The 126664-nt window shown below is 55.2% G+C and overlaps 5 protein-coding genes and 1 long non-coding RNA gene across 72 annotated transcripts; 5 read left to right on the top strand and 1 right to left on the bottom strand.

Annotated features, from left to right (window-relative positions):
• Window positions 1-11842: 11842 nt before the first annotated feature.
• FADS6 (fatty acid desaturase 6) lies at window positions 11843-16592 on the top strand. The gene is given in 7 exon segments (XM_065532555.1): window positions 11843-11902; window positions 12157-12334; window positions 13597-13741; window positions 13743-13782; window positions 15327-15333; window positions 15336-15505; window positions 16443-16592. Coding segments are annotated over 7 exon segments (750 nt in total).
• A 5663-nt stretch (window positions 16593-22255) lies between these two features.
• FDXR (ferredoxin reductase) lies at window positions 22256-32684 on the top strand. 17 transcript variants are annotated; one of them, XR_012426113.1, is made up of 12 exons: window positions 22256-22364; window positions 23061-23158; window positions 28287-28379; window positions 28595-28717; window positions 28922-29035; window positions 29350-29451; window positions 29523-30362; window positions 30616-30700; window positions 30833-31032; window positions 31115-31286; window positions 31935-32105; window positions 32235-32684. XR_012426113.1 is itself a non-coding variant. In XM_015438818.3 (12 exons), exons 1-12 carry the CDS (start codon window positions 22286-22288, stop codon window positions 32363-32365), a joined length of 1476 nt encoding a protein of 491 aa, XP_015294304.3. In that variant the 5' UTR covers window positions 22256-22285; the 3' UTR covers window positions 32366-32684. The 17 variants fall into 17 exon arrangements, 15 of the variants coding, with proteins under 15 accessions (XP_015294304.3, XP_015294302.3, XP_015294303.3 ...); XR_012426112.1 differs by having other exon boundaries at window positions 28284-28379; XM_015438818.3 differs by having other exon boundaries at window positions 30255-30362.
• A 775-nt stretch (window positions 32685-33459) lies between these two features.
• On the top strand, window positions 33460-53234 carry GRIN2C (glutamate ionotropic receptor NMDA type subunit 2C). 20 transcript variants are annotated; one of them, XR_012426108.1, is made up of 14 exons: window positions 33460-33743; window positions 34638-34723; window positions 40075-40482; window positions 42560-43158; window positions 43480-43594; window positions 44488-44699; window positions 44885-45050; window positions 45323-45476; window positions 47293-47418; window positions 47725-47954; window positions 48335-48495; window positions 49050-49187; window positions 50719-50951; window positions 51675-53234. XR_012426108.1 is itself a non-coding variant. In XM_065531947.2 (14 exons), exons 3-14 carry the CDS (start codon window positions 40090-40092, stop codon window positions 52818-52820), a joined length of 3723 nt encoding a protein of 1240 aa, XP_065388019.1. In that variant the 5' UTR covers window positions 33460-33743; window positions 34638-34691; window positions 40075-40089; the 3' UTR covers window positions 52821-53234. The 20 variants fall into 20 exon arrangements, 19 of the variants coding, with proteins under 19 accessions (XP_065388019.1, XP_073876427.1, XP_005584938.3 ...); XM_065531947.2 differs by having other exon boundaries at window positions 34638-34691; window positions 49000-49187; XM_074020326.1 differs by having other exon boundaries at window positions 44888-45050; window positions 49000-49187.
• TMEM104 (transmembrane protein 104) lies at window positions 41394-120222 on the bottom strand. Of its 15 annotated transcripts, XR_012426114.1 has the most exons (12): window positions 120144-120222; window positions 119336-119447; window positions 108982-109103; window positions 106353-106434; window positions 104964-105060; window positions 104230-104310; window positions 100372-100471; window positions 99851-99959; window positions 75433-75526; window positions 49833-49950; window positions 45364-45612; window positions 41394-43584 (listed from the first exon to the last, which is right to left on the bottom strand). XR_012426114.1 is itself a non-coding variant. In XM_074020354.1 (11 exons), exons 2-11 carry the CDS (start codon window positions 119378-119380, stop codon window positions 49241-49243), a joined length of 879 nt encoding a protein of 292 aa, XP_073876455.1. In that variant the 5' UTR covers window positions 119381-119447; window positions 120144-120222; the 3' UTR covers window positions 46698-49240. The 15 variants fall into 15 exon arrangements, 14 of the variants coding, with proteins under 14 accessions (XP_073876455.1, XP_073876454.1, XP_073876457.1 ...); XM_074020354.1 differs by lacking the exons at window positions 41394-43584; window positions 45364-45612 and adding an exon at window positions 46698-49274 and having other exon boundaries at window positions 99851-99956; XM_074020353.1 differs by lacking the exons at window positions 41394-43584; window positions 45364-45612 and adding an exon at window positions 46820-49274.
• On the top strand, window positions 82788-87083 carry LOC141408855 (uncharacterized). Its single transcript, XR_012426121.1, has 2 exons — window positions 82788-83095; window positions 83309-87083. It is a non-coding gene; the product is annotated as an uncharacterized lncRNA (long non-coding RNA).
• Window positions 120223-120352: 130 nt separating the features above from the next.
• NAT9 (N-acetyltransferase 9) lies at window positions 120353-126427 on the top strand. 18 transcript variants are annotated; one of them, XM_074020362.1, is made up of 8 exons: window positions 120353-120448; window positions 120863-120910; window positions 121009-121094; window positions 123296-123405; window positions 123937-124080; window positions 124703-124762; window positions 124922-125016; window positions 125118-126427. In XM_074020362.1, the coding sequence occupies exons 3-8, from the start codon at window positions 121018-121020 to the stop codon at window positions 125250-125252; spliced, it is 621 nt and encodes a 206-aa protein (XP_073876463.1). In that variant the 5' UTR covers window positions 120353-120448; window positions 120863-120910; window positions 121009-121017; the 3' UTR covers window positions 125253-126427. The 18 variants fall into 18 exon arrangements, with proteins under 18 accessions (XP_073876463.1, XP_005584936.2, XP_005584937.2 ...); XM_005584879.4 differs by having other exon boundaries at window positions 123293-123405; XM_005584880.4 differs by having other exon boundaries at window positions 120353-120452.
• The last annotated feature ends 237 nt before the right edge of the window (window positions 126428-126664 follow it).

Raw genomic sequence — 126664 nt, 5'->3', positions numbered from 1 at the left:
TGTGGGCTGTAGTGGGAGAAGAACTGATGGGATGGGGCGGAGGCAAGTCTACCTCTTGGGGCACTAGGGTGCTGAGGGGCCTGGGTGGGCTCTCCCCCTCGGCAGGGGTGTCCAGTTTGAGTGCATAGCTCTGCTACTTCCTGGAAAGGCCAGCTCAACTTTCTAAACCTCAGTGTTTCCATCTGTGAGTGGGGATGATTGAACGCCTCCCCCGCATTGTAGGCCAGTTGTGAGCATGAATGTAAAGCGCTTAGCTCAGGGCTCAATGCCCAGTGGGAGGAGGAGCAGCCCAGGGACCTGGTGGATGGGAATCTGGGGATGGGGAGGGCTCAGTGGGCATCAGCCAGGCCTGGGCAGCCCTGAGCTGGTGTCAGAGAGAACTGAAAGACTGGTTTGCCCCCAAGCCACCCTTTCTGCGCCCACCACAGCCTTGCACAGCCTGTTTAGTATTACAGCGCGGGGCTGAAAAGGAACACCACTCGCCTGGCCCCCCAGCCCTCGAGGGAAGACATGGGCGAAGAGGAGAGGAAATAGAGCATGTGCATGTTCCGGCTCCTTTCCTGCTGGAAACCAAAACAATCTATCATTGTTATTATCAGTAGCAATATATGCTAGATTTAAATTAAACAACTCAGTATCACAATCATCACAATCATGTTATATTTATGATAACTCTATGATATAGTGACATCTACCACGAGCACGTGCCCTGCCGTGGCCCACGATATCCACAGTACAGAAATGATGTCATTGCTCTCCCCGGTGATCCGATGACGTGGGTAACATCACCCTCATCCACTCCAAATCACCCTCTCAGAAAACCGAGGCTCAGAGAGGTTAAAAGACTTACCGAAGGTCACACAGCAAGGACTAGAACCTGGGTGTGTCTGATCCAGAGTCCTGCTCTAGACTCTGTTTTGGGTGCCTTCGCACTGTGCAGGAATCACAGCCTTCACTCCCCTCCCAGCTCTGGCACTGGTCCCACCAGGCCCAACACACATCCTTTGGGCTCATCTACATCCCGAAGCCACTCACACAAGGGACTGTGGTGCTGATCTGACGCAGAGGAGAGACCAAGTGGAACAGCGTCTACACTGCTCACAACCCCAGCCCTGGGTTGCCAAGGATCTAACTTGCTATGCAGCTAGGAGAGTAACCCTGGGGCTCAGTCCTCAGTTTCCCTTCTTGCAAGGTGAGGAGAGGCTGACAGTCCTTGGCGCCTCAGTAAGCCCCTGCCAGCTAGAGGCTGGCTCGCTCCATCCCTCCCGTCCCTCCCCTGCCCTGCCTCGCTGGGCCACTACTAACCTGGCTTCGTCCCCACAGGAAAGCAGCTGCCTGGGAGCACCAGATGCAGGCTTTGGGGTCGCAGCAGAAGGCCAAGGGTCCTAAGAGGTGTGGCTGATGCTGAGATGCAGCAGATGTGGCCCTGCCCTACTGGAGCCAGGGTATCTCAGGGTGCCGGTCCTACCCCCAGCTGGCCAGGATCTGAGCCACAGGCCAGGCCACTTCTCCTGCAGCTTGCCCAGCCCCACCCCTGTGAATAATGCCAGTTGCTTTATGGAGCTGGGCCTCACTCGGGCTTTGATGATTGGGAGGGTGGCATGAATGGAAGAGGTACAAGGAAAGGTTAAAGACTCAGCCACCTAGGCTCGGGGCATAGAGACGGTTAAATTGCTGGCAGGAGGCACCTTCTTAAGCCATCCAGTGCCACCCCTGAGCCCTGGTACCAGCCCTCCAGGTCTCCAGACTCATCTGACACTTGGGATTCTCCTCCAGGCCCTGGGCCAGGGTGGGGCCCTTCCTACCACCCTATCCAACCACAACAATAATTAACCCCAGTGAACCCCAACAAATAAAGATCCAAATCACAGAAAGGAGGGATCATCACTGCCCCAGGATGGGGAACTCCAGAGGGCCCAGGAAGGCCAAGCCCTGGCTCATCTGACACATCCTGCCCCACTGTTGTGGCCTGAGTAGGCCCAGATGCCCCCAGTCTGTTGGGGCTGGGGAGGAGGGCACCACCTCCCCGTCCAGGTAAGGTTTGGGAAGGCATGTTTGTCTCGACTTTGGACCCGAGTCTTTTCCACCATTGAACACTTTTTCAAACCTTTTACCACCTCCTTCATTCTCTTGGGCCTGTTCTCCTCATCATTCCATGTGTCTGTCTATTCACATAGTCAGCAAACGCTTACTGAGCACCTACTATGTGCCAGCACCTACTATGAGCACCTACTAAGCACCTTCCCAGTGTGAGGTCTGGGAAGCTGTGTCATCCAAAGAACAGGAAGGACCTGTCTCTCCACCAAGTCCTATGCTCTTCTCCTTCAGTCAGCCTGTTTCAACTCACACTAGTCTATCCATCAGCTGGTAAATACTGAGCACCAGCTGGGTACAGGGCAGTGTGCTGGGCATGATGGGTGGGTGGTATGCACTGGGAAGCAGGCCGATTGGAAGTTATGGAGGAGATTCAGGGAGACATCAGGAAGGCGTGGGAAGGATCCTTGCCTTTTGGAAGCTCACAGTGCAGTTGGTTACGGGGAAGAGGCTGGCTATACACTCCTTTATGCAACTTCTTCCTGGGTACACAGAAAGTCCACAGTTCCAAGCTGGCCTGTGGCTGGGACTATATACCTGGATTCTGGCCAGTGGAGTGTGGATGGAAGTGATGTGTGCCATTTCCAGACCTGGACCTAAAACTACCTTCCCATGCTCTCCTTTCCCATCCCCTGGCAATCCTGTGGCAGCCCTGTGTTGGAGGAGGCATCACAGATGTAAGGAACCTGAAATTGGATGGTGATGTGAGCAAGAATAAATCTGTAGGCCGGGCGCGGTGGCTCAAGCCTGTAATCCCAGCACTTTGGGAGGCCGAGACGGGCGGATCACGAGGTCAGGAGATCGAGACCATCCTGGCTAACACGGTGAAACCCCGTCTCTACTAAAAAATACAAGAAAACTAGCCGGGCGAGGTGGCGGGCGTCTGTAGTCCCAGCTACTCGGGAGGCTGAGGCAGGAGAATGGCGTGAACCTGGGGGGCGGAGCTTGCAATGAGCCGAGATCCTGCCACTGCACTCCAGCCTGGGCGACAGAGCGAGACTCCGTCTCAAAAAAAAAAAAAAAAAAAAAAAAGAATAAATCTGTATTGTATTGTGTTTGGCCACTGAGATGTTGGGGTTGTTTGTTATAACAGCTAATGTTGGTTATCCTGACTGATACAAGCAGACAGTGCACGCAGGGGAACAGCTTGAATCCTGTGGCTGGATCACAGTGTCCAGGAGTGCTCATTGTGAGGTAATGTGTGACGTCTATACCAATACCACCAATACCACTAGCTGGTAGTGGGTATGAGGTCAGAGGAGGGGAAGGATGAACGGTGAAAGGTGGAGTGCCTGGTACATAGTAGGTGCTCAGTAAAATAGGATGAATGAAATACACGAAAATATTAGAAGAGCTTTGCAGTGGCGGCTGATGTTGCCAGAAACCCAGAGGATGGGTGGAGCTTGCTTGGGGGATAGGAGTAGAGACAGTTACCCTGGGAAGAAAGACCTGGAGGGGAGAAAGGGCAGCACTTATCCGTGGGTCAGAGATCAGTGAGCAGTCACTCCAGCCCAAGCAGGAGGGTATTTGGAGACGGAGCTGGAACTTGGAGGCCTTCAAATGCCAAGCCGAGCAATTTAGACCTTAGGCTCCAGACTACTTTACTTTGATAGCCTAAGATCTAAAATATCTTATGATTGTCAGAAGTTTGGAGTGGTCTCCAGTGTGGGGGTGCACATCAATCCACTGGGGCACAAGAAGAAAATGGTAAACTCCCATTCACATTTATCTCACTTATTTATTTATTTATTTATTTATTTATTTAGAGATGGAGTCTCGCTCTGTTGCCCAGACTGGAGTGCAGTGGCGCAATCTCAGCTCACTGCAACCTCTGCCTCCCAGGTTCAAGCAGTTCTCCTGCCTCAGCCTCCCGAGTAGCTGGGATTACAGGCGCCCGCCACCACGCTTGGCTAATTTTGTTGTTGTTGTTATATGTTTAGTAGAGACAGGGTTTCACCAGGCTGGTCTCGAATTCCTGACCTTGTGATCTGCCCACCTCAGCCTCCCAAAGTGCTGGGATTACAGGCGTGAACCACCGTGCCTGGCCTATCTCACTTCTTTAAATGTCTGTTTTTTAGTGTCTATGAAGCTACCAAGGCTCAGAGAGGTTGAGTAACTCATGCAAGGTCACACAGCTACTAAGCGTGCCTGACTCCAAAACCCCGCTGTGCTCTTCACATATGCTGAGTCTTGTGCAGACAGATGAGGACTTGGGTGGGGGTAAAGGTAAGTCTAGGGGAGGGTAGCTGGGAGAGTCGGCAGCCCCTGGCTGTTTCTGCCACTGTGGGCAGAGGCTAAGGAGCCTGCCTAGGCCTGCTTACTAGGCCTCCAGGGCCTGTTGGGAAACACGGAAGCAGGGAGCCCCAGTGAGTGCAGGCCTGCCGTCCAAAGCGCCTCGTCCCAGACTTGACAATTCAGCCTCACTTTGTGAGCAGGATCCCGAGGCAGGGATGGGGGTACCAATGGCTAAGAGGTCAGGACAAGATGACAAAGGGATAGAGAGGAGTTGGGGGCTGTCACTCAGACTCTGGGGGCAGCTGGCAGGGGTAGGTTGGCTGCTCTGCCACCCACCCACACTCATGCCGATCCCATGGCCGAGGGAACTCATAGGCCAGCCCCACGCTGCCTTCCCGTGCTCCACTGTGCTGGGTTTAGGGGTGATTTTACCTTCTGATTTATACCTCTACAAAAGGCAATTACCGACTGGGCAAGGTAGCTCACGCCTGTAATCCCACCACTTTGGGAGTCTGAGGTGGGCGAATCATTTGAGGTCAGGAGTTCGAGCCAGCCTGGCCAACATAGTGAAACCCCGTCTCTAATAGAAACACAAAACACACAAAAAAATTAGCTGGGCGTGGTGGTACATGCCTGTAATCCCAGCTACTGGGGGAGGCTGAGGCAGGAGAATCGGGAGACAGAGGTTGCAGTGAGCCGAGATTGCACCACTGCACTCCAGCCTGGGCAACAGAATGAGCCTCCATCTCAAAATACATAAATAAAATTAAAAAAAAAAAGTGATTACCAATTGAAAATATAAAATTGTTGGCCAGGCGCGGTGGCTCAAGCCTGTAATCCCAGCACTTTGGGAGGCCGAGATGGGTGGATCACGAGGTCAGGAGATCAAGACCATCCTGGCTAACATGGTGAAACCCCGTCTCTACTGAAAAATACAAAAAACTAGCCGGGCGAGGTGGCGGGCGCCTGTAGTCCCAGCTACTCAGGAGGCTGAGGCAGGAGAATGGCGTGAACCCGGGAGGCGGAGCTTGCAGTGAGCTGAGATCCAGCCATTGCACTCTAGCCTGGGCGACAGAGCGAGACTCCGTCTCAAAAAAAAAAAAAAAAAGAAAATATAAAATTGTTGTAATTAAAATATAACACCTAGACAGAAAAATGCATCTACCCTAACAGTATAGCATGGTGAAGTTTTACAAACTGAACACTCAAGGTTAACTAGAACCCAGTTTAAGAAACAAAACATTGGCCAGGCGTGGTGGCTCACGCCTGTAATCCCAGCACTTTGGGAGGCCGAGGTGGGCAGATCACGAGGTCAGGAGATCGAGACCATCCTGGCTAACATGATGAAACCCCGTCTCTACTAAAAATACAACAAATTAGCCGGGCGTGGTGGCGGGCGCCTGTAGTCCCAGTTACTCGGGAGGCTGAGATAGAGTGAGACTGTGTTTCAAAAAAAAAAAAAAAAAAAAAAAAAAAAGCTGTACTGAGTACCAGGAGCCTGGAGGCAGCTGAGAATGAGGAGCAGGTACTGAGAATTTGGGACTGCTTGGCTGTAAGGGTTTATTGCACAGAGGTGATCTAGTGCTTCTCAAACTTCGGTGTGTAGCAGAATGATCTGGAGGCCCAGGCTTGCTGGAGAAGAGGACTCAGGCCACTGTGTTTTTACGAAGTTCTACAGGTGAATCTGATACCCACCAAAGTGCTACACCCACACAGTAGCTATCATGTGTGCCAAATGAACGCAGGAGGCCAAGGACACCTCCTCTGAGAAGCCTTCCTGGGCTTCTCTACTGGAGTGCTCTAGCCGACACCCAGCACGCATGAGATACCCCGGTAGCCTCAGGGCTGTATTCTGCTTGTGAATGCTGTCTTGTCCCTGTAAACCCAGTGGCTTCATCTGTGCCTCTTTGACTCTTCAGTTCCTGGCACAGACTTGAGCTCTTGGCAATATTCTTCCATCAATATTTGCTGAGATGACCCTGAGTTGTCCAGGGAACCAGGTTCAGGCCTGCCAGCCCCCTTGAAGCTGGGGAGGGAAGGCTTGGCTCCTGCCTCGTGTCATCACCCCTGTCTGGTGGACTGCAGTGGGCTGAGGAACAGGGCCCGAGTAGTTTATCACTCAAGCCTCTGACTAACCTACGTGGGAGAGTGAGATGCGTCTGATTTTTTCATCCCACAGGTGCCCTCCAGCTACCCTCTGGGGAGGGTCCAGTTCCCAGTGTGGGGGAAGGGGCGTACCTGTCTCCCCAGTCTGGCTGGCATTGGTGAGGCAAGTGCACTGCTGGAGGAGGGTGCTGGTCTTGTCTGCCACACAGGGTGGCAGTGTCTGGGGCTCACGCCTGTACTCCCAGCACTTTGGGAGGCCGAGGCGGGAGGATCACCTGAGGTCAGGAGTTCAAGACCAGCCTTTGAAGCCATGGTTGGAATCCCAGCCCCACTGGCTGCCCAGACCTTGAGCAAGTTACTTAATTCAACATCTAAGTGTCAGTTTCCTCACCTGATAAGCAGAAGAAATAACATGACCTCCCTCATGAGGCCAGCAAGTGAATTAAACGAAACAGTGCAGACCTTAACAGAGAGCCTGGTGCTGACACGCTCCACCAGTATGATCTTCACTTTCTTTCTCTGGAGTTGACGTGGTCAGCTGCAAGGAAAGGGTTAGCAGTTGTTGTTTGCTTTATTTGTCATTTTTTTTTTTTTTTTTGAGACTGAGTCTCGCTCTGTTGCCCAGGCTGGAGTGCAATGACACGGTCTCGGCTCACTGCAACCTCCACCTCCAGGGTTCAAGTGATTCTCCTACCTCAGCCTCCCTAGTAGTTGGGATTATAGGCACCCGCCATCATGTCCGGCTAATTTTTTTTTTTTTTTTTGTATTTTTGTAGAGATAGGATTTCACTATGTTGACCAGGCTGGTCTTGAACTCCTGACCTCAGGTGAGCCACCTGCCTCAGCCTCCCCAAGTGCTGGGATTACAGGCATGAGCCACTGCGCCCGGCCTGTCATGTTTGTTTGTTTAACTGCAAGGTTGCAAATCTCAATGGGGCTGTGTATATGTTGGGGGGTTAGGTGCTGTGGCCTCTGGGCCTCTGCCGGGCGCAGAGGACACGTTCTTGCTGCCTGGGACCTCAGAGGATGCCCCGGGAACCTTCCTGGATCTCTGACTCTCCTCCCATGTCTTGGTGCCTTCTCTGTTAGGATCCTTCCTTGTGGAGTATCTGTGCTTTTCCCAAACCTTGACGCTCAGGAGACATCATCACTGCAGAATAATGCAGCCACAGGCCCTGGGCTCCTTTTGCTGTTTGGCAAATGCTGCAGCCTCAGGCATTAACTGAGTATCATTGGCTCTCCTGGGCGCCCAGCTTTTGCTGGGCTTGTCTCAGGGTTTATCAGCTCCAGGCTAGGCCGTCGGATCTGGGGGAGGGGCAGACAGGTTGGAGGCGGAGGCTTCCACTCCAGGCTGTTGTTTCTCTCCTAAAGTATCCAACCTCCGAAGACCCATTTGTGTTCCACATAGGAAAGTTCTATCCCTCCAGGTAGCCTCACGCTGACCTTCTCTCCTGCCACTGATAACCCTGGCCTTCCCCAGCGAGAGTGCCTGCCCAGCCCTGTCCTGGATCACCATGGGGACTGCCGGGCGTGTTCTTGGGGACTGCCAATGAGGGGCACTGTGCTGTGCTCAGATGGCCACGGGAAGGTGGGGGGCAGTGTGGGCTGGGCAGGTCCCCGTAATTTAAGCCCCGAAGCTTGGGAAAGATTAACTCCTGAAATCAGACGGCTTTAGGGACTCTCCTGCATGTCACTCACAATCCAAGATGCTCCCCTCAGTGGGAGGGAACAGACCATGCCAGCTCCTAAGCTCCAGGGTCTCCTCTTCAAATCCTCCTTGTGAAGTCGGCTTCAGGCTGCAGGGGTGGAACCACAGCTGCTGGACCGGAGCTCTGCCCTGGGGGAGGGGCGCCTCATAGGGGAATGCCATCGGCTTCCTTTAGGGCTCTTGTGGGGGTGGAAACAGGGTCAGGAACCGCCCTCCCCCCACCTAAGTCGTGATCCTGGAACGTTCTCTTCTCATGGAAGTTCAGTGTGGTCATTACCCTCTGAGCTGTCTCTCCAACCTTCTCTCTGTCTGTTCCCACGCAAACCTCGAGGGTTGTTGCTGTTAGGCAGGAATCTAGACCCAACATGGCGGCGTTACCCGGCGTAGCAGGCCTTTTGTTAAAGACTCCCTTCACCCTTGTACACACCCGCAGACCTACATGCGTCAGAGTTCTGGCTGGGCAACCACACTCCCCCATGACCTGCAGCTCACCTGCATTCCGCAAGTTCGTAAACAGCAGTTTCGGTTGACAGTTTCCAAAGACCCCTTCCTCATGACCCTTACTCAACTCCTGCCCTAGTAGTTTCAAGACCCCCCAGGCCCTGTTTGCACAACCAGCTTCCCTACCTCTCGGGCTATAAGAAGCCCCTACCCTCCTCCCTCAGCGCCACTTCCTTGGCCCACACCTTTGGACCGAGGAACCTCGCCCGCGAGTCCTAATAAAAGGCTATTCTCACTGCCATTTGCCTTGTGTCTTTGTTCCCGGTTTGGCTCCAGCCTCAGTTTACCTTTACAGTTGCCTAAGTTCAACTACGACTTCTTATTTTTTTAATCTTTAATATTTATTTGGAGGGAAAACTCAGATTTGCAGTACAAAAATATACTTTTGTAAAACGCTTTTTTAAAAATAATTATAGATTTGGCCAGGCACGGTGGCTCAAGCCTGTAATCCCAGCACTTTGGGAGGCCGAGATGGGCGGATCACGAGGTCAGGAGATCGAGACCATCCTGGCTAACACGGTGAAACCCCGTCTCTACTAAAAAATACATAAAAACTAGCTGGGCGAGGTGGCGGGCACCTGTAGTCCCAGCTACTCGGGAGGCTGAGGCAGGAGAATGGCGTAAACCCGGGAGGCGGAGCTTGCAGTGAGCTGAGATCCGGCCACTGCACCCAGCCTGGGCAACAGAGCGAGACTCCATCTCAAAAAAAAAAAAAAAAAAATTATAGATTCACAGGCCTTGCAAAAATAGAACAGAGAGGTCTGGTGTAGCCTTCATCCAGTTTGGCCCAATAGTCACATTTATCTAAGTGTCGTTCAATATCAAAACCAAGGAAATGGACATTGGTATTCTGTGTGTGTGTGTGTGTGTGTGTGTGTGTGTGTGTGTGTGTTTGTGTGTGGTGTCCCAGTTCCACCTACACCATGCTCCAATAGATGCTGGGGACATACTGTGAATAAGACCCCGTTTCAGTTGCCCAGGGACTCAGAGTCAAGTGCAAAAGAGACACATACAAATGACATCAAAACAACAAAAAATCCTGGCCGGGTGCGGTGGCTCATGCCTGTAATCCCAGCACTTTGGGAGGCCGAGGAGAGCGGATCACGAGGTCATGAGATCGAGACCATCTTGGCCAACGTGGTGAAACCCCATCTCTACTAAAATACAAAAAGAAAATTAGCCAGGCGTGGTGGCGCGTGCCTGTAGTCCCAGCTACTCAGGAGGCTGAGGCAGGGGAATTGTTTGAACCCTGGAGGCAGAGGTTGTGGTGAGCCGAGATTGTGCCCCTGTATTCCAGCCTGGCGACAGAGCAAGACTCCATCTCAAAATAATAATAATAAATCCTGATCGCACTAGCTAACGCTTACTGGCTGCTTCCTGCATCCTTTATGTAAATTACCTCATTTCAGAGTCACACCTCCCTACGAGGGTGAAGCTATTGTCACTTGGTAGATGAGGAAACACTGATCGGGGAGGTTAAGCCACTGTGCAATGCCATGCCAGCTGGTAGGTGACTGGGGCAGGCAGAATGTGATGAGGGCATCGACCAGGGTGGAGTGAAAGCTCTGAGAGCTCAGGGTGGGAAGAGCAGGGCAGGGATATCGGACAGTGTCTGGAGATATTTTTGGCTATCAAGATGGGGGTGTGGGCCAGGCTCAGTGGCTTCCATCACCTTGGGAGGCCAAGACAGGAGGATCACTTGAGCCCAGGAGTTTGAGACCAGCCTGGGCAACACAGAGAGAGCCTGTCTCTACAAAACAAAACAAAAATTAGCTGGATGTGGTGGTGTGCACCTGTAGTCCAAGCTACTTGTGAGGCTGGAGAGGCTAAGGCAGGAGGATTGCTTGAGCCTAGGAATTCAAGGCTTCTGTGAGCCAAGATTTCATCACTATACTTCATATACTCCAGCCTGGGCGATAGAGTAAAAGTCTGTCTCAAAAAAAAAAAAAAAAAAAAGAAAAAGAGTGGTGTGTGTGTTTGTGTGTGTGTGCGCATGCTACTGGCATCAAGTGTGTAGAGACCAGGGATATTGCTAAATGTCCTACAGTGCACAGGACAGTCCGACACAAAAAGTGCCTGAGTCCCAAATGTGAATCATGCACGACTGAGAAACTCCAGGGAAAGTTTCCAGGGGAGATGCTATCAGGACAGAGTTGGCCAAACTAAGGAGCAAGAAGGTGGCTTCAGACAGAACAAAAGTATGGACAAAGGCTGTGGGAAGCAGCACAGTACCAGACTTGACCTCAAGTGATCTGCCCGCCTCGGCCACCTAAAGTGTTGGGGTTACACCTGTATTCCTACCACTTTGGGAGGCTGAGGTGGGTGGATCCCATGAACCAGGAATTTGAGACCAGCCTGGCCAACATGGTGAAACCCTGTCTCTACTAAAAATACAAAAATTAGCCAGGCGTGGTGGTGGGCACCTGTAGTCCCAGCTACTCGGGAGGCTGGGGCAGGAGAACCCGGGAGGCGGAGTTTGCCATGAGCCGAGAACCCATGAGGTGGAGGTTCACCACTGCACTCAAGCCTGGGCAGCAGAGCGAGACTCCGTCTCAAAACAAAAAAATAAAATAAATGATCTTTTTCAGCAGGACCATCCATTTTCCAGCTAACTCAGCAGCATGTAGTCATCTGCCACCGCCCTCAGGAAGTGTGCGAGTGCCGGGCGTGGAGCCTGGTGCAGTGAGCCCTCTGCGGGGTGTGCTGCTGTCTTTACCTGGCTTGCAGTGACTGGTATTGGGAAACTTTTCACGTCGTTCCAGAAACAGGCAGCACCTTCAATAAAATTAGCCACATTTTCTGTCCTAGATAAAATATCGGAAGAGGCTTACATCTGCATACATTTGCAGGTATCTGCTTAAGAAACACCTTAGCGTGGCTTTTGCATTCCAGACTGACGCCTCTTCCAGGAGTCAGAGCGCTTGCTGCTGCTCCCAGCGGCTTCGGAGAATCCCACTGGGGATCCATGCTGAAGAGTCACCTCTAGGGAGAAGCTCTCGGCCCCCATCAGGGCACCGCTCCCACGTTGTGGACTGTTCCGGGGATGGTGTCCTGCACTCTCAGACCACTCCTGCAGCCCCTCCTGGCTGCTGCTCCGGGCTCAGAGTGCTCAGTGTTATGAAGGAGCAGATGTTTCTAAGAGAAACACACACAAAATCATTACATCAGATGCCGGGATCATCACCTGCAGTGCCCCCAATGACGATAGCCTCTGAGACTCGTTGCTTGGGCAGTCACTGGCAGATTGGCACTCCAGGGGTCCAGCCTCCCACCCCCAAATGCTTTGCAGAGCCTCATCAAACAGACGCAATTGTATTGACTGACTGTCACTCCGTGTTCATAGACACCTGAGAGCTGATGGTCAAAGCTGATTAGCTGGGGCTATAAGGCAGGATGGCCCTGGACATGCAGGGTTTGAGGGGGTGGGGGTGTTCTTCAGGCTCTCAAAGGTCTTGCATTGCTCAACTGTGCCTGACACGGACCCCAGTGTCATCTCTGGTTCCCTCCTTTAGGTGTGCACAATCTTCACTGCAGAGCACACCACGCATGGGCACATCAAGATGCACCATGACTACACCGTGGTGGGCCTGGGGGACTCCAGCACGTGGAGGCTGCCTTATCTCAACCGCTGTGTCTACACATTCCTTGCTCCTTTCCTCCTCCCCATCGCCACTCCACTGATGGCTGTCGGTGAGTGCCATCAGAGCCCAAGTCGGCAGTGCCCTGCATGGACCTGGTTCTCCTGCTCTCTTTCCCTGCCTGGCTTCATGGAGGCTGCTTATAGAGGAAAGCCTGATAGATTCTTGCTGAGACAGCATGGCAGGGTAGAAAGAGCCTCGGACCCAGAGCTAAGTCTGGTTCTGCCACTTACTAGCTGGGGACCACGGGCAGATAATTTAACCTGTCTGAGTCTCGGGTCCTGTACCTGCTCCTCAAGTACGGTATGAAAGAAAATGAGGTCCTAGGTATAAAAATGTTTTGCAGGGTCCAGGCATGGTGGCTCACGCCTGTAATCCCAGCACTTTGAGAGGCTGAGGCAGGTGGATTGCCTGAGCTTAGGAGTTTGAGACCACCCTGGGCAACATGGTGAAACCCCATCTCCACTAAAACACAAGAAATTAGCTGGGTGTGGTGGTGGGTGCCTGTAGTCCCAGCTACTTGGGAGGCTGAGGCAGGAGAATCACTTGAACCCAGGAGACGGAGCTTGCAGTGAGCTGAGATCGCGCCACTGCACTCCAGCCTGGGTGACAGAGTGAGACTGTGTCTCCAAAAAAAAAAAAAAAATTGCTTTGCAGAAATAATACTTCCTGTTATCAGCTTTGATATCAGGAGAGTGATGTCATATGGTGGAGGGAGGCAGGGGCGATGGGGCAGCTAGACCTGGATTCAAATCCCAGGGCTTGACTTGGTCAGATTGCTTAATGTTTCTGTTTCTTTCTTTGTTTTTCTTTTCATTTTTTCTTTTCTCTCTCTCTCGCTCTTTTTTTTTTTTTTAACAGAGTCTCACTTTGTTGCCCAGGCTAGAGAGTGCAGTGGCACAATCTCAGCTCACTGCAGGTGGCACACACCCGTAGTCTCAACTACTCAGGGGGCTGAAGTGGGAGGATCACCCAAGCCTGGAGGTCAGGCTCCTCCTGAGTAGCTGGGACTACAGGTGTGTGCCACCACGCCCAGCAAATTTTGTGTATCTTTGATAGAGGTGGGGTTTCACCATGTTGCCCAGGCTGGTCTCGAACTCATAGGCTCAAGCGATCTGCTCACCTTGGCCTCCAAAAGTGCTTGGTTTATAGGCTTGAGCCACCAAGCCTGGCCTCTGTTTCTTCATCCACACAATGGGGACCCTGCTTTTCAGGGTGCCCCCGCCAACGCCTTAGCATGCTTGAGCCAGCAGAGAGCTGCTCCTGATGGATCTGAGCCTTGCCTGTCCCCTCCACGTCTTGCCCTTCCGGCAGAGCGGCTGAGGAAGGTGGAGCTCAGGACGGCCCTGCGGACGCTGGCCCTGATTTCCCTGGGCCTTGATTCTCACTACTGGCTGCTCCTGAACGTGTCAGGCTTCAAGAGCCCCAGCTCGGCCCTGGGCTGCATGTTCCTCACCAGTCCTGTTGGCCCACCCCTACCACCACGTCAACATTTTCCAGGTGAGGCCACCCCAACCTGGGCACTGGGCAGCTAAGGGGGACATTCTCCAGGGGCCCTGACTGAAGGCTGGACTCTAGGGTGAGGAGAGAGGGGCCACCTGAAGGATGAGGCATCCTCCCTCTCGCTCTCATCACACTGTGCCCTTGCCTCATCCTGGAGAGACCCTTCCTGCTGTCTTCACTAGTCAAGATCCTACTCATGATTCACAGTCAAATTGCACAGGTAGTGTCAGGTGCTTCCTCTGCCAGGCACTATGTTAGGTCAGGAACTCAGAGGTGAACAGGAGCTTCGGGTTGGTGCAGGATAGGACACAACTATGGAATTAAGTAATTAACAGCAGTTGTGGTATGTCGTCCCTTCCTGACCACCCCTAACTCCAAGGATCATTCAAGAGTTTTGGTTTCAGGTAAGAAGCAAGCTTCTCAGCTGGGTGCGGCGGCTCACTCCTGTAATCCCAGCACTTTGGGAGGCCGAGGTGGGTGGATCACCTGAGGTCAGGAGTTGGAGACCAGCCTGGCCAACGTCGCAAAATCCTGTCTATTTAAAACACAAAAATTAGCGGGTATAGTGGCAAGCCCCAGTAATCCCAGCTACTTGGGAGGCTGAGGCGGGAGAATCGCTTGAACCTGGGGGGCGGAGGTTGCAGTGAGCCGAGATTGTGTCACTGTACTCCAGCCTGGGGGACACAACGAGACTCCGGCTAACAAAAATAAAAATAAAAATAAAAATAAAAAAGAAGTGAGCTCTTCTTCAACAGAGTCGGCTGCCTCCCTCCATGCGCAGATGCCAAGCGGTAGGAGATAAAGGCCTCAGCGACTGCCCCAAGGCAGGCAGATGCGTAGATGCCAAGTGGTAGGAGATAAAGGCCCCAGTGCCTGCCCTGAGGCAGATGGAGGAACTGAACACGGAGTTCCTCATGGGAGGCCAGGGCTCAGCATTCAGCTCCGGCGTCATTTCCACAGGGACATCTCCCTGTTTCCTGCTCAGGGAAGGCCCCAGAGTAGAGCTTCCTGTACCTCCTTGTCTAGCACTTACCACAACTGCTGTTAACAACTTAATTACTTAATTCCACAATTGTGTCCTGTCCTGCACCCACTGAAGCTCCTGGTCACCTCCGAGTTCCTGACCTAGGACAGCACCTGGCAGAGGAAGCACTCGACACTGTTAAACTTGATCTTGAATGATGAGTAGGATCTTGACTGGTGAACAGAGCAGGAAGGGTCTCTTCAGGACGAGGCAAGGGCACGGTGTGATGAGACTGAGTGGTAGGCAGTTGAGAGCATTAGGGAACCATGGGACCTGAGACGTGCCCAGGCTAAGCCCCTCACTGTTCAGATGGGGAGGGAGGCCCAGAGATGGATGAAACTCAGTACGGAAAACAGAGAGGGTCGTCATCGCAGCTGGGCCAGGAACCCCTCTACCAGGTCCCCCCACATGGGAGGTGGGGGACACAAGAATCCTCTGGGTAGCATGAGATCCCAGGACACCTGAAGTCGGGTGGGGAGGTCCAGGCTACCCGGCATGACCCACGTGTCTGCCACAGCACATTGGCTGCCCATGTTCTCCCGGGACAACAAGCCCCGCCGGATACACATGATGAGCCTGAGAGTGCTTAACCTGGCCCGGGTGCCTGTGCTGGACTGGGCGTTTGGCCACTCGATCATCAGCTGCCACGTGGAACAGCACCTCTTCCCCAGGCTCTCTGATAACATGTGCCTGAAGGTAGTTGAGGGCTGGGCTGGGGGTGCTGGAATGAAGGGACTGTTAGAGGGTGGAAAGGAAGATTCTTCAGCCCAGCGGGGTCGCTCACACCTGTAATCCTGGCACATTCGGAGGCTGAGGCGGGCAGATGGCTTGAGCCCAGGAGTTTGAGAGCAGCCTGGGCAAGATGGTGAAACCCCGTCTCTACAAAAAATTCAAAAATTAGCCAGGTGTGGGGGCACATGCTTGTGGTCTGAGCTGCTTGGAAGCTGAGGTGAGGACCACCTGAGTCTGCGGAGGCTGAGGCTGCAATGAACCATAATCGCGCCACTGCACTCCAGCCTGGGTGATGGGGTAAGACGCTGTCTTAAAAAAAAAAAAAAAAAAAAAAAAAGGTGGCAGGGGAGGGATGAACCTTCAGGGTTCACCTGAACTCCAAGTCCCCCAACTGGCCTGGTCAGAGGTCACCCAGGAAGGGCAGCCCAGCATATCCACAGCAGTATGGGTTTCAGATCAGAGACACCCAGGTTTCTTCCTAGCAGGGCCACTCTGGACAAGTGAACTGAATGCCTCTAGGCCTCAGCTTTCTCTTCTGTAAAATGGAAGTAGAAGGGCTTATGTTGACAGGTTTTGAGGATGAAATGGAGAAATATATCTGAAATGTTCGGCACACAGTAGGTGCTTGGTAAAAGGGAGCTCTGGTTTTTATCCCCCTGTGCCAAGGAGGGCTGTCACGCAGTCAGGATCCCTGGATGTTGGGGAGAAGCCACTCCTTTCTTCTGCTGGGTTGGGGACAAGAATTCTCTGACTTAAGCCCTTCTACTCCTCAGGAGAATCTTGGAACAAGGCCGATAGGAGCTGCGGGTGGGAACATGATGCCCCCCGCCACCCACCATAGGATGATGGGCCTGTCCACAGCCCCGGCTCATAGGCCCCTCTCCTGCCCATTTTCCACCAGGTGAAGCCCGTGGTGTCCCAGTTCCTCCATGAGAAGCAGCTACCGTACAACGAGGACTCGTACCTGGCTCGCTTCCGGCTGTTTCTCCATTGCTATGAGGAATTCATGGTGCAGGCCCCACCTATCACTGAGCTCGTGGGGCTGCAATGAGGCCGGGCCAGTGCAGCCACCCCGTCCCTCCCTGGCCCTCCTGCTGCTGTTGGCCCAGGCGGTGTGGCTCAGTGGCTGGTGGCGGACCTGGAGAGTGGAGGCACCAGGCAGGCAGGGGGGCAGGGGAGCTCAGGCCTGGGGTCCGGGGTCCACCTGCCTTGCACGCTTTTCTGGGTTTTGAGGGGTGTCTGGGGGAGGTGGTAATGGTGGCTGTGCATTCTGGTCAGTCGGGACCTCAGCAACTTCATCTCAGGACTAAAGGGCTGGGTCCCTCCCCCTGCTCTATCCTTGGTAGGACTAAGGGTAGATGACAAGGTGAGTGAGGAGGGATACTGTGCAGGGGCCACCTGGGAGACAGCAGGGGGCACAGAGAGATCAGGGTCAGTTCCCTCGGCTGGGACCTCCCTGGCATTGGGACAGCCCCACATGGCCTTGGCCACTATTTCCTTCAGGCTCTGCGCACCAAGGTGCCCTCTCCCTGGGGACCTCAGGGTGAGCTTGCTTTTGGCAGGCCTTCCTCGATCCTCAGCCAAAGGAACCTATGCAAGGTACTGGCTCAGCAGTTCCCCAGGCCGCAGTATCAGTGAGATAAAAGTGAGTGTGTTTTGTGGGGAGGGAACTCCAGGGGAAGTGAGGGGAGAAGGTTCCTCAGGGACAGAGTCGGGAAAGAGTATAAATAGCAGGCTGGGGGAGGTGGCTCACGCCTGTAATCCCAGCACTTTGGGAGGCCGAGGCGGGCGGATCATGAGGTCAGGAGTTTGAAACCAACCTGGCCAATATGGTGAAACTTTGTCTCTACTAAAAATACAAAAATTTAGCTGGGTGTGGTGGCGGACACCTGTAGTCCCAGCTACTGTGGAGGCTGAGGCAGGAGAATCGCTTGAACCTGGGAGGTGGAGGTTGCAGAGAGCCAAGATTGCACCATTGCACTCCAGCCTGGGCGACAGAGCGAGACTGCATCTCAAAAAACAAAACAAAACAAAACAAAAAGAATAAATAGCTTTGAATGCGACCTTGGCTAGTTCAAACAGTTTGCTTTGTTCTGTGATGTTTAGAAGTGGTGAACCTGGGGATCATCCACTGGGAGAGAGAAGAATTTGTGGGAGGGGGCTGGGGTTGGAGGGGGTTCTGGGAACAGGGTCTGGAGGACAGATGGCCTCAGAGAGGAATAGGAGGAGGGTGGGGTGCAGATAGAAGAGCCTGAAGTCAGGGCTGGGCGGGGCTGTGGAAGGATGGTCTGCAGCCTGGGAATGAGGTGGGAATATAAGGGAACTGCCAATGCCAGGCAGAGGAAGAGGCCAAGGTGCTGGGGGACACCACTGAGATTCAGCCTACAGTGGGTAGTATTGAGAGGGCCAGGAGCTGCCCCAGCTGGGGGCTGGACTGGGAGGGTGCCAGGAAGTGCCCAGGTGGAGGCTGACAGAGAGACAGAGAAGGAGGCCAGACCCATTAGTTGAAAACAGGGTCTCTCACCTCGGCACCACTGACTTTTTTTTTTTTTAAATGGAGACGAGCCGGGCGCGGTGGCTCAAGCCTGTAATCCCAGCACTTTGGGAGGCTGAGACGGGCGGATCACGAGGTCAGGAGATCGAGACCATCCTGGCTAACACGGTGAAACCCCGTCTCTACTAAAAAATACAAAAAAAAACTAGCCGGGCGAAGTGGCGGGCACCTGTAGTCCCAGCTACTTGGGAGGCTGAGGCAGGAGAATGGCGTGAATCCGGGAGGCGGAGCTTGCAGTGAGCTGAGATCCGGCCACTGCACTCCAGCCTGGGCGACAGAGCATGACTCCGTCTCAAAAAAAAAAAAATAAAAATAAAAAAAAAATAAATGGAGACGAAGTCTTGCTCTATTGCACAGGCTGGAGTGCAGTGGCACGATCTCAGCTCACTGCAACTTCCCCCTCCCAGGTTCAAGCGATTCTCAACCTCCCAAGTAGCTGGGACTACAGGCGCCTGCCGCCATGCCCGGCTAATTTTTTGTTATTTTAGTAGAGATGGAGTTTCACCATGTTGCCCAAGCTGGTCTTGAACTCCTGAACTCAGGCAATCCGCCCACCTCGACCTCCCAAAGTGTTAGGATTACAGGCATTAGCCACCGTGCCCGGTCACTACTGACATTTTATCTGGCCAATTCTGTGTCGTTGGGGGCTGTCCTGTGCATTATAGGATGTTTAGCAGCATCACTGGTTTCTACCTACTAGATGCTGGGAACAAGTTGTGACAATCAAAAATGTCTCCAGACATTGCCAAGTCAACCCAGTTGAGAACATGCAAGTCATTCTCTGAGCACGTAATTGCCTTGTTTTTCAGTGAAGGCCTTGGATGGGGTGAAAGGCATGCTGACCCTGCTGATAAGGAGACAAACTGCCGGCAAATGGGAGCCTGTGGGATGGGCAGAGGGGTGTGGCTACAGGCACAGGCATTCCCTGAGCCCTGTTCCGTTGGAGAGCCCCTCTGTGGTGTGGCCTTAGGCAGCTGCAGAGAGGCCATTGATTCCTTTAGGTGCACTCCCCACTCATCTCCACCACACCTTCCTTTACCAAAGACCGCAGCTCCTTTAGGGGCCCTTTTCCATAGCTAAAGGCTCTCGCTAGTTCCTAAACAGTCTGAAACAGCTCCCTCCAGGCTTGTGGTAGTAGTGGCTTCCAGCTGTTGCTAGCCTGGGGTGCTTCTCCATTCCCTTCACCCTGCTCATACCTCTGTATACAAACTCCTTCATTAAACTGTCCTCAATCACCCCTTTTGAGTGTGCCATCTGTTTCCTGCTAGAAGGCTGACTGATAGACTGGAATTTTGGATCCAGGCAGCCCTCTTGGCACGAGGCAGGCTTGGCGGCTCCCCAGCCCACCGCTTTGCTATATGTTATTGCTGCTCCTTGGAAATGCATTAGCAGCTTAGAAATGGCCTTGAGGTCTAGGGGTGTAATTAATCAAACTGCTAATTCTCCATCTGAGAAATGCAGTGGCAGAAAAGGCCCCAGTTGCACAGTCCTGGCTCATAATGAAAACCATCCAAATACATAACCAATGACTCACTGTTATTGATCTTGACTTGACTGGGGTATGGGCAGCAGCTGCAGGCCCTGGTGCCAGATCTGGCTGTACCATGGGTATCCTGGGAACAAGTCACTCGATTGCTTTGAGGCTCCATTTTCTGTTTCGCTTAGGATGTGGGCTGGGAATTTCTGGGGCCTGAGAGGTGAGGGAGGTGACAGGAGTGAATGAAGTATATCCAGGTCTCTGCAGAGGCCTAAGGTCTAATCTATAGAGACATATGGGAGACGGTCATAATACATATGGATGACGATGATAATAGCTAATGTTTATCTAGCATTTATGGAAGTTGTCTTTAGCTACATCACCTGATTTTAATGTCTACAACAAAGTGCCGCTGTTCATATTTCCCCCGAATGTTACAGATGGTGAAAAAAAGTCCTGGAGAGATTAAATTTCTCAACGTTATATAGCTAGTAAGTGGAGGAAGAGGGATTCAAACCTAGTGTTGTCTGACTCTAGAATCCATCCTCTTCACCACCAGATATACTGCCTCTAGAAGGGGAGCCCTACATATACTTTTCGATTGTATGAATTTCCATTATGTGCCAGCCAGTGTGTGAAGCCCTGGGGATGTAAGAGCTAATGAGATTGGGTCCCCATCTTCGTGGAGCTTATAGTCTAGTGCAGGGGTGGTCAAACTCTGTGAAGGACCAGATAGTAAGTATCTGGGGCTTTGCGAACCATATGATCTCTGTTACAACTACTCAATTGTGCCGTCAAAGCACAAATATAGCCATAGACAATATGTAAAGAAGCATGGATGTCTTCCAATAAAAAGTTTTATTCAAACCGAAGTCTGAATTTCATGTAATTTTTACATGTCACACGATTTTATTTTTTACCATTAAAAATGTAAAAACCAGCTGGGTGCAGTGGCTCACTCCTGTAATCCTGGCACTTTGCAAGGCCGAGGTGGGAGGATCACTTTGAGCTCAGGAGTTCGAGACCAGCCTGGGCGACATGGCAAAATCCCATTTTTCACAAAAAATTCAAAAATGAACCAGGTGTGGTGGCAGGCACCTGTGGTCCCAGCCACTCCGGAAGCCGAGGCCTGAGGCTTGCTTGAGCCAGGAAGCAGAGGTTGCAGTGAGCCGAGATGGCACCACTGCACTCCAGCCTGGGTGACAGAGCGGGACCCTGTCTCAAAAACCAAAACCAAACCCCAAAACCTTCAAAAAAACCAAAAACAGTAAAAGCCATTCTTGTTGGTCATTCAAAACATGTTGGTGGACAGTATTTGGTGGACAGTATTTGGCCTGCAATCTATATGTTTGCCTACTCCTGGTCTAGTGTGACAGGCATAAAACACAGGACCTATTAGAAAGCAGAACAGTATTTACTTACCAGCGGGCGAGAGGGGAAGTGACCAGTAAGGGCACAGAGGACTACTGGGATATTGGCCATGCTTTATTTCTTGATCTGGGTGGTGGTTATATGGTTACACCTTGTGATATATTGTCAAGTTGTACACTTATGATTTGTGCACTTTTCTGTATGTTATTCTTGAATTTAAAATCTCGTTAAAAACGACAGTGTAGTAAGTCATGATGCGGAAAGGTCGGATGCTGTGGAATGAGAAGCTTTAACTCCTTGGAACTTGGGAGGGGGCGGGTCAGAGAAAAGGCTTCTCCAAGGAAGTAATGTTTGACAAGAAGGCCCATGGGGAAAAGGAAGAGGGATTAGGTTTATTGGGTCAGCTGTGACTACGGATCCTGTTCTGATTTTAAAAAATATTTTGGTCATAGACTTGTTGCATTAATTTTGACCTTTTAAAACGTTGCGGTATTATATTTATCTTGATTGCTGAGTGTTTTGGAGCCCCCTTAAATTCTGAACCCGAGGGGAGTACCTCAACCCTGGTCCCGACACGGCTGCACTGGGGTCGGAGGCTCTGTACTTAGTACCATAGGTACTAGTACACTGCCACGCCCCCCTTTTCTTCACCTATGTAATGGGAAAGGAGGTGAGGTGAGACGAGCTTTCCAGGGTTTAATATTCTCCCTGGCCCGACAAAGACAGGGATTTGAGGGATTACCTCGGCACAACACCCGGGGTCCAAGAACGAAGCTGCGGGGTTCCGCACGGGAGCTCCCTTGTTCCGGACTTCCGCACTCGGGTTATTTCCCAAAGGCGGGAAGGCTGGCTTGGAGCCGGACTAATGATTGGCTGGAACGAAGTCACGCGGGAGGATTCGCTATCAAATGGCACGGGCGTATGCGTCATCAGCGAGCGACGAGAGCCTCCCGAGAGGGGCGCGGCTAAGTAAAATAGGCTCCTTTCTAATTGGTTATTTCCTTGGGAAAAGACTGAAACAGCGATGGAGATTCGCTGTCTTCTAGGCTTCCGGGATTTGGGGGGAAGGTGACGCTTGGGGAGAAATGTATTAAATCGCGTATACCCCGGATGCTCTGAGGGGCGGGGCTTCCACGGTGGGGCGTAGTTAAGGGCGGGTCTCTCTTTTGGGGGCGGGATTCTCTTGAGAGTAGGGGTGGAGCCGCAACGCTCTGCTTTCCCGGAGCGCGGGGGGCGGGGTTAGGGGCAGGGCCTCGCTTGTGGGCGGGCCCGGGCAGGGGCGGGCTTGCACTGCGGGGCAGTAGCCAGGACCGGATCCGCTTGCAGGTTGCTGTTCCCAGCCATGGCTTCGCGCTGCTGGCGCTGGTGGGGCTGGTCAGCGTGGCCTCGGACCCGGCCGCCTCCCGCCGGGAGCACCCCGAGTAGGAGCAGGGCGCCTTTGGGGCTGGATGGGAGGGCGGGGAGGCCTGCGAGCGCTGAGTAGGGGTCGGAGCCGAGCTGGGGCAGGGCTGGAGAGGGATGAGACTGAAGGAGTGTCTTCTTGCTAGCGAGATCGCGGTAGTGTACGGGGGTGGGCGGAGATCTGTGCGTGAGATGTGAGGCTCCTAGGGTGAGAGACGGAGGTCAACAAAGGTGAAAAGTAGAGACTTTGAGATCCACAGGTGTGAGACGGGGTGAATGGGGAGTGATACGGAGGTCTGTGGGGCGAGAGGCGAAGTCTGAGTCGAAACAGGGATCTGTAGGAATAAGACGGGTCTATATGGGCAATATAGCGTTTTGTGGACCCACGGGGGCGAGATTGGGATGATGTGGAGGCCGTTGGAAGGATGTGGGATTCCAGCGGATTGGACAGGGAATGAAGTGTTATTGGGCAGGCCATTGGCAGTGGTGTAGTAGGTTCATGGGTGAGATGTGAGGCTCTGGATGAACACACAGCCTTTGGGGGTTCAGTTGAAGTAAGAGACCCTCAAATGCCACAGCCTTGAGGAACAAGAGAAGGAGGATGCAGGTGAGGGTGAAGCTTGGGAAGTTCCAGCTTCTGTTGGATATTCAGGTTGGTTTGGGACTGGGGAGAGAAGTTAATTTTGACCTTTTCCCTCTCCTCTGCCTGGCCCCAGGCTTCCGCCACCATTTATCCACACAGGAGAAGACCCCTCAGATCTGTGTGGTGGGCAGTGGCCCTGCTGGCTTCTACACAGCCCAACACCTGCTAAAGGTAAACCACTTACTCATAGTCCATCATTCACCTGCTGCTCCAGTCCTAAGGGCAAGGCTCACCCTCTTTGGGTTTTAAGAGCACTCCTGGATGCCTGATGGGGATCCAGCCATCTGGCCTGGATACTTCCCACGTGCTTCCTCACCTACACCTGAGGCTCCCCTCCCCTCATGTCCTCAGTGTGAGAGAGGTATAAAACACACATTGGTGGTGAGTGGTCAGTGGCAGGTAGTCAGCTTTGCCTCCCTGGCCAAGCACTCCGGGGGGTTTATGTAGACCTGCAAAATGACTTTGTTCTCCTTTATCTTCCCTCCTTTCTCCTCTGTCTTCACTCTGTCCCAAACATCCTGCATCTCGAGGCTACCCACCTCCTCTGCTTTCTGTAACTTTACCTGCCTTGCGATGCCCTCCTCACCCGTAGCTCCAGTCCTCCATGCCATTCTGTTATTTCAGCCTGCCCTCTGCCCCTCTCCCTTTCCCTGTGAAGGCCAGGATCTCAAGGCTTTCAGCGTCCGCCTTGGCAGGAAGGGCCCCAAGCCAAGTCTACAGGTTATACTTGAGACTGCACATCAGACTTTGGGACAGAGTAGAGAAGGGATACCCAGGTTAACTGAGACACGAGACAATTGCCTAGCTTTGGAGAGGCTTGGAGTGTCCGTGGAGATAGGAGAAAGGATGAATATCTTAATTATACACACACACACACACACACACGAAATGTAGGGTGACCAACTGGCCTGGATTGCCTAGGATAAGGGACTTCAGCGCTAGCTGAAGGTTCTTGGGAAACCAGGATGAGCTGATCACTCTGCTGAAAAGTGACCCATGCATGCTTCCCAGGCAACACAGCTGAAAGAGCTAATTACAATAGTGTGGGCAGCGTGAGCCGAGGCAGGTGGGGTCAATCAGAAACTGTTTCCTGGGCCGGAAGCCCAGGTGGCTCATGCCTGTAATCCCAGCACTTTGGGAGGCCGAGGCAGGTGGATCACGTGAGGTCAGGAGTTTGAGACAAGCCTGGCCAACATGGTGAAACCCCCATCTCTACTAAAAATACAAAATTTGGCCACGTGTGGTGGCACATGTGTGTAGTCCCAGGTACTTAGGAGGCTGAGTCTGGAGGATCGCTTGAACCCAGGAGGTGGAGGTGGCATTGAGCCACCTCCAGCCTGGGCGACAGAGAAAGACCCTGTCTCAAAAAAAAAAAAAAAAAAAAGAGAGAGAGAGTGCATTTGAGCTTCACTGAAGCAGACCAAGGGCTTTGGCGAGGGCCTCCCACATGTGGGGAGTCATCCTGGAATGCAAGGCCATGGGCACGCTGCCATGTGGGAGGGAGGACAGCCTGGGCTCTGGGATGGAAATCAGGGAGCACACAGGGGCTGGAGAGGCCCTGAAGGGCTTCGTATAAGGGACATTTTGTTAGCTGAGCCTGAAATTTTGGAAGCGGGGAGAGTAAGCCTTCCAGGCAGTGCTCTTTTTTTTTTTTTTTTTTTTTTTTTTTTTTTTTTTTTTTTTTGAGATGGAGTCTGGCTCTGTCACCCAGGCTGGAGTTCAGTGGCATAATCTCAGCTCACTTCAACCTCCACCTCCCAGGTTCAAGCGATTCTCCTGCCTCAGCCTCCTGAGTAACGGGGTTACAGGCGCACACCACCATATCCAGCTAATTTTTGTATTTTTAGTTGAGACAGGGTTTCACCATGTTGATCAGGCTGGTTTTGAACTCCTGACCTTGGCCTCCCAAAGTGCTGAGATTACAGGCATGAGTCCCCGTGCCCGGCCAGGCAGTGTTCTTGGCACGACTGTACTCAGCTGGCAGACACGTGCATGCTTTCCTTGTGGAATGGGATGGGGAGGGGCTCAGGCCAGTTACAACCCTTGTTCTGATCCTTGGGCTGATCTTTGCCCACAGGGAGCTCCAAGCTACTGGCTGTGCTCCTAAGACAGGACCACGTGCAGCACGTTTGGGACAGTGGCACTTAGCTTGAGTCAGGCACTGAGCACAGCATCTCGTAGCATCCTCATGACAACCTGCAAAGCAGGTGTCATGCCTCTTGCTTCACAGGTAAGGATGCCAGGGCTGAGTGAGGTTGTCCAAGCTTCCACTGCGGAGCAGGGACGGCACTGGGGTCTCAGCGAAGGCAGCTCCATGCGAGGCCATCCATGTTCGTCCATTCAGTAACCATTTACTGGACGTGACATGTTCTGGGCACAGGCTTCACTGGGAACATGGGGGTGAGCAGGACAGACGTCCCTGTGCTCGAGGACCTGACATTCGAATGTCGGGGGGACCGGTGGATAATTTACAAGGTATTTTAGGGCTCTGACGGCTGTAAGCACAGAGACTGGGGTGCGGGGAGGGGGTCCATGCCCAGTCTGGAGGAAGAGATGTCCCAATTGCAGTCTGAAGGGCAGTAGATGTCAGGTTGGGGGACAATGGCAGGAGTGTCCCAGGCACAGAAAACCGTGTGAACAAAGAGGAAGAGAATGGCCCTCTGGGGAAAGGGCAAGTTCTGGAAGGTGTGTGTGTGCAGTAAGGAATGAGGAGGTGAGAGCCGAGGCTGAGAGGTAGGTAGGACCCAGATCCTGGGGGGCTTGGAAGCCACTGACCAGGCTCTGGAGGCAGGTTTCTCTGGGAGGTGTCCACAGCTGTCTCCTCTTCCCCCATCAGAGTCTCCTGGGACATCTTATGAAAATACACATTTCTGGGCCTAGCTCGGACCTAATCAAACTCTGTGGCTGGGCCCAAGAGTCAGCAATGTTGAACACCCTGAAGGATTCCTGTGCCCACTGCTGTAGGTGGTTGGCTTCACTGGAGAGTTTTCAGGGTGCTGATTTCCTTCAGGATGCCCCTCTGCCTGCAGGGTAGGTCCAGGCAGGGCTGGTGGCCAGAGAGCAGTGGGGAGCTGCTGGGGTGGTAGTGAGGAAGAGGACTGGGAGGATAGGGGATTGATGGGATCAGGTGGGGGGTCAGGGAGGAGCCCCAAGTTCCAGCTTGGGCCCTGAGTGGATGGGGTCGAGGGAACAGGAGCAGAAGGGGAGCGGTTTGGGGCAAGGGGACTTGGCTTAAATCTGGATGGATTTGAGGTGTCTGGGGTGGGACATCCAGGGGTCTCAGGTTTGGAGCTTGGGAAGATGTCTCGGCAGGAGAGAGAGAGAGTAGAAAGTCATCAGCAAGTTAAAGGGAATTTGGGGTTGCAGGAGGGAGTGGGTTAAATCCCCAGGGAGGAAGAAGGGGGGCCACATCGGAAGAACCTCAGAGAATGTCCTTGTTAGCGGGGAGCAGCTAGAGGGACGGGAGAGAGGGAGGGAGGGAGGGAGGAAGGAAACCTGGAAGATGAGGTCAGCCACGAGAGATAAGGGGTAAGAATATCTGGCAGACTTAGTGTTCCGGAGGTGGCCCTGGAGAGGACAACGTGACCCAGAGTGAAGGATCCGTCACAGGAAAGAATGGAAGATAAGGATAGAGAGGTCGGTTGGGTGAGGTGTTGACCTCCAGGCCGAGCAGTTTGAACTTTATGCTGTGGCACTGGCCCCCAGCGAAGATTTTTGAGCAAGGCAGTGACATACAGCAACAGAATAGTAATGATAGCTCCCTTCTTGATTGAACACTCAGAGTAGGTTGCACCCCGGGCTGCCTGATTACTCATTTAACCTTGAGCAGGACGCCGCAGGGCTCTTCTTTTGGACAGAGAAGAAACTTTGCCCAGGCCATAAGCCAGCTAGTGCTGGAGCTGGGATTGGCACCCAAGGCTACCTGTTTGACTCCAAGCTGGGAGCACTTTGTGGGTACAACATCGTGGGCCTTGAGGGAGGTGGTTTGGGGAGCCCCCTGTGGCTGGCCTGGGATGGAGAGAGGCAGGAGGTGGGGGAGGGTGGACTTGGGTACAGGCAGGGGAGTGGAGGGGAAGAGGGGATTTGGGCAAAGGTGAGGAGGTGGGTGGGAGCCTTAGTTGTGGGTAGGGAGACTGATGGGCAGGGGCTTATTTGTCTTGAGTCCCAGTGAAGCTGGAGGTGTCATAGTGAGGACCTATGATAGGATGGGGGGGCTGGGCGTGTCAGCCGTAGCACCCCTAACTGCTTTACTGCTAACCGGCCTGTGGCCCAGAGTCCCACCACCCTGACCTCCTGATGCTTCCCAGCAGCTGTGAGAGGGAGCTGTCATCCGTCCTAGTGTGCAGAGGGGGAGACTGAGACCTGGGGAGGCCCTGGGACTTGCTGGGATCATGTGGCTGGTTGGTGGCAGAGCCAGACCAGACTTGCCTGCTGGACCCCCGACCCTGTGCCTTCCACATGGCCTCTCAAGGTGCCCCGGGAAGGCGGTCAGCGCAGAACCACTGCCTGAGACTGTCTCTCTAAGACTGGGAGCAGGCCCATTTCCACCTCTCTTCCCCATGAATCCCCAGCTCTGCCCCCTCCCTGTCCTGCTGCTCCCCTTTTCCCAGAGCGTGGTCCTGGGCACTAGAGCTAAGGCACCTGTGAATTTGGAGGGTGGCCCTCAGGTCCTCAGACTGGCTGGGACCTGAGGGTCCCAAGTGTCGAAGGGTTGGAGGCCAGGGCTGTGGGTTGCGCTTGACCTGAGAAGATCAAGAAGCCGCCCTGATACAATGCCACCTGGGGAAAGCCACAGCCTCCTCAGCTGGCCACATTTCTCCCCATCTCCAAGGGCTGGCCGTCTCCTTTTTTCTTTTCTTTTCTTTTTTTTTTTGAGACAGAGTCTTGCTCTGTCACCGAGGCTGGAGTACAGTTGCGCGATCTTGGCTCACTGCAAACTCTGCCTCCCGGGTTCAAGTGATTCTCCTGCCTCAGCCTCCTGAGTAGCTGGGATTACAGGTGCCCACTACCATGCCCTGCTAATTTTTGTGTTTTTAGTAGAGACGGGTTTCACCATGTTGGTCAGGCTGGTCTCGAACTCCTGACCTCAGGTGATCCACCCGCCTCAGCCTCCCAAAGTGCTGGGCTGACAGGTGCGAGCCGCCGCGAGGAGTGAGTGCTCTTTTTCCTTGCAGAGGGTGGAAACCTTGTGTTCTCAGCCCAGAGTCCTGAACTCTCCTGCTCTGTCTGGGGAAGGGGAGGACCTGGGGGGTCCCAGCCTCTCTCTCAGCCCCACCAGCTGCCACCCTGTTCCCAGCAGCACCCCCAGGCCCACGTGGACATCTACGAGAAGCAGCCCGTGCCCTTTGGCCTGGTGCGCTTTGGCGTGGCGCCTGATCACCCCGAGGTGAAGGTGGGTCTCTGTGGGCCTGGAGGCTGGGGTTTGGAGGCTTTGGTCAAGATGAGGAGGGCAGGGAGGCTCCCTGGCTGGATGACAGGACTACATGCCGTCTGTGCCGATGCCGCCCAGCTTTCATCCTGGGGACACAGAGCGGTGAGGGTGGTGCAGACGTGGACCCTGGAGCTACCTCACCCTCTAACCCCTCCCATTCCCGGGGGACCTGGCAGAATGTCATCAACACATTTACCCAGACGGCCCGCTCTGGCCGCTGTGCCTTCTGGGGCAACGTGGAGGTGGGCAGGGACGTGACGGTGCCGGAGCTGCGGGAGGCCTACCATGCTGTGGTGCTGGTGAGTGCAGCCAGGCCCTAGGTCGGGGAGGCAGGGGCTGCAGAAGGGGACTGGTGGCTGGGGGTGGAAGGCAGCAGGGGTGAGGCCAGGATGCAAGCTGCTGAGGAGAAGCTGGAAGGAGGCCACTGGGAGCCTGGGGGGCTGCCCAGCCCATCAGTGCTGGTGTTGAGGGCTGTGGGTCTTGGGCCTGCCATCTTTCATCAGAGCTACGGGGCAGAGGACCATCGGGCCCTGGAAATTCCTGGTGAGGAGCTGCCAGGTGTGTGCTCCGCCCGGGCCTTCGTGGGCTGGTACAACGGGCTTCCTGAGAACCGGGAGGTGAGTTTGGGGAGCATGCCTGCTGCCTCTTCCTCCCCGCCCCTCAGCCTTTTAATGCCAGCCCTGGGGAAAGAGGGAGGGAGCTGCCATTCAATGGCGAGACGTGACCTCATGCTGACTGAGGTGGGAGGCCAGCTGTGGAGGACCTTGGGGGAGAGCTGGGTCCAGGTGGGGGAGGAGGGACCAGAGTTGTGGACTTTACCAGTGTGGGGAAGCCCCAGGGCACAGTGGGGACCAGGCGTGAGGCACCTGCAGACTGAGATGAGCTGAGTGGAGCAAGGCCGGGGGACCCTATCGAGACCTTTTCCCTCCAGCTGGAGCCAGACTTGAGCTGTGACACAGCCGTGATTCTGGGGCAGGGGAACGTGGCTCTGGATGTGGCCCGCATCCTACTGACCCCACCTGAGCACCTGGAGGTGAGTGTTAGGTCGGGGCTGGGGGGGGTGGAGGGGGAGTCACCCTGAGGATAGAGTGCCCTTGTCTGCAGGGTTCAGGCCTCACCTCTCCAAGCTGGACTCAGTGCCTTTGTTTCCCTGTGGTGCCCAGGCAGAGGCCCTCTGAAGGGCAGTGCCATGAGCTTCCTCTTCTACCATTTTCCCTTCACTTTCTGCACTCCAGCTAAGTGGTGTTTTTCTCTTATTCTTCAGTACGCCACAGGACCCTTGCTCACACCATCCCCTGCTTGGATCATCCCCACTCACCTCCCACCAGTTAACAGCTAAAGTTCACCTTTGAGATCTTGGCTCAGTTGTCCTTTCCACCAGAACGTCCCTGAATTGGTCCACTCCCCCATCATGCCTCCTCCCATAGCCCCGTCTGCTTCTGTTTCACAGCCTGTTATCGCCACGGCAATTTTACACACATTGATGAGTGTTTGATGAGTATTTATCTCCCCAGCAGATCCGAAGCTCTGTGAGGGCCTGCACCTTGTCTCTTTTGCTCACCATTGACCACCCCTGCTCCTCCAAGCTCTTCGCATGTCGGGGAGCACATGGTAGAGGCCCAGTGAATACTTGTTGAATGACCGTGTGGGTCTGGTGTGCTATTAGTTGGAGCCATTTGCAGAGTTGGCAGCAATGCTCCATCTGGCCACCAGGGGGGAGCAGTGGTGCAATTTTGGGCCGCCAGCCGTCTGGCCCACGGTGGGGACATGACCAAATGGAGAGTGCCCTTTCCTGGGTCAGTGTCTGATGACTCCAAGGCCCTCCTTTTGTGCCAGAGAACGGACATCACGAAGGCAGCCCTGGGTGTACTGAGGCAGAGTCGAGTGAAGACAGTGTGGCTAGTGGGCCGGCGTGGACCCCTGCAAGTGGCCTTCACCATTAAGGTGCTGGGGCCAGAGTGGGAGGAGCCAGGGTTCCAAGTGGAGGGGGCCTCTCCTTAAGGAGCAGGGGTGGGGCAGAGCCCCTGGGAGTAGCTGCTGCCTGGGATGGAAGAAGGGGGGCAGCCAGGGCCCCGGGGGCCCTGTGCCTTCAGGGAAGAGGGGAGGTGTCTCCTGCCTGGGCTGGACCCTGGGGTGGGCTGAGGTGGACTGTGTCCCGGGCCTGACCTCCTCCCCCTTCCCTGCCCCCATCTTCAAGGAGCTTCGGGAGATGATTCAGTTACCGGGAGCGCGGCCCATTTTGGATCCTGCGGATTTCTTGGGCCTCCAGGACAAGATCAAGGGTGAGGGACCCTGGCCTGGCCCCCCAAATACTAGGGGGAGGGTGGCCTAGGTCAGACAGGGACTGGGGAAGGGTGTGCAGGGAGAGGGCTGGGGCCCAGGGACAGCCTGGAGACATTCTACGTTGCCAACAGAGGTCCCCCGCCCAAGGAAGCGGCTGACGGAACTGCTGCTTCGAACGGCCACGGAGAAGCCAGGGCCAGAGGAGGCTGCCCGCTGGGCATCAGCCTCCCGTGCCTGGGGCCTCCGCTTTTTCCGAAGCCCCCAGCAGGTGCTGCCCTCACCAGATGGGCGGCGGGCGGCAGGTGTCCGCCTGGCAGTCACTAGACTGGAGGTGAGTCTCACGTTTCCCAAAGACACCCCGTTCCCAGGCCTCTGCCACCCCAGCCTGGTGTTGCCCACACTCTCCCCAACAGGGTGTCGGTGAGGCCACCCATGCAGTGCCCACGGGAGACATGGAAGACCTCCCTTGTGGGCTGGTGCTCAGCAGCGTTGGGTATAAGAGCCGTCCTGTGGACCCAAGCGTGCCCTTTGACTCCAAGCTTGGGGTCATCCCCAATGTGGAGGGCCGGGTTATGGATGTGCCAGGTGAGAGGGTGTGAGGAGGCTGGGTGCTGAATTATGGTGAGAGGCCGAGAAGCTGGTATCTCCTGGGGCCACACGTTCATTCATCTAGCAACACGCACTGAGAAGCTTCTGTAGGGCAGGCCCTCTCCAGGACCCAGTACCACCCTCCTCTTGGCCCTGAGAGAAGTTCCAGTCTAGCTAGGACATATGGGCCATATGTCGGGTCATTAAGTCATTCAACAGACATTTACTGAGGTCTGTTCTGGGCTAGGCCCTGTGCTTAGTGCTGGGATTGGAGATTAATAAGGCAACCTGTGTCCTCAGGGAGCTTCCAGCTTTACTAAGGGCCCACATACCTATCTAGTGATTAATTCACTTGGTAAACATTTACCAAGGGCCTACTGAAACTGCAGGGGAGCAAGCCTCAGCTCCTAAGCTTAGGGATCCCCTCATCTATAGAGAAACAGAGGTATAAGGGCGTCAGCCTGGTAAAAACAGGGCGAGAAGAATCCAGGGCAGTGGACCAGTGGCCACAGCGGGCTCAGCTGACAGTCTGCCGAGAGGCGTGGGGTGTCTGTGTGCGTGCACATGGTATAGATTGTGGGCACAGGATGGCCAGGGTGGTATCCAGCCACCTCCCTTCCTTCCCCTTTTGTTACCCCCTCTCAGGCCTCTACTGCAGCGGCTGGGTGAAGAGAGGACCTACAGGTGTCATAGCCACAACCATGACTGACAGCTTCCTCACTGGCCAGATGTTGCTGCAGGACCTGAAGGCTGGGCTGCTCCCCTCGGGCCCCAGGCCTGGCTACGCTGCCATCCAGGCCCTGCTCAGCAGCCGAGGTCTGGGCCCCGATGCTGAGGTCCTGGGAGGTGGGGTGGGTGGTCCTTCTCTGGGGCCTCACTCTTTGGGAGGGGCTTGTTTTGGGAGGGGTGAAGGAGGAGGTGTTAAGAATCTCCCCTCTGCTTCAGGGGTCCGGCCAGTCTCTTTCTCAGACTGGGAGAAGCTAGATGCCGAGGAGGTGGCCCGGGGCCAGGGCACAGGGAAGCCCAGGGAGAAGCTGGTGGATCCTCAAGAGATGCTACGCCTGCTGGGGCACTGAGCCCAGCCCCAGCCCCTGCCCCTGGCAGGGAAGGGATGAATGCTGGGAGGGGAAGGGCTCCATCCGTCTAAGTGGGACTTTGCAACCTCTGCTGATCCCAGCTGGCTGTGGCTTGGAGGCTTGGCTGCTATTCCAGCGTCTCCTCCCTCCTAGGGAAGGTCGCCCTTGCGTCCGAGGGTTTAGCTTTCAGCAACCGAGGTAACCTTAGGGACAGGTGGAGGTGCGGGCCGACCTAACTCCTTACCCACCTCTCTACTGCTGGACTGTGGAGGGTCACCAGGTTGGGAACATGCTGGAAATAAAACAGCTGCAACCAAAAGCCATGGTTAATGGGGGACTTTTTTGGAAGGGTTGGGGTCGGGGGTCACCTTCTGGCCGTAGCTCCCCTACCGTCACCAGGTGGCGCTGCAGAGACGGCTCCCTGCTCCGGGGCCTTTCGGGGGCTTGGTGGGGCTCGGCAGCCAGGCCTGGCATAGACACCTTTCCTTTCTCCGCTCGGCTCTGCTGTGGCTGCGGGTTGCCTGTCTTCTGTCCACACTAGGGCTGCCTGGGACCGGGACCCCCCCTCCCTGGTGAGACCTCAGTACAATCAAAACAGAAGAGAAGAAATGGGAGCAGGGGGACTGAGCAGCAGCTTGTCCCCTGTACCTCTGGGTGCCCCAGGCGAGTCTAGCCCGGGGCCCATTCTTTGGCTCCCAAAACCTTCCTGCGTCTGTTTCGAGTCAGACCCACTGGCCTTTAAAAATAGTGCCTCAATCTCCCTAGGGGTTTGCAGTGTCCGGAGAGTGGTCACTCCCTTTCATGGCAGCCCCCAAGATGCTGCCTCGCTTTATAAACTGAGGGGTCCTCGAAATTAGCCCAAGGTCACACACTTGTGAGCTGCGGGCTCAAACCCAGGTTCCAGGCAGGCTGGCGTTTCCTCCGAGGTGCACTTGCCCCGAGTGTCGAGTCTGGGGACGCGGTCCCGGAGAGGAGAGAGGGACCCGGGCCTGCGGCGGGAGGGGCATCGAGGGGCGGCTGGCCGGGCCGAGCCGGGGCGGAGGCGACGGGCCCCGGCGGGGCGGGCCCTCGCGGGCGGCGGTGAAAGCTCCTGCACAGTCGGCTGCGAGCCCTGGGAGCAGGAGGCTCGGCGCGCAGACCAGCCCGGGATGGAGCCGGGCGCCGTGTGAGCCTCGGGAGGGTCGCGGGGCGCGGGGGCGGGTCGGGGCCAGCCGGCCAGGCCGCGCCACCCTCCCCCGCCCCGCCGCGCCCTGGCTCCGGCGCCCGCGGAGCTGAGACTGAGCGCGCCAGCCCTCCGGGGCCGAGGCTCTGGGACAGACACCGCGAGGGAGGCGGCCGGCGTGGGCTCTCGGCGCGGACGCAGCGCCCCTTCCTCTTGGTGAGTGGCAGGCGGCGGGCGGGGGGCGCCAACTTCGCCGCCAACTTGGGGCTGGGTTCCCGCGGCGCGCGAGCAAGGACGCCGGAGACAGAGGCGGGACACCCGGGGGGAGCCGGGCCCGCGCAGGACTCTCGGGGCGCGAGGAGGGGGCGGCTGGAGGACCCGGACCCTCGAGAACCCGGCCTTGGGTTTGGACCCGGGCGGCCGGAGAGGAGGTGAAGAAGAGGCCGAGGAGACAGGCGCGCGGCGGACGTGAGAGAAGGACGCGGGTGCAGCGCCTAAGACGTTCGTCCCCGGGGTCGCCGAGCCCCCCTCCTCCTTCGCTTGGCGCGGCGGCACGGCGGGAGCGGGGGAGTCTGGGCTGCCGCGGACCCCAACTGTTGCTGCTGGAAGCCACCGGGGCGGAGGGCGGGGAACAGGTCAGGGAGCTGGGGCCAGGGCTGGGATCGACCAGAGCGAGGGGTTGGAAAGGAATCGAGAAGGCTAAAGGGGGCTGTGCGGCTCCCCAGCCCAGTGCCCCGGTTTCCCTAGGTCTGCTGGGCACCTGCTGCACACTTGCCTCGGCGCCCAGACCCCTTCCTCCGCCGTGGGTCCCGATTCTTCCCCTCCAGCTCTGCCCCATCTCCTCTGCCCCAGCCTAGGTCTCTCCCTCCTGCGACCTAGGAGAATCGGAGTGGGCTTCCAGAGTAGTGGCATCTTGCAGATGCTGGCCCGTGCCCGGCTTCCGGGCTTCCAGTGCGCGAAGGGAAGGGTAGGCAGAGAGGGCGCTGGGCGAGCGTGACCTGGCGCTGGGCCCTGGCTGCGCACCAGCCGCCTGCGCCAGTCTCTGGGGGCTTCACCCAGGATCCCCGACGGCGGGGAGGGGAAGCCTCGAGCCTCCTGTTTCCTGCCTAGGCGGGCAAGGCGGGGACACACGGAGCAAAGGCACCAGGCAACCTGAACCTCCAGGTGCGTCCCGCGACCCTGCAAGGAGCTGCTGGGTGAGCAAGACAGAAATTCCCGCCAGGCCCCGATGCCCACCCTATTCGTCCACTCGGTTTCCCAGCCCTGGTCGTCCAAGGGGACTTCTGGCTCGGTCCCCCAGCCCTCGGATGGTGGCGTCATCTTAGTTCAGTCCCTGACCCCAGGCCACAGGAAAATCGAGGAAAGAAACTTATTTGGGGAGGGTACCATTCCGCTGGCTGTATTTCGGAGCCCGTCCAGGTCTTGGCAGGGCTAGTGACTTTGAGCCTGTTTCTAAACTCCCGAAGAATAAGAGCGTGCAAGAGGCAGGTAGGCAGGTCCGGGACACCTGGGTTCGCCCAGGGCCCCAGGGCAGGCCTGGGCTGGTACCAGGGCCGCCTGCCAGACTGGCTTGGTCCCCCCACTGCGGGGCTCAGGATCATGACCCAGCTTGGGGGAGTGGGGGTGGGGGCGCAGGAGCCGCGGACGCCGGCGGGGACAGCGCGGGGCGGGGGGCGCCGGGTGCGTGGTGCCCAGCTCCGCCGCCAGGAGGCGTGGCGCAGGTCCCCGCCCGGAGCCGCCGCCGCCGCCGCTGCATCGCGAGTGTCCTTGAGCCGCGGGTGACGGTGGCTCTCGCTGCTTGCGCCCCCTCCTCCCGCGGGGGGAGCCTGATGCCACGTTCCCTATGAATTATTTATCGCCGGCCTAAAAATACCCCGAACTTCACAGCCGGAGTGTAAGAGATTCCTGCGGAGGGGAGGGGGCGGGGCGTCCCGGGGGCCGGGGGGAGTCCGGGCTTGGTCAGCAGAGACTGGGGGCGGTAGCCTTGGAGGAGCGAGAACTCCGTGCCCCCAGCAGTGGGGCATGCTAGAACGGCGGTCCTCTCCCTTGGCGCCTCAGTTCGGGTTTTGGCTGGGCAAAAGGGAGGGAGGGAAACCCGACGGCAAAGGAAGGGCGGCTCACCGGAAGGGCAGGGGGTCTGGGGTTCTGCTGGTGGGTGGGGAGGACTCCAGCGACCAAGTTTCCTAGCCTGGGAGAGGAGGAGCCATCGGTATCTCCGATGTGAGCCGGTGTGAGTGCGGGAGTGTGCATGTGCGTGCAGGTCTGTGCCAGGGGATCTGGCTGAGCTGTGGGGACCCAGGAAGAAGGCCCCCAGCCTGGGAAGGTGCTCAGACCCTTCCAGATGCTGCTGTGTCCTGAAGGATTGACCACTGCCATCCTCTCTGGGGCTCTTTGGGGGATCTCTGTGTTTGTCAAACATTAGTTTAAGGGCTGTTTGTGGAAGGGGTGAGACCCTGAGTGGGTGGGTGGGCAGAGGTCTCTGAGACAATGTGTCTGCCCTCAAGGAGCTGGCAGTCCAGTGTGGGGCAGGGTGTTCATGAGTGCACACACACACACACCTGCCGCAGGACAGAATGGAGGGGTGGAGGGGACTACTGCACAGAGCTCCCCACCCAGGAGGGGAAGCCAGGGCAAGGGGAAGAAGGGCAGCTGCCTCAGCCTCGCCGCAGACCCTGCACCTGGAGCCTGAAGCAGCAAGGCAGGTGCCTGTGGGAGAGGGATTTCAGCTGGGCCCTGAAGGAGAGTAGACTTCTGTTGGGATGAGGACGTTCCAGCCTGGGGGATGCTGGAACAAGGCCTGGAGACGAGGGCAGAGTGGGGCTGTTTGGCCAGCAGACTGGCAGAGCTGTGGGCTCCAGGGATGGGAGGATGGTTGGTTGTGGTCAGGGTGCAGAGGGCTCTGTCTATGGGACTAAGCTGTCCGGACTTCATTTGTGGGCACCAGGGAGTAGCTGTCCTGTGTGAGGAGGGAGCAGTGGCTGGAGGGAGGCTTCAGCAGTGCAGTGGGGCTGGTGGGGGTGGGTAGATGGGAGGTGGGGAGGGGGAGGCAAGGGAGGAGATTGTGGTGGGCCAGAGCGGGGTTTGTCCCTCCTACCTCTGTAGGGCGGCGGGGTTAGACAGGGTAATAAGACAGACGTCAGAAGCTCCTTGAGTCTGCCCCTTGCTATTTGGAGCCCAGGGACTTACCTAGTTTTGGCCCCTCTCTCTCGAGGTATTCTGGGATCCCTCCCCCATTTTAGGCCCCTTGGTTAGAGGTACAACCTGCCTCAACTCCCCCACCCCCCAGCCCGGGAGGACACCTTCCCTTTGGAGAGAGTCTCTGGTGTCCCCAGCCCAGGAGGATGCCTTCCTATTAGAAAGAGTGGGAATGAGAACATTTCAGCTGTTATCAGACCCTATTCCTGCGCGTGAATGAGCTTTAGGTCCTTGGTTAAGAAAAGGTCGGCCGGGCGCGGTGGCTCAAGCCTGTAATCCCAGCACTTTGGGAGGCCGAGACGGGTGGATCACGAGGTCAGGAGATCGAGACCATCCTGGGTAACACAGTGAAACCCCGTCTCTACTAAAAATACAAAAACTTAGCCGGGCGAGGTGGCAGGCGCCTGTAGTCCCAGCTACTCGGGAGGCTGAGGCAGGAGAATGGCGTGAACCCGGGAGGCGGAGCTTGCAGTGAGCTGAGATCCGGCCACTGCACTCCAGCCTGGGTGACAGAGCGAGACTCCGTCTCAAAAAAAAAAAAAAAAAAAAAAAAGAAAAGATCTTGACTGGGGAGGCCGGAAGTTTGAGGGGAGTAGGGAGGGCAGGCTATTGGTGGAAAGAGAGATACATTTAGAAGAAGGAGGTTGGAGACGCTCATGGCAGACTGCTTATTCTGCCCCTTTGCAGTTGAGGAGCCTGGGCCCTTCATCCAGGGTAACACTGTCCAGAGAAGTAAAATAAATAAATACATAAAATGGGAGCCACAAGTACAATTTAAAGTTTTCTAGTAACCACATTACAACAAATAGAAAGAAACAGGTGACATGAATTTTAATAGTATATTTTCCTTGACTAAACATACCCCAAATGTTATTATTTCAACATGTAATTAAGATACAAATGTTTATGAGATTTTGACATTTTTTCCCTATTGTCTTCAGTGTGCAGTGTGGGATGAAATTTTATACTGGTAGCAACCTCCGTTTGGGTGAGAGATGTTTCCGGTACCCAATAGTCATGTATGACTGGTGGCTCCTATACTGGGCAGCACAGATCTAGAGCTTATCACTGGGAGGCAGTGGTGGTAGGAGGTTTGGGGCTTCCCAGAGGGCAAGGAACCTCTAGGACCTGGAGGTGTGGGCAGAGGTGGGCAGACAGAGGCCTTACAAGGGGAGCGACAAGCATATCAGTGAGCTTTGTGCTCGAGATTTGACATCCCTGATTGGTGGTGGTAGCTGAGGCATGGCGTGGCACTGATCGATCCCATGCCAGACTCAAACATGTCTCTGGGCTGTCAATTCTGTCACTTCTGTGTCACTGTACTAGGGAACCATACACATGGGAAGACTTCAAGGGCACCAACATGAGAACAATATTCCCTTCCTTGCCAAAACTCCTGTCTTGTTAGCCTGAAATTCTACCACCTGGCACTTTAGCTTAAGGCTCAACTACCTCTCTCTTGGGAATGAGAACCCTTTCAGCTATTATCAGTCCCTTATACCTTCCTGTGAATGAGCTCTAGATCCTTAGCTAAGAGAAGGTCTTGAGGGGGAGGCTGGGGAGTTTGAGGGAAGTAGGGAGGGAAGGGTGGAAAGAGAAATACATTTAGAAAAAGATGAGGTTGGAGGTGCTAACAGCAGCATGCTCATTCTGCAGATTTGACTCTAAGTTCCTGGAGCGGAGGGACCATGTCTCACCCACAGGGACATTCGACCATCCAGTGCCGACCGCAGGGAAGGGGTTCAGCACACATGGCCAATTTATGTTTCTGCACTAAAGTCAGTCTAGTGGGTTCCCCTGGAGGGATCCTTTCAGTGCCACCCTGGGGAGAAGAGGAACTTTCCTGAATGTTCCCGGTAGCCTCTTGCACTTCCCCACTCTCTGGATTCCTTAGAGGACTAGAGACCCAAGAAGGCCCATATGTCTGTAAGACATTAGGCTTTGGATTAAAAAAAGAGAGAGAAATTTGGCGGCAGGCAAAAGGAAGGCCCTGTGAGAAAGCTGGAGCCTGCCCAGCCATTGCCTCGGGCCCCAGCCCTGAAGGGCATCTGCCTTTCCGAGGCGCGGTTTCTGGCAACTTCTTGATTTTCGTGAGCATTTCTGTAGCAGAAATGTGCAGATCCTGGGGGAGGCGGGAGGGCTAGAGTGGCAGGCTCATCCTGTCCACCCTTTAGCTCTCCCTTGCTCAGAAGTTTTGCTGGGGATGTGATGAAGATGGAAGAGGTGGCAGTGCCGTGGCCGATGGCCAGCTGGGAGGGAGAGCGACATCCGTGGGCACCACTCCACTCAGGCTTTGCGTTACCCTCACTGCTGTGGCTCTTGATCCCAATCCAAAATAATGACATTTAGCAAGGATACATGTCAGGGCCCTGGATCGGGTTAAAAAGATCCTGCACGCCAGTGATGGCCTGAGAGGCTAGCCCACCAGCTCATGTGAAACGAGACCAAACCCCAGCTCACCAGCTTGGGGTTTCGGGTACCCCTGAGCTCTGAACAAGTGAGCGCTGTTGCACCCTGCTGCGTAAGAGCTGCTGCTAGCTGAGGCCACAGAAGGAAGGGCTGTAGTGACGTCCAGTGCTGAGGAGGAGGGGGCTCTGTGCCAGGCAGAGCCATGCAGAGCAGGGCCCTTGGGGCTGGCCCCATGGCAAGCAGGGCACGCTGGACCAGTAGCATAGGCCCTGATGAGAGACAGATGGAAGATCCCGTTTAGACTACAGAGAGGACTGGCAGCGGGGCGGGGGGTTGGGGGTGATGCAAGAGCTGTCTTCCTTCACCTGGCTGGGGGCCTGTCACCTGCAGGATAAGGTCACTAATCCCAGCAAATAGCCTGTTAGCTCATCTAAGTCCCACACTGCTGTGATGATTTCAGGCAAGAAAACATGGCTCAGAGAGGCTAAGTGACTTCCCTAAGATCACACAGCCAGTTAGTGGCAGAACTGGGACATGAACTCAGATCTCTCTGACTCAAATCCATGCACTTGAACCCCAGACTAGCATTTTCAGTATAACTTCCTAGGGCAGAGCCCGGTGGCTGTGTTTCGGAAGGCCTTGCCTTTCCAGCCAAGTGTGCAGTTCATCGGTAGACTGGAGGGCTGGGTCCCGGTTGTGGCTCCTCTTCTTCCCTGGCCCTTGCTCTTCCGGAATGACCTTGGGATGCTCAACTAACCTCTGTCTCTTTCTCTTTGTCTGTGTCTGTCTGTCTCCCTCTCTCTCCGCCTCTCTTCGGGGAGGGAGGTTTTCCCTTCTTCTCTTTCATCTTCTGTATGTGTGCCCCTCTGTCCCTCCTGTCTGTCCATCTACCTCTCTCCAAACCTCTGTTTCCCTACCTGTGCTTGTCCTGGTCTCTCCGCAGGACCCTCCGGTGGACATGGGTGGGGCCCTGGGGCCGGCCCTGTTGCTCACCTCGCTCTTCGGTGCCTGGGCGGGGCCGGGGCAGGGCGAGCAGGGCATGACGGTGGCCGTGGTGTTTGGCAGCTCGGGGCCGCCCCAGGCCCAGGTCCGTGCCCGCCTCACCCCCCAGAGCTTCCTGGACCTGCCCCTGGAGATCCAGCCACTCACAGTGGGGGTCAACAACACCAACCCCAGCAGCCTCCTCACCCAGATCTGCGGCCTCCTGGGTGCTGCCCGCGTCCACGGCATTGTCTTTGAGGACAACGTGGGCACCGAGGCGGTGGCCCAGATCCTTGACTTCATCTCCTCCCAGACCCATGTGCCCATCCTCAGCATCAGCGGAGGCTCCGCTGTGGTCCTCTCCCCCAAGGTGCATGTCCAAACTCATGTCCCCTCGTGCCTCAGGCCTGGAACCAGGCTGGGGCGGGCGGTGCTTAGGTTCTGGGAAGCTGGGATTAGACGGGACCGGCAGGGAGGTGGGGGCTGAGGGCATGACGTGGGTGATGGGGAGATGGCTATGGGAATGACAGCCCATGTTCTAGACGAGAGACATTCTGGGCTGCCCTCACATTGTGTCTGGATGAGGGGTAGGCAGGGTGCAGGCCCCCCTCTGGCTGCCGGGCTCAGGCCCCAGCCCTCCTCCTGTCTGCTGCCCTCAGCTTCCTAGGTCAGGGTGAAGACCCAGAGGGCCGGCCGGGCATGGAGGTGGTGCCATGCCCTTCGGGCAGTGGTAGTTCACCTGTAGGGTGAGCACTCCAGGGAACCCTGGAGCCCTGCGGGAGGCAGAAACGGCCCTGCCCTTGCAGGGCTGGGGGAGAACGTTCCAAACACACACCCATCCGCAGTTACAACTGGGACAAGCATTCTGAAGGAAAAACAGGATGCTGTGAGGCAGCTCACGCATGGCTCATGCATAGGGTGTTGGCCAGGGAAGGTCTCTGGAGAAATGATGTCTAGGCTGAGGGCCTAAGGGCGAGTCAGTGGGGAGGGAGAGAGGCCCAGGCAGAGGAGCAGGTGGGATGAAGTTCTCAAGGTGGGGAAGGAGCTCAGAGCTTTGGAGGAATAGAGGGAAAAGCCTGGAGAAGGAGGCGGGGGCCTGGCCACCTGGGAAGACATTTGGGCTTTTCCCTAAGCAAGTGGGCAGCCAGGGCAGGGCAAGCGGGCTGTGACGGTGGCCGTGGTCCGTGCCCACCTTAGCCCTGTGAGCTTCCTAGACCTGCCCCGGGTGATCTAGCCACTCAAGGAAGAGCACAGGAGAGTCGAGGGAAGAGACTGATCTGATTTGCCTTTGTTTCATTAATTTTTATATGAAGAATTTTGAGTATACATTAAAAAGTATAAGGAAGGCTTATATATCCCCTGTTCGCCCTGGTCATCCACCCCAGCCTCACCACCACCCCCTTTCCCTTCTTCTGTGTTAATTTGAAGCGAAGCCCAGGCATCCTCTTATTCCATCCATAAATATTTCAGTATGTATCCCTGGCAGATAAGGGATTAAGAAAGTAAAACCACCATACATCATCATGTCAAAAAAATAATAAAAATTCCTTCAACTATCCAGGCAGTGTTCAAATTTCCCCATTGTCTCATAACTGTCATAAATGTTTATTTTGCAGCCTGTTTGCTCGAATCAAGAGCCAAATCAGGTCCACACGTGCCGGTTGGTTGGTGTGGCTTCTAAGTTTCTCTCAACCTCTGGGCCCCTCCTCTGTCTCTCCCTCTTTTTTCCTTGCAATTTGTTTTTTGAAGAAACTGCATTGCTTGGCCTCTGAATTTTCCCTTATTTGCTTTTTTAAAAGACTGGGACAGTGGCAGCAGTGAGACCAGTTAGGAGGGGACTGCGCTGGCCCCGGTGCCAGCCGGCAGTGCCTTGGGCTTTTGTGGTGGCAGGGGGTGGAGAGGAGCATTCCCACCCTCAGGGCTCCGACCAGGTGGTGTTTCCCAGTCCTCTTGGGTCCCCGGCGTAAGATCTCAGGACACTGGCTCTCGACCCTCATCGTGCTCTTAGGAAATACAGACGCCTGGCTTTGCACCTCTGGAATTCAGATTCAGTTGGTCTGGGGCAGCGCTTCTCAGTCTAGCGGGCTCAAGGGTCCACTGAAGGGCTTGTTAGAATACAGATGCCAGGCGCCATACCCAGCGACTCCGATCCGGTCGGTGTGGGGTGCGACCTGAGAATCTGCATTTCTGACAAACTCCCCGGTGGTGCTGATGCTGCGGGTCTGCGGGCCAGCGTGGTGGGCTGGGGGCCGGGCATGACCATGCTAATGGGCAGCGGGGAACCACGTTGGGGCGCGAGGGAGGCGCAGGCCAGGGGACTCCCGGAATGCGGAGCATCCACCCGCGCAAGGGCGCCTGGGAGCGGATGGAGGGGTCGAGGTCGGGGAAGGGGCGCGAGGCGGGGCTCAGCCTGCCCCGCCCCGGCTCAGGCCCCGCCCCGCCCCCAGGAGCCGGGCTCCGCCTTCCTGCAGCTGGGCGTGTCCCTGGAGCAGCAGCTGCAGGTGTTGTTCAAGGTGCTGGAAGAGTACGACTGGAGCGCCTTCGCGGTCATCACCAGCCTGCACCCGGGCCACGCGCTCTTCCTGGAGGGCGTGCGCGCTGTCGCCGACGCCAGTCACCTGAGCTGGCGGCTGCTGGACGTGGTCACGCTAGAGCTGGGCCCGGGAGGGCCGCGCGCGCGCACCCAGCGCCTGCTGCGCCAGCTCGACGCGCCCGTGTTCGTGGCCTACTGCTCGAGCGAGGAGGCCGAGGTACTCTTCGCCGAGGCGGCGCAGGCCGGCCTGGTGGGGCCCGGCCACGTGTGGCTGGTGCCCAACCTGGCGCTGGGCAGCACCGATGCGCCCCCTGCCACCTTTCCTGTGGGCCTCATCAGCGTCGTCACCGAGAGCTGGCGCCTCAGCCTGCGCCAGAAGGTCCGCGACGGCGTGGCCATTCTGGCCCTGGGCGCCCACGGCTACCGGCGCCAGCACGGAACCCTGCCAGCCCCAGCCGGGGACTGCCGCGCTCACCCTGGGCCCGTCAGCCCTGCCCGGGAGGCCTTCTACAGGTGGGCACCTGCCCGGGGCATAGGGGTAGGGAGGTGGGGAGCACTTCGGGGGACCTGGGTGGCAGTGAACTTGGGCTGGCCAGCTACACCTCTCACTAGCTGCGTGCCTGGGGCCACATTACCCCACCTGTCTGTGCCTTAGTGTCCTCATCTGAAAAAACAGCAGGTGTCAGGGTGTGGCAAGGATCGTGGGGCCAATATAGGGAAGCACTTTGAACAATAAACACAATCAAGGCCACCTGCTGTCGGTGGTGGCAGTGAGGCAGAGGCAGGGGGTGCCTGGTCCTTGGCAGGGCTGCAGGCATCTCTCCCCTCTGGCAGGCACCTACTGAATGTCACCTGGGAGGGCCGAGACTTCTCCTTCAGCCCTGGTGGGTACCTGGTCCAGCCCACCATGGTGGTGATCGCCCTCAACCGGCACCGCCTCTGGGAGATGGTGAGAAGGGGGTGAGCCCAGGGGCCCTCAGTGTCCTCTCATTTTGTCCCCGCCTCCTCTTGTGCCCACAGCTGAGTAGAGAGTCCCTCTGTCCCTTATCCAACCCCTCATCTTCCAGGTCTCAGCTGAAACAAACATCTCCTCCATTGGGAAGCCTCCAGGTGCCCCGGGGTGGGTGAGGTGCCCTGCTCTGGGCTCCCATAACACCCCAGCTTCCCTCCACTATAGAACATTTCAAGTGCTCCTATCTCCTGGTCCTGCCCCTGCAGGAGTAACCCACGACCATGCTGGCCAGACAGGCTTGTAAACAATATGGAGAGATCAGTGCTTGAGTAGACGTGTGCAAAAGATTGTGGGATTGGAGATGAGGAACAGGAATTAGTTCTGCCTTCAAAGGAAGAAACTGGGGAAGAGGTCACAGAAGATGGGATATTTGAGCTGGGCTGTGGAGGTTTGAGTAGGAGCCCACCAGGAAGAGGTGTTAGCCTGGAAGAGACAGAGAGGCAGAAGGGTTTGGGGCATTTTTAAGTGATGCAGGGGTGTGTTTGGGGGTGTGCAGACTGAGGAGGTAGGAGTGATGGGGGGACACTGGACCTGAGCATGAAGGGCCTTGAGTGCTCAGCTAAGGACTTTCTGTCAAAGTCAGGGGGGACCAGTACAGTGAGTGAGACAGGGTCAGGTCTGGGCTTTAGGAAGACGCTGTGGGTCAGTGTGGAGCTGGATTGGAGAACACAGGGACCCGAGGCTGGGGGAGGCTGCCAGGAGCAGCCCTACTCTGACCTACCCCAGCGTCCCCAGGTGAGAGAGGGGGATTCTTGGCCCTGGCAGGCTCCACCTAGAGGGTGGGGGCTGTAGGGCTGGAGGCCCCAGGCTGAGACTGTCACCCTCCACAGGTGGGGCGCTGGGAGCATGGCGTCCTATACATGAAGTACCCTGTGTGGCCTCGCTACAGTGCCTCTCTGCAGCCCGTGGTGGACAGTCGGCACCTGACGGTGGCCACGCTGGAAGAGAGGCCCTTTGTCATCGTGGAGAGCCCCGACCCTGGCACAGGAGGCTGCGTCCCCAACACCGTGCCCTGCCGCAGGCAGAGCAACCACACCTTCAGGTCTGCGGAGTGCCCTGGGAGGCTGGTGTGAGCTGGGTGCTGCTGTGTGATGGTCAGGTGTTGTGTATGTCTCATGCTTGGGTGTGGGGCAGGGGTCCACGTGCCAGGCTGGGAGGAGCGGCTGGGGAGGGGCTGGGCCACGATGTGCTCTAACTCCCGGTGGTCTCATGGTGGCATGACTGCAGCAGCGGGGACGTGGCCCCCTACACCAAGCTCTGTTGTAAGGGATTCTGCATCGACATCCTCAAGAAGCTGGCCAGGGTGGTCAAATTCTCCTACGACCTGTACCTTGTGACCAACGGCAAGCATGGCAAGCGGGTGCGCGGCGTATGGAACGGCATGATTGGGGAGGTAGGCCCCACCCCACTCCCTCCTCACCTGCCCCGCCTGTCTGCCTGCTGCCCAGGCCCCATGCGGCTCTCAGATGCCCTCTAGAGGGGGGCATGGGCTGTCACCAGGGATGACTCCTGGGATGGTCAGTACTGAAAGCTGAGCTCTGAGGGCCCCAGAGGGAACGACTGATTCAGCCGGTGGGTGTTAGAAGGGGTGCCTGGAGGTGCCTGTGAAGTGTGTCTACCCCTCGGGAGCCCTTTTTCCAAACCTCCGTGGCGTCTGGCCCCCAGGTGTACTACAAGCGGGCAGACATGGCCATCGGCTCCCTCACCATCAATGAGGAGCGCTCCGAGATCGTAGACTTCTCTGTGCCCTTCGTGGAGACGGGCATCAGTGTGATGGTGGCTCGCAGCAATGGCACCGTCTCCCCCTCGGCCTTCCTGGGTGAGGCCCAGGGTGGGCAGAGATGGCTTCGGGGCCAGAGGGGCCCACAAGGAGGGTGTGTACAGCTTGGGTGGAGATGGGGAGTTGGGTGGGCTCTCAGAGGCCAAGCACAGCAGCCTTGGGTCTTGGAGGTTGGCTGGAGGTGAGTGGAAAGGAGACAAGAGAAGTGAGGTCGGTGTTCGGTTCTAGGTATGGCTGCCAGGCGAGGGTGGGGTTGGGGGTGTGGGATGGGTCATGGTGCCCCTGTGAGTGACAGGAAAACTTGGCAGGAAGGCTGGCCTCAGGATGGGCCATGGGCCAGGACCGTGGAACAAGTGGGGGAGGCCCGCGGGGAGCCGAGGAGTGAGTGTAGTGTGGGAAGAGGTGTGTTGCTTCCTGGGTGAGGAGTCCAGCATTGGTTGGGCAGCCAGGTCCCATGCTGGGTGCTGGGGCTACAGCCATAATCCTTGCCTTCCCACAGTGCCCAGTCAGAGGTCACGTGGGACATGCAGTATGAGGTGGCAGAGAGCTGTGAGCACAGGCAAGGGGCAGGGAAGAGCTGAGGCTGGCCAAACAGGAGTGAAAACCTCGGCTCTGTCCTGTCCTACTGTGCGGCCTTGGGCAAGTCACAGAACCTCTCTGAGCAGGCTCCTCAGCCACGGAAGAGAGAAAACAAAACCCACTTCATAGCATAGCAAAGGCTCATGGCAGGAGTGATTTCCCTTCCTCCCTCCCTCCCTCTCTCCTTCCCTCTCTTCCTTTCTTCTTTCCTTTTTTTTTTAAGATAGGGTCTTCCTCTGTCACCCAGGCTGGAGTGCAGTGGTGCCATCTCGGCTCACTACAGCCTGGACTTCCTGGGCTCAAGTGATCCTCCCACCTCAGCCTCTTGAGTAGCTGGGACCACAGGTGCATGCCGCCACACCTGGCTAATTTTTGTATTTTGTATAGAGACAGGTTTTCACTATGTTGCCCAGGCTGGTCTCCAAACTCCTGGACTCAAGCAGTCCACCTGCCTCAGCCTCCCAAAATGCTGGGATTACAGGTGTGAGCCACTGCACCTGGCCAACACTAGTGATTTCTTTTCTTTTTTTTTGAGACTGAGTCTCGCTCTGTTGCCCAGGCTGGAGTGCAGTGGTGCGATCTCAGCTCACTGCAACTGACGCCTCCCGGGTTCAAGTGATTCTCCTGCCTCAGCCTCCTGAGTAGCTGGGACTACAGGCGTGTGTCACCATGCCTGGCTAATTTTTGTATTTTTAGTAGAGACGGGGTTTCACCATGTTGGCCAGGCTGGTCTTGAACTCCTGATCTCAGGTGATCTGCCCACCTCGTCCTCCCCAAGTGCTGGGATTACAGGTGAGAGCCACCAAGCCCAGCCAGCAGTAGTGATTTCTTACTCTAGGAGATAGAAACAGTCTTGTCCGGGGCCTGGGGTGGGTGTCTCCAGTTCCCTGGGCACGGGTTTCCATGTTGGTAGGATGAGGAGTAAGACTTGGCCTCAGGGGCCCTGATTCCAGGCGGAACCACCAGATCATCCACTTGGGGACAGGCAGGGGTTGTGAAGTCAAAAGAACGTTTCTTGGGGTGGGTGACTTGTACCTGTCCCAGGGAAGTGGGGGGCAGGGGGAGACTAAGGATGCTGGAGATCCTGACCTCTTTTGGGGGCCTCTCCCCGGGGCTCTGCTGCTTTGAGTCAGGGGCCCCCTTGGCTGGGTCCGCAGAGCTGGTGGGCCCCTACTTTGACCACGTGGACCCCACCTGTCTCCACCCAGTGCTTCCGGGCTGGGGGCAGGGACAGGGAACATGCCGAGGCCTCTGAACTGCCTCCCTCTGTCCCCAGAGCCATATAGCCCTGCGGTATGGGTGATGATGTTTGTCATGTGCCTCACCGTGGTGGCCATCACCGTCTTCATGTTCGAGTACTTCAGCCCCGTCAGCTACAACCAGAACCTCACTAGAGGCAAGAGTAAGCCTCGCCTGGACCTGGCACGAGGGGCGGGCCTGGGCACCCTGAGGGTTGGGCTCAGGGGCAACGGGTCCTCCAGAGAATACCTTTGGGAAGTCCCTTGCCTTTGGATGACACATGCTGGGGGCCAGTCAGATCACACACACACATACACACACACACACACACACACACACACACACACGGGCGAGCTCACTTGACCTGGTGAGGGAATGGCCAGGGACGGATGCCCCCCAAGGCCAGGCTGAGCCCTGAGCCCTTTCATGGTGGGCAGGAGGAGCCCCAGCATCCCCCTCTTGCCCCCAGAGTCCGGGGGCCCATCTTTCACCATTGGCAAGTCCGTGTGGCTGCTGTGGGCGCTGGTCTTCAACAACTCGGTGCCGATCGAGAACCCGCGGGGCACCACCAGCAAGATCATGGTTCTGGTCTGGGCCTTCTTTGCTGTCATCTTCCTTGCCAGCTACACAGCCAACCTGGCCGCCTTCATGATCCAGGAGCAATACATCGACACTGTGTCGGGCCTCAGTGACAAGAAGGTTGTGGGGCCACAGCGTGGGGGGACACTGAGGGTGGGGACAGGCCGTGAGTGGGCAGACCCAGGACAGTCAGAGTCTGGGGAATTTGAGCTGGAAGCTGGGGCAGGAAGAAGCTTCAGGGCCTGCTGAGGAGGGGGTGGGGGCTGGGGCAAGAGATGGCTCAGGGTCACCGACTGAGAGGCCTTGGGTAAGTCTCTCCCTGTCTTGGGCCTCAGAGTCTCCATTTGGAAAACACAGGAGTGGCCTGGACAGCCTTTAAGACCTTCTGCTCTGACTATGCAAGTCCATACTGTGGGGCTGGGCTCTGGGGTGGGTTTGGGGCTTTGGTGCCTGGAAGGCTGGAGGAAGGGTTGTGACTGGCTGCTGCCCTCCACCTGCAGTTTCAGCGGCCTCAAGATCAGTACCCACCTTTCCGCTTTGGCACGGTGCCCAACGGCAGCACAGAGCGGAACATCCGCAGTAACTACCGTGACATGCACACCCACATGGTCAAGTTCAACCAGCGCTCGGTGGAGGACGCGCTCACCAGCCTCAAGATGGGGTGCGTCCCCAGCCCTGCACCCGCTGTCTCCATCCATGTGTCTCCCCAGTGACCAGCCTTAGCTCTCAATGTAGGGACAGTGGGACTGAGCTGCCCTGCAGGACTCCTGGGGGGTGGAGGGAGGAGGTCTTGGGGCAGAGTGGAGCTTGAGGCAAAAATGGAAGGCCACCATGTGTCTCAGAACACAGCTGTGGTGCCGACCGAAGTTCAGCCTCGGCCTGAGGTGGTGGCTGGGACATCCTCTGAGCCTTAGGAGCATGGAGGGGGTGGGCAGAAAGGGTGGTGTCTTCTGGGAACAGAGAGTCCCCTGGCCACTCTGCGGAGGAGGGTGGGAGGGGTCCTCACTGCATCCAGGACCCAAGACAACCAGACAAGCCTCTGCCCATTGGTCCCTCCCGGGGGTGCCCAGCAAGCTCATGTGGTTTAGACCCCTGTCACGCCCCAGTTTCGGTGTCCCCTACCCTCCCATATGGTCCCTAGCTCTGAGGCTCAGCCTGTCCCCAGGAAGCTGGATGCCTTCATCTATGATGCTGCTGTCCTCAACTACATGGCAGGCAAGGACGAGGGCTGCAAGCTGGTCACCATTGGGTCTGGCAAGGTCTTTGCCACCACTGGCTACGGCATCGCCATGCAGAAGGACTCCCACTGGAAGCGGGCCATAGACCTGGCACTCTTGCAGTTCCTGGGGGACGGTGGGTACTGCCACTGCTGGGATGCCCAGGGTGGGCTGTGGAGCCCAAGGTTGTCAGCATTTCCACCACCACTCAAGTTCCCAAGGCCTGTGGGCAGGGAGAGGTCTCTGGGGGGTGAGAGGTTGGGGCAGTTGAGGGGGGCAGGTATAGGAGCAACTGGAGAGAGACTTGAGGAAGGGATAGGTGTGCAGGGAGGGAGCAGGAACTGGGCTAGAGACTCCCTCAAAGGCAGGAAGACAGGAAGGGGCTCAGGCCTCACGGTGAGGGTGGGGATGGGTGGAGTGGCTGAACTCCTTTCTTCTTCCCTAAGCCCCCTCCCATGATCTCTCCCAGATGAGCACCTCCTTTGCTTGGTATAGTATCTCCATGGCCATCTTGAGATTATGGATCTGCTTAGTCCCACATGTGTGCGTGGTCCAGCCCAGCCTGCCCCCAAACCCAGAGAGAGCTTTGCATTTAGAGGAGTTCCATTCTTGTTAGATAAGACATGGTCTAGACTGGGTGTGGTGGCTCATGGCTATAACCCCAGCACTTTGGGAGGCTGAGGTGGGAGGATCACTTGAAGTCAAGAGTTTGAGATCAGCCTGGGCAACACAGCAAGATCCTGTCTCTATAAATAAAATTTTAAAAAAATTAGGCACATACCTATAATCCCAGCTACTTGGGAGGCTGAGGCAGGAGGATCCCTTCAGTCCAGGAGTTTGAGGCTGCAGTGAGCCATGATTGTGCCACTGTACTCCAGCCTGGGCGACAGAGTGAGACCCTGTCTCAAAAAAAAAAAAAAAATCTGATTTTTCAAACCATATAATAATGAGAGTGGCCAGGTGAGGTGGCCCATACCTGTAATCCCAGCACTTTGGGAGGCCAAGGTGTGAGGACTGCTTAAGTCTAGGAGATCGGGATCAGCCTGGACAACATGGGGATACCCTCTCTCTACAAAAGATACAAAAATTAGCCAGGTGTGGAGGTGCGCCTGTAGTCCCAGCTACTCAGGGGGCTGAGGTGGAAGGATCACTTGAACTAGGAGATCCAGGCTGCAGTGAGCCATGATCACACCACTGCACTCCAGCCTGGGTGACAGAGCATGACTGTCTCAATAATAATAATAATAATAAGAGCGATCACAATGCGTGTCTCTTAGGAGCCTAGGCCTTTTGTCTCTGTGTGCCCAGCTCCATGAGTGGCATGTAGATGGTTAATAAGTATATGAAGATGAGTGAATGAATGAATGTTAACATTTACCCAATCAACAAGCCTTTACTGGGGGTGCACAGGGGGAGGACCCAAAGGCCAGCATTGCCCACTCCAGTCTGCACCCTGCTTTCCTATTTCCTTGCTCACTGACCCTCCAACTCCCCGCCCCACCACCCTGCCCCGGCCAGGCTAGATCCCCATGTGGTCTGCTTGAGGAAGAAGTGGGTGGCGCCCTGGCCCCAGATCCATTCTTACTCCAGGCTTGTGTTGAGCTTTGTAAGGGGGTTGCTTATAGGGGGGTTTCCTGAGCCAGATGTGTATCCCCGCTCAACTCCAGGAGAGACACAGAAACTGGAGACAGTGTGGCTCTCGGGGATCTGCCAGAATGAGAAGAACGAGGTGATGAGCAGCAAGCTGGACATCGACAACATGGCAGGTGTCTTCTACATGCTGCTGGTGGCCATGGGGCTGGCCCTGCTGGTCTTCGCCTGGGAGCACCTGGTCTACTGGAAGCTGCGCCACTCGGTGCCCAACACATCCCAGCTGGACTTCCTGCTGGCTTTCAGCAGGGTGGGTGCCCATCCCTCCCCACACAAGCCAAAGCTTTAAGGGCACCTACCCAGATAAGTCCAGGCTGGCCATGGCCCATTTCCAGAGGTAAAACCAAGGTTCTGGCCGGGCTCGTGGCTCATGCCTGTAATCTCAACACTTTGAGAGGCTTAGGCCAGTGGATCCCTTGAATCCAGAAGTTCGAGACCAGCCTGGGCAACATGGCAAAACCCCATCTCTACAGAAAATAAAAGAATGAGCTGGGCGTGGTGGTGCGCGCCTGCAGTCCCAGCTACTCAGGAGGCTGAGTTGGGAGGATCACTTGAGCCCAGGAGGCAGAGGTTGCAGTGAGCCGAGATGGCGCCACTGCACTCTGGCCTGGGCAGCAGAGTGAGACCCTGTGTCTAAACAAAAAACAAACCCAAAGTCCTGAGAGGTGGCATGGCTCACCAGGGTGGCAGGGTTGAAGAGGGGCAGAGCCCTCCCCCCACAGGTGTGCCCAGGTTGGAACCTTCATGTGCCAGGTGCTAACTAGAGTGATTAGGAGAATGAGTCACCCTGGGCACTCAGACCACTCATTCATCTGCAAAGCAGAGTGCCTGGCACATGGGAGCTGCTTCCCAGTTAGCTGCTTCCTGAGACTTAAGAGAAGGCTGATGATGCCTTGGGACCAGGCGGGGACAATCGTGGCGGGTCCCTGAGCAGAGGGCGCTGCTCACGGCCTGTCGTCTCCCTACTGCCCAGGGCATCTACAGCTGCTTCAGCGGGGTGCAGAGCCTGGCCAGCCCACCGCGGCAGCCCAGCCCGGACCTCACGGCCAGCTCGGCCCAGGCCAGCGTGCTCAAGATGCTGCAGGCGGCCCGCGACATGGTGACCACGGCGGGCGTGAGCAGCTCCCTGGACCGCGCCACTCGCACCATCGAGAACTGGGGTGGTGGCCGCCGTGCGCCCCCACCGCCCCCCTGCCCGACCCCGCGGTCTGGCCCCAGCCCATGCCTGCCCACCCCCGGCTCGGCCCCAGAGCCGAGCCCCAGGGACTGGAGACCGCCAGGCGGGGGTCGCGCGGCGCTTGTGCGCAGGGCTCCGCAGCCCCCGGGCCGTCCCCCGACGCCGGGGCCGCCCCTGCCCGACGTCTCCCGAGTGTCGCGCCGCCCAGCCTGGGAGGCGCGGTGGCCGGTGCGGGCCGGGCACTGCGGGAGGCACCTCTCGGCCTCCGAGCGGCGCGCGCTCCCAGAGCGGCCCCTGTCGCCCGCGCGCTGTCACTACAGCTCCTTTCCTCGAGCCGACCGATCCGGCCGCCCCTTCCTCCCGCTCTTCCCCGAGCCCCCGGAGCCGGAGGACCTGCCGCTGCTAGGGCTGGAGCAGCTGGCCCGGCGGGAGGCCCTGCTGCACGCAGCTTGGGCCCGGGGCTCGCGCCCGCGCCACGCTTCCCTGCCCAGCTCCCTGGCCGAGGCCTTCGCTCGGCCCAGCTCGCTGCCCGCTGGGTGCACCTGCCTCACCTGCGCCCGCTCCGACGGCCACTCGGCCTGCAGGCGCTTGGCGCAGGCGCAGTCGATGTGCCTGCCGACTTACCGGGAGGCCTGCCAGGAGGGCGAGCAGGCAGGGGCCCCCACCTGGCAGCACAGACAGCATGTCTGCCTGCACGCCCACGCCCACCTGCCGTTTTGCTGGGGGGCTGTCTGTCCTCACCTTCCACCCTGTGCCAGCCAGGGCTCCTGGCTCTCTGGGGCCTGGGGGCCTCTGGGGCACAGGGGCAGAACTCTGGGGCTGGGCACAGGCTACAGGGACAGTGGGGGACTGGACGAGGTCAGCAGGGTAGCCTGTGGGACGCAAGGCTTCCCGGGACCCTGCACCTGGAGGCGGATCTCCAGTCTGGAGTCAGAAGTGTGAGTTATCAGCCACTCGGGCTTCGAGCCAGCTGGATTCTCTGCCTGGCACTGTCAGGATTAAGCGACAGGCAGGATTGGGCTTTTCTCGCTTCTACCATGAAATCCTGGCCATGGGACCCCAGTGACAGATGATATCTTCCATGGTCATCAGTGACCTCAGTAGCCTCAAATCGTGCTGAGGGTTGGGCTTCTGCTGTCCTCTTATCATGCAGAGTTCTGCCAGGAGGGTGTGCTGTGAGGGTCAGACCCCTGAGGCTCTCCCTGCCCTGGGGCTAGCCAGTTACTGGTCATGGCTGCTGTGGGCATGGAGACTGGAACTTGTGGTTGAGGCAGGGTCATCCTGATCTTTGCTCTACCTGGCTGGAGTTTCTTCTCATCAGAGCACTGGGACATTAAACCAACCTTTTACAACACACTGGTCCTGGTTGCTTCATTCTGCATTCTGGAAGGGGCACAGCACAGGCCGCAGACAACAGGGGCATCATGGGAGTATCCCAGGTGGGGTGTTTGCCTAAAGCAGGTGGGCAGCTCCCTCTCAGGGAGGCGGAGCCTTGGGAGCGTCTGGGAGGGATGTGGGAAGGAGGTGAGGCTGAGAGGGGGTTCTGGACAGCAGAAGCCACTTGGTATTCAGGGCCAGCTCCCACCCATCCTGGCACCGGATGTAACATGTGTGCTCAGCACAGGGGCTCTAGTGATGATGGATGGCATTCATCCCTCAGTCTCCTTGAAAAGGGAGGCTTGTGCCAGGGGTGGTGGCTGCCCCGCCCTGCCAGGGACGCCCTGGGGAGCCTGACAGTGCCATGGTGGCAGAGGCAGAGAAAGGTAGGGAGCTTGTAGGTTTGCTAAACCCTGGCTGGCCACGTTGTCTCTGACACGCGAGGCTTGGAACTGCCTGGGCTCTGGAATCCTGGTGCAGGTGGCTGCCAGGGTCAGGCACAGCTTGGCCTCGCTGGTGCCAGGACTCCTGTGGTGGGAGAATCTGCCTGAGGTCTCATCCTGTCCTCCCTCTGGGGCTTCTAGCCCACTTCCTTTTTCTATCACACATCTTTGCCTCTGGCCCATCTGAAAAGATGGCTTTTGCTTACCATTTTCAATGTTTTCACATCTGCAATTACACTTATCCCCCCTACAATGACTGTGGAGCAAGCAGGCTTTCATGCTTCTATCCGTTCCACAAACAGTGGCACTATTGATTCTGTCAGACCCTTTTCTAACGGCTGAGGATGTAAAGGCCAAGCCCTGGCTGTCCTGACAAGTTTCGTGGAGGCAGACCAGAGGCTAATTCCACGTGACAGAGAGGAAGCCCGAGGGGCAGTGCTGGCTGTCTCTGCCAGTGCCCTCCCCCAGAGCTCTTTGCTGGTTCCCAGGAAGCCGGATGGCCTCTTTAGTCTCCGAAGACCCCATTACTTGGGTTGGGGCCATAAGAACTGGACTTTTTTGGGGGGTTTTAGGGGTGAAGGCAGCTGAAATGGTAGGGTGGGATACACCTCTATTCTTGGTAGGAGAGTACCCCAAGAGTGGGTGGCCCTGTCCATTACAATTTCATGCTCTCTACCCTATGGGTTTTCATGGGCTGGATCCAGGTTCAGGACAGCAGGCCGGGAGTTTGTCTAGGTGAGTGTTGGAGGCCAGCACTCTGGAAGGGAGCTTGACCTTGGTCGCAGCCACTAGTGGTGCGAGGGTTAACTGTTGGCCACCAGCCCCTGGAACCGAGCCCCTCCTCCTCCCGGAGTCAGGGTCTGCCTTCGGCCCTGGGAGGAAGGCTGTGGCAGGTGAGGCAGCCCGGAGGAGCTGTGAGATCAGGGCTGCTCCGCTCTCTGCCCAAGATCATTAATAACCAAGAACTGGAAAGATCATTAAGAGCTGAGCCTCCAATGTGGAACTGAGCCTGCTGCTGGCTCTGAGGGCCGCTCTTGCTCCTGGGCCAGGCGCTGGCTGCCTTGTTCCTTCTCTAGGAATATATCTGGGGGCGGGGGCAGGAGGCTATGAATCCTGGGGGACAGGTAGCAGGAAGGATGCATCCTGAGTTCAGAACTAGCTTGGCCTGGCTTCCTGCACCACCAAAGGAAGGGAAGAAAGCGTGGCAGGGGAGAGGAGAGTAAGTAAGGCCACAGATGTGAAAGCGTCATAAACAAGGGCCTGGTGACCCACATGCTCAAATAACACTTTTTTTCTTTGGGTGAGATACAGAGAGAGGCCCTTGTGGCTGGCCTCAGAGCAGGAAAATCTTACTAACTGGGGTCCCTTCTGTTGCTGCGGTAGCTGTTTTTCCTTGTGTCTGGCTGAGCGGCTTGTGGTCCAAGCCAGCTTTTTGCAGGGAGCCAGGTGTGTGGAGGGGAGGAGGGCAGAGCTTGCAAAAGGGCAGGCTGATGTCTTCAGTCAGGACCCTCCAGCCTAGCCTGTCCTGCTCTTTGAAAGGGAAGGACTGTCCTCAAGTTTCCTAGGGGACTGGGGAACGAGAGACAACCCCTACCCCCAAAGCCCTCTAGACTCCAGATAATTCAGACCAATCTTCTGTTTCCGAATCGCAATCCAGTGACAACTCATTAGGAGGCTATGAAACCAAGTAGGTGTCAGGAGTCCTAATGAGTTGGGGGTCCCTGGCTACAAGTAGTTAGTCTGGCGAGTGATGTGGGAAACAGGTGTCACTGAATAGCTTTATTGAGCATTTTGTGCTGGGCACTAAGCTCAGCACTTTAATCCCCACAACTGGCCAGTGACGTAGCTGCTGTTACCCCACTTTACAAATGAGGAAGGACAGACCACGGAGGCTCGCTGCCTGCAAATGGCAGGCCCAGCTGCCTGGTCCACACGGAAAGTACCCAATGCCATGCCTGGCATATAATGACATTCAGCGGAGGTTACCCCTCCAGTCTGCAATCAACACCATCGGCCCCAGGTGGAAGAGATCCCAAGCTCTCTCCAACTTTCCAGTGGCCCTTAACCATGGGTCACCCTTGCTTGGGAATATGGCCCCACACAGGACGCTTCCACTTCCCCCAGGCCTGGCACTGCCAGCCACTGCCCCTCCGCAGTGGCTTTCCAGGAGCGGGACAGCAGCCCCTGTCCTCCCCACCACTCTGACTCTAGCCTCTGCCTGTTGCCGAGGCTGCTCCTGGCCCCAGGGTGAGGACGGCTGTGTGGCTAAGGGCCCATCATGGTGCCACTGCCCACCTCCACCACCCAGCAGTACCTCCCAGTCTGTCACCTGCTATCCGCCCCATCTATAAGCCAGCAGCTGCTGCTCTAGCCTCAGGTGAGGAACAGCCAGGAGCTGCTGGCATGAGGCTCAGGTGGGTCTGGTGCTTCTGCGGGGAGGGAGGCAAAGAAAGTTTACTACCACCTTGACCTGGTCTGCCCTGGGGGCATCTGGGGCCATGCAGGTGGCAGATGTTGGGTAGACGCTGCTGAGTTTAAGCTTTCCTCCACAGCGACACCTGCTCCTGGGCCAGGCTGGGCTGGCATCCTCTTCTGCTCTCCCCACCACTGACCTCGGGGGCCCATCTGCAATATGGAAACCACAAGCTGAACTTGCCTACTTTGCCAAGTTGATGATGGCTCCAGTGAAATGTGCCTGATGCACGTGGAGAGCCAGCATCACCCGGGGCTGTCTTGCTGTTGGGGTTCTCTGCCCCTGGCCCCAAGCCCCACTGGCCGTCAGCGGCAGAAGCCTGGCATCGATGGAGAGGAAGGTGACCTCATCTGACTTACAGCAGTAGGACACTGAGGAGCAAAGCAGCTAGACAACGGCAGTGGTGAGGGTCCCCACTTGGCAGCAGCGATGTGGTCACTGTGGGCCAGTTCCCTCCAGGGCCGGGGCTGCCCCAGCTCAGAGGTGGCAGGGAACATGGCCACTGACTCCATGGCTGGGCGGTTCCAGACTGTCACATAAATTAACCTGGGCTTTATGAAGCTCATGAATTTGCGTCCAAGATTTGGTTTGGAGTCTGGGGTGGCAGGATGATTTAATCAACTTTGTCTTTAAGCAAGAGGGAACATAACTGGAGAAGGGTAATTCCAGATGTTTTGAGTTTTCAGCCACAGGGGTGCAGCCAGGTCTTCCTTGCTCTTGGCCTGACCACTGCAGGCCCCTGCTCTACCTATCCTGAGGGGTCTCCTGGGAGGAAGCTGCAATGGCAGATGGAGAAGGGACATTTTTTTTTTTCCCGTGGATGGAAAATGACATGTGGGGACAAGCTGTGAGAACCGCCGAGGTGCGTCGGCAGAGAGAAAGCAGGCTGAGGCCAATTACACCGCACAGGGACTCCCAGGCTTCAGCTGCCAGGGCAGAGGTGGCGCAGCCTGTGGACTCCCCGCGTTCCCTGCAAATCCCACATCCCCCTGACCCTGAGACCCTTGGGCCCCAGGAGACCCTACATCGTCGCTCTGTCAGAGGTCTGAAGACGCTGAGATACAGGGGAGGCGCTGAGCAAGGCACTGAACTCAAAAGAGGGAGGGGTCGGGCCTGAGACCCACCCCAGAGAGGCGGCTCCAGGACAGGCGGGACCAGGCCCAGGGCTGGGGGCAAGCCAGTGAGGGTCAGGGGGACCCCCAGGTCCTGAAGCAGTAGAAGGCACGTTGAAAATACAGAGTTCATTCGAGTCACCTGTGTTTCCTAGGAGGCCAGCCCAGCAAGTGCGTGCATGGCTGAGTGGGAGGTGGCTAGGAACCTGGCCTCCTTCCATGGGAATGGCAGTGGGGGCCCCATCCAACCCCACATTGCCCAAGGGACATAGCATGAACACTGAGCACCCACGCCCAGCCCCTAAGGGAGCTGCCTTTAGCGTTGGAATGGGAGCACGGGCAGCCTGACCACTGTCAGGGTGGGAACCTCAGAGCCCTCCCACTGCCATGTCACCGCCAAGCCACTGAGGTGCCAGGTGGGGATGGCTGCCCTCTAGTAGGACCACCCGCACTGCGAGAGGCCCTGAGGGCGCCAATGGGGCAGCGAGGGCAGCAGACAGTCCCTTTCAGGGACAAGCTCCAGACTTTAGGCCCAGCTGGCAGGCGGCTGTGTCCCTATAGAAGGGACACTCCATCCAGCCTGCTACTCTGGAGCTTGCGCCCACAGCGAGAGCCCTCGCAGCTCTATCTGGGGACTCTGGTACCAGTTAGCACTTCTTGTTCTTGTCATGGGGCCAGCCAGGCCCTCTCTGAGGTGGCACCTAGCGCCTCCCAGGCCTGGTGGGAGGGTGGGCCCTGCTGTCACAGGCAGGCCTGGCTAGGATGCTTCCAGCCTGGGATTTGCCTCTGAAGAGGCAGCAGTTGCTAGTGAAGGTTTCTTAGACAAGGACGCAGGACAGGGCTGGAGAGGGGAGGGGCATGGGTCTGGGACAAATGATGGCAGTGCCAGCACTGCATCTCCCACCGTGCAGGGAGGAGCCCGCTGTGGAGGTGGGGTGGGGGGTGAACATGTTGGAAGATGTAGGAGAGGGGTGTGATTCCAGTAATGAGTCCTAGAACTTGGGAGCAGCCATGTGTCACCCAGGCAGGAGGACCTGGTGGGAGAGCCGCCTGGGGGAGTGAGGACAGGTGCGGACTGGGTGGAAGGTGGGGTGGGGAGAAGACCCCCAGCTGGACAGGGGGTTTCCCCTAGAGCCGTAGTCCCACCTGCCCCATGAAGACCTGGGAGCAACTAAATCTGGGCTCTGCGGGCGAGGGATGGGGCTGGGGCCCCTCTGCCTCCCGTCACTAGACCTGCCTGTCCTGCCATCAGAGCTTGGTCTCGCTGAGGACGATATTGGCCGTGACAAAGATGAAGCAGGAGAAAGCCCAGAGCAGCACGAAGCCCACCCAGAAGGTGTGGCGGAAAGGGGACCTGTGCTTGTTGCTGACCCCACAGCCAAAGGCCAGCTGGGTGTCCCTGCGGCAGTGGTACACCAGGAAGGCGGGGATGACGTACTGGATGCCGGTGCCCGCATAGGCCCCTGTGATGCCCACCAGCGACTCCAGGTCGTGGGTGCAGAAGGCCACCAGCACAGGCGGCACCAGGGTGATGGTGGGAAACACGACGCGGTCCACCACCCACGGGTACGTGCCGCCCTCGCGGTGGAAGAGCGTCTTCCAGTTGTTGCGCAGGGTCACGGCAATGATGGGGAAGTTGGTGCTAATGGTGAAGACGGGGAAGAGGCCCAGGAAGAAGCGCACAGCGGCCAGGCGCACGACGTCACAGCGTGCGAAGTTGAGGGTGTACATGTCCATGAGGCTGTCGCCGCGGAAGCAGAAGATGGCGGTGAAAGAGAGGAGGCCGTAGAAGGCCAGGATCAGCACGTAGTCCAGGAACACCAGCCTTGTGAGGTGGCGCTTGGAGGAGACTGGGGTAATGAGGGACGGCAGGGAGTGCTGGCACATGAAGGAGTAGACGCACACCCCAAACAGGTTCCGGACCCCCGAGAAGTCGGCCAGGGGCGGGTGCCCCTCCCCTTGTCCATGCCCGATGCGGACCAAGGCCAGCACAATCATGACGGCGAAAGCTGGGAAACAAGAGAGGGGAGTCAGCCAGTGCGGACAGGCACAGCCCTACCCTGAGTTTCTGGTCTGGGGGGCACCTTTGCAGGGCCTATAGCCCCATGAGAAAGAGTCATTAAATGCACATTCAGGCAGCCCTATTCTTGGGTGGCTCAACAGTGGCTGCTCATCAGAGGAAGGTCCCGCATCTCTCTCTGTCCCGTTCTCCCCTCTCCCTGCTGAGCAAGGGGCCTGGGTTGCAGTGGGGCCAGGGGCAGGGTGGTCCGGCTTTGCAGAGGTAGCAACTCTGTCTTCTTAGAGGAGGGCGAATCCTGGGGCAGGCACTGCCTGGCTCCCTCATCGGCCCCCCAGGGCTCTCAGGGGCTCTGCCAGCTTCCTGGCAGGGAGCAGGCTGGGTCAGGACACAGGGTCACACTCTCTCCCTTGGTTTGAGAATGATGCCCAATGTGAGGCTGGGGAGCTGGGGGGTAGATGCAGAAGGGCATGGACTGTTTGGGAGGAGGTGTCCTCCTGGGCCGAGGGCATCTGCTAGACACAGCCGAAGCCAATAGGCAGGAGTGCTGGGAGCCCTGGGCAGACAGGTGGGTACCCAGGGGCCGAGGGCAGGCAGGAAGTTGCCAGTGGTCATGCCAGGGCACAAACAGCACCAAGGACCAAGGCTGCGGACTGCCAAGTCCTGGGCTGCTGACACCGAGACTGGAGGCAGGTGGCATGTGGCTCTGTTTTCCTGGGCCTGGCAGCACAGCTAGGGGACAGGGGACTCTGTGGAAGTGGAAGGGGGCCCATGACCCTATCTGTCCAGAGCAAACAGCTTGCATTGCTGATGGAGACCAGGCTGGCTTCACTTCGCAGCCTTTTATGGTGGCCCTCCTTCTGGGCTGCCACTGGAGACAGGCTCACAGCACACCCCCCAGGCTGAGCTCCGCAGAGGCAGCCTGTGCACCCCAGGCACAAGGGGCTGCGTTCCCAGCGCTCTGAGGAGATGGCACTCTTAGATCTTTCTGTCTCTGGCTTCTGCTCTCCGGGCTACCCAGAACCACAGTTAGCTACTCACACACGGAGACCACCGGTGTCCGTGTCTGTTCTGAAGCTGACCAAGCCCTGCTCTCTCTGTTCAGAACATATCTGACAGCCTCTCTAGCCTGTGCCCTCACCCCTCAGGTGAAGCCCACGGGGACACGTGACATTTCTTGGTGAGCAGCACAGGCAAGTGTGAAGGGGCAGTGGGCACAGAGGCCAGATCGCAGCTCGGTGACTCCTGTCTGGGGGCCTCCACAGAGCCCCAGGGCTCTTCTCCAAGTGGGAAGCTGGGGACCTCATGGTCCCCTTTGGTCCAGGCCCGCTCCCTGACTCCTGGAAGGAAGAGGTGGCTCTGATGGGACCCACAGGAAATCAGGCAATGTCTTCCCACAATGACACTTGGGAGTGGGATGGAATCTTCATCTATTACTTTTAATCAGAACTGCCTAACACTGTCGGGGACAGGAGGGGAGGAAGGGAGCGTTGAAACCAGCCTGAGAACATTGCCAGCAAAGAAGATGATTTGTTTCTGCCTCTCACCACCCGCTCCAGTCCCCGCCACTCCTGACTCTGAGGGCCTGGGGACTCCTCCCCCGGTATCACAAATCGTTCCAACCCTGGTCAGTCAAGGGGAAGTGGCGGCCTACTTCCTCCTTCCAGTCTCAGCCGAGGGAGTTGCCTCCAGCTTTACCCACTGCGGATGGATGGCACAGGACAGCTGTGGGACAGCCCAGGACCCCGAGCAATCTGCTCGCCCCAGAGATTTCTGAGGCTGGGTAGAGGGGGGTGTGCCCAGCAGTGCTATGTGAGAGATGCACCCCACAGGAGGTGTGCCAGGGCAGGATGTGTGGGCGGGTACCAGGGAGAGAGCAGACACGCTGGAGGTGGAGTCCCTGTGAGCCAGAAAGGGCTACAGAGCAGAGCTGAGCAGGATGGGGTGGGGGTACAGAGGCCAGACTGGGCCCAGGGGCACCTGGTGATTTGTTATTCAGGAGGCTGCAGCAGACTGTTTTGCCACCATAAGTGGGGCATGAGGGTCAGGGCAACGGGGGCAGCTGCTGTAGGGCAAGATTCAAATCCTGCACTGCCACTGCCATCTCGAGGCACCACCTTGAGACCTGGCACTTGGCCCTGGCCAAGGCTGGCATGAACTTAGAAAAAGGCAAGTGGAGAATTCCTCCAGCTGTCTGTCACTCGGCCCTGGGCCCTGGGTCTGGTGAGCAAGCAGGCAAGAAGGCAGGAAGAGGTCAGCTGTCTGTACGTGAGCATCCCTGCCACTGCTTCCTCCTGCCCTGAACACAGCCCATGCTTCTCTGCTCCTCTAACTCCCCAGCCTCACACCTCCAAAGAAGGGCAGCTCTCCTTACAGCCCTGCCTGTGAGATTTCCTCACGGTAAATAAACCAATTTACAAAGTAGGTTTCCAAAGAAATGAGACGGTTGTACACACACACGCATCCCCTGAAATGTACACCTTCTAATTGGTGTCCTCCAGAGCAGCTGTCTTGGGAAGAGGTGCCTTTGACACCAACAGTGATGTGGAACAACTTCTAGAACCTTAAGCTAGAACAAAACCACGGCAGCTGGGTGCGGTGGCTCACACCTGTAATCCCAGCACTTTGGGAGGCCGAGGCAGGCGGATCACCTGAGGTCAGGAGTTTGAGACCAGCCTGGCCAACATGGTGAAACCCTGTCTCTACTAAAAATTAGATGGGTTTGGTGGTGTGCACCTATAATCCCAGCTACTCGGAAGGCTGAGGCAGAAGAATTGCTTGAACCCGGGAGGCAGAGGTTGCAGTAAGCCAAGATTGTGCCACTGCACTCCAGCCTGGGTGACAGAGTGAGACTCCACCATCAAAAAACAAAACAAAACAAAACAAAGCAAACAAACAAACAAAAAGAACAAATTCACGGCTATGGGTAATTAAAAAAATGATTTCACGATCTTCTAGCCATAATTATGTTCACCTCCTAATGCCACTACCTAGATTACCTAGATTAGTCACCCATTTGGTTCTTTTGATTGTCTTAAACAAGTCTATTTGCAAAAACCAAGTCTCCCTTCGTGGGCTGGATGTTTGCTGCCGCTTGGGAGTCAGAAGCAGATGCTAGAAGCTCTTGGGAGGTGATTCCAGAGTGTTAGAAAATGGGATAAACACCTGATGGGGCAGGTGCAGCTGCAGGGCCGTGCGGGCCTTCGTGAGCTCCCCTTGGTCACACCCTGCACTGCTGTCAAAAGCTCACCCAGCTGTGTGGCAGCTCGGCTGCATGGAGACGCCAGCAGCTCTGGGGCTGAGCAGACCGAGTGCACACTCAGCAGAGGTGGGTCATTCACCCATGAATCCCGACCTGCACTCAGGGCGTTCACACACCAGGAAAGGGAGAGGCTGCCATGGTGAGGAGCACATCTGGGAAGGGCAGGTGGCTCTAGAAGAGCCATGCCCCCAAAACAGGGGTGAGGACCAGCTTCCCAGTGCAAATGGCCCCAGTCGGGGCAGAAGGTAAACCCAGCTACCTGGGGAGGGGGCAGGGCCCTCTGGTTCCCCACCACCATGAGGATATGAAGGTGGGGGCTGGGATCTGTCCCCTGGGAGTGGAGAGTGAAGGGAACTGCTCCAGCCTGGTCTCCAAACCAGCAAATTCAAAAGAAACTAGCACCATCTAGAACCTCTAGTTCCCCTGGGAGATGGAGGAAAGGGAGGGAAGGGAGAAAAGAAGGAAAGGAGGGAGGAAGGGAGGAAGGGGAGGTCAGGGCCTTGACCTTGCTGGGACTATGGCACGAGGCTTAACCCCCACTGTGCACCTGGCCAGGCCCCTGTGACCCGCCCCTTTGTCTGGCCCCAACCTGCCTCCTCTGGCTGCGGGAGGAGCAGAGTTCAATAGCCATCTCCTAGATTGATCGCCGCATCCCTGGGAGACAGCTGCTCCAAAAACTCATTAGGTCTGATCATAAATCAAGATGAAACAAGGATGACAGGTGGTGGAGACCCTGCCAGGATGCGCGGTGGGGAACAGGGCTCCGAAAGCCACACTGACGCTCAGGGCTCGGCCACAGCCGCGGAGACAGCCTGCGCCCACCTCGTGGAGCCTGCGTGGGAGGGCAGACGGGCGCGGAGGCGGGACAGAGCAGAAAGTGCTCCCCAGGCACGCTAAGGGCCAGACACCCAGGACTTCACAGTCAGATGTGTGGGGGGTCGGCCCCCAGCAGGGCCTGCAGTTCCCCAAGAGCCTATCACAGGCAGTGCCCAGAACATTCGCGTCCACATCCACCCACAATTCTACACCAGGAGTCCTGCTTAGTGGTGCAGAGCAGCAGTGAGAAGCTGGGAGGAGGCAGAGGGGAGGACAGAGGAGGAGGCTGACATAGGTCACACGTGCGGCTGCTGGGCCTCGGAAGGCTCAGCTACAAAATGACAAGGGGTGGCAGGAGACTTCTCTCTTAATATCTGAGTAAAAGCCAATGCAAAAGCCACCGCATTTGTCTTGTGTCACTCATGGGCCCAACTGGACTGTTCATTCCTTCAACAACAAGGGACTGAGTGTTCCCTGGTACTATGCTGGCTGTCTGGGGACAGCACACTGAGACAGGGGCCCTGTCCTTCTGGAGCCCAGAGTCCGGAGGACCAGAGTCCAGGTGGAAAGTACAGGGGACAAATTACAACCAAAGAACAGGCTGGTTATCAGGCACACTAGCTGTGGGGTACATGATGAGATCCCCGTCGCAGCAGGCAGCCAAGCCTGAGGGTAGGAGGCCACGTGGTGGGGGTCCCAAAAGGGAAGCAGGTGTCAGACGGGACAGGGAGGACCTGTCGGGGCCGTTCCAACCCTATAGGTCTATGGCTGCTGTGACTCCTCACGGTTTAGGAGGAGCAGCTCAATGTGGGGTGGGGATGAGGAGGGGGGCCCCCAAGGACATCCATAGGCAGAGCCTCATTAAGGCCCTGCGAGGTCGCCTGCCATGGCTGCTGGCTGCTCACAAGGCTTGTCCTGATAGTGGATCTCAGCTCCACACGCGGGCCTCGCCACATGGAATCACCTGGGCCACAGTTGCTCCCCTCCCTTGCACACTGACACCTGGGGCGGGAGTGAGGAAGACAGAGCGAAGGCACACAAGTCACTGTCTTGGAGCTGAGATAAAACAGGCACGAGTCCTGAGCTGCCACAGGCCAGTCAGAGAAGTCGCCTCCCTTCCCTTTCTGAGGAGGCTAGAAGTAAAATTTACATAAGGACTGAGCTGCCAGGAGGCACATCCACTGTATGGGCAAGCCAAGGTTCATGTTAATATCGGCTTTGCAGCAACATCAAGTGTGGCAGTCAAGGTGCAATTTCACATCAAGATATGTTCTTACAACATCTGAGTCCTCAGGCTCCTAAAGCAGTCAGAAGAGAAGCGAACAGAAGCAGCCTTTCCCTAGATAGCCTCAGCCTGGCAAGAGCCAGATAAGAAGTCCCTGCAGGCACTGCCTCCACATCTGTCCTCACGGCCTCTCTCCTTGGCAGGGAGGACAGGTGAGCCCACCCACTCTGAACACCTGCCAAATGGCAAAGGTAGCACTGGTTTATAAGGGGATGAAAGTCAACAAACACCCGCATCTCTCCCAAATCCGTCCCTTCCGGAATATCCCTGCCCTCCTGAACCTCACCCTGGGGGGCTGGGGGAAGAAGGGGGCCTTATTGGCGGGATGAAGCCATGACTGGGCCAAGCCCTTGTAGCAGTTGAAGGTGACTTATTCTTGGGGCCAGACAGGGATGAGTAGGTGTCTGGAGCCCAGGGCCCTGATGCTCACATTCCGGTAGTCCTACCAGCAACCCCAGTTCACCTCTCTTGGGTCTCTGTGGGCAGGGACAGAAAGATCAGAGTGGTCAGCAGTCAGCTCCTTCCTTCCTGCGCTGAACACACACCCTTGAGCGTCAACATAAGGGCTGGCTGAGCTGGAGGTGTGGAGAGGGATGAGCTCCTTCCAGGTCCTCCCAGGCAGCGCTGCCTTGGTCTCTGAGCCATGTGAGGCCTGGGCAGGACTCTGCCTTCCTTACAGAATGCTGGGGTCTGTGTGGGGCTGGAGAGAGTTGGGTGACCTTCCCAGGCACCACTGGAGTGGGGGCACAGAGGCCAGAGCTCTCCAGGCCTGGGTGGGGAGAGGGGGGAGCAGAAAGAGCCCTCCCAGGAGCCCCCACCTCCACTCTGGGGGCACACATGAAGGTCCCCCATGAGCATGAGATGCTGAGGCACTGAGTCCATCTTGGTGGCTTTCCTGTTTTCCTCATCCCCATCGCCGGCTCTGGAATTAAGCAAGGGCTACTTCTGGGCAGCCTGAATGCTGCCCATGCTCTCCCTGAAGGTGGCAACAAACCCACCGGGCTCTGACGGAGAAGCACCGAGAAGCATTTAGAGCTGTGCTGACCACCAGGGCCACACAAGGCCGAGGCTACTGAGCACTGGAACATGGCTGGCTCAAACTGAGGTGTGCTCAAGCGTAAAATACACCGGGTTTCAAAGACTTGGTGTGTGGCCCAGTGCTGAGGTGGGCGGATTACTTGAGGCCAGGAGTTTGAGATCAGCCTGGCCAACATGGCAAAACCCCGTCCTTACTAAAAATACAAAAATTAGCTGGACGTGGTGGCACGTGCCTGTAGTCCCAGCTACTAGGGAGGCTGAGGCAGGAGAATCGCTTGAACCCAGGAGGCGGAAGTTGCAGTGAGCTGAGATTGCACCACTGCATTCCAGCCTGGGTGACAGAGTGAGACTCTGTCTCGGGGGAAAAAAAAAAAAAAAAAAAAAAAAAGATTAGCATGGAAAAGGAATGTAAAGTATCCCACTTGTCATTTTTTTTCATGATTACATGTTGAAAGATATTTTTGATACGTTAAGTATTTTATGAAAATGAATTGAACTTCAAGATGTCGCTAAAAATTAAAAGTTTCCCTCAGGTGGCTGGCATTGTATTTCTGTGGGCGTCTCAGTGGGGGTTTCCTGTGCTGGGGGTCTGTGGGCTGTGCACACCTGGGAAGCACCTGAAATACTGAGGATTTGAAAGATTTCCCCCTTCTGCCACCAACTTCGGTCCAGGACTCCTCACTCTAACCCTGTCACCTGCCCTGACTTGCATGGGGACACTGAAGACCTAGGGTGGAGCTGTGACGCTGCACCAATCCTTCTGGAAAAGCCCAAGGACAAATGGGCTCTGAGTGCCCTCGGGCTGTGACCCCCAGAGCAGCCTGACCTGGCGAGGGAGGCACTGGCTGGGTCTGGAGTGCTATGGAACTGGCCTGTGGTCCTGGGCCACCATCAGAGGGACATCTCCATAAGGGCATGAGCTGGAACAGAGGCTCTCAGGAACCATGGAGGGCCCTGCCCAATGGTCCCTGCCTAGAAGCCCCCACCCCCAGCCCATTCATCCCCTTCTACAGGGCCTGGAAGGGATGAGGAGTATGGGGACACGCATCCACTAGGGGCAGACTACACGCGGCACACTCCTCCTCCCTAATCCCTTTGGGTGCCCACGTACTGAGTTGTGCACGCATACTCAGCCATGACCCTGAGGGCCAAGGGTGAAGGGTCTTTCCCCAGGGATAGCCCCCAGGCCTTTCCCATGTGCCAGTGCTGAGCTGTGCCTTGGCAGGGCTGCTTCCTGGAGAGCTGCCCCCGCAACTCTCTAACCTCTGAACCTGGCTCCAGATGTCCCTGAGGCCAGGGCGCCCCAAGCTCCATGCCATTCCCTGCTCCCCATGTGTGGCTCTGGCTCTGACACTGGGAGGTGGAGGCCATCCGTCACGGTGGCTGTCTGGGAGTGACACTCTTTTCCAAGCAAAGAATCAACATGCCAGGGCTAATGATAACGAATGGCCAGTTGTGTGCCCATCACCAGCTCAGGCACCAGCACTCCAGGCGGGGAACAGGACTAGGGGAGGACTTGGCGCCAGCTCCCTCCTTCACCAACGCTTAGCCCTCTGAGGGCGCCGGGCTGCAGGGGTCTCTGGCTTTAGCTGGGCCGTCGGAAGGGGTGGGTGAGCAACACCAGCCTGAGCAGAGAACCACTGGAGACCAGCCTCTTGGCCCTAAAACAGGGGGAGGTGGCTGGGTATTTGTTCCTTAAATAACCGGACCAACCATGGCAAAAGGAGACCCACATTTGCAGGTTGGAGGTGGAAGAGCCCAAGGATCCTGCAGCCTAGAGGTGTGAGCGACACCAGGACACAGTCCTGGCTTGGAAATGGCCAAGTTACACTGGACACAGCTCCTGAATCTGCCACTCAACTGTGTAATTTTGGGGCAAACTGTTCCATCACCTTTAAAAATACAGATAAGGCCGGGCATGGTGGTTGATGCCTGTAATTCCAGCACTTTGGGAGGCCGAGGTGGGTGGATCACCTGAGGTCAGAAGTTTGAGACCAGCCTGGCCAACATGGAGAAAACCCATCTCTACCAAAAATACAAAAATTAGCTGGGCGTGGTGGCCCATGCCTGTAATCCCAGCTACTCGGAAAGCCGAGGAAGGAGAATCACTTGAGCCTAGGAGGCAGAGGTTGCAGTGAGCCGAGACTGTGCCACTGCACTCCAGCCTGGATGACAGAGCAAGACTGTCTTAAAAAAAAAAAAAGAGATGATTGTAGGAAGGCTGAAGGGTTGGAGTGAGATAGGGCAGTGCTGCGTTGGTAAAGCCTGGCTCGCACCAGTCACTCAGGAAGCTGCACGTGCCGTCTATCATTGCAGAAACTCATTGCCCCTGCTGAAAGCCCAGTTCCCAGGCAAGCAGGAAAAACTGTGTCAGTGCTGAGTTCTCATCTAGCTCCCCTTGTGCTCTGAGGAGGGGGACTGGATGATACTAGTGACCCCGCCTTCCTGGCCAGGTCAAGCTGCTGTCAGAACAGTTCCCAGGAATACCCCATCACTGGCCTCAGCTAACCTTTGGGGCCCTGTGGGTCAGGGATGGGGAGGGGGGCAAGGAGGACCCCAACAGGCTGCTCACCCCTGCTCTGCCAACCAGAGCGACCCTCAGTTCCTCCTCTTACGCCCCTGTCCACCCCCACCACCGCCAGCATCTTTAAGGCCCCTCAAGGCCAAGCAATCCCCACCACCCCACCTCTGGGGCCTCCAGGTGTGTGCCCTCTCCGGGAGGGGCTAAAGGACACAGGGTCTTTGGAGCCTGAGCTGGCCCATCCTTCCTGGGGTGGCATCTACCTGTGCTTGGGCTGTGGTGCGGATGAGGGCTTTGCCTGGGAGGAGCTCCCTTTGGGGACTATGGGAAGCCCCCACATGGATATGCCAGGCACCAAAAGCATCTCGGCCCTGGGTCTGGTTTTCATTTCAGACCTGCAGGGCATCCAGCATATGCCAGCTTTGCCTAGCAACTCACCCACCACTCACTTGGATTTCTGCTGAAAGGAGGGAATCTAAAGCCAGCTGGTCTTCCCATGTGGGCCAGCTCCTGTGTTTTCTGGAGGATTCTAGCTTTGTTCACTCCTTACCCTGGGAGAAGAGAGGAGCGCTGAAACAACCAGCTTTATAGGACTAGGTTCTATCCTGCGGCTAAATTATTTAGCCCAAAGGACTGACAGCAGAGTCCCCCTCTCCCCAGGGTGGCAGGAGGCAGTGGCAGCCTGGTGAAGGGCAAGTGTCTGAGCCTCTGGAGCAATCAAGCCTTCTGTCGGAAATCACGGGCTCTGGCCTTTCGTCCTTCCACTTCCCCACACCCTCAGAGCCTGGCAGGTGGTGCCTGGGAGGGCAGGGTCTCAATTTTTCATTCTTAAGTTGTCAGAGCAAGCTCAGTGTGCAATCATTGGGAAGGCAGGGCCTCTGGCTGCTGGCTGACTAATCTCCTTCCTGGAGATTGGAAACATAAAATTTCAGGCGCTGCCACCTTTCCTGCAGGCTGCTCAGCCCTTTCCTCTCCAGCAGCCAGCTAGATGCCAAGAGAGACAGGAAGGAGAGAGTGAGGAAGAAGAGGAGAGGTGGTACCGAGCAAGGATGGGTGGCCCCTCCTGGGTCTGAACGTAACTCTGGAGCGCCAGGGTTGCCGTGGGCCGTGTCAGCCCTGCAGATGTATATGACGGCCCGACTTGCTGCAAGGTTAAGACTCACCCTCCCACATGAAGCCCAGTTCTGCACAGAGGCCATGCCCATCACCATCATTGGGTAAGACTCGACCCATGGCCACGAGTGATCTGGGACTTAGTTTCCTTGCCTTGTCAGTGCCGGACAGCTGGGCCACCAACCTCCTGGGCATTGCAGGAGTCTTTGTCTGATAGCTGGAGCTGCCCATCTCGGCCGTACAAGGATCAGAGCTGATAACAAAGGCTGCTTAGAGGAGAGGTAGGGACGAAAGGGCAACAACCTTTGCTTGGGGCCAAGTGAACTCTCAGGTCAGTTCTGACTGATGCTAACGAAGGGAGTAATTTGGCGGCACATGGCTGGCTGTTCGCCAGCAAGTGTTCATTAGTTGCCTACTTTACCTTAAAACAAACACTGGGTTCCTCTCCTATAAATGGGCCTCTGTGCATTTGCAAAAAGAACTTCTAGAAAACCAAGAATAAAATTAAGACCAAAATGAAACATATACAAAAGGTTTTTCAAGATTCCCTGCACTGGGAGTGTAACCAGTCATGGCTGGACACGGAACAGCCCAGGAGAGCCCTGGACAGTGGCCCAGTTGGAAGGTGGGCAGGGCTGCCGCAGAGACCCAGGCCGTGCAGGGCTGCTGACAGCGGGGTGGCGTGGTGCTGGCACATGAGGCTGTCTGGATGGATGCACAGGGGGCATTTTGGGGGGTCCTTCTGGGGCCTCTGAGAGGCACTAGTTGAGTGGCTGTGGAGGAATTCCAATGCCAACCTGGCAGCAGTGGGCACCAGATGGCCCAGACACAAGACCCCTGGCTGCCGGTGGTGACAGATCAGCGCGGGAGGCAGTCTGCAGGGATCAGTCATGGGTTTGGGGACAGGTAAACACCAGAAAGCCTCATGTCCCCAGGTGATGACTTCCTCTTAGGGGCCTCACCTGCCAACACCACCACGTCCCACCTCTCCCTGTCGGCTTGGAAAACAAATCTGGGGCAGTTGCTGAGGGAGGTGGAGAGAGCGGGGCCGAGAACTTCATGAGGCAGGCTCAAGTTCATCCACAAACGCCTGGAGAGGACGGTGTCTGACCCACTTTGGGGGGAACACAGATGCAAAAAGAGAGTGTGTGGCGTCTGCTCTGCATACACAATCAGAGGGAAGGGAACCCTGCGGTCCTCGGCAACCCAGGCCCGAGGAGGGCTGTGGCGCTCCAGAGCAGCCTTTATTAGAAAGGATCGGGTTTTTAACAACCCCAAATGGGGCGCCCCGTGCCGAGCCAGCTGTTCATGGGAGACGCCTGCAGGCATCTGCCGGGGAAAGTTGGTAATGGAACTGAAGTAATGAAGCTGCCATGGCCCCTTCCAGCCCGAGAGCTCCATGCGGTGAGGCGGGGGCAGCCTCTAGCCATCGGCTTAGGTGCTCAGGCTTGGGCTCTGAAGTCCCTGCGCTGGGCCTGTGAGCACAAAGAACATCCTCTGTGCTGCGTCTCCCCTCAGCATCCCTGGTCTACCTGTGGCTGGCAGAGGCTAGAGCCCCTGCCCCTCTGTGAGATGGGCCTGCCTTTCATTCTCCCAGCTCAGAGCTTCTTCAAAGTGCGTGCGAGTAGATGCTGGGGGCGGCGGAGCAGAGAGGGCTCCTCTCCAGGCACCACAGCTGGGATGTGGCACAGGGGAGGCTGCCCAGAGCCAACCTGGATGCTTCTAGATCTCACTGTGAAACCCATGTGGACACCGAGTGCCATGCTCTCTTGAGGTAGCTGAGGTCATGTCCCCGGTCTTATGGCCAGCCCTCAGAGAGGCTCATCTTGAGGCCACTCTTGGGATGTGATGGCTGACCAAGATGATGCTGAAGATGTCACGCTTACTGTGACTCCCCTCTGCACACTGCGCAGGTGCTGTGCTAACAACAACGTCCCAATCGAGGCCTCGCTGCCACTGCACAGACAAGGAACCTGGCGGAGAAGCCTCGATCCATCTGCGCACATTGGGAGTAAACGCCAAGTGTCCCACACGGTGGGGGAACAAGGCAAGGAGGTCCAGCGTCACCTCCAGTAGGTGCGCCACCTGGCGCAGAGCAGCCACCAGAGACCTGATTGCTCAGGAATCTGCAGTGGCCACCTGGGGGTGAGCCAGCCAGGTCTGCCAGGGCCAGAACAACAGCCTCACTGCTGGGCACAGCACACCAAGACCCTCCTTCCTCATGTGGATTCAGAAGTATCTGCCACGCAGGCATCCCACACTGACCAATCCCGTCTCCCCAGAACTTACTTGGGGAGCACAAGAAATGAACAGACACTATCACATGTCATCCACGCTTTGAGTTTTCCTGGACAAGTGGTTATTTACAAAGGCCATTTAACCCTTTCAGTGCCATTCTGGCAGAATGAGGGGGCTTCCGAGGCTACTAAGGGGGAGGAGGGCAGAGCAGAGCCCCTCAGAGGAGCTGGCCCGAAGGCTCCTCAGCACAGCTCCGGGGCCTGCAGTCTCCTCCGGCCTCGTTTCAACAGATGGCAGAACTAATTCCTAATTAAGCCCAAGAAAGTTTCCGGCTCAGCACATTTATTTATGATTTTCCGGTCCCTTTGGTGCTCATTCTTCCCCTTTGTCTTCCTGGAACCCAAGCCAGCTTATTTCCAACCCGAGCTCCCCACTTGGTTACTGGGAAAGCATGGCCTCATCTGGGGAGAGAGGAGGGAAAGGGGTGCGGCGGGAGTGTGGGAAGGAGGGAGGGGTGTGTGGGAAGGAGGGAGGGGTGTGTGGGAAGGAGGGAGGGGTGTGTGGGACTCGGTCACACAGCTGCTTTTAAGACAGAATGAAAAGGGAGTTTGTGGCGAACTGACAACTTGGCACAGACTTGAGAGGACAAATAGGCCTTTGAGGTCACTGCCTTTAGGGTGGTTCTCGAAAAACTGCCTGGGGTGAGCTTGGCCCAGAGGTGAGAAACCCTCGTGGGGTCCCTCCCCCATGGAGGGGCTGCCAGTTTTGCTTTGTTTGGTGGCTCCAGGGAGACCTCCATCCCCTTCCTCCCCTCCCGAGCCCCGCTGCGGCCCGGGGCTGAGAGGGGAACACCCCTTGCCTAGGAAGAAACGCTAGGAAGAAAATGCCCCACTGGCTCCAGTGCTGGCTGCTGGGGATGGAACCCCAGACCCAGCTGTGCTTCCGAGTTTACCTAACTGGGCAATTTTTCTTCTGGCAAGAGGGCTGTGTCACAGAAAGGTTCGCTTGTTAAGCCCAGAGGTCTGAGTCTCTCATGGAGAAAAATCACTGCCTCTGCGGTCGCCCCCAGCAGCACTCTGGAGAAAAGGTTTGCCTGAGAGGCTCCTGACATTTGATTATCTCTTGGATCAAAGGGAAAAGAGAGGCAGATGACTTGCTAAGACAACAATGTCAAGACAACAATGTCACCACCAAAAAAACAAGTGCTGTCGACCTTCACGAGCTGGTCTCCACCTCGAGCTCCTGAGGCTGCCAAGAGCCTCTCGAGGCCACTGTCACCTGCTCCACAGCACTGCAGGGCCCCAGGAGCCTCAGGGTGGGAGACCTGGGGGTGGGAAGGGGCTGGGGGAAACAGGAGTTGATTTTCTAAAGCAACTGCCAAGTCTACTGTGAGCCTGACTCTGGGGAAGTAGCGTCTCCAACAGCAGAATGGCAAGGGGCCCGGGCTGTCCCCAGCCGCCTTCCAGGACCCCGGGGCCCTGCTGGCCACAGAACTCAGCTCCTCCTCCGACTGATGCAGGGGTACAGCTGGTCTCCTGCTCTGAGACAATCGCTCTTTATGTGCCCTCAGCCGCCTCTTCTCCTTTTCATAGTCTTCTCCCTTTCAACAAATGTATTGCTCCCCAGACACGGGGAGGAATCTGTCACCCTAAACAAGTGCAGGGGTCTTCGGAAGCCATTAACTGTCACTATCCTGGGTGTCATCCCCTCTTGGGCTGTCATGCTGGCTAAAGCAGGAGTGTCTCCTCCACCTCTCCCCACCCTGCTCCTGTCCTCCTGGACGAGGGGAAGGAGACAGAAATCAGCCCAGCTTTCTCCATGCCAGCGCCCAAGGGGCCCTTTCCCCGTCCCCAGTGCTGAGGGGCAGGTCAAGTGCAGCCAGTCCCACGTAGGGTAGGGACCAGACCTTGGGGCTACAGATGTGGCTGCTGGGAGCCACAGGAGCTGGAGCACCAGACTTAGGCCAGGAAGGCAAGGGGGAGAACAGTTTTCTCCAAATCCTGCTTTACTGAGAAAACGCGTTCTTCTGAGACCACCAGGTTTTACCCACTCGGCCTTACCCAGAACTCTCAAAATACTTCATATAAGCAGAGAAAAAGGAAGGGTGGACAGTTGAGCCCTGGTGTTTCTGATCCCTGCTGACTCTGACTTCTGGACACAATCCCTCCTGGCACCCAGGGAGGCTCCATTCTAAATCCGTCCTTGGAGCTGGTGGGATCCCCAGGTTCTAAGTAACAATTCCCATCTTCCCCCAGGTAGTCATGTTAATTTAACCTGGGGCTTGGAACTTGTGAGTGCAATTTGGGAACAGCACTCACTGGTGAGTACGTGACCAGACAGACTGAATGGAGCAGATGCAGACTTCCGCCCTGTCCAGGGATGGACAGGTGTCCTCCCGCTCCCTCGTGTCAGCTGGATAGCCAAGGACGGGCTCGGCCCAGATGATGTGCCCCTGTGGGGGCCTCACAACTCATCTCCATCCTGCTCTCATCTCCTTGCAAGGACAAACCAAGAGAGCAAAAAAGCTACAGGCTGGTGAGCGTGGCTCAAGACAAGGAAAACCTTCCCAGCACTGACATACACCCCTCAGAGCGGAGTGCGAGCCTCATGCAGTCATGAGCTCTGGGCCCCGAAGGCCACCCTGTGCTCTGTGCTGTACAGCCTGCTCCCAGAGGGGCGAGGCCTGGCTACCTGACTGCTGTGGCCCCTTCCAACTAAAGATGCCAAGACTGCTGTGTACGGAGGTTCCTTACACTGACATCTTGTAATCCCCTAAGTCTGGGGAACCAGGGGAATTGCAGATGTCAAGCTGCTGGAAGTCATTTAGACCAGAAAGTGTCCTCGGCGACCATGACCCACTGCTGAGTCCTGGCATGGAATCAGGATCAGTGTCCACCCCCAGAGTCTGGATGAGGGTAGAATGGGCAAGCGCAGCGGGAAAGGGGGCTGGGGAAGGTGGTCAGGAAGGAGGAGCCCCAACCTTGGCTCCTCTAGAGCCAAGTGCCTCTGTGCTGAGAGGCAGGCGAGCTCCTGGAGCCTGGACACACCCACTCTGTCCAGGCCCCTCTATCAGAACAGCAACAGCCTTCTTAGCTTTTGGATTGAACAGAAGAGGGGTCCAATGGACGCCCAAAGCCGTGCTGGCCACAGAGGCCCCACCTGCTCCTGTCCTCCGTCCAGGTGGATCGGCAGCCAGCCCTTTCCCTGAGGTGGCTGGCAGGATGGTGTGGCAGAAGTGGACCAGCCCCCAACCACCAACCTGTCTGGGGGAACAGACTCCCCAGACCGCAGCTGAGGACAATGGCGCTCATGCTCAGCAGGGTGTCCGTCGGTTAGAAGATGCTGTGGAGGGGGTGTCTTTTCACGCCCTGGTGGCCAGAGACCCAGGGGCAGAGAGTGGCTGCTGCCACAGCCCGCTGGCTTTTATGGTTACGCCGCATAGCACACTCACGAGAATGCAGAGCCGCGCTGCTCCCGTACCCTGCAGGGCACAGCCCAACCCAGGCTTTTGGGAGCCCCCCCGCACGCCTGTGGGTCAGTGGGCACCCAGCATGGTTGTATGAGAGAGAAGCTGGTCCTAGAATCAACAATCCTGGCTCTAGCCCCAGCTCCATCCACACTATGTGACCTCGAAAAAATCATCTTTTTTTGGTGCTAAATTTCCCCAGCAGTAAAAGGCAAGCTGAGTATCTGCCCCTCCTTGTCCTTTGGAAAGGTGGGAGGCCCAGACAGGCCTGAGTCAATGGAAACCACAACCACTTTCCAGCTACGGCTGGGGGCTCTGCACGGCCTCTCGCGAAAGGAGAGGGAAGGGACGAGAGGAGAAAGCGCAGAGACTCGAGCTGTTTCTCAGACTCACCGATCCATCTCATCAGAGAGGTCAGGATCTGCAGGTACTTGGTCTTCTGGACGTCAAAGAAGGTGAATGGTCCGAGGAGGAGAGTGAAGATTGCCTGGGGGATGGAAACAAGAGTAAGGGGGATGCAGGCTGCACCCGCAGACCGTCTGCACGGGGAAGACGCTGCTAAGGCCGGGCCTGACTGGGCACACCTGGACTGGCAGAGGCTCCCTGGGGTCACCTTGGGTAAGTGCCAGCGCCAGGGGTGGAACAAGAGCTCCAGAGGCATGCTTCCCTGCTGCTGCTCACATGGACTGTGCCGACAATGCTGTGCCTCCTCGGCAAGGCCCAGGTGTTGTTCCAGTGATGGAACATCCTGCTCTCTTCAGCAAACACAGATTGATGATCCACAACGTGCCCACCCTCGAACTGCCCATGAGCATGGGCTAGAGACGGAATGGCAAGAAGGATCCAAAAGAAGCACCAGCCACGTCTCTGGCTCTCGGTTTACTGGGAAGAAAGGACACAGTGGGGAGGGGCCCCAGGAGCCCTGACGAAGCCTCACAGGAGAGGACACTTCTTCTGAAGCGCTTGGAGAGGAGTGATCGGGATGTGCATGGGCCACGTTTTTGGCTTCGAGAGGAGAAGCCTGGAGAACGAGAGCCCCTGGCTTTCAGGGCAGGCCCCTTGGAAGTACCCAGGATGATCAAAGAAGGGAGGTGCATCTAGGAAAACCAGGGCAAAGAAGTCCTGGGCTGAGAACGGGACCCAGGCAGAGAAGGGGGTGCTGATCGGCACGGATCCTCTCGTTTCTCTTTGCAGAACAGGCGAAAGTGTTGACTTAAAAAATGAAAGTCAAACTCTGTCTCAGAAAACTGGTCTGTGGGAAATGGGAACCTTCTTTGCAAAGGAAAATGGGGGTAAACGTGACAGAGCAGAAACTGGGGTGTGGGGAAGGTTAGGATTTCCATGCCAAATTGGTTGCTCAGGGAGTAGAGGAATTAAGAGCTGCTCATTGCAGTTAAGATGATGGTACCATTTCCAATCTGCCACTCGGAAGCAGTGTGAGGCATCAGACCTTATTAACATTTACACAGTGCCATTTTATCACGTTAATGCTAATGACGCTCACCAGAGATGCGGCAGGCGGCTCGGAACCCTGAATGAATGTGGGGAAAGGGCCCACTCAGGGAGTCGGGCTCTGGCCTGTCATCCGGGTGAATCCATCACAGCTGCTCAGCCCTAGGCCAGCCCCTGTGGCTGGCAGGCGGGAACCCCGTAGAAGGGGAACTGAGCCCGCCCTGCACCGCCCCCAGCAACCTCTGGCCATAAGGAGGGCAGGATGTGGGAGAAGCTGTGACCCCTTATCCAAGTCCATTATCACTGAGAGGATGAGTGACACGGAGGAGTGAAGTGCCGCTTAAGGGAAGGCTCTAATTAGCTGGGCTGGAGAAGGCGACCTGGCAGTCACCAGGCGCGAAGGACTTTGGAAAGAAGAGCTTTCTGCTGGGGGCCTCAGAACTGGCCCTGCTTCCACTCAGAAGAGGGGAAAGAAGTCTTTCTATTAGGCTTGGGGAGCGGGGTGGGGCAGGGCAAGGCAGAGGAAAGGGCTCTCCTTGCAAAAGCAATGGAGAGCCTCCGCTGTCCCCTCAGCCCAGGGAGAGGAGCTGGGGACACGGTAACGCATGCAGAACGTTAACTCTGGCAGAGCAGGTCGGTGCGCAGCACCATCAGTAAGTCATTTAGGAAAATTACCACTTCAGGGAAACTTTCCACTGATGAATTTCTCTTTTGAAGGATGAAGAGGGAGATGTCAGGTAGAAGAACGCATAAACACAGAGCCACCTGCCACAAATGTTTCCAAGTAACTGTGGTCTGCCGGAAACCGGACTCCTGGTGTGCCCGGGTGTTTGGACAGTTCGCCTCTGACTTCCCACTGAAATCACGGTCCTCCAGCTGTGGGGGCTGGAGATCTTGGGGGTGGCTTACGTGGGAGGTCAAGTCTCATCTCAGAAACCTAAAGACTGGTTTTTAGAAGGTTCTACACCATAAAAATAGAGGGGCAGCAGAACCACCCCCAAAGGCAGGCAGAGAATGCTCCTGCAGGCTGCCTGGGTCCTGTCCTCCAGGGGCCCTGTCCATGTCTGTCCTTGTCCTCGGCAGATGCTTGTCAAGATCCTAGGACACAAAAGGTCTCATTCTGTAAAACCCTGTATGAATGAATCCCAGCCCGCTGAGAGCATCCCTCTATTTAATCAGACGCACCTCTGAAAGGTATTGTAAGTGGTATATGTGAGGTGCCACTTGAGTGACCAGGAATATGAATCTAGAGGAGTCGAAATGAAGGTTCACACCTGCTTAGTGTTCTCAGACCCAGTCCTGAGGACAGCAGGTCTGTCCTCAGCATGGGAACTAGCAGTGAAGGACTCTTATGGAAGATCTGGCCAATGGCTGCAACGTCCATAGATGGATGATGGTTGGAATGTGGCTTCTTTTTCTTTTAATGCTCAGGAGTACAGACCGACCATAACACTTGGGAAGGCTCAGGGCCCACTTAGTCACAGCAAACATGCACAGACTGCCAAACAGCAGCCCTTCCATGGGCCTGCGAGCTCACGCATCAGAGAGCACCCAGATGAAGACACAGACTGCGAGCTGGGGCTAATTAAGGAACAGGTGTCCTCTGCAAATTACTTAGAGCCAGAATTCAGCAACTGCAGGAGCAGGCATCTGGAGTGACAAAGGATGAGGACAGAGGCAGTGGCACACGCTGCCACGCCACGGTGTGGCCGCTGAGGTCTTGCGGAGGGAGGGGGGCGGGAGAAGGCATAGCCCCTGTCTCCAGATGGTCTAGCTGGGGCAGTGTCCATCTCTGAATGCACAACAGCCAAGCGTGGTACTTCGTGTTTTCTTTCCTTTTTGAAAAAGGAGACATAAAAAGCCAAAGAGACAGCCTACTCTCTTGGGTCTTCCAGTCTAGCCCATATGACATTATAAATTAGCTGGCTCCCGAGCAATTTTCCAACCCCCAAATGCCATTGATCAGTTCAAACTCAGTCTCTGCTCAAGGACTCTTGTAGCCCAACTCATTACAGGAGGCAGAGACACGAGTCGCTGCAGCCAAGCACATTTCTAAAAAAAAAAAAAAAAAAAAAGAAAAAAGAAAAGAAAAGAAAAAAGAAAACTCTGATTTCTAATAAAATCTTCAAACTGGTCATGGGAAATAAAGTCCGGATGGACCCAGGAGGGTACAAATGGGTCCGTTCAGATCCTCTTTCTTTTTGGGTTAGTGAGTTTAGATGACACCAGAGGTCCCACAGCAGCCTTGCTGAAGTCTTGATGGAGACAAGGAGGCTCACATTCCCAGGGCAATGCAGGCAATGCTCAGCCACAGCTCTTTCAGAACATTCTGGAATCTACAGCTCAACAGGGCTGCCTGTCCTCCTGTGTCCCTTACATGCACTGCCCACCTCCAGTTGCCCAGGCTCCAGAGTTCCAACAATTTCTGACTCCTTCCTTGCTTTCTACATTAGGTTCCTGGGGCTGCTATTACAGATGACCACAAACTGGGGGACTTCAAACCACAGATACGTGTTCTCTCCCAGGCCAGAGGTGCCCTCTTGCAAGGCAAGGCTCCCAATAGCACCCCCCACAGGACAGAGCCCAGCTCTAAATACGCATTAAAGATGGGGCTGACAGGGAGGAGCCGTTTCTCCAGATGCCACCAGAAATGAGATTTAAGCACAAAGCAGGGAGTAAAGAGAGCACCTAATCTCAACCCCAGCCTTCTGTCCCCTGGACAGAATCAGTGACTCAAAGATGTAGGGAAGGGACCCTGCAGCCTCACGGGGACCTGTTGTGGGCTGTGCCTGGAGATTCCCTGGACAGGACGTGGCTTTGCTGAGGACCCGGAAGTACAGACACTTGTGCCTGATTGAGCAGCCTGGCATCTGGGTACCAAAGGCTCAGTCACTAACCGGAGCCTCCACTTTCCTCTTGGAGTTGTTTGGAACAGACTGAAGAGTCAGCTGCCCAGCTACGGAATGGGAGAAACAAATGCTGTGCTACTTCTGAGAATGGATCTTTACATCAAGAACGCTCAACTCACGCCTGCTGAGGCTGAGCCGTGTCCACCATCTGCCTCCCTCCTCTCCAGTTCTAACCCTACAGCACACGACACTTACAGAAGAAGGGCTCCGACTCAGCCTGCTTCTGTGTCATATACAAAAGCAGCGCAGGACTGGGCAACGTGTTATGCCCTTTGTTTAACTGCACCACACAGGAGCGTGTGAGCGAGGGTGTCAACATCAGAGCACAGAAGCAAAGCGGGTAGACACTTACCTCCCCATCCCCAAATTTCTCTGCCTATTTAGCTGGTCAGAGAAACAAAATGAAATTTTAAACTTGGTGCCAATCTCAAATTAAACACCCTGTTTAACACGCTGTACCATCTCTGGGTCCTACCCTCTGCCTGCAGATCTGTCAGAGCCAATCCCAAGGCCGCATCTTCCCAGCCACTGGTCCTTTGATCGGCCCTGCCCTGTGCTATCAAAGCTGCCCTGTGATAACACTGCTACCCAAGCTGCAGCCCCTCCACACTCTGCCAAGTGCTAACACACACGGTTTCATTTCATGCTCATGACCCCCTGCAAGGTCACTGGTGCAGGTGACGATGCCCTCATCTTACTGATGAGGAAACTGTGGGGGCTGGAGAGGTTCAGTGGCACAGCCAGAAAGCGCCAGAGGGAGAAGGGAAGGTCCCCCTCTCTGGCACCCCGTTCCCACATTTTCAACCTCATGCCTTCACCCTCCTGCTGGCAAAGAATCTTCCCCTGTGACCTTCCTCACTCCTACCCGCTTCTGAGCCCTGTTCAAGTGCCAATCTCCTCTGCAAGCTATTTTAATCGTCCCTGGGGGCTCTTGACTGAATTACCAACACACAGTTGATACCACCTGACTTCATTCTGGTGGGCTCTGAACTGCTGCTTTCTCTTGGGTTGATTTGTGTCCCCAGCAGAGTGTAAGCCCTTTGAGGGCAAGGACTGCATTCTTGTTTGTCGCAGCACCTAGGAAGGCTCTCAAACATGGGATACTCACAAAAACTTTGTAAAATGTACTGCATTTGGTAGGGGGAGTGCCTGGTAGAGTGGGTGAAGAGGCAGCCCCAGTCTTGCCAACCTGCCTTGTACACGTTTTCCATGCCTCCTGCGGGGGGCAGTGCCTGACCCAGCAAAGCCAGCAGCACGTGTGCAAGAGTCATCTGCTCCGCCTGAAAAAGGCACACAGCCAGGGAATAACTCTTCCCAACACAGCTGAGGAATCGACATGTTAGGATTTTAGGAAACACACACCAAACCAAAACAGCATGGCTCTGAGTTTACCCACTGGCTTCAAGGAGAATGATATCCATCCCTCCATGAAGGAGAGAGTGCACCCGAGAAGAGCCTGGGGTGCCCAGCTCCCCACCATCACCAGCATCTCCAATATCTCCACAGGAAGGTGGTCTGGGGTATCTGGCTTCCCACGATCACCAGCATCTCCAAGATCCCCACAGGAAGGGGATCAGACCCCGGTGAACTGTGACCACTCTTGGTCTGCTTGGCTCCCAGAGGGGTGGTGTCTTAGAAGACATTTTCACCTAAAGTGAAGAAGCTCAAGTTCTTCAAAGGAGTGATCCTTTCCAGCCCTGCTTTCTGGAGACAGTGGAGTCAGTGTCCCTAATAGTCACCCACTGCCACCCACCAAAATGCTTACAAGACAAAACTAACACCCCAAGTGCTGCTGGTCATCATCTTCCCTCTGGCTGGAAGGAGATGGAGTGGGCTGCAGATTCCAACTGGAACTTAGACTTTGATGAAATTCAACAATACTCACAGTTCCATCTCAGTTCCCTCAAAAAAGGGGAAAGAAGACAGAGGGGCTGCTTCCCTGGTAGAAAGGGGAGACAGGAGGCCGGGCATGGTAGCTCACACCTGTAATCCCAGCACTTTGGGAGGCCAAGGCGGGCAGATCACCTGAGGTCAGGAGTTCAAGACCAGCCTGGCCAACATGGCCAAACCCCGTCTCTACTAAAAATACAAAAATGAGGCAGGCGTGGTGGTGTGCACCTGTAATCCCAGCTACTCAGGAGGTTGAGGCAGGAGAATGGCTTGAACACAGGAGGCAGAGGTGGTAGTGAGGTTGTGGTAAGCTGAGATTGCGCCATTGCATTCCAGCCTGGGTGACCGAGCGAGATCCTGTCTCAACAAAACAAAACAAAACAAAACAAAACACCCACAAGAAAAGGGAGACAGGAGAAGGAGGGGCTGAAGAGGGCTGCAACAAAGGACAAATGTCCTAAGAACTTTCTGAGCAACGCCACACCAAAACTAACCCATGGGACAGAGAGTGATGCGCAGTTGCCCTCGGCACCAAGTGACAGAGAAAGCACCTGGAAGGGCAGCCGTCAGCCGACTGCTGATTCCCAGGAGAGGGCCCCTCCCAGCCCTGCCTCCTGAGTGAGACTTGAAAAGTGGGCAGTGTCCCATGGAGACAAATGCCAGTGGCCGAAGCAGCCAGCAGTGACCAGGGAAGCACGCAGGCGATGCTTTTGTTCTCATCCTGGAGCAGCAAGGCGGCTTGGAACCGAAGTGGGGCGGGGCAGGGGAGTGACACTGTGACCCGCTGGCTTCCATGAACACTAGTGAGGCAGTGGACTAGTTGGTTACTATGTGGGCAGTTCTCTAAATGTGTGCTTATTTCTTTCCCTCTAAAAATATGAGGCTTTTTTGGTTTTGGCTTCCACGGTGTAGTGAGATGGAGTTTCTAGAGCCAAGAATTCGGGCACCAGCAGCTTTCTCTCCACTCCAGCTGTCAGCTCCCAGAGTTTCAACATGGGAGGCCAGCAGGTCCACCCTGAGCCTTCTCACTCCAGGGCTGGGGGCTGACGGGGATTTCTGTTAAGGTAGCAGGGGTGACAGAGGCACTTCTCACACAGCAGCAAGCCTTGAAAGGTTGAAAAGGGCTACGCTAAACGCACAGGGACCTGTGGGGGCTGACCACGGAGCATTCGGGCTTGGAGTGAGGAGGGCACAGGGGGGCTCATCTGGGCGGAGGTGGAGCACACAAACCGCACAGCCGAGCTCCCTAATCCTGGAGGTTATTTCAAGCGATAGAAGAAAGGATCCCCCAGACTCCAGGGCTGCTCTTGGTGGGTACAAGGGGTTAAGAGTTAATTGGGGTTAATGGTAACTCAGCATGAACCCATCCCTAAATGGGAAGTGAACTTTCAACACGTCCTTGAAGTGTAGTGAAGAAATGTTCAAGGATTCTATTTTTATTTCTCAAGTGGCTGTGAACGTTTTGGTTTGGAAGTTTTTATTTTCTCAACTTGAATTACAGTATCTGGGGATTTACCCACAGGAAGGTGAGTTCTGAGGCAGTGTGGGTCAGCGGAAGGACCACAGGCTTCAGGGTCATGTGGCTAGGGTGGGATTTGCGTCCTGATGTCCCTGCTACCTGTGAGACCCTTCAAGTTCCTGAACCCCTCAAAGCATGAAGCGTGTGCACAGAAGACATTCAACAGACATGAGCGCAGCTTCCTGACCCCCTGTGTCAGCACACACCAGATCATCACTCCCGTCCAAACACCTCGGTGGGGAACGCAGCACTCCTGAAGCCAAGCAAGGAGCTCCATCCAAAGAACGTAAGAATGTTGTCAATACTATTCTTCGTTGTTTTTTTTTGTTTGTTTGTTTTTGAGGCACTGTCACACAGGCTGGAGTGCAGTGGTGCGATCATAGCTCATTGCAGCCCTGAACTCCTTGGCTCAAGCGATCTGCCCGCCTAAGCCTCCCGAGTAGCTAGGACTACAGATGCATGCCACCACATCCTGCTAATTTTTTTTTTTTTTTTTCAGAGATGGGGGTCTCATTAAATTGCCCAGGCTCGTCTCCAACTGCTGGCCTCAAGTAATCATCTTGCCTCGACGTCCCAAAATGCTAGGATTACAGACGTGAGCCACCATGCCTAGCCCCAATACTATTCTTTTCCTTTTTCTTTTTTTGAGGTAGTCTCACTCTGCCGCCCAGGCTGAAGCGCAGTGGTGTGATCTTGGCTCGCAGCAACCTCCACCTCCCAGGCTCAAGCGATTGTCCTGCCTCAGCCACGTGTGCCACCACGCTTTGCTAATTTTTGTATTTTTAGTAGAGACAAGATTTCACCCATGTTGGCCAGGCTAGCCATGAACTCCTGACCTCAAGTGATCTGCCTGCCTCGGCCTCCCAAAATGCTGGGATTACAGGCCTGAGCCACCATGCCTGGCCCCCGATACTATTCTACTATTCTTATTTGACTTCCATGAGGTCCACCCAAGTTCAACTATGGTCCAAATGCGTTTTTTTGTTTGTTCGTTTGTTTTTTGAGACAAGGTCTCGCTCTGTTGCCCAAGCTGGAGTGCAGTGGCGTGATCATGACTCACTGTAGCCTTGACCTCCTAGGCTCAAGCAATCCTCCCACCTCAGCCTTTTGAATAGCTGAGACTACAGGCATGTGCCACCAGGCCTGGCTAATTTTTGTATTTTTTGTAGAGACAGGGTCTCACCATGTTTCCCAGGCTGGTTTCAAACTCCTGAGCTCAAGCAATCTGCCTTCCTTGGCCTCCCAAAGTGCTAGGATTCCAGGCTTAAGCCATGGTGCCCGGCCCTAGTACTATTCTCATTTGATTTCCATGACCTCCGCCCAAGTTCAACTACAGTACAAATGCTCATTACGACAGTCCAAGTTCTTCCAACCAAACACAGGATCATTCACCGTGCAGAAGATGTCTGCCAGAGAAAGAGAGCAGGAGCCGTGTCAGAAACCATGTCGCCAGCCTGTGTGTACCAAATCCCACGAACCACTGTCACGGCTTATTTGCCAAAACTCTGTGACGAGAGGCACCATGCCATCTAGAGGAGGTCATCCGAATTCTGCAGATGACTGCACTTTCACAAGGAACTATATAAGGATGAGCTTCCTAAAATGTTCTCAACAGGGCAGGGGGTGAGCAGCGCCCCTCCTGAAGACCAGCCCAAGAATGGGCTGATCCAGAGCCTGGGAGGGGATGGGATTTGTGCTAGGACAGGCTGTTGGGTTCTAGACACCAACCCAAGCATGACAGACAGTGCCAATCTTTCCCCCGCTAGTTCTCAGATACTGTGTACCTGATGCAGAGTAAGTAATGAGGACAGGCGGAGGCCGGCTGCCTCCCTCAGCGCACGTCCCTCTCTGCAGCAGTGATTAGTGTCAGCCCAACATCTGCCATAAGGCACTGTTTGAACAAGTTACCATGGTCCCTTGTCCCTGGCTCCCCCTGATCTTCCCACACCCTTCAACTAGAAGGTCCTTGGGATATGCCTGCTGAATAGACTCCAAGTTTGAAAGATTCAGGTGATGACTGAAGATAGAATTGATGGCTGATGCCCAGATGACTTGGAAGAAGTAGGTGCCCCTTGTGCATTAGAGGTCAGCTCTATGCATCTTGTCATTGGGTCACCACCTTCTTCAGTAGAAAACCATGGCTGCTCACGCCAAGCTGGTAGCCTCATTCTGAATGAGTGAGTGGAGAGACGGAAGATCTATAGCTCTTCCCAAAGGTGGGAGGACACTGAGCCTCCAGGCAGAGTCAATCATGAGCCAAAAATGAAGGTCCCAGCAGGGTGTTCTAAAGCGGCCACCAAGCTACAAAGCAGAGAAAAGAAACCAAATCCACGCAGCAGGAGCTCAGCAACCAGGGGCTGCTCGGGAGGAAAGACCCGTCTCTCTGTCCGGCTAGCGCAGATAAGAATGAACTCTGGGCACCTTCTTGGTACAGGTACAGACTGGCCAACAGTGGGGCGCCTATGCTACCTCTGCTCAGATACTTGTGCAAATGTTATTTGACTCTGATGCTGCAGAGCCTGGAAGAATGATTTCAGGGAGAAATAAACCAGGGGAAAGGTGGATGGATGGTCTCTTTTATGCAATGTTCCCCCCTTGGACCTGGGGGGCCAGGGTTCTCAAGCAGCTCTGGTGCACCGCCTGCCCGAGCTGTTGCAGGTCCAGAACACCACCTCCCAGGATGCAATGTTAGCCTGTTTGTGGCTGGGAAGGAGGCAGCATGAAGGGGATGTGTGAGAGCTTCCCGCACAGAACTGAAGCAGCACCCGCTCTGGGAGCCTGGCCATCCCATGGCAGCTGTGACGCAGGCTGCATGGGATGAGAGCTCCTTGGACTCCCCTGTGCTGGCTCCGAGAAAGACAGGGAGAGCTGGACAGCACGGGACAGTCCAGAGCCACTGGGGCATCGCTCACGACTCCTGAGGAGCCTGGGGGAGTCTGCTCTGAGGCTCAGCCCTGTCAGCAAGGAGACAACCAGAGGCATCTGGAAGGCAGTTCTTGAATGTTTGACAGCTGAAAACCTTCCCAGGTCCCTTCCTCAAACCTCTGCTTCCCCCTTTTTAAGGCAAGTGGAAACAGAGCCAAGAAAAACCCACATCACTTCCTTTTCTGAACCACCTCCTCTGAACACTCCGTACCCCTACTTAAATGACATGCCGAATTTCTTAGTTAGAGACCTGAGGTTTGTAACCTATCTTTACTGGAGCTCTGGGAGGCAACAAAATGAGCATCTTCTCTCTAACCCCTTGATGGTAAAAAAGGAACATCAGGAAGCTTCCTATCAGGCGGAGTGTGGCTCATAGGGGCCCGTGTGTGGGAGGCATGTGGGGGAAGGCGCCACCCGGGAGGGAGACCACTGCCATGACCCACTAGGGGCTCCTGCCGCATTGGGTGGGCAGCCTGGCTGTGACTTGCCAGGAAACTGTGGCCGCTGCAGGAATGAGCCTGTGTCTGCCCAGAACACATGCTGTGGCCCCCAGGCAGCAGACTCCACCCAACTTTGGAACCAGGAGGAGTCCACACACCTGGTAATACCCTGCCTATTATCTCCAAGCTTCCAGCTGGGAGCTGGTATTAGGCTCACACTGAGGGGATGCTGGTGGCAAGAGCCCAGCCCCTGAACGTGATACCTTTCTCTACCTTCCCAAGCTCTCCAAGCTTCCCAAGACACTTGAGACTGATGTCTGTCATTCTAGAGAAGGCTCTGCCCCGGGGCAGGGAAGACTAGGCTCCGAACCAGCACGTGGACTGGCACTGCCAGGCATGACCAGAGTGCCCAGGCAGGATGGCATCTTCCAAGGCGAGCTCCTCCCTGCAGACACCTGTGCCTTGGTGACTGTTTCCACTTTAGAAAACTGAGGTTGAGAGGGATTCATTTGTCCCAAACCTCACACTACTTGGATGCAGCAGGGATTTGAACCAGGCTATCTTCAGTCAAAGCCTGGTCCCTCTTGAGAGCATTCAACTGCCTCCTTTGCTTACACCCTGATGGAAGGGCTGTCTCCTCTGCCATCTATTCTGTGGCTCCCTCAAGGCTGGCCTCAAGGCTGGCGCCTTCAGGGCAGGAGGACTGGGCTGGCCCAGTGGCCTTGCCTGGCCTGGCTGGTGCTTCCCTCACCCTCTCACTGGAGGACAAGTTGCCTGCCTGTGTGGGCTCTTTCTCAGCTGAAAAACCAGATGGTACCCGATGGTGGGCAGAGTTCCAAGTATTTGATGCCAGAGCTGCAACCTTTGTGGTTTGGGGGGGAGGGGAAGATAAATATTGTGGAAAACCCACACAGTCATTTGCCTAATGATTATGAGCCATCAGGGTTTATAGAGGACAGCCCGGCTCCTCACAAGCCTGACGGAAGGCCACGGAATCCAGCACCTGCACGTCCAGGTGAAAAGACCATGGGTTCTGACCTTGACCTAGGAGAGCTTCACAGATGTTACGTGAGGAGCTGGGGTGGGGCAGAGGGTGCATGTGCGCGAGGCTGTGGGACGTGAGGAACAGACCTGTCTCTGGAGCTGGCGCCTACTCTAATCTGTCACTGTCCAAATTTCAGATGCAAATTGGTGGTGGTAGAGAAAGAGATGGGTGGCGAGCCGTCTGTGACTTCATGGCAGTGGACGGATTCCAGCTGCTCCCTTCTACTTCTGCCCCCCAAAGATGGGGTGCCCTGGCCCTTGCGGAGGGGAAGCTTGTCCTGGCAGCGAGGACCAGAGGATGATCCGCCCGCTGGGAAAGGAGGGGCTGGCTGTGCATGGAGTCTGTCTCACCGGAGCAGCAGCCACTAGCTGTGGTGGGCTCTGGCCATCAGCAGGCCAAGGCCCAGGGGAGGGATGTGTGCCAATGCCCCACCACAGGCCCAGCAGTGGCGTCCACCTGTAAGCAGTTTCCCTTATTCCAACCTTCGGGGAGCAACCGCACTGTGACGGGCCACGCTGGCTCTAGACGGAAAGGTGAACGAAATGCAGCCCGTGCCCTAGAGGAGCTCACAATGAGGTCAAGGAATGGAATAATCATAAAAGCCCAAATAACGCCATGGTAAGGGGTGGGGGAAGAGGGGCCCTGAGCTCAGTGTGGACTAGGGGAACGCTTCTCTGACTCCAAAGCAAGGCACAGGCATGTGGTAGGCCAGAACGTGAAAGCACTCGATGTCTGGGGATGACACTGGTGGCGGGGTGGGGGGTGTCTGGGGGAGAGAGAAGGCTCCAGAATGAGACTGGGGCAGACCATGCCATGTGAGGGAGTTTAGACTTTGCTTTCTGGAGAGGAGCTTCTACAGGGTTTTAAGCAGGGAGACGGCAATCAGACTGACCTAGAATCAGGGTTGACACGGGAAACCTTCATGAGCCTGGGGCAGTTCTGCTGTGAGGGGCTGGGTCTGCACACCAGGGTGGGGGCTGTGACGGGCTGTCCCTTGTCATGGAGCCCTGGGGCCGGACACCCCTCCTAACATGATGAGGTTTTCAAAAGGGACTTTGATCCTTTGAACTAGGAGCATAGACAGGGATAGGCGGAGATCAGGGAAGTTCATTCCCGTCCTATTGGGACAGAGGAGTGAAAAGGCCATCCTAGGCCCTCCCAGGGAACCTGATGGGAGACAGAGCAAGGGATGCCCACTTTTCAGGGCAGGCTCTAGAGAAGCCTTTCTTCCTCATGGCAGGAGGAAAATGGGAACTGTGAGGAAAGACAGGGCTCTTCTAGAGGGTTTGGCAGTTCTGAAGAGCATGGTAACGTCTCTTCCGGGCTCTCCTCGGCCGAGTTAACAGATGCAAGGACCAAAACTTCTCTGGGCGCTACGGGTGTGGTTTACTGGCTATCATGTTTTAGCTTTTGAGATCTCTCGACAAAAACAGCTCTTTTAGTATTTATGCTGGACGTCAAGGAGGAGGGAGGGGATGGGTACACGGCGTTCTTCTCCCTGGCGGCTGTGCCTGGAGAGGCTGGGCCTGGGTTAGCCTGGGTCACAATATACCACTATCTTATACCAGTGAGAAGGCTGGGGCAATCCTTGCCTGGCCACATAACTGCTGGGGGCTGGGCTACCACTGCTGGGGCCAGGCTAGGGGTCAACTTGGTCCTCACAGGTCCTAAGAACAAGAGGGCGTGAGAGGAACAGGTGGGCTGTGCCGTGAGTGACAGAGGATGGGGGACCCTCCGGGCCATCAATCTAGCTCCTCAGCTCCCTTGGGAAAAAACACCCACACCTCCAACCACCTGATTCTGTCAGGAATTGAACTGCTCAGAACATTCAATGGTGGCGATGCATGTGCCCACGGGCCTTGGAACCCAAGGCCGCTTGCATCTCCAGTAACCAGCTGGCATCTGATGGCTTTTGGTGCCCAGAGGCTTGCTGTCAATCCCCCGCCCTGCCCTGGGAACAGGAGGAGGCAGTGCCGTCGCCCTCTGCTGCCCGGAGCTTGTGCGTCACTCAAGGAGAGGTGCCAGGTGATCGCTTGAGATGCTCTCGGCATCTTCCCTTCCTCGGTCCATGCTCTCGGTGCAGGAAGAGCAATGGCAGTGGGAACGCTCCAGCAGGAGCTGGAGGAAGCGAGGGAGGGAAGGAAGTCAGGTGCCCAGAACACGGGTGCCCTGCAGAGAGGGCTGCACAGGCCCAGCTGGCTCCACCCCTTCTCTGCTGACGTCTGGCCTCGAAATAGACCAGGAACTGAGTAACCTTGGAGGCGGGACGGAGGGGAGACGGCACATCAAGCTGGCTGATTAACAAGCTGTGTTGAAATGGATTTGAGAAGTGACATCAGCAAGCCCCCAGCTTCCTCCCTAGTCGGGGGTCAGAGTGAGACGTCCTCTCCGGGGAGCTGGCACACTGTGGGGTACAGAGCCCCCAACCAGCAGCTTCAGAGGAAGCTACAGGGGAAGCCTAGAGCATCACCCACTAGGGACATGGGAGGTACCCATCAGCCGCAGGTGACAAAGCAGCCCCGAGGCAGTGGGCGTGCAGAGCCCCTCTTCTCTCTAGCAGCGCCTTAGGTGTGGACTCCAGGATGTGGCAGCACCAGGCCAGAGACCTGTGGATGGCCCAGCCCCTCTCCTTTCCCTGCAAGAGGCTGGCACGGGAAGACCCTGACAGCTGTCTCCACCAGTGCTGTGGGAAGCAGTTCTTGAAGGAAGACCAGAGTGGGCCTCTCCCTGGGAAACCTTTTATCACTTCGAGAGGTCTGCACCAGCAGGATTTCTCAAAGGGAAGAGCACACAGAATTCTCCTCAGAACTGGTTGGAAATGCAGATTCCTGGGCCCCATGGCCTTCGAATATGCTGCATCAGGCCTGGCGCAGGACCCAAGGATCTCCATTTTTATTAAGAGCCCAAAGGCATTCTTGCGCCAGTGGTCGGGCAACCAGATCTTGAGAAACACTTTCCCGATCCAGGGGAAGGGGACCAGCTGGGAAGTGTTCCCAGAGACCGTTCACCTGCCTCTCAGGTGAAGCACAGCCTCCCTGCAGAAGTGTGGGAGAAGGTGCCACAACTGCTTGGACATCACAGACCGCAGAGGCCTCCCGGCCTCAGCCAGCACCCAATACCCGATACAGGGCCCTGCATTCTCTTCCCATCAAGGTGTTCAGAAAATATCTCAATCCATGGTTGAAGGAAGTTCTTGCCACAGCCAAACTACACATGCCCCGCGGAGGCTCATGACCGTTCTAGAGTCACACTCACATGGGGTATCTGCTGCCGCAACCCCAGTGCCTCCTTTGTGCCTGAGGCTTATGAAAATGTTCCTTGGTCCACTGTCATCGAATCCACAGGACATCTGGGCTTATGCTAATTCATCCGATATCATCATTAACGTGCACCCTAACCGTTCAGCTCTGTGTAAGGGCCGTCCCAGCTGAGTCCCTTGCACCTCTCTGCTGGCTGTAAACCCTCTGGGGTTCTGTGGCTCCTCTCCTCAAGGCCAGGGTGCACTGCAGAGCGCACACTCAGCTATTTCTTCTCTGCACACAGGTGCTGCTTTTGAGCCAGTGTGCAGGGCCAGCACTGCTGGCTGCGACACCGGCCACACGGAGGATCATGGCTATTACTTTAGAGTGAGTGCTTTATTTAATTAAACAATTACTGCTAGGGCCCTGGAGCGCTATTTAGAAAGACATCAGGTTCTGCTTATGATATGCCCCCTGTAACAGAGCAAGCATCGTTCAGGGAATAGCACAGCCTCACAAAACTTGGCAGGGCCACCACAAATGCCACAGACTGATCTACAGGATAAAAGGAGTAGACAGACACGGAGCAGAAGAAAAACAGTGTGGTATATACAGTTTTCATTTTAGTTAGCACAAAATATTTAAGAACATTCCACGTTACTCTCAAAATACTGGGAGGTTGCTAGATTCCACAGACTATGGAGGTTTTTTGGCACTTTTTTTTGTGAAATGAAGAAAAAAATAAAAAATAAAAAAAGGTGGCAGGGAGAGATCTGAAATCAACAACTGGGATGTACCCTTAACAAATATAATAAAATTATTTTTAGTTCTTTGCCCAGAAATGGGAGTTCTGGAAGCAGAGGGGGTGCAGAGTGTGGGACGGACTGGGCCGTTGAGCTTTGGGAGTCTGCCCGGGGCTCAGTTTCTCCAGGGGAATGACGGGAAATGCGTGTGCACACACGGGTCAGTGGCCAGGATCAGCCCAGGTAGCCTGGGAAGCGAGGCACACCGGGTTTTTATCCCTGACTGCACCACTCACAAACAAGGAGGGCTCAAGCCTTGAGCTCAGGGTCTGACTGGGATCAGTATGAGACCTGCAAAGAAACAGTCCTGAAAAAGCTCAGCACAGAAGGTCCCCAGCAGGAATGGATACTCCCCCACGGAGCCCTACTTGGAAGCTTCCCAACCAAATTGGCCTGTGCACAGGTGTGGGGCTCGGGTATACACTTATCAGGCTCCACGGAGCTCTCCCAGCTCAGGGATGTGGATGGGGAGAGGGGAAGGGGCATCACTGGTTACTTCTTTCAGGTGGGCTGCCTATGATATCCACCCTAAGCCCTGTCTGCCTGTTTCTCCAGCAACATGAACTGGGCTTTGGGGTTCTGCACCTTTGCATATGAATACACGGATACCTCCCTTTACACAAGAGAAGGGATCCTAAAGTTGTTTTATAAATGCTTAATTTTCACAGAATAACATTTTAAATACACTAGGGAAACTAACTACTTAAGAGAAATCTGAAGCAAATCCTTCTGTAAAGTAAGGAATCACTTTGTAACAAGTAACTACCCTCCCAATTTATTTTATACCTTTGGATTTTCATATAATGGGGTTCCTAGGAGTTAAGAATGGTGGGTGTGTGGGGGTCAAGGTCATGGCAACAGATCATTTCCCATCTCCATTCACTTCCTGGGTAAACTGGTGAATGGGGGTGGGGTGAGGGATGAGCAACCAGGTAAGTTACACTGCCGTTTTCCCCACATGCCTGGGAGTAAAACTGGGTTGCTGTGGGCAGGTGGTCTTTGCAAGGCTATACTCATTATTTTACAGACAATGGAGATGGGGTAAAGAAATATGGTTTAGGCTGGGCGTGGTGGCTCACACTTGTAATCCCAGCACTTTGGGAGGCCGAGGTGGGTGGATCACGAGGTCAGGAGATCTAGACCATCCTGGCTAACATGGTGAAACCCCGTCTCTACTAAAAATACAAAAAAAATAAGCTGGGTGTGGTGGCAGGTGCCTGTAGTCCCAGCTACTCGGGAGGCTGAGGCAGGAGAATGGCGAGAACCCGGGAGGTGGAGCTTGCAGTGAGCCAAGATTGTGCCACTGCACTCCAGCCTGGGCGACAGAGCGAGACTCTGTTTCAAAAAAAAAAAAAAAAAAAAAAGAAAGAAATATGGTTTAGGCTAAGCACCCCAAATCCAAAAATCCAACATCTGAAATGCTCCAAAATCTGAAACTTTTTGAGCACTGACACGATCCTCAAAGGAAATGCTCATTGGAACATTTTGGAATTTTGGATTTGAGATGCTCTACTGTAAGTATAATGCAGACATTCTAAAATCTGAAGAAAATCTGAAATCAGAAACACTTCTGGTTCCAAATATTTTGGGGAAGGGATACCCAACCTGCACATTCTACCAGGGCCAGAGACACCCCACTGACATCCTGTGAAGGGGCTATGTCAGTCGCCAACTCAGAAGCAAGAACGTAAGATCCCATCACCCCTCAGGACCTTGACGGAGGCCCATGAGCAGCTTCTGAGCTGGGGAAGGGAGTGGTAGGGGGAAGAAGCCAATGCCTGCTGTCTTGTGACCCCGAGTCCCCCAGTCTGGCACCTGTACTGAGACCATGGAGGCAGTGGCACAGGGGACTAGGCATCGTCCTCTCAACTGGCACACAGGTATTGGCCAAGGTGGGGACAGGTCATGGGGCGTGATGGATGGTGGGCATAATGCCAGTCAACCGAACCCACGTCCCTGAAAGTGACATTAAAAACAGTTAGCCGGGCGAGGTGGCGGGCGCCTGTAGTCCCAGCTACTCGGGAGGCTGAGGCAGGAGAATGGCATAAACCCGGGAGGCGGAGCTTGCAGTGAGCTGAGATCCAGCCACTGCACCCCAGCCTGGGCGACAGAGCAAGACTCCGTCTCAAAAAAAAAAACAAAAACAGCAACCCTCTCACTGAGCAGGAGGAGAAAGCATGGGCACTGGGGTGAGGGTGAAGGAGGCAGCCACAGAGTAACTCAGGGAGGCGTCACCCAGGTGTCCTCAGCAAGGTGAGGGGATGGGCTGGGGCAACTCGGGGAAGAAAGGAGGGACGGGGGTCTTGCTCAGACAGGAGCAGCAGTGGTGGAGGAATGGGTGGGGTGGTGGGGGCTCACGCTGTCCCTGGCTAGGAGTTAAGAGAGACAAGCTGCAATGTGGGAGTGAGTGACAGGCAACCTGAATTTCATTTAGGGAGGGCTGGGGTAGGGGGATGGAAAGCACATGGAAGGACAAGAAGCCATTCCTGGTCTAAGATATATAGACAGCTCCTCAGGAAAAAAAGCAAGCAAGCAAGAACAACACAGGCCTGTCCCTGTATTATTGATTTCCTTGAAAAAGAAAGAGACAAGCTAATCCTCTGAGGTCACCATTTCAGTCTGAGCACGGTCACTGCCTGAAGTTAAGAGTTCACCCAGCATTAGACTCCCAGCTCTGCTTGGGTAGCGGGTATGGGCATGTACATTTTTGGGGTGTGGGGAAGAAATGCATTCTTCCTTGAAACCCAGTCTCATGGGATGACTGCAGAAAGCTCAGCATGTACAGGACACACAGGACCCGGGACATGCATCTTAGGGGCTCACAACCCCACACCAAAGCTGGCTGAAGAAATCTTGAAGGCTCACCGAGTCCAGCTCCTGGCGGTGGTGGGCACGGGTTAGAACGACTGCACTCAGCGCACATGCGGTGCCACCAGGTGTGACGGGCATCTCTCCACAGGCGAGAGGGGAGGAAAGAGTGAAAGGCAAAACAAACCTGACCTTTCTAGAGTCTCCAGAACTGAATGAGGAGGAACTGACAAGAGGTGCGTTGGGAGGGAGAAGAAAGAAAAGGAAAGGAAAGAAGATGGACTTCGCAGGTCACCCCAGTGAGCCCCGACATGGTCACCATCCTATTAAGGAGGCACCTGGATGTCCCTGACCCTGGAAACAACACCCTTACCCCTCCAGGTATCCTGGAGTCTCCTCCTGACTCGTCTTGGTTTGGTGTGAGGCTGAGTCCTAACTCACATGAACCAGACGAGAGGGTGGATGTCGCCCAGGAAGGGACACTCTTGACAGGCTGTCTGCTCTCTGGGCTGAGGGTCCTGCATTCCGTTTCTAGATGGGCCAACCCACTAGACTCCTCCCAGAGACAGCTCGCTTATCCTGTCTACGTTTTTGCCGGGCCCTACCCGGGTCACCTTTGCTGTCTGACTGCGCTTCACTCTAATCCCCTCAACGCTGCACAAACCTGGGGGCAGTGTTCACCTGTGTTCTACTGGAGTTGTGCTCTGGGGGCACCACTCATGTTGAAAGCAACAGGAGTGGTGCCTGGGAGGCAGGCGGCACAGTGTCCCCAGAGTCTCCAAGTCCGGTGAAGTCACTGCTGCTCCTAAACCTTGTTGCTTCACTAATTTTCCTTCCTCACTGGTCCTGAAGGCCTCAAAGCCACCTCCTGCCCCAGCACTGGTAAGAATAAATATTCAAGTGAAGGCAGCATTGACCCACTTATTAGCAGATGCCACAGCCCCAGGGCACAGTGGCTGATGCTAGAAGAACAGAGACCATGGCAGGGGAAGGAAGTGTCCTTGGGAAGAGGCACTTAATTCCAACACTACTTGAGTGCCCCGGAAAAGCTGGCCTTGCTATCTAGGAGTGGGGGCACCAAGGCAGACGGGGCATCAATCAAGTCGGTGACAATGATGGGCAGACGTGCAAAGGTGCTCACTCACCAGGGAACATGCTCAGCTGTGTCACCCCAACTGCCTGAAAACGTCAGGCTCCCAGGGCTGATAACAGGTGCCCTGTGCCCCGGCCTGCACATGGCAGTGGGGGCCACCCCCAAAGCGGAGCCTATGGAACTGAGTCTTGGGCAAGTGGAGCAAGCCTGTGTCACCAGGGCAGGACAGAGCTGAGAGGCCAAAGAGCTGAGCTGCTGTCTGTCTGCTTCAGCTCTGGGATCCCAGGAAGCTCCCGTCTGAGTCAGTCTCCCCTCTGTGAAATGGGATGACACTGTGTACTTTACTGTGTGGCTGGGGGTCAAAAGTCACTGGTATGCGCTACACCGATGCAAGGTAAACCGTGGGAGGGTGGGGCACTCATGGCACGCATGGCACTGCCAGGCGGGCACATCACTCCCTCTCCACCCTCACGAAAAGGATATTTTCTCCTTGAGTGGTACTATTTTAGGAGGAAGCCATTTGGTTTTGAAATGGGGACTGCACACCATTTTAAGTGTTGCAAACGGACAAAGGCCAGTGTTGCCATGGGAGAGGGAGCCAAGATGGAATCCTGGCAGAGCGAGAGAAAACAGGGCTGTAGCGAAGGCCTGGAAGGACCCTTGACCCTTCCGGTGTCAACGTGAGCCTGAATCTGAGGCTGATCTCACCCTCTAGGAAGAGAGGCTAGCAGACAGAAATCCCCCTGGCCCTCCACTTCTTCAGGAGGGTGTCTGGAGGGAGCTTGGGAAGACTCTCTCTGTCACAAGGGGTGGCAGGTACTGGCCAGGCACTTGCAGGCTGTATCCCTCTCCTGAGTCACCTGTGCCCTGGAGGTGGATCTCACAGCTCCTGTGTTCAAGGCAGGATAGCAGGCCAGGGTGACCTTGTCCTGTCCCAGGGCAGCCAACGAGGGGCCCCCTGCTCAACACGGCCAGTTTGCGGCCGGGTCTCCAGCCAGGCATCAGCTCCACTCTGCCATCTGCGCTCCCGGCTCTGTTCGGCCGGGGCCTGCCGGGCCACCTGCGACCCAGCAGCATCTGTCCACCTGTGAGCGGTGGATGCTGCTTAAAGCGTTCTTCCTAACGGTGAGAGGCTTTCAGCACCTGGGAGTCCCCACTGTCCCCTCTGACACTGCTTCCCTCTGACTCTCTATAGGAGGGATGGGTCCAGGCAGGGGACAGGAATATCGGCTGGGAGGTGATGCAGGAATGAGGAAGTGCAACAAAGGCGCTGGGCAGTGCCCTTGATCCCAGGGGAGAGTGACACACGCCTGCGTCCCAGACACTTGGGACAGTCTGAGTCCCAAACAGAACTGGTTCATACGCAATCCTATCACCTTGCCAGGGGCCCCTGGCCCCTTCATGCTGTAGAGGAAGGAATGAAATGCCACCTTCTGACTGTGTTGCCTACCAAAGCCAGAGAAACTGCAGAAAGAATCCTGAGATGTTCCCTAGCCTGGAGGCAAGGTTACCCGTCTGAAAGAGGTGGAGCATCTCTCACATTCCCATTTGATTTTTCAAAAGAGCAGGAGGGTTGGGTGGGTGGGGGCCTGAGAATCCAAGGTCAGCTGACAGTGGATGCTGATGATCATCTCCATGGGCTCTAATAACAGGGCCGAGGTCACCGCTGGCTCCAGCTGCAGTGGCCTGCTGGGACACCCCAGAGAGCCCACTGAAGCAGCCAGTAATTCAGGGGACCTGCGCCCCATGACACCCTGCTCTGTGGCTCCTCCAGGGAAGGAGAGGGAGAAAGTGACTCCTATCAGCTGTAACGGGAAGCACAGGATACGGACGAGGGTCGTCAGGCGCAAGGAGGGGGGTTGGAATTTTCCACTGGTGAAGGTCAAGGGCTTTGGGAGGTCACTGGGAGCTGCTGGTAGAAGCATCTCCCTTTTTGTAAGTAATCACAATGCTACACACAGGCCAGCCCTGGAGACAGTTACTACAGCAAGGATTCTCACTGTGCGTGTACATCTCAGGAGCATTCCTGGGAAGACACAGAAGAATCGCTTCCAGACGACTTTCTGAAAGTTAGACCACAATACAAAAGTCTGTATCTCTGTCCCCCAGAACCACTGTTGTAGAACAGCAATGAAGAAGAGGTTATTAGTAGGCCCTTTTAAAAATGCAGGCTGGGTAGGGGCTTCATCTACCTGAGACAAACAAGATCTGCGTGCAGAGTAGGGAGGAGTTTTCAATCCTCCCCTGACCTACTCGTTGCCTTGCTGAACACTTTGAGTGAAGTCTGGCTGGCAGCAAAATCAGAAACAGTTGGTGGTAAAAGGCAGCGTGGCGTCCCTAGAAGGGATGGACAATCTTCTGAAACAGAATGACCAGGGGGCAGCGGGTAAGGACAGCCTTCCTCCTCTGGGGCCCAAGGGGCCAGTTGATGGAATCTAACTCCCCTGACCTTTACAAAGACACGCAGGGATAAGCCCTGCAGGTCAGACTTGGGAGGGGAAGATGCCATCATCACTTGCAGGAGAGCTCAGGACTGAGGGAGGACACCCACATCTTTGCCAACCTCTTCCGCCAGTCACTCTGCCCCTTCCAACTCACTGAGGGAGGGGAAGGGCCTGCAGAGCAAAGAAAGCACCAGAGTTTGGGGTCAGGGGAACAGCAGGCTACTGTTCTGCAGAACCTCACACCCTGGGAGCCACATGCAAAACTGTGAAGTGACTTCTGAGACAATGCCAAGGCCCATCTGCCTTGATTTCTCCAAACTGGGTAGAAGAGCCCATGCAAACCAAAAGCCTCTGAGCAAACAGAAGCCCCCAGCAGGGGACTGGGCTATGGGGGAAGGATACTGTCACTGGCCCAGAAAAAAAAAGGCTCTCGTGGGCAGTCAGGGTCTCCACTCCTGTTCTGCGGCCTCTGCTTCCTGTTTTCGTGGCTTTTGCAGGCTCTGATGACAATTAGCTCTATGAGTTATAAGTGCAATATCTGGGAGATGAAGGCAGTAATTAATGCCCGTCTGTTTTCCTGAAGGGTTCCTTCTGTTCGGTCAGAGAGTTATTGAGATCCAGGGAGGGAGGCTTCCATCATGTGGAAAGTTTATAGGAATAAGTGAGGGAACCATTTAACAAGGCAAGAATAATGCTTCTAAATAATTTATCAGGCAAATAGCAGCAGCCAATATTCCCAGCGCGTAGTATCCGTTTTGCTGGTGGGCGGGGAGTTTGCCTGGCACGGTCTTTAGATTCCAGCAGCCTCCCTAGCAAAGACCCACCAGACTGGCTCTGCTGTGGCTGCTCTGCCCTGAACATCGGCCACCGTGTCTGTCTGAGCCACTCAAACCCCATCCTCCTGCCCATCCACCCTGCTAGAGATCCAGACGGGGCCTTTCACTTACTAATACCTCTGCTAATTTTATCAATCATGGTTTGTTGAGTGCGAAGAGGCTAACGAGCCTCAGCTGTGCTACTAGTGCCTGGGCTCACCCCTCCGGCTGCCATGCTGGTGCCTTTTCCCGCCCCAAGGCTGGGGGAGGTAGAGAAGGGTGCCAGACAATTAACCTGCTACCAAATTCCCACCAGACCTGCAACGGAGGAATCAGGGACGCAGCTCTACTAAAAGACAAACTGCCAGCCACAGATGAATGTGCAGAAGAAACACCGACCATTAGCTGACTGCTCCAGAGATGCAGAGAGGAAAAGCAACCTCTTCACAGCCCAGGCCATAGGGCTCCTGCAGCACGGCTGTAGAGTGGGACTAGGAGGGCAAGAAAAACCATTCAGTGTACCCTTGGGGTTAACAAATCCAACCCCAAAGAGCCTGCAGGGCCTGTGGAAACCTTTCCTCAGATAGGGATAATGAAGTCGGGAGGCCAGCTCCCTGAAAAGCTTGGCTGTCTCTTGGTCCCTGCCTCCCTGCTCCAGATCAGCCAAGTGGCCACGTGTCACACTGTGTGTCACCTAGCACACCTAAATTTATGTCAGGGCTGAGGAGGACCAAGAGGAAGCAGAGAATATTAACAGATACTGCAACAGTTGAAGAAAAACATTTCTGAGTCCCGCCCCCAAAGTAGGCAGAGATAAATAACTGTCTCTGGTTTTGTATCTTATTATCCAGGACCTGTCTGGCATATTATTCAGCTCCCTGCCCCCCGCCAACAGCACAAAGCAATCAAGAACGAGCCTGGAGATTCATCGTCTTCTCTTGTCCGCTGGGAGGATGAGAGGAGGGAAGATAGGAAGAGAGTGGGCTGACCCTTCCCTATCTGGAGAGGATGTTTATGGCCAGACCCAGCATCGAACCATACGCTCTTGAGCTGGCCAGGAGTAAGGTCAAAATATGGAAAGTTTCTGGAAAAAATGAGATGTGGTACTCCTGGAGAACTCTGCTGAGGGTGGTTCTAGAGCCTGAGCTCAGTTTACAACAGTCACGGTCCTGAATCTGGCTATGACCTGAGTGCCTACTCCAAACCATGCTTGACTTTGAGGCCTGCTGCCAGGAACCTTGGGGGCTAGACTCTTAGTGACGCGATCCATTTCTGCTTGGGGCCAAGGCCCCGGTGCTTAGCCAGAGTGTGGAGAAGGGTAGACCCTCCTCTCTGGGGAAGCGATTCTACCTGGAAGTAAAGGCACTTCAGATGCCCTCAGCTGCCCAGGCCGGGCTGGGGCAGAGGCCACAGAGGCACAGACACTCACCAAGTAGATGCGGTAGGCGTCCACTCGGCGCAGGGGCCCCCAGCACCGGTCGGTGTCATTGTATTTGGTGTCTGCTTCCACACCGCAGGAGTCGTTGCCAGCGGCGCTGCTGATAAAAAGAATGACAGCAAGCCCAGGCTCAGCGAGGCCGCCTGGCTGGGCTGGGGGAGACAGAAGCCACTCCCTGCACAGCTGCCTGAGCATCAACAATCAGACTTTTCACAAAGCACTTTGCGGGATGCATCTCTGAGGACGCGCCCTCCTTGTTCCTGCAGCACCACTTCCCAATGACTCAGGAGCCCTTGGTGGGAACCTAGTGGGGCAGGGAAGGGGACAGTGACATGAGCTAAGGACAGACAGCATGGCTGGCTGTGGTCTGTGCAGAAAAGGGCCTGGGCATCTGCATTCCCTAGATGCAATGAACTCACTTGGCATGGTGCTTCTCCCCTGGACGCTCTGCTCTGACTGGCCGAGGAAGCCCCTTTGGCTACTGCCAGCCTGGGGATCAGGAGGGTACTCACCAGGTCACCTGCATGAGGGAGAAGGGCACGGCAGCAGCATAGATGGCAAGGTCCCCATACAGGTAAACGATGATGCAGAAATAGAACAAGTTGACCCCCACTGAAAGAACACAGCCATCAGTCAGGCAGCTACAAAGAGATGTCTGCATGTTTGTTTGTTTTTTTTTTTTTTTTGACTAAATCTCTACCTCTTTCATAGCTTTCAGTTCTCTGAGCTGTTAACTTTCTACAAAAAGTGGAAAAATGACCCCAAAGTCCTATTTCTTTTTCTGGCTGGCTACACTGTGATGCTGACGAGAGACAGATCGGCTCATGACTCTCACCTGAGAGGACTCAACAAGGCTGGGAGGCTCAGAGAGATTTTGAAGCCAGATAGGTGCACGATGAGTGTGAGGCTTGGCGTGGCCAGGGAGTGAGGAGGGAGGAGAGATGCCCCGAGTCAGGAGCCTGACCCCCGGGGTGCATCAGGGCTGGTGGCCCCCTCTGGTGTCAGCCAACACCGGGCTCTAAGACAAGAGATTGCTACTAAAAGAGTTGAAGCAAAGAGAAGTTGACAGAAAATAGCCCAGCTCTCTGAAGCTGGGATCCAAAGGGCAAAAAGCCCTGGATTTCCAAAGGCCAAGTGCCTCATTCTGAATCTGACTGATCCCAAGCACGTGGTGGTCTGGTGTGCTGGGGAGATGGTGCTCAACACAGGCCCATTTCCTTCTTACGGGAAGCACTCCCAAGGGACAGCAGTGATAGTGCGTGACACTGACACACCCACTGCAGAGGCGACATTTGTCCCCTCCCACTCCTGCAGGAGGCTGAACGAGAAGCTGGGAACACAGGGCTCTAGTCCTAATCCCATCAGACTTGTTTCAGGACCCCGGCAAGTCCGTGAACGTCTCCTAACTTGTGAGGATAAGAATCCCACCTGGGCCATCTTCCATAAATGATTCCAGATAGAAAAGCCAGGTGCAATGGCTCTGAAAAGAGTGGCAGGGCCCTACGACCTAAGGGTTACTGCCCAGACAACCAGTCTCCACCCTTGCTCAGACTGAGGCTCACGTTTTTGATGTCACTGGTCTCAAGCTGCTGGTTTCTCTGAGAACATAAAGAAAAATGAAGTGACAGTTCCTTTTTAATCCTGGTGGCTCAGAAAAGCCTGCAGGGTCCCCAAGGGAAAGCCTAGGACATGTTACTCCTGGGCCATGTGAGGTCAGCTCTGTTCCTAGGAGTCTGGCGGGGAAAAGACTAAGAAAACGTGATCCTCAAGGGGACCCAGGAGGCCTCAGCACCCACTTCTTGAATATGGCATGTCCTTCCCTGACATGTCAGATAGCCTGATGTCCAAGCTTAGTGGCCTCTGGGGTTAGCCTGTCACTCAGGCCCGGGCTCCAGGTACAGCCTGCACTCCAGCTTGCTTTCTGCTCTGAGGGGACACATTGTCCCCCACCCCACTCCCAGCCTTTCCTCCACCTGCCAATGGACTCTGGCTCTGTTTACAAACTGCCATTGGCCCTCCCTGGTCAATAAACTTCATTACTAGACACAAAATAAGGGATCAATGAACTTCCTGAGAAGACATCAATGGCCAGGCCCGCATTTCTGATGACAAGAAATGAGCTGGGACTCTAAGGGAGCCTCCTATAGAGGAGGCAGCCCCACCAAGGGAGAAGATGACAATCTGGCAGCCTGTGACTCATGAACGGAGCAGAGCGGAGGTTTTCAGCTGGGGTGATTTTGCCTCCCAGACCTTACTGGGAACATGTGACAATGTCTGAGGACAGTTTTGACTGTCATAAGTAGGAGGTGCTACTGGCAACTAGCAGGCAGAGGCCAGGGATGCTGCTCAGCACCCTACCACGCACAGAACAGGCCCACAGCGAGGCATTCCCCAGCCCAAACATCAACAGGACTGAGCTGGAGAAACTCTGGGGTAGAGAAGGAGACTCCCTCTAAGTGTGAGGCTGGTCTCAGACAAACGTCTTTATTTTCCATTAGATTTGGGCAAATTAAGAGTCTAGTCTGTGGTGGGGGGAAAAAAGGCAAAACTGCTGGTTCCCAGAATTCTTACAGAAATCAGGGCAGATTGCAGAACCCGAAAATGAGAAAGGAGGTTTAAAAGGCATGCGTCTTCCTTCCAATGTGCACTTTATTTTAAAGCTTGCATTTGGAAGGGGACTTTGCGTGGCTGCCAGGAGGAAACGCTTATGCTTGCTCAGGCTGGTGAGACGGGAGGGATAGAAATGGAACAAAGGAGAAGCACAGATGTGGGCTGAACCTGACCAGTTGGTTTTGCTGAATTCTGAAAACCCTCTGTGAGGCCGGTCCAGCAGGGAGGGTGAACCAGGCCCTAGGGCTGCCTTTGGCTGATAATCACATTGCTTCGCCAATGACAAACTAAATGCTTAATGTCCTAAAAGCAGTCAAGGAGATTCTAGTTCCTACAGTCCCCCCCGGCTCTAAGTTAAGTGCAGTCACATTTAAGACTAGAAAGAACTGGTAGGGCAGCCCACTCGACAAATGGGGCTTTGACAAAGGGGCAGAAAATCTTCTAAGACAGTTGCAAGGGGAAGGATGAACTGAGAATGTGACTCTCAATGAAATGGAAATAAACAGGTCTGGGCATTGAAAACTAAACTCTTTTTTCTTTTCTTTTCTTTTTTTTTTTTTTTTTGAGACCAGGTCTTACGCTGCAGCCCAGGCTGGAGTGCAGTGGTGTGATCCTGGCTCACTGCCACCTCCGCCTCCCGGGTTCAAGTGATTCTTGTGCCTCAGCCTCCGGCGTGGCTGGGACCACAGGTGTGCACCACCACGCCCAGCTAACTTTCATATTTTCACTTGAGATGGGGTTTCACCATGTTGGCCAGACTGGTCTCCAACTCCTGGTCTCAAGTGATCCGCCCGCCTCCCAAAGTGCTGGGATTATAGGCATAAGCCACCGTGCCCGGCCACTAAACTCTTAAATAGCTCATATTCCAAAAGAACCAGATTTGCCATGAGACATAAGATGTCGCTGGAACACCCAACAACTCAACCCCAGAGTTGGGTGGCTCCCTTATGGTTGTAGCCAGATCCCAGGAAGGAGCAGATTCACCAGCACACTTTAGGGCTCCGGTCTCACTTGGCAAGCCTGGGTGTGGGCTCCTGGCGCCCTCTGCCGGCCACTGGGAAACCAGACCCAGGCGTGCGTGTAGCAGATCCCATCGCTGTCAGAAGGTGTTATTCTAGACAGAATCGGCCAGAAGAGGGCAAGGTCAGAGGCAATCAAGCAGGAGGTGCAAAACCATCAGTGGCCTCCATCAGCTTCCTTTGCAGGAAAAGGAAAAAGCTTCTTTTGTAGCTGCCTCAGGTTCCTGACCTCCACTGGAGCAGCTGCCTGGGGCTCCCGACCTCCGCTGGAGTAGCTGCCTGGGGCTCCTGACCTCCGCTGGAGTAGCTGCCTGGGGCTCCTGACCTCCGCTGGAGTAGCTGCCTGGGGCTCCTGACCTCCGCTGGAGCAGCTGCCTGGGGCTCCTGACCTCCGCTGGAGTAGCTGCCTGGGGCTCCTGACCTCTGCTGGAGTAGCTGCCTGGGGCTCCTGACCTCCGCTGGAGTAGCTGCCTGGGGTTCCTGACCTCTGCTGGAGTAGCTTCCTTGGGTTCTTGACTTCCACTAAAGAAGCTGCCTCTTTGTTTTTAATGCCCACAGAGAGGGAGGAATCGAGGAAAACAGGTCAGCAAGGTGGCTTCCAGGTGCTGAGGGAGCAGCTCTACCACCTGCTCTGCCCCATGGTCTGGCTGTCAGGGTGGAGCCCTCATTACAAGGGCGCAGGTCTGCAGGGAAGCACCAGCTCCCCATTTCCCCACACCCCACCCCCAAAAGAACTTCTACCTTTATTGAAGAACATGGAGGCCATTTGTCCCATTTCCACCCGGTCTGTGATTTCAAATGGGTTGGGAGATCCACGTTTCTCTGTGGAGCCAAAAGAACAACAAAGAGGAAGTGGTTCTTCACGGGGAGAGCTTCGGAGGGTGGTGTGGACCTCACTGAATTATTTAAACCGTGAAATCCCCAAGTGTCCAAACTCGAGAAAACTTTTCCTAATGTTTCCTGCTTGACATGGTTTAACAGTCTTTTTTTTTTTTTTTAAAAGGGAATTCAGAGATGTTCCTGCTGGGGTGAAAGGGAGGGCAGGCATTGGAGCCCAACCCAGCCGACCAGGAAGGAGACAGCAAGGCAGGGGCATATATGAACATGAGGGCACAGGGCAGGAGGAGGAAGAGATGCCACAGAACGACATTTACTCAAGCTTCCAGGGTGCACCAGGCAAGGAACCAGGCATTTAATCATCTCAGCAACAGGAAGGGGGGTGGGGGGAAACTGAGGTGCAGAGGTCAAGGAACTCACCAAGCAGCAAATCTGAGTAGTGGCTAAGCCAGCAGGGGCCAGGCCTGTGCCCAGGACTGAAACCCTGTGATCTTTTGAGTCTACCACAGGGCCTGCATCAGAAACCAGGGGCAGGAAATGCCAGAGTCTGTGGGGAGACTCCCCAGGGCCTCTCCACGAAGAAAGGGAACCCTGTGGCCCAGAGGGAAGTGCGGACCCGTGAGGACCCCAAGACTTACGCACAGACAGGATGGGCCGTTTCTCTGCCCGCTCGTAGTTGTCCCGGATGAGAACATCGCTGTCTGAGGCTGTGGAGGAGTCGTCATCTTCCTCCTCCTGGGAGGCGGTAGGATGGATGAGGAGGAGGGAGAAAAACAAAGGAAAACAAAAGAGCACATCAAAAAAATACAAAATGTTAGCCAGGTGTGGTGTCATGTGCCTGTAGTCCCAGCTACCTGGGAGGCTGAGATGGGAGGATCACCTGAGCCTATGAGATCGAGGCTGCAGTGAGCCGTGATTGCAACACTGCACTCCAGGCTGGGTGACAGAGTGAACACCCTGTCTCAAAAGAAAAAAAAAAAAAGAGAAAAAGAAAAAAAAAAAAGCACGGAACTCTACAGAAAAGCCCTGGGACAATGGTGAACCTGCTTCATTTGTTCTTATTTTTTTTTTCTTTTGAGATGAAGTTTTGCTCTTGTCGCCCAGGCTGGAGTGCAATGGCACGATCTCAACTCACTGCAACCTCTGCCTCCCAGGTTCAAGTGGTTCTCCAGCCTTAGACTCCCGAGTAGCTAGGATTACAAGCACTTGCCACCACGGCCAGCTAATTTTTGTATTTTTAGTAGAGATGGGGTTTCACCATGTTGGTCAGGCTGGTCTTGAATTCCTGACCTTGGGTGATCCACCTACCTCGGCCTCCCAAAGTGCTGGGATTATAGGCATGAGCCACTGTGCCTTTTTTCTTTTTGAGACACTTGCCACTCCATACCGTCTCACTCTGTCGCCCAGGATGGAGTGCAGTGGCGCAATCTCAGCTCACTGCAACCTTCATCTCCCAATTCATGCAATTCTTGTGCCTCAGCCTCCTGAGTAGCTGGGATTACAGGCACACATCATCATGCCTGGCTAACTTTTGTATTTTTAGTAGAGATGAGGTTTCACCATGTTGGCCAGGCTGATCTTGAACTCCTGACTTCAAGTGATCCGTCTGCCTCGGCCTCCCAAAGTGCTGGGATTACAGGTGTGAGCCACCGCACTGGCCCCCGTGTTCTTTCTGCAGGGTATCTGTATCTGATTAGGAAGCTCTCAGCACAGCTATGCTGCCCCATTAGAGGTGGTGGAGACTCACTCCGGAAGAAGAAACAGCACAGTTCCTGGGTACAAAGCTTTCAAACAGCTGAGCTGGGTGCGGGTGGGGGTAGGAGGGCCTGAGGCTGAGACAGGAAAGTGGCAGAGGCTCCATCTGTGCTTTAAGCTTTAGGTGGCTATTAAGCTTCAGCTCTGGGACTGGGGTCCGGGAGCAGTGCTGTGGACAGAGCCTGCCGTGCACTGAGAGGAAAAGAATGGGCTGCTGAGACCGCCTGTTGGGTAGCTGGTGGAACAGAGGCATAGCCCAGAGACACACACACCTTGAGGTTCTCCATCCTCTTCCAGCGGAGCTGCGCGTTGGCTGCGGCCATGGCCTCTATCACAAAGGTGGTGGTCACGAAGCTGAGGGGTCCAAGTGCCCAGCACCAAAGGCAGACAGGAGGTTGGAGGAGACAGAGAGAAGGGAGACACCATTGTAAGACCAGACCCACCAGCCCGGACCATTTTCTTTCCTGAGAGCTGTTCCCTAGAGATGGGCTTTACCTGGTAAAAAGGTGTGCGTGCTTTGATGTTGCTGTCTAAGGTGAGAACGTATTTCCGGTGCACGAGAGAGAGGGGCGTGAGCTGAGTGATGGGAGGGAAACTACCCAAAGGAGAGAGGGAGCTGGGGGCAGAAGCAACGCTGGGACAAGCTGTGCTGCACACCCAGGAGGGGCTGTGGGGGACAGATGCCAAAGGATGCTCTCAGTGAGGGGAGGCTGCCTCACAAAGGGTCCCCCCAGCTTCTGGAAGGACAGCAGGCAGCTTTCACCTCACCTTGCAAGGACACAGGCAAATGGTCACCTCCCAATTACATACACTAATGGAAGGAGCACAGGCATGGATAATTGGAAATGGGCACTCGGCTCCGGAATCCATCCCTTTTTTCTTTGGCAGTACTTTTTACTTTCCAAATAATCTGGCTAATATTAAAATAAGCTTGCACTTCTACGGACCAATTCGAAAGGGAGATTGGGAGGTGGCATCAGATGCTTGCCGAGAAGTCAGACTAGATTGGAAAAATCATCTTTTCTTTTCCTCTTAAAGAAACTTGAGACCTAGATGACAGCTGGAATGCATGAATGCTTTTGTTAACGGAGAATACAGAAGTGGGCTGCCTTCCTGCTAATAAAACCTGAGGTATGGATCCATCTCTGCCATGGAACAGCGTGGGACGAACACTCATCTCCTGCTTTCTTGAGGCCAGGACAGCTCTGCCATCAGACTCACCCCTGCCCCTCCCTGAGTATTGACAAGGGATGGGGGGCTGACTGCTCGCCCCGAGGTCAGGTGGCAGGAGGCAGAGGAGTCGCTTGGCCCCACATCAGTTAAACCCACACTCACTCCCACTCTCGGGGAGCAGCCAGCTTTGAAACCCCCATTCCAACTGCCTCAGCATCTCCAAGAAAGGTTTCTCATTATCTTGCCTAAGTGACCATTTTAAGGGCTTTAGATTTACCCTTCTTTTTGGAAGTGAAATTAAAATCAATCTTAATTAAGGCATAAAGAGACTTCTCATGGTTGCGGAAGGCCAACTCATTGATCACGTTCAAACACAAATGGGTTGAGCAAGGAGCGGGGTGTGGCGCCCCCTGCCTGGGAGCCCCTAATGAACACTTCCCATTCGATGGCTGCCTGTGCTGAAGGTCCTTTAAAGGGGACAGCAGAGTCATGTAAGGACAAAGACTTCTAGAGCTCTTGGCTGCCAGGGCTCACAGTAGATAATGAACCCCAAGATTCACTCTTAAAACTCCCCAAAAGAAATGCATGAAGAAACTGAAAACCATGGGTGCTTTCCTATCCCATTCAGCTTCTTGTACGTCTTAGTTTGCTCCAACTACTAAGCTCCGTCTCATCCTTCCACCAGCACCCACCCCCTCCCCATTCAGATCCTCACTTAGATGCAGCCCTCCCTAACCCTGCTTCACCCGGCATCTTAGTCCCCTTGCCCTGCTATGCCTTCCTCTTTCCACAGCACTCACTGCCTTCCAGCTCACTCTTCAATTTACCCATTTATTATCCTCACTGCTCACTGTCTGTCTCCCCACAAAATAAAGTCAAGTCTGCACAGGCAGAGATTGTTGTTGGTGAGGCTCCCTCAGTACCCCGAAGGGTGCTTGGTGCACAGGTCGGGGGTCGCTTCTCTCAGGGGAGGTATTTCCAGGTGCTCCTTCCCATCTCTTTTTTGCAGTTTGTGGATTCCTACCTGGTTGAGGATGGAAGTGCCTAGTCCTAAATCCCTTCCTGGCCTGGGGCACTTGCTGACGACTTCAGACCCGTCCCGTCCCCACGTGTGTGGGAATCCTGAGAAGAGCCACAGGTGGAACCCACCCTCCCTGAAGCACCGGCTGGTGAGGCCCACACACCTGGCTCAAGGAGTAGGCGTCCCTAAAGACCTGGGGAGGTACACAACAGGCGAGTGCCATGCTTGATCATGCACCCAGGCGTGTGTTTATCACCTAATTTGTGAATTACCTTAAGTAAATTCTAAATTCCAAACTGATTTCCCATATCACCTTAAATGTTTGTTAGATTCTTTTTCTGTGGCTGGGTGGTATTTTCTCAGATGGCAAAACTTGATGGTAATGTTAATAAAGCATACATTTAATAGCAGGGGAGGTAAATCTGCCAGGGAAGAAATAGGCCAGCATCATATGAAACATTCCAAAGCCTAGTGGACGTCCAGGTTTTTATCTGACCAGGGCTGTGTAACCGCTCCACTAACACAAGCCACCAGGAGGCCTCTGTGACTACTGTCTCCTCTCTGACTACCCTGGCAGGGACTCACCGAGCTAGAGACGGGGTAGACAGGTCTTCCCACCCCTCAGTGCCCTCATGTTCGGGCTTCCTGGGCCGACTGCCTCCTGCTCCACTCCTGGCCCCTGTGGGAAAGCCCCCACTGCCTCTCACCTCATGAAGCCCAGGAACACCAGCAGGACGAGGCTGACGAGCCACCCGGCGGTGGCGAAGGCCTTGGGCATGGTGAGTGCACCCGTGCCCACGATGAGGTTAAACATGTACACCAGCCCAACCTGGAACCGACAGAGGCGACATTCAAGCCCAGAACTTAATCAACATCTCCCCTTAACAGTTCCCAAGGAATGACCCTAGTGATGGCACCGCTGTGGAGGCCAGAAGGCCAGACTTTAGACAGGGAAGGAGGCAGGACAGGAGAATTACACCCGGGGTCTAAGGAGCCAGGCCTTGCAACCATAGAGCCTGTTAACCAAACATGAATACGTGGATGACTCAAGCCCTGGGGTTCAGTTTCATCTCTATTCCTACTGTCATCACTGCCGTCCCCTCCTAAAGCTGCATCGCAGATGCTAGCACTCTGCTCAACCAGGCTGTAGGCTTCCTGGGGTCAGAGCACCACAGGCGGGGTACCTGGCATGAAGGTGAGCGCATAATGCTGACCTCGAAGAAACACCCACTTTTCCAAGACCACTAAGCATGTGGGCTCAAGGTCCTTGCCATTGTCCTTTGGGACATGGATATTCATGCTTCCCTTTCTCCACCCCCTCCCCGTATCAACTTCAGGTTTTCTTTAATAAATTTGAGATATAATTCACACACCATAAAATCCACCCATTTAAAGTACATACATCAGTGGGTTTTAGTAACATTCACAAGGTTGTGTGACCAGCACCACCAGCTAATTTCATTTTATCACCCCCCAAAAAAACCCATTTCCATTAGCAGCCACTCCCCATTCTTCCCTCCCTGCTTGCCCACCCAACTTCAGGGTGATTTCTCAGGTCACTGACTTCAGGTTTTTAAACCAACCCACAGTTTACAATGATTCCCTTTCCAAGATCTGAACCGTGAACTTCCTGTCTGACCCAAGCCCCTACCCTTCTGTGACGCTCTCCAATCCCCCAGCCTCCTCCCCTGCCAATCCTCCCTCCCAGAAGCCCACCCTTATTTTGGCATCATCTGCTTCCTTTACTGGTGCAATCAGCAGGCTCCACCAAGCACACGCCTCCTTTCCTCGTGTATTTCTCTTAGTATCAACCTTTCTGCAGACCTCAAGTCCAGCTGCCTGCTAGTCACCTACACCTAGACACCCCATTAGTAGCCCCATCCTCCTTCCTTCCCCCCCAGATCGCAGTCCTAGTGACTTTATTTCTGGAACTTCTTTGGTGGCTAACTCTGGCTCCTATCCTTATTTACAATTCAAATGAGTCTTTCTGGCCTGGACTGGTGCAGTAGACTCCTAACTGGTCTTCCTGTACTCTGCTAAATTGGGCGACTTACCGTAGGCTTTACCACCTGTTTCTGATCATTAAAAAAGACAAACACCCCATCTCTGGGAATGCTCACTCGTTTCTCATTTTCTCCTCCTGTTCTTAGAAAGATGCGCTTTTCTTTATTTTAAAAGTTTTCTGAGATAGCCACATGCTGAATTTGTGATCAGAAACACACAAATTGCTGCCCATTCTCCCAGACTCAGTCAATTATGTTTTTTTTTAAAGCATGAAGAGGACGGGTGCAGTGGCTCACTCCTGTAATCCCAGCACTTTGGGAGGCTGAGGCGGGTGGATCACAAGGTCAGGAGTTTGAGACCAGCCTATCCAACATGGTGAAACCCTGTCTCTACTGAAAATACAAAAATTAGCCGGGCCGTGGTGTGTGCCTGTAATCCCAGCTACTCAGGAGGCTGAAGCAGGAGAATTGCTTGAACCTGGGAGGTGGAGGTTGCAGTGAGCCAAGATCGCGCCGCTGCACTCCAGACTGGGTGACGACAGAGCGAGATTCTATCTCAAAAAAAAAAAAAAAAAAAAAAAGCATGAAGAAATAGAGATGGCCAACTCCCGCCTTGGGGCTATTGGCTGGGGGAAGGAGGGGCTGGGCAGTGGTTAGAAAAGACAGGCTTCCCAGCAGGTGCTAACTGGACATTTGAGAGCAGGACATAAGGGAGGGCACCCTGTGGAGAGGAAAGCTCTCTGCCTGCAGTACGTGAATACCTGGCACAGGACCAAAGCCCTCTCGTGCCACCTCCCCAGCCCCTCAACTCCTACCCAGCCTTCAGGGCCCATTCCAATGCAACTTCTTTTTTTTTTTTTTTTTTTTTTTTTTTTGAGACTCCTGGAGTGCAGTGGCTGGATCTCAGCTCACTGCAAGCTCCGCCTCCCGGGTTTACGCCATTCTCCTGCCTCAGCCTCCGGAGTAGCTGGAACTACAGGCGCCCGCCACCTCGCCCGGCTAGTTTTTTGTATTTTTTTTAGTAGAGACGGGGTTCCACCGTGTTAGCCAGGATGGTCTTGATCTCCTGACCTCGTGATCCGCCCGCCTCGGCCTCCCAGAATGCTGGGATTACAGGCTTGAGCCACCGTGCCCGGCCTTTTTTTTTTTTTTGAGACTGAGTCTCGCTCTGTTGCCCAGGCTGGAGTGCTCACTGCAAGCTCCGCCTCCCGGGTTCACGTCATTCTCCTGCCTCAGCCTCCCGAGTAGCTGGGACTACAGGCGCCCGCCACCACGCCCGGCTAGTTTTTTGTATTTTTAGTAGAGACGGGGTTTCACTGTGTTAGCCAGGATGGTCTCGATCTCCTGACCTCATGATCCGCCCGCCTCGGCTTCCCAAAGTGCTGGGATTACAGGCGTGAGCCACCGCGCCCGGCCTCTAATGCAACTTCTACCACAAAGTCCTTCCCAGGCTCCCAAAGTTGTCCTGCCTCCCGCCTTTGAATCCTTGTGGCAATAACACTTCTTTTGCCCTCTCTTGGGTTTCAGATATTGGCATATTTCTCTTTTCTGTGTTACTAAACATGAAGCTCACTGTGACTGTGGGCTGTGTCTCACTTCTTTCTGCATTTCTCAGGGTGCCTGGCACACAGGCTGGAGATGGGAACACCCAGCTGATTGCATTGGACCCTGCTTGGGTTATCTCTGATGTGAGGCTGAGAGTCTTCATCATCCAGTTTTGGACATCACAATTTCAATTTTTATTTTTTGAGACGGAGTCTTGCTCTGTTGCCCAGGTTGGAGTGCAGTGGTGTGATCTTGGCTCACTGCAACCTCCGCCTCCCAAATTCAAGCGATTCTCCTGCCTCAGCCTCTGGAGTAGCTGGGATTACAGGCACCCACCACCATGTCTGGCTAAGTTTTGTAATTTTAGTAGAGACAGCATTTCGCCATGTTGGCCGGGCTGGTCTCTAACCCCTGACCTCAGGTGATCCACCCGCCTCGGCTTCCCAAAGTGCTGGGATTACAGGAGTGAGCCACTGCGCCCAGTCCGCAACCTCAATCTGATCCCACAGACAAATCCCAGAAGGATGAAAACAAGTTTGAATCATCTTCCTACTGCCTTGCTTGGGTCACATCATCATCATGATATGATTCCCCTCTGGGAGTCCTGGCTCAGAGTGGTGCTGCTAGAATAATTTTGAGGGCAGAAGCTGGGCGAGACAGGGAACACACAGCCCACTGCTGGTCTTCTGAATGGGAAGTTCTGGCTTTTCACAGTAACTGTGAATGTCTATAACTAACTCATGTTTACTTTTGCTGAGGTTAGTTTCAATCACTGGCACTTTCATGCTCGTGTGTACAAGGGTGGGAATGGGTCATCTAGCTAGTTCAGTTCTGTTCATTTATTCAACAACCAACAAGAGCCTTCTACAGACTGGGCCCTGTGCTTGGAACTGAGGATGATAATAAACCAGATAGATATGGCCCTTGAACTCATGGGGCTACATTCTAAGGAGGAGACAGACAACAAGAAAACAACTGGCCGGGCGCGGTGGCTCAAGCCTGTAATCCCAGCACTTTGGGAGGCCAAGACGGGCGGATCACGAGGTCAGGAGATCGAGACCATCCTGGCTAACACGGTGAAACCCCATCTCTACTAAAATACAAAAAAAATTAGCTGGGCGAGGTGGCGGGCGCCTGTACTCCCAGCTACTCGGGAGGCTGAGGCAGGAGAATGGCGTGAACCCGGGAGGCGGGGCTTGCAGTGAGCTGAGATCCAGCCACTGCACTCCAGCCTGGGCAACAGAGCCAGACTCCGTCTCAAAAAAAACAAACAAAAAAAAAAAAAAAACAAGAAAACAACTACAGGCCAGGGGCGGTGGCTTACACCTGTGATCCTAGCACTTTGAGGTGGGCATATTGCCTCAGCTGAGGAGTTCGAGACTAGCCTGGGCAACATGGCAAAACTCCATCTCTACTAAAATACAAAAAATTAGCCGGGCATGATGGTGCACGCCTGTAATCCCAGCTACTCAGGAGGCTGAGGCATGAGAATCACTTGAACCCAGGAGGCAGAGGTTGTAGTGAGCTGAGATCATGCCACTGCACTCCAGCCTGGGAAGAAAACAACTACGGTTTCAGCTTGAGAGAGGCGTTATGAAGCAAAGAATCAGGGCGCTGTGAGAAGACACAGTGGGAAAGCACTGGAAACAGTGGATACCCCAGGAAGGGAGATGGAGGATGAGAAGGTGCTGCCCAGGCAACAGACGAGGGAGAGACTTCCCAGTCCAGAGGCCTACAGTGGGAAAGAGGCAGGTAGGCTGGAGGAGCTTTCAGAAGGCCTGTGTGGCTGAAGCACAGTAAGCTGGGCAGGGGCAGGGCTGGAAGAGGCTGCAGTCAGACTGCGCAGAGCCCTTTGGGATGGGACGGGGGTTGGATGTTTTGGAGCATTTGGAGCAGGGCACTAACAGAACAGACCCCAGCAGACAACCTAACATCTGCCCTCCCTGCAGCTCTGTGCTCTGCTTATCACTTCTGTAAGCAGTAATACTTACAAAGGGATAAAAACCTTATTTCTTTATGGAGAAAGATTTCCCATAATGGAAGCAAAGAGAAAGCAAAGAGGCATAAGAAAGTGATAGTTCTGGCCGGGCGCGGTGGCTCAAGCCTGTAATCCCAGCACTTTGGGAGGCCGAGACGGGCGGATCACGAGGTCAGGAGATCGAGACCATCCTGGCTAACACGGTGAAACCCCGTCTCTATTAAGAAATACAAAAAAAAACTAGCCGGGCGAGGTGGCGGGCGCCTGTAGTTCCAGCTACTCGGGAGGCTGAGGCTGGAGAATGGCGTAAACCCGGGAGGCGGAGCTTGCAGTGAGCTGAGATCCGGCCACTGCACTCCAGCCTGGGGGACAGAGCGAGACTCCGTCTCAAAAAAAAAAAAAAAAAAGAAAGTGATAGTTCTAGGCGAGGTATGGTGGCTCATGCCTGTGATCCCAGCACTCCTGAGGTGGGAGGATGGCTTGAGTCCAGCAGTTTGAGACCAGCCTAGGAAATGTAGCAAGACTCTGCCTCTACAAAAAATAAGAAATATTAGCCAGGGATGGTGGCAAGCGCCTGTAGTCCCAGCTACTTGGAAGACTGAGATGGGAAAATCGCCTGAGCCCAGAAGTCAAGGCTGCAGTGAGCTGTAATTGCTCACTGGGTGACAGAGTGAGACCCTGTCTTAAGAAAAACAAAGAAAGCAATGGTTCTTGGGCAAAAGTTTTATGGGGAAACTAAACAGTAGAAGAGGCATTTGTAAATTCAGGGAAGCTTAAAGGTCTTGGGATGTAAAAGTCAAAGGTCTCTTGTGGATCAGGGTTTCTCAGCTTGGGCCCTGTGGAAATTTGGGGGCCAGGTCTTTTTTCATGATAGGGGCCTGTCCTGTGCATTGTAGGATGTTTAGTAACATCCCTGGCCTTTGTCCACTAGGTGCCAGTAACAACCTCTCTCCAACCATTAGTGTCCTGACAATCAAAAATGCCTCTAGACACTGCCTACTGTCCTCTGAGGGGCAGAATCACCACTAGTTGACAACCACTGCTGTAGAGGTACAACGAAATAAGCATGCTCCCAAAAGAAACTTATGGACCTTTAAGAACTTTACAAAGAAATGAATGAAGAGAGAAACTACAGCTGAGAGCAGAAATGGGTAACTGCAGTTGTCTTGCTTTGTTGCAATTTTTTCAGTTCCAAAGCAAGCCCTGTGTGTTTAGTGGGCGCTCAGGGAATCCTACAGGGTAATGTAGGACTTCTCTGCTTTCTGAGGACTGCGGCAGTCCTGGTAAGCATTCAATCCTCTTTACCTTCTGTAAAGGTAATCAGTGAGGGCCAATCACAAGGAGCAGACATAGAGGCAGGAAGCAAATCTGGGCTGAGCCACTGGCTGGGTCAGGAGGGGTTGTGGGGAAGGAAGAGAAGGGAGACCTTCTCTTCTGTTGGTCGTGGGACGGTTCTGTGGGCCAGACTCTGGGAAGTAGTGGCAGAAAGCTGAGGAACAGGCTCTACTGCAGTCTCGATAATGAAGACCAATACATGCGTCCTAAACTGAGTTACCTCCAATTCTCACCTCTTCCTCTGTGGCTGCACTGGAGGAGGCACAGGCACCGCTCCTTGGGACTGCTGGCCTGCTCTCCTATGCTCTAGAGAGCTCAGTGCAGCATCCCACATGCCTCACCTCCACCCAGCAGCCTCACTCATGACCTGCATGGGGCAGACGTCACCAGTATCTTTCCACAGCTTCCCCTCTGACAGTTGTCAAAGGAAACAGAAGGCAGCAAAGATGCGGAAGCAATGACTAGGATTTCAGGGTGTGAAACAAGCACTCTCTCCTTCGAAAGCAACCACAACAATCTTGAGCAGGAACCAGCAGGCAGAGGCACCCTCAGTGGCTGACCCTTCTGTCGGGCGTGACCTACGGCATCCTGTATTTTGATCACACGACAACCACTTCAGTTCTGTGTCACTCCTGGTCCTCATAAATGGAGAAACAGACATGCCTGTCCTGAGATCCCTTACGGGGACATGTACCTGTCTGAACCATGTTCTTGTGTTCAGCACTATCCTTGAGAGAGTGGGACATCTGAGCCACCTAGGTGGCTCATCTACTTGTTACAAATATTTTAGGCAGAATAATTCAAGCTAAAGCGAACATCCTTGGAACTCCTGAAGGGGAAAAGAACTCAAAATGAATGGGCAATAAAGAACTAAGGAGACGCTTTGTCTTGTAAATGACCATGGGCTGAAGCACATGTATGAATTACATGCCCCGTTTCTTGGTTTCCCAAGGCAGCCAGAGCAGAGTTCTGTTCACATTGTCTTGAGCTGGGGCTTGCAGGGGTAGTCAGAGCAGCATCAGCAGCAAGTTAGTTCCACAGCTTATCTGAGCTCAGTGACAACAAACTCTTCTGGTCTTACAGAGGACCAAGAATTGTTCCAGGATGGGGGAGTGAAGGAACCCTTAGGAAGCAGGCGTCTTCTCCCCTCAGAACACTGACCACTATACCTCCTGTTTGATGCCACATCATCCCCACCCCACCCCACCTCCTCCCTACATCTCTCTTCACCAGCAGGATAAAAGAACACAAGCACTTGTTTATGGCCAATGCCCAGAGCTGGCCCTCTGGGCAACAAAGACCCTGAACGAAATAAAACACATAGGAGATGGAGAACAAAAAGGGGCAGAGGGCACTGAAGCTTGCGGGCCTAACTTCCTGATTTCCTGTGGGCACGTGACCTGTGAAAGGACCCCTTAAACAACTGGACATACAAGAAATGGGGACATATCAAAGTGTTTTCCTTACAAAACTTAGTTACAGGGATGACTCATTTCCTTATCTTTAAGTTTACAGATGTTGTAAGAAAAAGCAGGAACTGTGGTGACTTTTATATTAATAGACAGCATGGAGATTTCGTCGCTGACAGCAGGAGGCTGAGAGCTGTTACATAATTCCACAAATGAGAGGGACACTATTCATTCCATTCCAGGGTTCATGAAAGACTTCCCCTGAGAGGCTGGGTGCAGTGGCGCACAGCTGTAATCCTAGCACTTTGGGAGGACAAGGCAGGTGGATCACCTGAGGTCAGGAATTCAAGACCAGCATGACCAACATGGTGAAACCCTGTCTCTACTAAATACAAAAAGTTAGCCAGGCGTGGTGGTGCAAGCCTGTAGTCCCAGCTACTTGAGAGGCTGGGGCAGGAGAATCGCTTGAACCCAGGAGGCGGAGGCAGTGAGCCGAGATTGCGCCATTGCACTCTAGCCTGGGCAACCAGAGTGAAACTCTGTCTTTAAAAAAAAAAAAAAAGAGCCGGGCGCGGTGGCTCACGCCTGTAATCCCAGCACTTTGGGAGGCCGAGGCGGGCGGATCACAAGGTCAGGAGATCGAGACCACGGTGAAACCCCGTCTCTACTAAAAATACAAAAAATGAGCCGGGCGCAGTGGCGGGCGCCTGTAGTCCCAGCTACTCGGGAGGCTGGGGCAGGAGAATGGCGTGAACCCAGGAGGCGGAGCTTGCAGTGAGCCAGGATCGCGCCACTGCACTCCAGCTTGGGCGACAGAGCAAGACTCCGTCTCAAAAAAAAAAAAAAAAAAAAAAAAAGGCCAGGCGCGGTGGCTCAAGCCTGTAATCCCAGCACTTTGGGAGGCCGAAACGGGTGGATCACGAGGTCAGGAGATAGAGACCATCCTGGCTAACACGGTGAAACCCCGTCTCTACTAAAAATACAAAAAAACTAGCCGGGCGTGGTGGCGGTGCCTGTAGTCCCAGCTACTCGGGAGGCTGAGGCAGGAGAATGGCGTGAACCCGGGAGGCGGAGCTTGCAGTGAGCCGAGATCGCGCCACTGCACTCCAGCCTGGGCGACAGAGCGAGACTCTGTCTCAAAAACAAAAAACAAAAAACAAAAAAACAAAACAAAAAAACACTTCCCCTGAGAAATTACAGAGGTGAAGGGTGAAGAAGGTTCCTTTACTGCCACACATGAATGGCACAGGCCCAATAGGAAGACTCTGGAATCAGGAAGGCTTTCTTCCAGCTGTGAAGGAAGTATCTCTAAGACACTTCCTTGTGGAGACACTTCCTTGTCCATCACACCACAATGCTAGTCTGTGAAGCTAGCAGAAAAAGACCAGGGATCCCCAGGCTAGGAAGCTATGTACAAGGCAGGGCAGCTGTTGAAGGCAGGTCAAGTTCTAGAAAGAAGACTCTTGCTACTTAGGGCAGTGCTGCTTTTGCCTGGGATAGTTGGTAACAACCTGAGTCAACCATCTGATTATTCCAACCCTCTGGCTACTTATCCAGACAAGATGGCCCTGTGATGTAACAACTATGACCAATTATACGTTACATAGAGAAGAGAAATTGAGTATGTGTTGGGGGCAGCGAGAGGCAACACAGACCTAAGACAGTGAAATCAATCATGCTAGCTGTTCTAATTGCAGAGTCCACCAAACTGTAATTAGAAGTCTTTGTATGCTGGGCCGGGCGCGGTGGCTCACGCCTGTAATCCCAGCACTTTGGGAGGCCGAGGCTGGCGGATCACAAGGTCAGGAGATCGAGACCACAGTGAAACCCTGTCTCTACTAAAAATAGAAAAAATTAGCCGGGCGCAGTGGCGGGCGCCTGTAGTCCCAGCTACTCGGGAGGCTGAGGCAGGAGAATGGCGTGAACCCGGGAGGCGGAGCTTGCAGTGAGCCGAGATTGCGCCACTGCACTCCAGCTTGGGCGACAGAGTGAGTCTCCGTCTCAAAAAAAAAAAAAAAAAAAAAAAAAAAAAAAAAAAAAAGAAGTCTTTGTATGCTTTCGCTGCTTCTTACGCCATCCAAGACTATAAAAGTTGTGCAATTTAAAATTCAGTAAAGATCAAAGTGGTTTCCAACTACTGAGATGAGCAAAACCCAGAGTCAACACTGTCAATCACTGTTCATCTGAAGGGCAGCACTGCAGGCAAGTGGTAGCCTGGAGATGAACATTATTTATTTATTTTTGAGACGGAGTTTCGCTCCTTTTGCCCAGGCTGGAGTGCAATGGCTCGATCTCAGCTCACTGCAACCTCCGCCTCCCGAGTTCACGTGATTCTCCTGCCTCAGCCTCCCGAGTAGCTGGGATTACAGGCACATGCCACTATGCCTGGCTAATTTTGTATTTTTAGTAGAGACAGGGTTTTACCATGTTGGCCAGGCTGGTCTTGAACTCCAGACCTCAGGACATCTGCCCACCTGGGCCTCAAAAAGTGCTGGGATTACAGGTGTGAGCCACCGCGCGCACCTCGCCCAGGATTAACATTACAAACAGCACGGCGATTTTGTTTGGTTTGACCACTCTGACAAACACCTTAAAAAGAGAATAAATCTGACTTACATTCTGAGCCACCAGAGTAGCCATGTAGCCGCTGCCCCATGGAACTCCCCCATCCTGCTTCCACCACTGTTTGCTCAAGCAGCAGCACTCACTAGTCCCATCCCCAGGAAGCAGTGTGCTTTTCTAGAAGCCAGGAACACTTCAGTGAGCAAAAGGTTCTATAAGTCACACTTACGTAGGAAGAATAGAGTTCCCCGGTCTCTGTAATTTCACCCGCCATTTCCAAAAGTGAGGAAGGGCTGGCAGCCGAGGTTCCTTAGGTGCAGGGGCGGCGGCTGCTGCAGCTCCTTAAAACAAAAGAGCGGAGTTCACCTGTCGGATGGACTGAGATAGGGGTGGGAGGAGGCTTGTAGACTTCCCCCACCACCTCTGGTTCTTTTATCACAGACACTTAGGGCCTCAGTATCTGTCACAAGACTCAACCCCGAGGGAGGGGTCACCCCGGATGACAGAAATCTGGACGATTTCTTCTAACTTTTCCCTTGCTGTGCATGGCACTGCTCTGTGCCCAGCACGGATGTTTTCAATGCTGCTCGGAGTGCAAGTGATTGAAAGGGCCTCTAAAGCCACTAAGTCTCACTCACCACAAGAGCCCCCTTTCCACGCTCTGGGGTGGTTATCCCCATTTAATTCCAGGAACCAGGAGCTCGCTACCACACAGGGGAGCCCAAGGAACTGTCTGCCGCCTCTGCCTAGGGCAGGGAGCTGGGGGCTTTCCTACATTACCCCTCCAACCCCACTCAAGGCCCTAAGGCCTTCTTTTCTTAACGGGACCTCCACTCCCTGGCCCAACCTAATCTCTTAGGGTTCCCCACCCTCAAAGCTCCCTCTTTTCTCAAGAGCCCCACTCCCAGCCTCTCCCTCTCTCTGCCTCCTGGAGGAGTCCCGAGTCTGATGCAGCCCCGCCCCGCCCCAACCTATCCCATCCCGTCCAGTCCTCTCTCGCCCGTCCCGACCCGACCCGACCCGACCCGACCCGACACCTGCAGCACAGCCAGCTCCGAAGCCACCACCTCCCGCCGGTAGGCTGCTGCCGGCGCCAGCTGTCCCGCACCAGCGTCCGCACCGCGCATGCGCCCGCCCCGCAGCCCACCTTCTTCGGGCGCGCTGACTGGGCGTCTCGCGGGGGCGGGACCGGGATTGGGGCAAGGCGGCTGCCGTCAGCATGGCGGAAGTGGGCGGGGCGCGCTGTCGCGCATGCGGGAGGGGCGGCAGCCGGTCGGGCCTGGGAGAGTGGCTGGTTGGAGGAGGTGGATCACACCTTCTGCAGTGGACGACTTCGTCGGTGGTGGGTGGGTGTGAGCTTGGCAGTACCCGGGTCCGCGTGGTTGGAGGGTCGAGGAGAGTGGTCTAGAACGCCACTTAAAGGGGAGGGCCTGAGACTGAGCCCGCCTTACCCTGAAGTGGTCGGGGGCGGGGAGGAGGGAGTGGGCAGAGCCCCGTGGGGTGGTCGCCACGGTGAGGTTGGAAGCAGGTTTAAGGCAGGGCTGAAAGTTGACTCTGGGTTGGAATCCCTGGACTGGGGCAAGTAATGGGAGCTCTGGAGATAAGGCTTGGTACTTGGTGCTTGGGTTTGAGGAATCGAAGTTCTGGGGAGTGGACGGAAGGAACCGGCAGAAACGGAGCCCAGGCGTGGCCCCCTGGGGTGGAAGTCAAAGATTGTTTAATTATCCTTAACCAGCCCGGTTCTCTTTCTTGCAAGAATTTTTGGAGTCTGTATTCTCTGGAGTGTCTGGAAGGAAAGAATGACGTAAGTCAACTTAGCCCCAGCAGGAACGCCGGAGCGCCCACCCAAAGTTGGAGGAAATTCAGGGTCCTGAAGTCTTTGCTCTCCCTCTCTGCATGCAGGCTGCTACCATGAGGTTGAATCAGAACACCATGCTGCTGGGGAAGAAGGTGGTACTTGTACCCTACACCTCGGAGCATGTGCCCAGGTATCTTTCCTGCTTGACATAGGGCGCGTAGCAGCATCCAGAGCTATGTAAGGTACAGCCCCAGTCTCAGGGCTATTTCCCCTAAGAAGAAACATTGGTTGTGAGAAATAACTACATATGAGGGGGGAAAAAAAAGGCTGGGTGCCGTGGCTCACGCCTGTAATCCCAGGACTTTGGGAGGCTGTGGCAGGAGGATCGCTTGAGCCCAGGAGTTCGAGACCAGCTTGGGTAACATAGCGAGACCTCGTCTCTACAAAAAATATAAAAATTAGTCAGGCATGGTGGTGCACAGCTGTAGTCCCAGCTACTAGGGAGGCTGAGGTGGGAGGATTGCCTGAGCCTAGGAGCTGAAGACTGCGGTGAGCTGTGATTGCACCACTGTACTCCAGCCTGAGTGACAGAGCAAGAACCTGTCTCAAAAAAAAAAAAAGCCGGCACAGTGGCTGGCACCTGTAACCCCAGCACTTTGGGAGGCTGAGGCGGGCGGATTATGAGGCCAGGAGTTCGAGACCAGCCTGGTCAACATGATGAAACGCCGTCTCTATTAAAAATACAAAAAATTAGCAAGACTTGGTGGCAGGCACCTGTAATCCCAGCTACTCGGGAGGCTGAGGCAGGAGAAATCGCTTGAACCAGGGAGTCGGAGGTTGCAGTGAGCCAAGATCACACTGCTGCACTCCAGTCTGGGCAACAGAGCGAGACTCCGTCTCAAAAAAAAAAAAAAAAAAAAAAGGCCGGGTGTCTCACTCCTGTAATCTCAGCACTTTGGGAGGCTGAGGCAGTTGGATCACGAGGTCAGGAGTTCGAGATCAGCCTGGCCAACATGATGAAACCCTGTCTTTAAGAAAACTCAAAAAACTTAGCTGGGCTTGGTAGCAGGCACCTGTAATCCCAGCTGCTTGGGAGGGTGAGGCAGGAGAATCGCTTGTACTGGGGAGGGGGAGGTTGTGGTGAGCCGAGATCACACCACTGCACTCCAGCCTGGATAACAGAGCAAGACTCTGTCTCAAAAAAAAAAAAAAGAAAGAAAAGAAAAAAGGCTGGGCGCAGTGGCTCAGGCCTGTAATCCCAGCACGAGAGGCTGAGGTGGGCAGATCACAAGGTCAGGAGATTGAGACCATCCTGGCTAATACGGTGAAACCACGTCTCTACTAAAAATATTAAAAAATTAGCTGGGCATGGTGGCGGGCACCTGTAGTCCCTAATACTTGGGAGGCTGAGGCAGGAGAATGGCATGAACCCAGGAGGCGGAGCTTGCAGTGAGCCAAGATCGCGCCACTGCACTCCAGCCTGGGTGATGGAGACTCCATCTCAGAAAAAAAAAAAAAAAAAGAGACCAGCCTGACCAACATGGAGAAACCCCGTCTCTACTAAAAATACAAAAACATTAGCTGGGTGTGGTGGCACATGCCTGTGATCCCTGGGCAACAAGAGTGAAACTCCGTCTCAAAAAAAAAAAAAAAAAAAATAGCAGAAGCTGGGGACTGTGACTTCCTTGGAAGGAGCTGCCCATCCTCTTCCCTTTCTTTCTCTCAGCTTTCTTTTTGGCCTTTCAGCAAAGAATTGCTTTATGTAAACTAAAATGTGTAAGAAAAAGAAATTGTCTTTTCACCTTATCATAAATTAGTGATGTTTCCCTGGTGCCAGGGATTATGTTCAGTTCTTGGAGACTTAATGTTAGCTTGTCCTTAAACTCTGAGCTGATGAGTTGTGATATCTACCATTCTAAAGGCCAGGACTGAGTCCTGATGGGATTCCTGTGGGGGCAGTTGGCACATGGCTGGTAGATTGGGATAGGGGTGCTGTAGCTGGGTATTCTCTACTTGTAGTGTTCGGTTTGAGGGTTCCTGGTGCCCTAACTTTGTGGGGATCTGTCCAGCCGCCTTTGTTGAAGTCAGCTTGCCATATACTTCCCCTTCTGGAATTTGAAGAATGTTTGGTTTCAGACTGCTCCTCCGCACTGATCCGAGACAGGATAGGAAGTTGGACAGAACTGACTCCTCCTGCTGTTCTCGTGTAAGACTAGCTTGCTTCTGGGTCTTGTGCCTGTGGCCCCTGCCTTAGGAGCAGTCATAACCCTTTGGGTCTTCTTTGAGCCCTATGTTAGCCCTGTGGGGTTCTGGACCCTCACATTATAAGGTGTCAGACATATGCCTCTGAATGAGTCCTCCGTGTCTAAGGTCACCCCTCTGTCCCAGCAGGTATCACGAGTGGATGAAATCAGAGGAGCTGCAGCGTTTGACAGCCTCAGAGCCGCTGACCCTGGAGCAGGAGTATGCCATGCAGCGCAGCTGGCGGGAAGATGCAGACAGTGAGGAGTGCCCCCCACTCCCCCTAGCCCTGGTACTGGGAGGGCTGATCCACAGTCAGTCTCCAGGTTCCCTCCCTTTCCCAGTCCCGGCTACAGAAGTTTTGTGAAAAGCCTGAAAGGTGCTGGAACTCCTGTATTCTCAGGCCCCTGAAGCCAGTCCCTGTGGCTGACCCTTCTGTCCTCTTCCCCACGCACTGCGTTGGGCTTGGAAGGATTTAGAGAAAGTAGAGCATCTGGGGCTCTGGCTGTAAATTTCCACCCTGCCCCTCACATCCCTCACCACAGCCTAGTGTGGTGACCGTGCTCCTCTGTCTTCCCTGCTGTCTTAGAATTTGGTTGCTGGTTGGAGAGGCTTTTTCTGTAGGAGGCAGATTTGGAGTTTTGTAATGAGCTGAAGGAAGCTCTGGGACCCCCTCTTCTCCTGGCAGACTCAGAGATGCTGGTCTGCAGTGCTCTGGTTTGGGTAGGAATACCATCCTCTCTTCTCTCCTCTGGGAAGTGTGTGTGATAGCCCTGTCACCTCCTCCTCAGAGTGTACCTTCATTGTGCTGGATGCCGAGAAGTGGCAGGCCCAGCCAGGCGCCACCGAAGAGAGTTGCATGGTGGGAGATGTGAACCTCTTCCTCACAGATCTAGAAGACCCCACCTTGGGGGAGATCGAGGTCATGATTGCAGGTTTGTTTCACCTAGCCCTGCCTTCCCCCAACTCTTGGCTGTCAGATATGCTGACCCTGAGCCTGCAGAGGCCGCATAGGGTGGGCACTCACAGGGCTCACTGGGAGGCTCCATGTTGGTGAGCCCAGGGCCTGGCTGGGCAGCCTGCCCACCTAGCCCCCCTCTGCCTGGTGGTACACCCCCAGGCACATCACTTTACTCCTTGTACTTAGGCGTGAACTTAACCCTTGGTATGGGGTATATTCAAGGATGGTCAGTCCCATACTTGGGGTGGGCTTGGGGACCCTCAGAAAATAAATGGTCTTCTCTGGAGCATCTTATATTACAGGGGGAGGCCCTCCTGTTTCTGCTCCTTCTTGGTCCTCAGTTTCCCCCAGGTGGCTACTGACTATCCCCGTGAGGCAGCATACTGACTCCATGAGGTAAAGGAGTCAGCTTTGAAGTCAAATTGCTGGGCTACAAGCTGTGAGGCCTTTCGCACTTCTCTGTGCTTGTTTCCTCGTCTGCAGAATGGTAATGATAGTAGCAACCTCAGAGTTGTTGAGAATTAGATGGTGTCTGTCAAGTGCCCACACTGGAGCCTGGCACATAGCATCAGTGCCACTCCTGTTGTTTCTCCTAGAGCCCAGCTGCAGGGGTAAGGGCCTTGGCACTGAGGCCGTTCTCGCGATGCTGTCTTATGGTAAGAAAGTGTGAGCAGACAATGCGGGAAGTGGCCAGGCCCCACGTGAACCTTGTTCAGGTCTGAGGGTTGGGGGCAGGTGAAGGTTCCTCCTCTGCAGCTTGGGACAGGAGGGGTGGGGATAGGCGCCTCCTTACTTGCCCCTCTCTCATCTGCGAGGAATGACCACACTGGGTCTGACCAAGTTTGAGGCTAAAATTGGGCAAGAAAATGAACCAAGCATCCGGATGTTCCAGAAACTTCACTTTGAGCAGGTAAGGATGTCCTTGGGCGGAGTGGGACCTAGACCTGGGTGGTGGGCCTGGTGGTGTTAATACTGTAACTTAGCAGGCTTTGTTCTCTCTGGCTCACGTAGGTAGCTGCGAGCAGCGTTTTTCAGGAAGTGACCCTCCAACTGACAGTGAGTGAGTCCGAGCATCAGTGGCTTCTGGAGCAGACCAGCCACGTGGAAGAGAAGCCTTACAGAGATGGGTCGGCAGAGCCCTGCTGATGGCTGGGCCTTGTGGGCAGCCACCCTTTGTGAGCAGGGTGTTGGGCCCACGCACTCCAAAGACCAGAGCCCTGCACTGGGAGAGTGCTCCTGGCCCAGCCCCAGGCTGGGAATCACCTTTCGGGGCCCTTCAGACTGTGGCGGGGCTTGCTGTGGCCTCCCTCCAGCTGGCGGTGTGGCTGAGCAGACTCCAGGGCCAGGGCCAGTTTTCTTCTCCCCTCCTGGCCAAAGCCAGATCCAGACTCTAGGAAACTGGCATGGAGGGCAGGAATCCATGGGAGATGTTGGGATGAAGGTGGGAGCTGGAGGTGCAGGGGTACCTGGAGCATGGATGGGAGTGGAGAGACCTTTCTCCTTGGAGGCCAGAGGTGCTGCCCTGGCTGGGAGTGAAGCTCCAAGCATGGCCAGCTTTCCTAGTTTTCCCATTTAGTCTGTATCAAGAGCTACCAGGAGGCCCAGCCTCCATGTCTACTCAAGGGCAGCTTGGTCCTCTTGTCCTGCAGAAGCAGGCTGCTGTGACCCTGGGAGCTTGACCCGGGAACAGCAGGTGGTCCAGAGAGAGTGTGGCCTGGCCCCTCAACCTAGCGTCCCTCCTCCTGTCTCCTGGAGCCAGTCTTGAGTTTAAAGGCATTAGTGTTGGATACAGCTCCTTGTGGCCGGAGAACACCCCTCTGTTGATGAAGCTCAGGGTGCACTGAGGAAGCAGAGGCCCCTCGGGGTGCCCTCCTGAAGACAGCGTCAGGCCATCAGCTATGTCCTTCTGGTGCTCTCACATCTGCTCTTCACCCTGCACCTCTAGGAGCAGCTGCACCTGACTGGCCACGTGGGGGCAGTGGAGGCACAAGCTCAGGGTGGCCGGGCTACCTGGCGCCCACGGCTCACAAAGTAGAGCTGGCCCAGTCTCCCTCCACCTGAAGGGGGCACTCTGACTCCTAACAGTCTTCCATGCCCTGCCATCATCTGGGGTGGCTGTCAAGAAAGGCCGGGCATGCTTTCAAAACACAACCACAGGAGGCTTGCAGGGTATTTTCCAGGCGGGGAAACAGTCTTAAATAAGTAAGGTGACTTGCCTAAGGCCTCCGAACCCCCTTGATCCTGGAGTCTCACACCAGACTGCATGTGAAAAACTGAAACTGAAAACATGCCTCAGTATAAAACGAACATCATAAAATGAACGTGTTGTTTGCTGTGGCTCCCTTCGTTCCACGTGTACCTCAGCAATGGGAGTTCCCTCCAGGCCACCCATTCCTTCCACCAGTCTTCAGGTTAATGAAGAGTCAAAGGTCCCCCAGGGCTTCCCCATCTGGCAGATGAGGTAGGGAGGGGCCCCTCCACAACCCCTGTCAGGGGGAATCTGTCAGGGGTCAAAGGGTAGAAGCAAGGGTGGGGTGGGGACAGGTCAGCTGAACAGG

Source organism: Macaca fascicularis, chromosome 16 (assembly GCF_037993035.2).
Source record: "Macaca fascicularis isolate 582-1 chromosome 16, T2T-MFA8v1.1".
In the NCBI taxonomy this organism is placed as follows: Eukaryota; Metazoa; Chordata; class Mammalia; order Primates; family Cercopithecidae; genus Macaca; species Macaca fascicularis.
The sequence above is the reverse complement of the archived record's forward strand: the minus strand, read 5'-3'. Positions and strand labels throughout refer to the sequence as shown.

What these genes read in the sequence shown, in the direction of transcription:
- NAT9 (XM_065531952.1), top strand. Translation starts at nt 121,003, where the DNA reads ATGCAGGCTGCTACCATGAGGTTGAATCAGAACACCATGCTGCTGGGG. An exon ending in ACCTCGGAGCATGTGCCCAG is followed by an intron (nt 121,095 to 123,292) that starts GTATCTTTCCTG and finishes CCTCTGTCCCAG; the next exon opens with CAGGTATCACGAGTGGATGA. An exon ending in GATCGAGGTCATGATTGCAG is followed by an intron (nt 124,081 to 124,702) that starts GTTTGTTTCACC and finishes TGTTTCTCCTAG; the next exon opens with AGCCCAGCTGCAGGGGTAAG.
- TMEM104 (XM_045376747.3), bottom strand. Translation starts at nt 119,380, where the DNA reads ATGGCGGGTGAAATTACAGAGACCGGGGAACTCTATTCTTCCTAC. An exon ending in TCCCTCATGCAGGTGACCTG is followed by an intron (nt 99,960 to 100,371) that starts GTGAGTACCCTC and finishes TCTTTTTATCAG; the next exon opens with CAGCGCCGCTGGCAACGACT. An exon ending in CTCTCTGATGAGATGGATCG is followed by an intron (nt 59,293 to 75,432) that starts GTGAGTCTGAGA and finishes CTTGTTTCCCAG; the next exon opens with CTTTCGCCGTCATGATTGTG.
- GRIN2C (XM_045376737.3), top strand. Translation starts at nt 40,090, where the DNA reads ATGGGTGGGGCCCTGGGGCCGGCCCTGTTGCTCACCTCGCTCTTCGGT. An exon ending in GGCACCGCCTCTGGGAGATG is followed by an intron (nt 43,595 to 44,487) that starts GTGAGAAGGGGG and finishes CACCCTCCACAG; the next exon opens with GTGGGGCGCTGGGAGCATGG. An exon ending in CTCCCCCTCGGCCTTCCTGG is followed by an intron (nt 45,477 to 47,292) that starts GTGAGGCCCAGG and finishes CTCTGTCCCCAG; the next exon opens with AGCCATATAGCCCTGCGGTA.
- FDXR (XM_015438815.3), top strand. Translation starts at nt 22,286, where the DNA reads ATGGCTTCGCGCTGCTGGCGCTGGTGGGGCTGGTCAGCGTGGCCTCGG. An exon ending in TCCCGCCGGGAGCACCCCGA is followed by an intron (nt 22,365 to 23,060) that starts GTAGGAGCAGGG and finishes GCCTGGCCCCAG; the next exon opens with GCTTCCGCCACCATTTATCC. An exon ending in GGCCCTGCTCAGCAGCCGAG is followed by an intron (nt 32,106 to 32,234) that starts GTCTGGGCCCCG and finishes CCTCTGCTTCAG; the next exon opens with GGGTCCGGCCAGTCTCTTTC.